This window comes from Delphinapterus leucas, chromosome 1 (assembly GCF_059928025.1).
Source record: "Delphinapterus leucas isolate spDelLeu-1000000601 "Yukka" chromosome 1, BTC_Dleu_Yukka2, whole genome shotgun sequence".
In the NCBI taxonomy this organism is placed as follows: Eukaryota; Metazoa; Chordata; class Mammalia; order Artiodactyla; family Monodontidae; genus Delphinapterus; species Delphinapterus leucas.
The window spans coordinates 171326968-171471146 of record NC_143129.1 but is presented as its reverse complement, the minus strand read 5'-3'; the positions used below and the strand labels follow the sequence as shown (position 1 = coordinate 171471146).

At 41.1% G+C, this 144179-nt stretch overlaps 2 protein-coding genes across 8 annotated transcripts in view; both read left to right on the top strand.

The window, feature by feature from the left end:
- The window catches only part of SRRM1 (serine and arginine repetitive matrix 1), a 32179-nt gene extending 26015 nt beyond the window's left edge, over nucleotides 1-6164 (top strand). For all 7 annotated transcript variants that reach the window (XM_089898862.1, XM_089898855.1, XM_089898851.1 and 4 more), the window contains 3 exons: nucleotides 137-332; nucleotides 1929-2138; nucleotides 2575-6164. In XM_089898862.1, the coding sequence (XP_089754988.1) occupies nucleotides 137-332; nucleotides 1929-2138; nucleotides 2575-2679 (511 nt within the window). In that variant the 3' untranslated portion in view covers nucleotides 2680-6164. The remainder of the gene's footprint in view (nucleotides 1-136; nucleotides 333-1928; nucleotides 2139-2574) is intronic.
- A 40255-nt stretch (nucleotides 6165-46419) lies between these two features.
- Nucleotides 46420-130084, top strand: CLIC4 (CLIC family member 4). The gene is made up of 6 exons (XM_022551726.3): nucleotides 46420-46675; nucleotides 86745-86854; nucleotides 103729-103854; nucleotides 111343-111449; nucleotides 125677-125858; nucleotides 126557-130084. The coding sequence occupies exons 1-6, from the start codon at nucleotides 46604-46606 to the stop codon at nucleotides 126719-126721; spliced, it is 762 nt and encodes a 253-aa protein (XP_022407434.1). The 5' UTR covers nucleotides 46420-46603; the 3' UTR covers nucleotides 126722-130084.
- The last annotated feature ends 14095 nt before the right edge of the window (nucleotides 130085-144179 follow it).

The window sequence follows — 144179 nt, the reverse complement described above, 5'->3', positions numbered from 1 at the left end:
AACCAGCAGACTAAGTGCTGTGAAATACTTAAAGTTCATTATCTGGTTGTATAATGGTAGTTGGTTGTTTTCTCTTAAGAAAGAAGGATCTGTGCTTTTGGATATTAAATGTTTTATTTTTTCCCTCTGTTTCTAGAGCTGCCTCACCAAGCCCTCAGTCGGTAAGGAGGGTCTCATCTTCCCGATCTGTCTCGGGATCTCCTGAGCCAGCAGCTAAAAAACCCCCAGCACCTCCATCCCCTGTCCAGTCTCAGTCACCCTCTACCAACTGGTCACCAGCGGTACCGGTTAAAAAGGCTAAAAGCCCAACACCAAGCCCATCACCGGCAAGGGTATGTCTGCCCTGTTTTGGACATCTTTTATAATTATACGTGGTCACTTGGAAGGAGAGAATTTTTTGTCTTTTGTAGTTCAGAGGAGCATTACTTTCTATGGTTCAGATGGACTTCAAAAGGAGGCACAAGTTAAGTGGTGGTGTTTGCATCACAGTCCATGCTTAGTACTCTAGACGTCCACTGATTTGTGATACGTCTAATACTGTTATCTTGGTGGTGAAGATTGGATTATATAGACAATTTAGAAAAACAGAAAAAGATTACCCTTGATTCTGTTATCTAGGAGAAAAATAGTTTAGCGTTTCTGCTGTTTTCTCTAGTGTTTGACAGGTTTTGGGATAGTTATGGTCACAATCAGTAAAAATTTCAATCTTAGATCATGTCTATTAGTCTGATTACATTTTTATATAGAAAAAATACACTTTATCACAAGAAGATACCAAAATGTCGACGGTGGTTATATGTTAGAAGGAGAATGATGCGTGATCTTAATTTTTCTTCTTTACATCTTAATGGTCTTATTTTTTCCTACAGTGTAAATACATTATTTCTATAATAAAAAATGAACCTCACAACTTGTGAAATGTTAGATGGAGTGGAAAGTACTTTGTTGTCCCATATAGCCTTATCTTTGGCAAGCTACATAGATAAGAATAACACTCTTGTTTTTACATTGTCAAGCTCATATATCATTGGGATATTAAAATATCACAGCTTAAACTGTTTTCTTTGTGATTCATTAATCTAATCATGGCAGGTTTCTGTATTGTATAAAATCAGTGGTGGATGTCCATCTTCATAGGCTTGAATTATTGTGCAGACTGACTAAATGGATTGAGGAATTTTAAGTAATTGCTTAGAAGTGTGAGATTTAAAAATTATAGACTAGATGCAATTATAGCAGAGCCTACCCTTTGCTTAAATTTGGAATATATGTGGTGGAGAACAATGTACCCACATTCTAGAGATAGATCAGACAGTGATTAGAGATGTGGCATTCATACACACTTGTATTTAGGATAATAGCTATTAAAAGCCTACATGTTAGGCTGGTATTGTGGGTGATTTACAGATATTCCCATTTAACTTTTGTAACAGCTTTATCAAGGATTGTTATACCCATTTTGGGTTGACAAAAAGGCCTCAGAACACGTCAGGCAATTTGAGGTCAACTAGTTTAATAGGTTCAGGAACCAGAATTCTAATCAGGTCTAGTTGAGTTCAGAGACTTTTCTTCCTGTTGCACATGGTGCTTTTCCTTACATATGGAGGTAGACCCTGCCTCAGGCCAGTCTTGGAGACCTGATTCATAGCTTGTGGTTGGGAGGCCTGGTTTAATGTGAAGTTAGTTGGGGAAATTTTTAAAAAATCATTTATCTTCAAGGTCTGTTTCAACTCTTGGAAGTCTTTGCTTTCAGTGGTGGTTCCCATCTTTTAGGAGTACTTTTCTTAGTGGTGATTGGCCCTGGCTCTTCTTTCCCCCCTGAAGCCGTATGAAATCCTGAGATTAGTCCAGTTGCTTACTCCCTTGAAGAAATAAAATGTTTAGTTGGACAGGTTGATTTTATTGCTTTGGGTTTTCTGGATTTCTAGAATTCAGACCCAGAAGGAGGTGGAAAGAAAAAGAAGAAAAAGAAGGACAAGAAACACAAAAAGGATAAGAAGCACAAGAAGCACAAAAAACACAAGAAGGAAAAGGCTGTAGCTGCAGCTGCTGCAGCTCCTGTGACCGCTGCAGCCATTGCTGCTCCCACAACCGCGTCAGCACAGGAAGAACCAGAGGCAGAGCCAGAGCCTAAGAAGGTATTTACGAACACTCTTACAGTTTGTACAGATGGCTGAATCATTTGGTATTGAGAAGTAGCTAAGTAATTTTTTTCTAATAATTGGATGCTCAGCTGTTAACTCTTTTCTGATCGGTTTCTCTGTGACCACCTACCAAGAGCAGGAATTTGCGAAGGCTAACGATAAGAATATGAATGGCATCCAGAAAGCTTAATGTATATTTTTTAAAAGAAATTCAATATAATTAAATATACCATAGACTTCACCCATTTAAAGTGTAGTGGTTTTATATAATTTAAAGTGTAGTGATTTTATGGTTTTTGTGTACCCATGGAGTTGTGCACACATCACAACAGTTTTCTTTTTCTCTGTGCTCAGCATCTCCCACCGGTGTCTCAAGATTTAACGATGTGACCTTTTTGGCGTTTTTTTTTTATATATATTTTTTTTTCAGGAGACTGAAAGTGAGGCTGAAGATAACCTTGATGACTTAGAAAAGCACCTGCGTGAAAAGGCCCTGAGATCAATGCGGAAGGCTCAAGTGTCCCCACAGTCCTAGGTGGAAATGTTTGTTATGATGTAAATTTTATTTGGTTTGTACGCAATTCAGTTTCAAAATTGCTAAAAATGTGTTTGAGCTTTAGACTATAACATTTGTTGTAATAATTGCTAGGTTGAAGTTCACCATGTAAAAAAAAAGGGCATGGATTTACATTGCAAAAGGTGTCCACAGTGTATTAGTGACATTCTTTCATTGACAGCTGACATAAATTCATTTAGAGTGAAATATTTTAAGCCAAAAAAAAAAAAAAATCCCCTTTTTAAAAAAGGGGGTTTAAATATTGTTGGCATTCTTATGGTTCCATTAAATGCCCCTGTCTATTCCCAGAGGTTTTTCTTTCTACTTTTTCTTTCTTTTTTCCTTTTTCTCATTTGAGTCTTAGCACCCATTTAAGTTATGACGCTTCCAACCTTGTATGGTTTTTGCAAGCTTTCCCAGAAATAAGACCACTGTTGAACTACCACAAAAGTATAAATGAATATTTTAATGCCACAATCTTTCCTGTTGCCTGTGGAGTCTCTGCTGAAATGAATCAGGATTCGAGCTCTAGGATGAGACAGAAAATGAAAGCATGTTGTTTGCCAGGACACTGTGGGTTTATATTGATGTGTAACAAGTTGATTTGGAACACTGGAATTTCACTCTGTTCTGTTTATTTTTATTTTTTGTAAAGGCAGTTAACTAGTCCCAGGAAGGATCCTTCAGTTACATAAAATTTTGTTTTATGAAACGTCATGGCTCCATTCATAATTTTGTCTTGTTCTTCCGATTGGTATATACAACTTTCAGAGCTCTTGTATTTGGAAAGCTGGAAGGGCCCAGACTTTGAAATAGTGTCTTGTTTTCACTGTTTTTGTTTTGTTTTTGTTGGGTTTTTTTTTTGTTTTTTTTTAAACTAAAGCTATATAAAGCTTGTGGATTAAACAATAAATTTCTAAATTTAAAAATGTTGGCCACTCACTTTTACTTACCCATCTCAATACGGCAGGAAACCTACCTTAGAAATCTTACAGTGCCTTTACCCCCTTGGCACCTTTGGCAGAGTGAGGATTAGACAAGGGAAATACGAGGTGATGAAATTGTCTTACCATCTTTATTTTAGTAATTAATGTGATAAATGCCATGAAGGGAAAGCACACAGTGAGATTGCAACACATATAATGGGCTAGTCAGCCAGGCATAGGGGAAGAGTTTCAGGCAGAGCAAACAGTATCTGTACACCCCAAGACAGAAGAAGCCTGGCACATTCCAGGAAGCGAACGAAGGTTAAGAAATGACTGGAGCAACCTTCCTCTATTGGGGTGTGTGTGTGTGGTGTGGTGTGGTATGAGCAATATAATTTGAGGAAACTTGGGAGTTGATAACATTGTATAAGGTAAAACAACAACATTCATAAGAAAGAAGGAATTTTTGGCAAGTGAATCTAAGCTTAGCAAGTTGTCACATAGGCAGTTAATTTGATTATAGTTTCTGGCAGTTGAAGCAAAAAGAAGGAAAATGCCTACATGTCTTAATTTCAGGAAAACTTAGTGGGCAGTTTTTTATCTAAAGGATATGGACATAGAGGGGCTATTTTTACAGGTGGGTTTTTAGAGTGATTTGTAACAAGGCAAAAGCTTATTAATGAAGCTGCTTTTGTAGCGACTGAACTAAGGTATCTAGAGTGACTCTCCACCATTGATAGAATCTTACATGTGTCTGCGGCAACTTAGAGCTTTCAGGGATCTTCCACATGCCTTCCTTTTGACTTTGTAATTCTGTGATGTAGGAAATGCACAGAATATCCAGTTTGTGCTTGTTTTTTGTTTGTTTTTTGGCCACTGAGCATGTGGGTTCTTAGTTCCCCAGCCAGGGATCGAACCTGTGCCCCCTGAATTGGAAACGTGGAGTCTTAACCACTGGACTGCCAGGGAAGTCCCCAGAATATCCGGTTTCTAAGATGGTTGCAGCTGATTTACCGCTTTCAGTATGAACAAACCAATGAACATCACTGGGGTACTTGGAATCTATCTAGCCATTCACTCATTCAATCCATTTATTCACTTGTCCCATTTATTCAACACGCTTTCATTCCTCCACTTGACTGAACTGCTTGTTAAGGTTAGCAGTAACTTCCATTTTGCCAAAATGAGCGATCAATTCTCCATCCTTTACTAGCCCTCTTGGCAGGAGTTGACTCAGTCCTTCACTCCTTTGTCGACACACTTCCTTCTCTTGGGTTCTAGGGGGCAACACTGGTTTACCTTCTAGATGCTGCGCTAGTTTTCCTCCTACCTCAGTAGCTCTTTCATCTCTAGTGGATCCTTTGAAACGTGAAGTGATGGAGTTTGTAGGGAATGCCACCAAGGACACTGAATCCCTAGTCCCTTAAATGTCTTTTTGTGTGTCAAAGTTCTTTCCCGTCTAGACTCCCTGACCTGGACCTCTATCGAGCTACCTAGTTAATAGCTTCATTTGGATGTCTGAAAGGCATACCGAATTGAACATATCCTCTGATTTATCTGTCCCATTCAGTACGTGTCACTGTCATTTACTCAAAATTGAGTTGATACTGTCAGTGGCAGCATTGTCCACCCTCCAGTCCTCATGCACACAAGGCCATTCTGTTCCCAGCAGCCTGTCATGATAGTACCGCTCAAAACCCTCAGCTACTTTTTTCTGCTTCAGAGTAAAATCCAAATTTCTTACTCTGGCCTGCAAGACCCAGTAGCACCTAGTTTGGCACCTTCATCTCTACTCCTCAGTCTCCTCAAGCCATACCTACCTCCTTGCCCTTCCTTTAAACCTCTCTCGGGGCCTTTGTCTTCACTGCCGGATCTGACATGTTTACTCTGTTTTCTTCAGACAGGCTTCCCTAACTTCGTCTCCTCTGTTTTCATCTATAGCAATTATTACCACCTGAGATGATGTTTTTGGTCCTTAGGAACTTGGTCTTGTATGTGACTGTGTCCCCAATGCCTGGTACATCGTAGAAGCACAAATCCTTGATGAACAGATGAGTAAATAAGTTTAATTGACCGTCATTGCCTCTGTACTTGCAAGGCACTACTAGGGCTTGAGGTAAAGAAAATGAAGACATGGTGATTGCTGCTCTCTGGTATTTGCCCACTGGGGGTAAAACACATGCGAACAATTTGGAGTGGACAAGAACATAGAGTTTGGTAGACCAGGGTTTCTAGCATAGCTTTCTACGGTGTGACCTTGGTCAAGTTACTTGGCCTCTAAGTGCTGCCATTTCTTCTCTCCGAGTTAAATAATGGTGGAATCTACTTCAGAGTTGTTTTTGAAGAGTTAAGTGTGTTAGTTAATACGTATAAAGCAATGATAGTACAAAGAGGTTCCGTTTTCTTAGCTAACATAATATGTGGTCATTCTAGTAACTATGGTAAATTTTAGTTTGGATGTCTAAAAAGGATTTTAATTAATCATAGCCCTATTTAATGTAATTTTTTCTTTTTAATAAAATTCACCATTTTAAAGTGTGCAGTGCAGTGGTATTTAGTATATTCACAAGGTTATGCACCCATCACGACTACCTATTCAAGAATATTTTGGTCACCCTAAAAAGAAACTGCCCATTAGCAGTCACTTTCCATTCTACTGACAGTCCCATCAGCCCCAGCTCCTGGCAACTACTTTCTGTCTATAGATTTGTTTATTCTGGACATTTCACTGGAATCATACAGTATGTGGGCTTTTGTGTCTGGCTTCTATCATTTAATATGTGTTTAAGGTTCATCCATGGTACTTCATTTTTTTTTTAATTGCTGAGTGGTGTTCCCTTATATGGATATGCCGTATTTTGTTTATCCATTCATCAGTTGCCCATTTGAGCTGTTTCCACTTTCCAGCTCTTATGAATAAAGCTGCTATGAACATTCGGCATACAAGTTTTTATGTGGGCATATGTTCTCTCGGGTGTATATACCTAGGAGTGGGATTGCTGGGTCATACTTAACTTTTTAAGAAACTGCTAGGCTATTTTCCAAAGCAGCTACACTCTCCGAACTTCTTACTAGCAGTGTATGAGGGTTATTATTTCTCCACATCCTTGCCAGCACATGTTATCTGTCATGTTGATAATAACTATCCTAGTGGGTGTGGACTAGTATCTCATTATGGTTTGATTTGCATTTCCCTGACGGCTAATGATGTTGAGCATCTTTTCATGTGCTGCCAGACTTCAATGCCTTTTTTTTTTTTTTTGCGGTACGCGGGCCTCTCACTGTTGTGGCCTCTCCTGTTGCGGAGCACAGGCTCCGGACGCACAGGCTCAGCGGCCATGGCTCACGGGCCTAACCGCTCTGCGGCACGTGGGATCTTCCCGGACCGGGGCACGAACCCGTGTCCCCTGCATCGGCAGGTGGACCCTCAACCACTGTGCCACCAGGGAAGCCCCAATGCCATTTTTTTTTAATTGGGTATAATGGATTTACAATGTTGTGTCAGTTCCAGGGTGCATAGCAAAGCGAATCTGCCACACAAATACATGTCTCCGCTCTTTTCCAGATTCCCTTCCCATATAGGCCACCGCGGAGCACTGAGTAGAGTTCCCTGCACTACACAGTAGGTCCCCATCAGTTATCTATTTTACATATAGTTCAGTGCCATATTAAACACATTTGTATGAGAATATTTCTGAAATTGTGGCTGTAGGACTTTCAGAGTTTCTGCAGAGTAGAGCTGATAATGCATTTGTAAAGTGCTCTGTAGAACTTTCATACCCATTTTGGAGGTTGGGGCTGGGGGGCTATGGCCAAGCAAAAATTTGTTCCCACTTTTGTAAAGAGGATCAGGAGACTAAGGGAGAGTGTGACTTACTTAAGGTACATGCAGGTCTAGTTGATATTGTCTCTCCCACCATCTGATAAAGAACGCTGTTTTTCCTCAATATACCTGTCTGGTATTGTAACAGAATCACATTAGACGACGAATGTAGAAAATCTGCCCAAATATGTGTGGTTCTTCAAAAGGCATTGAAATTAAGGATGGAGCTTATTACTCTGAAAAATTACTCTGAAAAAGTTTGGAAGTTGAAATTTGAAAGGCATTAATATCCTGAGGACCCAACTCTGCTCCTTCCTTTGAAAGACCAGCTCCAAAAGTCTGTAAGACTTTTTTGCCTTTTGAAAGCTTATTTGCTGTATTTTTCATTTGACAGTTCCGTCTTAGCTCATACCAAACATTGTCTTCTGGCTCTTAGGAACTCAATTATTGCTGTACCCCTAAGTGGTCTTCCGTGCAAATCCGTTTTCAAAGGAAAGATGATAGGATCTGAAATACAGGTTTTTCCTGTATTTCTTTGCAAAAATCTTCCACATTTGTCAGTATATAGTTAAGTTGGCAGGCCTTCACATCATAAGAGGTTTTTGCCAAGATGGCCGTTTATTTCAGGTGTATCATGGGAGGAGAAGCTGATGTGATTCTTAAAGAGTGGTGCCATGTGCACAGAGGGCTATATGGATACCTCTCACCAGATAGGCCAGTCATAAACTCTTCATCTGAAACTTCATTAAGGAAGTGTTTTGCAGACTGCAGGTTGAGACTCGGCAGTGAATTGTAAAGTTGAATGAGTTGCAACCAGCATTAAAATAAAAAAATGAAATAGTAAATTTAAGTGTGAATCACATACAGTAGGTTAAGTATTATTTCATGGTGTGTGTGTGCCTGTGTGCTTGTGTGCATATGTATGCTTGTGAACTGGGTTACCATGTAAAATGTATTCTAATGTGATTGATATAGTCAACAAAATGGAAAGCCATTACCTTACAGATCACCTAGTCCACCAGTTTGTAAACTGCCCTGCAGAGTCCTAAGTGGGGAGAATTATGATTCAGATTTTCTCTGTAGGATGGGGCCACTAGTAGTACTGATCTTTGTCGGGGGATTGAGAGATGATACAGGTAAGCTTTGCAAGGGCTTTGCTCTGCTTTTTTTTAAACTTTGAGCTTCCCTGTTGGATTCTTTTTGATAAAAGGTTCCGCAACCAAAAACCATGCGAAAACCACCCATCTAGCCTAGGCCTTGTCATGGGAACCGACTGCCCCAAGGTAAAGCCACGGCTCCCCCAGGTGCCATGCCACCCCCTCAGACTGCCTCAGCCAGGGGGCTATTGAGGGCACCCAGCTTTAATTCTGCTGTAGCGAAAGGAAACAGACTGAGAGTAACCAGGTGCCTCTGAAGCAGGGGTAGAAGTAGCTCTCAGGGGATATTGGAGACGTGGAAGGAAAAACCCCAAAATAGGAAACAATGTGCAGAAGTGGCCTTTGTGAACCCCCAAGTCCCACATCTGTTCTTTCCCTAGTGCATAACCGGGTAGAGACCCTTCTAGCAATTTAAGCATGGAGGCTTTGGCTTACATAGCCAACATGAGCAGAGGGGAGTGGTAAGCCTGACTGGTCTGGGCCCTACCTGGAGGAAGACGCTCACGCCACCGACCATCGGGACCCATCCAGACAGCCGAGATGTGCAGCGCAGCCGCCAGGTAGCCTGTGATTTCCCACGTTTGTTCCTTTGCTTTTCTCTTGCTGCTCTCTGCCTGGGATATCCTTTCTGGTCTCCTAATGTCCTAATCCTTTCTGGACTTAGAGACGTATTTACAATGATGGTTTTTAACTCTTAAAAAAAAATACGTATTCACTTTTAGAGAATTTGGAAAACAAAAAGAGAAACAAATTGGGAATTCCCTGGCGGTCCAGTGGTTAGAACTCGGCGCTTTCACTGCGGAGGCCTAGGTTCAATCCCTGGTCTTGGAACTAACATCCTGCAAGCCATGTGGCATGGCCAAAAAAAAAAAAAAGAGAGAGAGAGAAATTGTTGGCAATCCCATCATCCAGATACAACCAAGGACACCTACCTCAGGTCAAGTACTCTACCTGACTACGCTCAACCTTCCCTGAGCTCCCCTCCTCTAATATATGGAACAAACTGGGTTTCCCCCCCCCCATATATTTAGAAGTACTGATGTAGCTACAAACGTCAGGATCAAACCACGTATACATAATGTTTAATATTCTTTTTTCCATTGGGCAGATCATGAACTAAAATTGCAGAATACATTTTAAATGTCGTTGTACAACCAGGAAATTTGGAAAATAGATAAAAGAAAGTGAATTACCCCATGCCAACATCAAAACAGCTACAGTTCTCCCTTTTGTATATTTCTTAGTCTTTTTTTTTTTTTTTTTTTTTTTTTTATGTTAGGGCTTCCCTGCTGGTGCAGTGGATAAGAATCTGCCTGCCAAAGCAGGGGACACGGGTTCAAGCCCTGGTCTGGGAAGATCCCACATGCCGCGGAGCAACTAAGCCCGTGCGGCACAACTACTGAGCCCGCATGCCACAACTACTGAAGCCCGCGTGCCTAGAGCCCATGCTCCGCAATAAGAGAAGCCGCCGCAAGGAGAAGCCCGCACACCGCAATGAAGAGTAGCCCCTGCTCGCTGCAACTAGAGAAAGCCCGCGTGCAGCAACGAAGACCCAACTCAGCCAAAAATAAATAATTTAAAAAATGTTAGATGCTTCTATTTATTGAAACTCTTACCCTACAGATAAAATGGTAATAATGGCCCCCTCCTCACAGGGTTCTGAGGAGAATTAAATTGAGATGAATAGAAGGCAGACCCTGATCCAGTGGAGTTCATGGCACATGGCCGGGAAGGGGGGGGTAGGAGCAGAGGGACAATCAAATAGTGACAAAACCATATGCTCAGGGACAGAAGAGGGGAGCAGTGCGGCGTCACAATGGTCAGGGACAATGTTCTGCAGCAGCGTCTCAGCCACAGACACACTGTGAGGCTAAGCAAGTGACTTCGCCTCCCTCAGCCTGTTTCCAGTTGGGTTTCTGTGAGAATCGTTCCACAGGTACGGTATGTTTGCTGCGGTTGTGTGGGGAGGTGAGCTTCACGTCCTCTGACTCTACCATCTTGATTCACCTCCAGCCTCAGTTCCTTCTCGTGTAAAATGAGCATAGATTCAATAAGATAATGTATGTCAAGGGCTTAGCTCATGCCTGGAGCATCATGAAGGCTTCATCAGTGAGAGTTATGGCCAAGTTTTATCAAAGCTTGGATGCTGGCAATAGGAGGATGCACCACCATCTATTAAATATCACGCCGTTCATTGTAAAGACGCATGGTGATTCCAGAGAGGTCAAAATGTGGAGGAAAAAATGCTTACATTATATTTTATAATGTACATATATCTTACATTATATACAATGTTATGCACAGGAAGGTCTGGAACGCTGAAGCAGGAACACATTCATCTGTCACACTCTCAATTTCTCTGTCCACGTCCCTACCGCCAGCTCCTTCATTTTGTCTCTCTCTCTCCTGTTCCAGCGGCTTCTCACATTCTTCCACTAGGTGGCGCCCGGGCCCTGGGTGCCCGCAGCGCGAGCTCACGCCCTAGAAGTTAGTCCGCCCCTCACGCTTCCCCTTTTTCTTCCTCTTTCCTTTTCCCTCCATCCTTATCTTTCGTCGCGTCAGCGAGAGGCCCGATTCAGTGCTCAGAGGCTCTCTGGACGGCTCCAGAGCTTGAAGAACAGCCACGGGGCCCTTGCAGCTCACCCAGTCCATCCCAAGTTGGAATTCCTTACAGCTGGCCCCTAGCTGTCTCCAGTTCTCACTTGCACACATTCAGTGACAGGAAACTCACCACTTTATGAGGATCCTGTTCTGGAAGGAATCCATGTAATAGTCACGCACTCGAGCTCTGAAGACAAACACAGCTGGGTTCTAATGTCTCAGCTTTGCTCTTTGCTCAGCGGGTGATTCAAACACTTGTCTGCTTTGTTGGTGGGTGAATCCCCAGGGCCTGACACAGGAAAGGCACTCATTTGGTAAATGAGTGAGTAAATGAACAAACTCAGTCACCTTCTGCATCGGTTTCTTCACCTGTGAAATGGGTTAATGATAGTATTTACCTCATAGACTTGTGAGGATTAAACACAACAGGACCAGAAACAGGCTTAGGCTTGTTTCTGGCACATAGTAAGTCTTCCATAAATATTCCTTTCATTTTCTTTTATAACTATGGATATCTCTATTCCTTTTATCTGAAAGTTCTCCTTTAGAGCAAATTGAATCCTGATCCCTAGGACTTCCACACACAGGCCTTGGTCTTAGCCCTGTCCCTTGGAGCCGAAAAGAACATTTGCTCCCTTTTCCAAATGATTCAGGTCTGCAGATGTGTGCCTACTGTGCGCCAAGCACTGGGGTTACCAAGGCAAAGACATGACCACGGTCTCTTCCTTTGGGTGCCTCTTTGTCTAGCCAGGGAACGAGACAGCCAAGCAACAGTGGGTGCTCAGTGAAGAATTTGAATGAACAGTAGGACTTATTTATTGAGCCTTTACTGCACCTCAATTCATTCTTCCACCTGCATTCCTGGGCATTCTAACTCCATTTTATGGATGAAGGAACCAAGGCCCAGATAGGTCACATAAGCTGGTGAGTATAGATCCAGGATTTGGATGCTGCCTGATTGCAGAGGCCTCACCTTAACCTCTAAGCCCTGTTATCACTTCACTCTGGAGGATGCTCAGGCCCGTGGGAAATTTCCTGTTCCTGAATATTCCACCACCACTACCATGACGTCATGGCTATTATGTGGCTTTCCAGCAACTGTTCCCCGTCTCTTCCACCATCAGAGCCATATTTGGCTCTATTGGAATCCCATGTGATTGGCTGGGGGTTGCAGTGGCACCTCCAGCTCCAGGGTGGGCTCTGATGGCTTAGACCAAGGAATGCATCATTCCCTTATCCTCGGTCACAAAGACGGACACTACCTCAGCCAGAGCCAGTGATTTGTCAGAAGTCGGCATGGTTTTTAGAGGGGAGGAGCTGCTTTTTGCTTCTGCAGAACTACTGGGAGGGATACTGTTCCCTGGAGAGTCTGTTGAGGGAATGTGCAGCAGCTCTTATGCCAAAAGAGGATCCCTTTTGAGGATGAAGCCAATATATGGAGGAAGGCAGAAGGCAGGGCCAAGAGACTTCATGGAGAAATAGAACCTGGTCTGTGCTTTTATGTTACTGTTGTTGTGTACAGAGCACCCTAAACTTAAGAGCTTAAAACAGCAAACATGAGACTTCCCTGGTGGCACAGCGGTTTAGAATCTCCCTGCCAATGCAGGGGACACGGTTTCAATCCCTGGTCTGGGAATATCCCACATGCAGCGGAGCAACTAAGCCTGTGTGCCACAACTACTGAGCCTGCGCTCTAGAGCCCTCAAGCCACAACTACTGAGCCCACGTGCTGCAACTACTGAAGCCCATGCCCCTAGAGCCTGTGCTCTACAACAAAAAGAAGCCACCACAATGAGAAGGCTGTGCACTGCAATGAAGAGTAGCCCCTGCTTGCCACAACTAGAGAAAGCCTGTGAGCAGCAACGAAGACCCAACGCAGCCAAAAATAAATAAATAAATAAATTTTTAAAAAAGGGCTTCCCTGGTGGCGCAGTGGTTGGGAGTCCGCCTGCCGATGCAGGGGACACGGGTTCGTGCCCCGGTCCGGCGTGTCCGGAGCCTGTGCTCCGCAACGGGAGAGGCCACAACAGTGAGAGGCCTGCGTACCGCAAAAAACAAACAAACAAAAAAAAAAAACCACCAGGAAATATTTATTCCACACGGTTTGTGGTTGGGAATCTGGAGAGCCTAGATGGGTGGTTCTGGCTCAGGGTCTCCTGAGTTTATAGGAAGATGTTGGCTGGGGCTGCATTCATCTGAAGGCTTGACTGGGGCTGGAAGACCCACTTCCAAGATGGCTCATGTACATAATTGTTGGGAGGAGGCCTCGGTTCCTCACCAAGTGGGCCTCTCCATGGCAGATGGCTTCCCCCGGAGAGTTGGGGGCAGGAAAAACAGTGCCTTCTAGAACCTAGTCTCTGAAGTTGCATGCTCTCATTTCCACTTTTTTCTATCCTCCAGAAGCAAGTCACTGAGTCCAGCCCACACTCAAAGGGAGAATAATTAGGCTTCCTTTGAAGGGAGTGTTGAAGTATTTGTGGATTGTTTTTTAAAAAATTGAAGTATAGTTGATTTACAATGCTGTATTTGTTTCTGGTATACAGTAAAGTGACTCAGTTATACTTATATATACATATTCTTTTTCATATTCTTTTCCATTATGGTTTATTACAGGACATTGAATCTAGTTTTCTGTGCTATACAGTAGGACCTTGTTTACCTATTTTATATACAGTAGTTTGTATCTGCTAATCCCAAACTCCTACTTTATCCCTCCTCCACCCCCTTTCCCCTTTGGTAACCCTAAGTTTGTTTTGTATGTCTGTGAGTCTGTTTCTGTTTCATAGATAAGTTCATATATGCCATACTTTAGATTCCACGTATAAGTGATATCATATGGTATTTGTCTTTGTCTGACTCACTTCACTTAGTATGATCATCTCTAGGTCCATCCACGCTGCTGCAAATGGCTTTATTTCATTCTTTTTTATGGCTGAGCAGTATTCCACTGTATACATGCACCACATCTTCTTTATCCGTTCCTCTGTTGATGGACACTTAAGTTTCTTCCATGTCTTGGCTATTGTAAATAGGGCTGCTATGAACATTGGGGTGCATGTATCTTTTCAAATTAGAGTTTTCTCTGGATATATGCCCAGGAGTGGGATTGCTGGATCATATGCCAACTCCATTTTTAGTTTTGTAAGGAAACTTAATACTGTTTTCCCTGGTGGCTGCACCAATTTACATTCCACCAACAGTGTAGGAAGGTTCCCTTTTGTTATGGACTGGTTTTAACCCACCACTATAGTGATATCACTTGAGCTGCTGGACCAAGCTCACACCTGAGAATCCATCTCTGAAAATTTAGATGCATGAGTTAGTTCATTCCCCTTATTGTTTTTTAAAAATTATTATTAATTAATTAATTTATTTTTAGCTGCATTGGGTCCTCGTTGTTGCGTGCGGGCTTTCTCTAGTTGCGGCGAGTGGAGGCTACTCTTTGTTGCGGTGTGCGGGCTTCTCACTGTGGTGGTTTCTCTTGCTGCAGGGTACGTGCTGTGGGTGCGTGGGCTCAGTAGTTGTGGCTCGCAGGCTCTAGAGCACAGGCTCTGTAGTTGTGGTGCACGGGCTTAGTTGCTCTGCAGCATGTGGGATCTTCCCGGCTCAGGGCTCGAACCCGTGTCCCCTGCATTGGAAGGCAGATTCTTAACCACTGCACCACCAAGGAAGTCCTATTCCCCTTATTGTTGAAGCCAGTTTGAGCTGGGTTTTCTGGTTCATGCAAATCAAAGAGCCCGGGTTAGTACCTCCAGTGCCTCATGGGAAGTGCCTTCATCTGTCTCATCTCATTCTCCAGACCTGCCTTGTCTGACGGTGACCCTCTTAAGTACAGCGGTGAGAGCTGGGCCCAGGCTTCAGGAGAAGTCCTTTTCCTAAAACAAGGTACATGCCAGGGTTCCATGACTACAAGTGAAGATAGATGTGGGAAAACCTCACTGCTCTGTTGATTCATGACCCATCACATTCATTTTTCCACTGGTGGCTCCTGCTAAGACATGACTTTTCCATCCTGGACCTGCCCTTAAACGTTGGGCAACAATCTCCAAGTCTCTCCGGGTCGGGCCCCTTTGGGAGGAGCAGGACAGAGGAATCAACCCCATGGTCAAGTGGGAAGGGTTGTGGGTCCACCTCTACCCTGCCTTGCTGTGTGGCTGTGAGCAGGTCCCTGCTCCTCTCGGGGCCTCAGTGCCCTCCTTTAGGAAAGAAGTTTACACTAACTTGCCTGAACATGCTTTAGGATTTTCTTAGTTCCCTTCTGTCCAGAGGAGACATGAAATTTGAAAAGTAGCCTCACTCAGACAATCTGGGTCTTGTGTGGTCATTCGTATCTTAGCAGAGATAAAGGCACACACTTTATGCCCTTTGCCATCTGCCATCTCATTTGATCCTCCCAGAAGCCAGCGAGGAGACAGGGCCAGGTAGACCTTCAGGACAGACATGGTCTCGCCTCCAGGGCCTGGGATAAAATAGCCCCTGTCATTTATTGAGTACTTTCTGCTCACCGTGTGCCAAGTACTTCACGTGTGAGCATTTCGTTTCATTCGCACGTCAACCCTGCTGGGTGGTAACTATTATTACCCCCTTTTACAGATAAAGGACCATGAAAACCAGAGGGGTGAAGTAACTGTCCAAGGAAAAGCAAGCAAAAGGAAGCAGTGGAGCTGGGATTCAAACTTGAATGTCTCAGAGGCTGCCTGTGTTTTCCATCACACGACACTCCCTCTTGGTATTAACAGGAGCACAAGGGTGGGAGTAGGGTGGGGCAAGGCTAGGAATCCAGAGACTTGGGATCTCGAATAAACTCTGAACACTTACCAGTTCTGTGGCCAGGGCAAATCTCCCAACGCCCTGAGCTTCAGTTTCCTTACCCTTAAAATGGGGATAATGAGTCTCACCTGAATTATAAGAACTCGGGAGGGGCGGAAAAACATTTGTAGTGAAGGCGTGTATATGAGAGCATGCCTTTTGTACTGCAGAACTGTCTACATGTTACAGATCGTTGTTTTTCTTAATTCTGGATCAGGAGCTGGGAAAGGAAGTAGGCAGGCTGACCAGGGTAGGCCAAGTGTCCCAGAGTGGCTGTTTCCATGTTTGGCGTACACAAAGTCCCCTGGAAAGGAAGAGGCAGGGCAGGAGGAAAGGCCAAAGCTCTGAGTTCTTATATAGAACTTCCCTCCACTCCAGGGCCCTCCAGGGCAAGAGAAACTCCGGACCGTCACCACCGAGTTCCAAGCATTCCAGAGGGCTCAGTGGGGAGGACGGCTGTCATCGCCTGACCCAGCAGCAGCCAGGGATAGGCTGCGACGGGCTGGCTGTAATCCTCTCCTCACCCTGCCCTGATCTCACTGTCCTACCCAAGGCCCAGCCCCCAGTGCCCACCCTACCAGGAGGAACAGCAGACTCCAGACCCCAGCAGTGATGGCCACCCGCCCAACCCTGTCGAGGGGCAGCTTTGGAAGGAGACTGGGATTTGGAGTCGGGACGCCCAGGCTCTGGTTCTGGTTTAGTTCTATCCCCTCTCTGGGCCTCAGTGTCTCGCCTGTGAAATAGGAACATCAGCGAAGGGCACCGGCATACTGCAGTCTCACCCTGGGGCGAAGCAAGAGCCACGCGCTATGCCTGTCACAAAGTGCCGCTCAGCCTTCTTCCCCGGCCGCCAGAGGAACGCGCAAGTGCTGCCCTCTTGGTTGGTGGTCACAGTCCTCCAGCCCAGGGATTCCACACTCAAGCCATCTTTATAATTTTGTGTCTCTGATTCTCCCTGAATTCTAGGTCTTCCTTGCTCCCAGTTAGGCTGAGAGGTCCTTAAGGATGAGAAGCTGGGGTCTGCTTACTTCTGTGCTCCCCTCGGAGCCTAGTATACGGTTGAACACAGGGTGAATCTCGGACCCGTTTACTGATTGTGCTGCTGGGCCACCCTGGGGGCCATGGATGGACACTCAGTCCACTCCCAGTGCCTGTTGGAAAGAGTTTGGCCACCCAGGGGGGAATCCAGCCTTCTGCCCCTGGTTCTACTCCATTCAGACTGTGTGACTTTACACAGGGGCCCTTCCCCTCTCCCAGAAGTGTCCGTGTTTCTTTGAAATGTGCTTAGTGGAGACCCAGTGGACCCTGCAGCTCCAGGTGGAGCGAGCCGAAGGTGTTCCTGGGTGGTGGGGAGAGGCCAAGGGCATGAGCTGGTACTCCAGCCCTCACCCCACCCCCAGAGCTGCTCTGTCCTTCACTTAAAAAAAAATTATTTATTTATTTGATTGCACCGGGTCTTAGTTGCAGCAGGCAGGCTCCTTTAGTTGTGCCTCATGGGATCCTTAGTTGCAGCTCACTGGCTCCTTAGTTGCAGCAGGTGGGCTTCTTAGATGTGACATGTATGAACTCTTAGTTGAGGCGTACATGTGGGATCTAGTTCCCTAGCTGGGGATCGAACCCAGGCCCCCTGCATTGGGAGCACGGAGTCTTAACCCCTGTGCCACCAGGGAAGTCCCTGTCCTTCACTTTCAACTTTTATGCATTGGGCTTTCACGTGAGACTTTTGTTTTGTTTTTAAGGCTTTGCTGAGGCAGAGCTGATGCACGATAAACTGGAGCACTTAAAGTGTACACGTTGATAAGTTTTCACATATATGTACACTCGGGAGACCATCTACGATCAAGAGAGCGAGCTTATCCACCACCCTCAAAAGTTTCCTCGTGCCCCTTTTCAGTTCCCCCGTTACCCAGGAGCCACCGATCTGCTTTCTGTCACCACACGCCATTTGGCATTTTCTAGATTTTTTTATGTAAATGGACTCATACAGTATGTACTCTTTTTTGTCTGGCTTCTTTCACTCAGCATAATTACTTTGAGATTCATCTATGTTGCTACATGTATCAATAGTCCATCCGTTTCCAGTGCTGCCTGGTGTTCTGTTGTATGCATGGATGCACCACAATTGTTTACCCAGGGACCTGTCCACGGGCATTTGGGTCGTTTCTAGCTATCGCAAATGAACGTTCCTGCTATGAGTGTTCCTGTGCACAAGATTTTATCTGAAGAAGTTGCACTATTTAAAAAAAGCTGGCCCGTGCTCCACAACAAGAGAAGCCACTGCAATGAGAAGCCCGCGAGCAGCAATGAAGACCCAGTGCAGCCAAAAATAAATAAAAGAAAAAAAAAGCAAGAAAAAAAAGCTAGATAACGTGATCCCCAGAGTCGCAGGCTTTTAAGGACCAGAAAGCTGTCATGGGGAGTCAAAGACTAAGGGAGCTGCCACTTTCGAGCTCCTGTGGCCGCCAAGCACCTGACCACACCTGCTCAATTAATCAGAGCACGTCTGGGAAGCAGGCGCCATTGTTATTCCCAGTTTACAGATAAAATAGCTGAGGCGTAGAGGCACGGCTGTGGCGGACTGGCTGGCGACACACCGAGGCTGTGGCAGAGCCTGACTCAGCCCCAAGGTCTAGCTGCCTCTCCCAGCTGCCACTCGCCTGGGAGGAGAACCAGCCCTGGTTCCCTCTTTCGTTGACTCACCGCGGGACTGGGGTTGACGTTGGTTCCCATTGTGCTGGGCTCGCAGGGGACACCCCGTCAAGCCTGGGAGGCACGTCGGGGACCTGCGGCCAGCGCAGCGGCAGGAAGTGAGGCAGCCGCGTTTGTGAGGGGCACCGGGTCCTGGGCCGGGCAGAGGAAGACAGGAGGGAGCCCCTTGTTCTGTAGAGTCCGCTGGACTTCCCACACATGTTCTCTCCTATAATGTTCACAGTTCTCTGAGCTCGGAATGATCATCTCCATCTTACAGATGAGAAAACTGAGGCTCAGGAGAGTCTATCAGTCAGGATTCTGTCAGCTTCAAGTAACAGAAAAGCCAACTGAAAGTGACTTAAACCATAAATACATTTAATTGACACCCCCACCGAAGTTTTTTGCGGTACGCGGGCCTCTCACTGCTGTGGCCTCTCCCGTTGCGGAGCACAGGCTCCGGACGCGCAGGCCCAGCGGCCCTGGCTCACGGGCCCAGCCGCTCCGCGGCACGTGGGATCCTCCCGGACAGGGCTACGAACCCGTGTCCCCTGCATCGGCAGGTGGACTCTCAACCACTGCGCCATCAGGGAAGCCCATAAGATGCTATTATTATACCCACTTTACAGAGGGAGACACGGAGGCACAGAGAATAAGAAGCTTGCCTGAGGTCACATAGACAGAAAGTGGTGGTCCTGGTATTTGAACCCCGCCTGGTATTCCAGGATCCCACCACACACAAAGGTCAAAGGAGGGGCTTGGGGAAGGCCCAGGGGGTGAGTCAGAGGGCGGGTGGGGCAGCCCCCAGGCCAAATAGGGATTGCTAAGCAGTGACAGGTGAAGGCCAGCTGCTTGGGGAGCCCAATAGCCAGGAATGGGGCTGGGGCCAGGCCCGCTGGCAGGCCCAGCCCAGCCCAGCCTGCAACACGAGCCCAGGAGGCGTCACCACCCACCCACCTCTCCTGCCTCTTGGGTTCCAGGTCTCTTGCCCGGGGCCCCTGCTCCACTTTCCAGATGGAAAAACTGAGGCCGTTCTTGCATGAAAGTTTAGTTTGTTTGTTTTTATCTGTTTTATTCACTGCCTCATCCCTTTTGCCTAGAACAGTGCTTGGCACATAGTAGGCATTCAATAAACATTTGTAGAATGAATGATTGACTTTTTGAATGAATGTGGTTTTTCCGAGGCATTTAGATTGCAACAGAAAGCTGGCTGTCAGAACAGAGCCTCTTCTTCAACCCCTGACGTCACACATGGGAAGACCACCTGAGGTCAGAGAAAAGGATATACCCTCACAATGCACACAGGCTCTCAGACACAATATTGAATACATTTCCCCCAACACCCAAACACAAACACACACACACACATGCACACACACACACGCACAGACACACACATACACGCCTCACTTTAGTTACAAGGACAGAACCCCCTCAGCCTACTTAAGCATAAATGGGGGTGCGGTAGGTGGAGAGGGTTACTGGCAGGATCCTTGTGTAAGGGCAAGGGCTGGAAAAGCATCCCCAGCTCCAAGGAGCCAGAAACAAAACCAGAAAAAAAATGACATCACCCCCCACCACCGCTGCCCATCTGGGCTGCACGCCTACTTTTTTCTCACCTTCTCCCATCACTAGCTTTCTCAGGACTCCTGGCTGCCTCAGCCCCAGCTCTGCAGGTCCTCTCAGTTCAAACACCCGACAGAGGCCGGTGTTTAGGTTTCAATTTCAAATTCTAGGAGAGTGAACCTGATTGGCCAGCTGAGGGGCCACTGCCCATGACCTAGTGTTGTGGGAGCAGACCCTGAGAATGGGGGTAAGGTTGCCTTCTCTAAAAGACAAGTGGAGGGTGGAGGAAGTGATGCCTTCCCAGCATCTAATCCCTTCCCAGCCCCCATTCTGCAGACAAGAAGTCTTGAATATCTCCTGTGATGGTGCTCTAACTACCCATACAGCACAATGCCACCCATTGTCCCTTATTACTCGTTATTGGTTGAGGGCTCTTAAGTCACCCCTTCTTCTGAACTAGCCATTGCTCATTTGCTCACGTCTGTGGCTGCACCATTTACACAATTTTAAGTCAGGGCAACCACCTGTTCCCTCATTCTGCTTCTTTGGCTGTTATAAACCATGTTTACACCTTCTAGAGCCAAACCTCATATAAGACAGGATCTGACTGGTTCTCTCACTCGCCAGTTTGTCACGGCTTCCCCTGTTGGCCAGAGCATCCACATCAACTCCCCCATTGGTTGCCATCCAACCTACAGAATGGTTGTCCAAGGACCAGAGGCCCACTCATCCCTGGACACTGACGTTTGGGGTCATTTTTTAGCTTTGTCTTTTTCAAGTGTTTTCTCCTCTTATCCTGATTTTCCTGTGGGCCTGGGCCAGCTTCCTGTGCTCCTACCCCCACCCCCAATTCTTTGTTCATTGGTTACGGAGGCTTATTCTTCTCCTTCCTGGTGTTTCCCCACCTTTTCCCTGCCGATTGCGCATTTTGGACACAGCTCTGATCATTTCAAGCAATGGCCACATGTATTGCTTTGGGCAAGTCTCTTCCCCTCTTTGAGCCTCAGTTTTCCTATGTATATATTGGGGCTACTAATTCCCAACTCGCAGGGTTATTGAGAGGATGAAAGGAGCCCATGTATGGGCGAGCTCCTGCCACAGAACTGGACCCTAAACAAACTCAGTGTCGGTTCTTCCTTTTGGCGTCAACCCTTAGTTAAAGCAGTCGAAAAACATGAGAGGTAGAGCTGGACCAGGAGAGAGGTTTGCATTCAAGCCTCAGCTGGGCATCTAACTTGCTGTGTGACCTTGGGAAAGTCCCTTCCCCTCTCTGGGATCAGTTTTCCCATCTGTTAAATGAGGATTGGACCAGAGAATGATTTCCCAAACTACAAAACAGGGGTTAATAGCACACCATACACGAAAAGAGAAAGATATTGAATCTTTGATCAAGCATGTTGGGAAAAGCCGTTTAACACCTATTAGAATATAAAAGGCTCTGGGGCTGTGTTCTCCAATATGGTGCCCACTAGCCAAATGTGATTATTTAAATTAAATTAATTTAAGTGAACTAGATTTTTTTTTTTTTGGCTGCATTGGGTCTTCGTTGCTGCACGTGGGTTTTTCTCTGGTTGCGGCAAGTGGGAGCTACTCTTTATTGAGGTGCGCAGGCTTCTCACTGCGGTGGCTTCTCTTGTTGTGGAGCACAGGCTCTAGGCATGCGGGCTTCAGTAGTTGTGGTACACGGGCTCAGTAGTTGTGGCTCGCGGGCTCTAGAGCGCAGGCTCAGTAGTTGTGGCGCACAGGCTTTGTTGCTTCGTGGCATGTGGGATCTTCCCGGACCAGGGCTCGTATCCCTGTCCCCTGCATTGGCAGGCAGATTCTTAACCACTGAGCCACCAGGGAGGCCCTAAATGAACTAGAATTTGAAATTCAGTTCCTCACCAGCCACATTTCCAGAGCTCAATAGACACATGTGGCCAGTGGCACCGTATTGCACAGAAGTGATCAGAGGCTTCCCTTGATAGCAGGATGGCGTCTGATGGTACTGAAGTCAGAGGAGGCCTGCTTCACGTGAACCCAGCATTTCCCACACACATTTGATCACACTACCTCTACAGAACATCTATGAGCAGTGTAAGAAATAAAACTGCTCCCAGGAACACGGTCTGGAAGATGTTGAGCTAGAGGATGTCTCAGGGCCCCTCCAACTCTGAGAGTGGAGAAGGGGAAATGTTCTGGCCCTTGATTTCCTCTTAGGGGAGGGAACTGCCTGTTTCCAGCAGTTCTCCTGACTAGAAAGACATTGTAATTGTGGGAAGAGAACCCCCTGTGTGCAGCTGGGATGCCCTGGGAAGGAGAGGGGGCAGAGAACCTAATTGTTCAGGGAAATAATAATAATCTGTACACAGCTGCGTTGCCAGGCAACTCCCCTCGCCCACCACCCATGAATTAGTGAATGTCTACCACATCTTGACACGTGAACTTGGGGAAAGTTTTTACAAAGGGAAGGCTATGTTCAACCTTTGGGCTGCCAGTGGTGTGGAAAGAGCCTTCAAGGGAGTTGAGAACTAAAGGAGATAAAGAATTCAGCAGAAGCAGGTTATATGGAAGGAGGAAGTGAAGAGGTTGACTAAGAGAAATGGACCCCTTCCTAAGAGTCCTCAGAGAGATTAGGAGGTGTGGTGGTTCTAAAACGTGGTCCCCACATGCTTTATACTCCTTCCATCAAAATGTGGGGTTGTGTATGTCCTCCCCTTGAATATGGATTTTGTGACTGCTTGACCAATAGAATACGAGAAGTGACCCAAATCTTAAGAGACTGGAAGGTTTACTTCCTATTTCTAGGAACACTTATTCTTGGAATCCAGCTGCCATGCTGTGCCCAGGGCACATTAAGAGGCCACGTGTAAGTGTTCTGGCCAACAGCCCCAGTTGACATCCCAGCTGACAACCAGGTTGAACTGCCAGATGTGTGAGCGGAGGAAGCCTCTACATCACTCCAACTCCATCTGCCGTCTGATCACAGCCACACGAAGAACCCTGAGAAAGAACCCAGCCTAGCTGAGTGCAGTCAGCCCATAGATCCGTGAGACATAGTAACAAAATGATATTGCTTTAAGCCACTAAGTTTTTTGGTTAATTCATTTTCCAGCAATAGTTTAACTGGAACAGGAGACCAGCCATGAGTCCCATCACAGTGAGATAAGATATGAAAGCCCATTTTTCATGAAATCCTAAAACACAGGGGGCCCCTAGCAAGCTGTTATACTTGGAGGATGAGACGGGTGACATCTGGAGGAAATTGCTGTGAGATAAAGTTTCTGCTGTGACCTTGAGGAGTTGGCCAGAGACTCGCCAGGTGAGGGAGAGAAAAGTGTCAACAATGACTTGGAAGTTTCTATCTTGAGCAACTGTCCTCAGTGGTAGCGGGAGCTGAGATTGGGAGAGAGGAGAGGAAGAGGGCGAGCAGGCTTGGAGGAAGGTGATGAGACCTGTTTTGAACGCAATCTTGCATTTGCAAAGTGTCTTCTATAAACACCAGAACTTGCTGATAGACTGAGAAAAAAGAGGAATTCTTGCTGGAAGCTTCAGCTCATGTTTCCAAAGCAAAGATTTGCGGACCCTGAGCCCCAAACCTCATTCATAAATGCCCGTGCTAATTCATTCATTCAGTCACTCATTCATTCAGTCACTCATTTAGTAACTCAGTCAGACAGGCGTGCTTAAGAGCCCAGGCCCTAGAGCCAAACTGCCTGGGTTCAAAGCCCAGCTCTACATCTTACTACCTGCATGGCCTTGGGCAGGTGACATAACCTCTCCGTACCTCAGCTTCCTTATCTCTAAATGGGAATGATAATAACAGTGCTTGTATTATTACAAAGATTAAAAGAGTAGATACTTGGAAAACTTTAGAACTGTGCTTGGAACATAAGTACATGTTACATGTTAGCTATTAATATTCAACAAGTAATTTTTAAATTTTTAATTTATTTTTATTTTTTAGCTGCGTCGGGTCTTTTGTTGCCGCGCGTGGGCTTTTCTGTAGTTGCAGCGAGCGGGGGCTACTCTTTGTTGCGGTGCATGGACTTCTCATTGGGTGGCTTCTCTTGTTGCAGAGCACGGGCTCTAGGCACGCGGGCTTCAGTAGTTGTGGCACTCGGACTCAGTAGTTGTGGCGCACGGGCTTAGTTGCTCTGCGGCATGTGGGATCTTCCCAGAGCAGGGCTCGAACCCATGTCCCCTGCACTGGCAGCCGGATTCTTAACCACTGAGCCACCAGGGAAGCCCCAACAAGTAATTTTTGTGCTGGACCCCAGCAGTGAACAGGCACTGCCCCATGCGGTTTACCTTCTTGTCCTTATCCAACACCTGGGCCCTATGCTTCCTCAGGCTTTCTTTCATGTGTACTGTACCATTTGATCCTCAGAAAGGCTCCCTGAAGTTGGCATGACAGTGACCTTCTCCTCATTTGATAGAGGTAGAAACTGCGGCCCAGAGAGGAGCCGTTCTCTTTGCACGGCGCCTCAGTCTGCTGGCACAAATCGATGTGTCCCTTTAACAAAGGCACTCTGACTTGAGCAGCCCCCTGTCTCCTGTCAGCTAGCTCTGCCTCCTCTGCTCAGAAGCCCTCCAGCAAACGAAATCTCAACCATGACTAACCTCTTGCCCTCAAGCAGGGAACTCTGCAGCCCTCCTGAGGCAGAGGTTCTGGAGGCATGAGGTCAGGGCCCTGTGCTCACGTTGCCCCTCTGCTTGCTTGGTCTCCTAGGCAAACTGGGTGTTTTTCCACTGGGTGGGACCACACTAAACCCCACCCAATATCGTCTTCATGGATGCCTGAAATTCTACCATCCGTGATTCATTCTTTCAAGTTGAGCAATGGCTCCCAGGAACATCTTGTAATAACCAAAATCCCTCTGGAATGGGTTACTAACACCTTAGTGAGCTAAAAGCTGGCCTTGAAGATGATCACCTTCCTCCTACAGATGAAGAAACTCTGGTCCAGAAGGAAAAGTGAACTGCCCAAGGGCACATAACAAGTCAATGGCCAAGCCAGGGGCCCAGAGGCGGGACACGTGATGCTCCCGTGCGTCTCCTGCTCGTTTACAGCCTGCAAAAGCTTCCCCACCAGAGCTCGCCTGATTCAGGCCACCCCTACAAGCAGGCCATCCTCCTCCCAGATGTGCACACGAGTTGCTTTGGGCTGCCGCAACCACGCTCTCTTCTTCCGATAACAGGACCTGGTTTATTATTTAGGGAACTAGGCTAAAGGTGCTGTTCATTGGTCCCTGCTGCTGGATGCCAGTGGCCCTAGTTCAGCTCCTCCTTCCATTCTCTGGGCAGCCCCAGATCCTTCCAAGGCATTCCTTTTGTTTGTTGTCATTTAAGGAAAAGCCAAAGCTGCTTTCTGTTGCTGGCTTCTCAAGAACTCTAACTGACATACCCACATTACAGATGAGAAGAATGAGGTGTGGAGAGGAAACGTGAATAATAAATGGTAGAGCGGGGACTGCAACCCAGGTGAGTTGTCCTGCCGCCCTGCACAGGCTTTTCCTCCCCACCACAATGCAGGCAGCCGGGGTCAGAGGAAAGAAGATGGTAGAGAGGAGTGCAAGTGAACAGGCCTGAACCCAGCACCGTGGTTACTAGAGAGGTTTGGGAGTCAGATAGCTCTTTTTTTAAAATTTTTTTATTTACTTACTTAGGCTGTAAAGGGTCTTAGTTGCAGCATGTAAGATCTAGTTCCCCGACCAGGGGTAGAACCTGGGCCGCCTGCATTGGGAACGCAGAGTCTTACCCACTAGACCACCAGGGAAGGCCCGAGAGTCAGGCAGTTCTGAGTTTAAATACCAGATCTGTCACTTACTAGTTAAGAAGCCTTGAACAAGTCATTTCATTTCCTCAGAACCTACCTTCCCTCAGCTGTAACGTAAAGAGAAAAGAACATTTTAAAGACACAGACCTCCGGGAATACCATTGGTGATTAGAGCACTGGGTGGATTGGAGTCTTCGCACACCTGCCTTGGCTGGGTCCCCTTGTTCAGTGAACAATCTGCACTACGGTGCACAACAGCCCTACAGATAGATAACGCCCGCCTTATATGGTTGTTCTAAGGACTAAATGAGATCAAGTCTTCAGCACTGTGCCCAACACTTAGTAAGTGCTCAATCAACAGTAGCTAAATATTATGACATCATCATCACAGGCTCTGTCTGGAAGGTCTCTGGCAGTCAGTGGCGAAACTGCAAGTGCTAGGTTCCTCCCTTCTCCACCGCCCACCCCCAGACCTCATAACCTTTCCTAGATGGCCTTGGTGCCCTGCCTCTCCCTCCAGAGCTCTGCAGGCTTGGCTGGGCTTGCTGGGGAACAAGGTTCTGGCCTTGTCTAGCACACCATGGCTTTCAGTTTGGTGAAGGCCCCAACTATGCCAGGACCAGATGACAAGTGCTTCCTGCTCCAAGGTTCTAAAGGTACCAGCAGAGTGCTCTGCCCTCCAGCCTCCTCCTTCAGCCCTGAGGCAGGTTTAAATCAGAGCGCAGCATATCTTCGGGGCCCCCCTGCAGGAGGCCCAGTAGCCCCTACAGCAGCCCAAGCCTCCTCACGCCTCCTCCCTCCCTCCCGTCCGGGCAGGCCCAAGCAGCCAGAGGCAGGAACGGCTGGACCCAGGGCCTCTGGGAGAGCCACGTGTGCCAGCCCAGCGCCTGCCAGCTCCCAGGCTGATCTCACAATGGCTCCTTTCACCAGGGGGAGGAGGTGGCCCCTCTGGAGCCCGAGGGGTAATGTCCCAGGCCCCAGGGGCATGGAGGAGGAGGTCAGAAACTCAGGAAGGGGTGGCTAAGGTGGGAGAAGGGAAGGTGCTTAGCCCCTGCCACCACTACCACCTGATGCTAAGATGACCGCCCCATAACCAGGCCCACAGAGATTGGATTCCCTGGGGCCTGGGGGTGGGGGGACGAGTAAGTGTGGGAGCAGATGGAGGGAAAGAGTTAGTCATGGGGTTCTAGGGGGGGGAAGGGAGGCTGGGCCCTCAGCCCACACTCTCGCTGGCATCTGCAGGCCCATAGCAAAAGGGTGACGTGGTCTTGGTCCCTGAAACAGCCCTTCCAGTAACAGCTGGGGCATCCCAGCCAGGCATCTTTTGCATCTCCCCCTGGTCTCCATGCCTTCTGCCCCGGCCTGGCACATAGCAGGGGCTCAGGAAATACGTGTGAAATGATCTGAATTGCCATCAGACTGGGCAGGCCCCGGCTGGGTGTTGGTACGGTGGGGATGGGACCCTGACTCTGGCACTACTACTAGGCAGCTCTATGGCCCATTCCCACCTCTGTGCGAATGCTCTTTCCTCAACTTAAAATGTGTGTCTCCCTTCAATCTAAAATCCTGCTCACCCATCAAGGAGCTCGATGCCCTTAATGTGTGATGTGAGGGCTGCTTTGAAATTGAACAGACTTGAGTCCAAGTCCTGGCTCTTCCATGTGGCACTCGTGTAATATGGGGCAAGTCATAGAACTTCTTTGAGCCTCAGTTTCCTTAAAATGGCAAACGCATGGTGCTTATTACGTGCTGGGCATTGTTCTAAGTGCTTCACATGTCCTGGCACCTCTAATTTTTTTGTCCACCCTCTGAGTGTAGGCACTGGTATTTTTTTTTAAATTTATTTTTATTTTATTTTATTTTTGGCTGCGTTGGGTTTCCATTGCTGTGTGCAGGTCTTTCTCTAGTTGAGGTGAGCGGGGGCTACTCTTTGTTGCGGTGTGTGGGCTTCGCATTGCGGTGGCTTCTCTTGTTGCAGAGCACGGGCTCTAGGCACACGAGCTTCAGTAGTTGTGGCACGCAAGCTCAGTAGTTGTGGCACGCGGGCTCAGTAGTTGTGGCACGCGGGCTTAGTTGCTCTGCGGCATGTGGGATCTTCGCGGACCAGGGCTCGAACCTGTGTCCCCTGTACTGGCAGGCGGATTCTTAATCACTGAGCCACCAGGGAAGCCCACTAATATTATCCTCATAATAGATGAGGCAACTGAGGCCCAGAGAGGTTAAGTGTTGCCTGAGGCCGTGACTAGGAGACGGAATTTGGAACTCTCACAGCCTGTCTCCAGAACTGTCCTGCCCCTTGCAAAATGGGGACAAAACTAGAACCTTCTTCATAAGGTTGTGAAGTTCAACCTTCATATAATGTGTGTGGAGGATCCAGCAGAGCTGAGCACTGCTGTTCCCACTAGTGTGTTCTGAGCCTGATAGAGTCCAGTCTTCCCAGAGAACCCTGGACCTCAGGGTCAGGCTGGAGGGAGTGGGGCTGTGGCTGGTCCAGGACATCGTCCACTTGGCTCTGGCTACATTTTAGGGCTTTCTGTGCTTGGCAGAAGGACTGAACTCATAATGCTCATTTGTCCAGATTGTGGTTCAACGGCTTCTGTATTCTCTGCACGCGCTCCCTTGGGCCCAGAAAGGATGGAGGGGGACAACACGGGCTCCAGCCAGGCTAGGAAAAGCTGCTGGGAATTAATAGTTCTGGGGTGGCCAGATGGTCTAGTTTCTAGAAACCCCAGCTCTGCCACTGCCTGGATGTGAGAACTTGACCACATAATAACCTTGGGCCTCAGTTTCTTCATCTGTGAAATGGGGACAGTAATGGTACCTACTTGATCTGGTGGTGTGAGGGTAAAAGAAGATGATGTGTTCTGCAGTATGTGTTGTGGGTACTCAGTGAAAGACAGTTGATTACTAGTCTCATTTTGCTGTTTGCTCAGCCAGGCTGTCTGGGGCTCAGTCCTGGCTCTACCTTTTCCTAGCAGTGTGACCTTGAGCAAGTGACTCAACCTCTCTGTGCTCAGTTCCTCTCTTGTGAATCGGGGACAACGACAAGACAATAATAAAACAACTATACGTCTGGCACATTAAGGATGCGCTTGTTTTTATCATTCTCCAGCTATAAGACTTTGGGCAACAACCTGTCCCTCCCCAAGGCTTACACTTGGCTATCAGGGCCATTTCCTAAGAGATTACGGGTTCCAGCCTACCCTACTGAATCACTCACTCCGGGAGAGAGGCCAGATTTCCTTTCTTCAAGGGAGCTGATGTGTCCTTCTTGTTCTTGCTTTGCTCACCACTGTGTCCCCAGAGCCTGGCCTGGACCTGGCACATGGTGGACCCTCACTAAGTGTTTACTGAATTTATGTTTTTCTATGAAACAAACACTGACTTAGTGCTTTTTATGTTCCAGGCACTCTTCTGAGGTCTTTAGAGATATAAATGCATTCACTCTTTGCAATCTTGGAGGGAAGGGCTCTTATTATCCCATTTTTTCACAAATGAGGCAACTGAGGCAGGGAGTTAGTGTGCTCGGGATTCACACCCTCTGGCTCCAGATTCAGTTTCCGACCTTCTCTGATCCTGTCCCCTCTGTTCAGGAGCTGAAGTGCACAGATTCTCCCATCCTTGGGGTGAGAGGCGGGGATTGGCCGTGAGATGTGGAGAACTGAGCAATGGGTCCAGGCTCTGGGCGACAGCCTGCCAACACCTGCCACTCTGTCAAGTCAAAAAGCAGCCTGGGAGTAGCTCATATCCTGCTGTTCTTCCGGAGCCCAAGGAGAGAACAGGAAAGGCTGAGAGGCCTGGCTTCGGTGCTGACTCACCAGGAGGTGGGGCAAGCAGCCAGTAGGAAAGGGCGAGGAGTGCATTAAATTCATCCTTCCTTTCTCGGACACTCACAGGAATAAGGCTGTGCCCTGGAGCCAGAGGCCCGAATCCCCCCAACCCAGAGCTGCAAGATGCTCCCAGACCACGGGGGGAGGAAACATGTGTTCGATTAAAACCTGGACATGGCACCCCTCCAGGAAGATGAGGGTATCTGCAAGGCCAAATACAATAATGGCCACCTTGGGCACTGCCCTCTCGCTGACCACAGCCTGGAGGCCTGGAGGGTGGAGGGAGGCCTTGGGCAAGAAAATAAGGGGAGACTTGAGGCCTGAAATCAGGAGGAGGGGATGAGAGCAGAGAAATGCAGCTGGAAGAAAGAAGCAACCTGTCTAGAGGCTGAAAGTTCCTAGAATGGAAATGTTTGCTGGACTTTTAAGAAGAAGGATATTTAATATTCAAATTTTATCTTTTACTGGTGGCTCTCCCCATGGTCACCACCAACCTTCCAGACCCTCTGCCATACCCCAGCCTCATGGGGTAGATTGTGAGGGTGGGAAGGATGGAGCCGTGTTCCAGGAGTGGGACTGGGGGTGTGTACAGCACACACGGGACACTAGAGTCATCTGGAGACTGAGAACTCAGTAAGTGCAGCCCTGGGAGGCTGGTGAGACAGGCTGCCTATAACCTGCACATCTCCTGGGCTTCTTACCAGGCAGGCCCTGGGGGTTTGAGCCATGTGGTTAAGACTGCAAACTTTAAAGCTAAGTTATGCAGGTTTGATACACTTACTACATGTGTAAACTTAGGTCCTGTCATACACTCCCTGAGCCTTGGTTTCATCTGTAAAATGGGAATAATAACACAAAGACTAATATTTTTCAGCACCTACTATGTGCTAGGCACTGATATTAGTATACCTTATGTGGATTACCCTATTTTAATTCTTACTGCAACCCTATGAAATAGGTTCTATTTTCGGATGAGGAAAGTGAGGCATAGGAAGGTTAAGTTTATATAAGTATCAGAGATGTGAAAACCCAGGAGGTCTCACTCCAGAAAATGTACTATTAACTATGACACAGATCACATCCACCTATTAAGGTAGCTGTGTTTAATGGATTTATGCATGTAAATCTCTCGGAACAGTGCCTGGCACATAGTAAGTGCTCAATAAATTAGATGCGAGCTCTTGTGCTGGGATCAGTGAAGATGTGAATACCTGACTCAGCTGGCGTAAACATTAAGGGAATTTGTTATTTCACCAACAGGAAGTCCCTGGGCATTCCTGGCCTCAGGAGTTGAACCTCAGTGGTTCAATGATGGCATAAGGACCTAGAAGCTTTCTGCCTCCTGCTCTGCACATTGGCTTCAATCCAAGGGTAGCTACCCTCTTGGTGGCAAGGTGGCTGCCAGCAACACCTGGAGGATCCTGCATCCTCACTCTTCCTGAGCAAGAGAAAGAGGCTGTGTCCCTAAACCAGACAGTAAAGGCCTTCCCTTCAGTCTGATTGGGCAAGCTGTGTCATGTGGTCATCCCTGGTCCAATAACAGCACCAGGACAATGCCAGGAGCTGATTGGATTAGCCGCCTCTGGCTCCACCCATGGAGCCGAAATTGGGGCAAGATTTCCCAGAATAGGGGGGCTGAGAGGAAGAGGACTCTGTTGGGAAGGTATAAGGGGGATGTGGATGCAACTTTAAATAACTAGTGACCCTAGTTAGCTGAGGACCTGGGGGACCCCTGGGTTACACAAATAATTTCAATACCGTGTGCCCATCCAGTGTCCGGTGGTGCTGGATCCAGAGGAGGAAGAGGTTTATTTGGACTGAGGGTGGAGGTGTGTTTCTGGGAGGATCCCTGGAGGCTTCGCCTCTGAATCCTGAAATGTGAGAAAGATTTCCTCAGCCTGGAAAGCCTGGGAAGAGGGTCAGAGGGTCAGAGGGGAAGCTGGGGCTTGTAGGCAGAGTAGCCTGGGGCAGGGAGGTGGAATGTGAGACAGGGCCCTCAGGGCACAGAACTCACTCTTCCCCACCTCACCTATAGGCTGAGAGGACCAGAATAACAGCTAATATTACTGAGCACTTGCTGTGTGTGCGTTCTTTCTGGGCATTTAATCCTCATGACAGCTCTAGGAGAAAGTACTATTACTATCCCATTTTACAGATGGGGAAAATAAGACACAGAGAGATAAGTAATTTGCCTAAGATCACACAGCTGGCCACGGCAGACCTGGGCTTCAAATCCAAGCAGTCTGACCCCAAACCCTGTGCTTTCAACATGCCCTGTACCTTCCTCGCTGGTCACCATCCCAGCAGGAGGAGAGCAGCAGTGGAGAGAGAGAAGTTCCAACAGGCCAATGCGTCATTCTGTGAGTCACTGCAGCTGGTGGTGGCTACAGCAGGGGGACCTGCATCTGGCAGACAAAGGTTCAAGAAGGTTTTGTCTCCAGTGGGCAGGGAGCTGGCCCCCCTCCTGAGGCCTGGGAGACAGGGAGACGGTGGGGGAACTGATGTGAAAGAGGCTCTAGAGCCAGGAGACCTTCTTTCCTAGGACTTGAGTTCTCCAGGTCTCCGTTCTCTCTTTTGAAATAATAATAATTCTCATTATTTCAAATATCATGCCATTAGGAGGAGGCAGGTGGAACTTGGTAAAGAATACAAAGTTTGGGCTTCCCTGGTGGCGCAGTGGTTGAGAGTCCGCCTGCCGATGCAGGGGACACGGGTTCGTGCCCCGGTCCGGGAAGATCCCACATGCCGTTGAGCGGTTGGGCCGGTGAGCCAGCCATGGCCGCTGAGCCTGCGAATCCGGAGCCTGTGCTCCACAACGGGAGAGGCCACAACAGTAAGAGGCCCGTATACTGCAAAAAAAAAAAAAAAAAAAGAATACAGAGCTGCTTTTTACCATGCCATTCAAAGGTTAGTTTTTCTTATTAAAACAGAGATCCTGGGTTGGCAATTTTAGCAGTGATTGCCTTTGCAGCTTAGTTCTTTGTTCTGCTTTTCTTTTCTTTTAGTTTAGTTTTGTTTTTTTCCAACCTTCTCTACAATGAATATATTTTACATTTTAATGGTTCTCCCCCAACAAAGAAGAACATTAAAATTCATTTTTAAAATTCCTCTATTGGCTGTATCTACATAAACCTATGCACATGTGCATAGAATATCTTTGGAAGGAAACCCAGGAAAATGATTGTGTGCAGCCTGAGGAAGGGGAAATGAGAGACTGGGGGAGGGGCTGCCCTTGGGCTGTAGGCTCCCTGGGCTGCTTGAATTATTATTTATTTATCTTACCATATGCTTGCATAACCTCTCAAAAAAGTTTTGTGATTTTTTTTTTTCAGTCAAGAAGAATAACCAGACCCAAGCCCCAAACTCCCACTGGGTCCCATGGTTTCCATACTTGGGATCCATCTCTGGGCTCCCCCCTCCACTTCTCTGTTCTGGTTCTTTAAGAGACATCCCTTTGGGAGAGACCCTGGGTCAGACTGGAAGGCTGACTTGCCTTGTCTCCCAGCCAAGTGGCTGATTCCTCTGAAGTGGGTGCCAGACAGCTCGGGGAGCAGAACTGCAAAGATGCCCCACCCCCCTGCCTGCCCCACTTTGCACTCCTTCCCCCTCAAAGTGTTTGAATTCATGAGGTTTCTTCCCCCTCTCAAACCTGGAGCTCCACACTGAAACCGCCACACCATGGAGAAAGGGCACATTTCTTAGGGCAGTACAAGGCCCTCCCTGAATGACCCTACCCTCTGTCCAGCTTCATCCTCTCCACTCCCTGATCTCAGACTGATGGCTGGTGCCAAAAAGGCACCTTCTCTCACTTCAGGCCCATGCACAGGCTGTTCCCTCCACCTGAACAGTCCTCCCCCATCTGCACAGCTAATAGCTACCGATCTTGCAAACCTCATCTTAGATGGGACCTCCTCCAGGAAGCCCTCCTTGATCCATCCTGTCAGGGGCGGGCCCTCTTCCACACTGGGATTCCCTAGTGCAGAATTCTAGCTGTACCACTTTTACACTGACTGTGTAACTCAGGGCTAATGATCTAACCTCTCTGGGCCTCAGTTTCCTCATTTGTAATATAGCACTTAGCTCAGAGTTGTTGTAAAGATTATACGGCTTAATACAGATAAAATGTTCAAAATAGTGCCTGGTACATAGTAAACTCTGAATAACTCTTAGTTCTTATCACACGATATTTGGAATGGCTTGTTTATCTGTCACCCCCACCAGGCTATTATGAGCTTCACAACTGTGGCTGGGTCATGTCCTAATGTTCACTCAGGGTCTGGTACATATTAAAACATTCTTGAAAAATTCTTGTTAAATAAATGAAATAATCCATTCAGATTAATAAACATTTCTTGAGCCCTTGTAAATCATGTACGGTACCTAATACTCCTTATCAGACACCGGGCTACTAAGGACCTTCTGTGCAATATTTCATTTGATCATTGTCACAGGGGTTTAAGTTAGGTACTTGTAGTATTCCCATTTCATAGATGGGTAAACATCCTGTCCCCTTAACCTGTTTCATTCTTTTTATCATAGCACATCACCTCCTGACATATTACGTGTTTATTCATCTGTTTGTGAGGAGCCTGCCTTCCCCCTAGAATGACAGTTCTGTGAGATCAGAGACTCTATTTTGTGTCCTATTTTGCGGTGTTCACAGGGCCCTAGCAGTGTCTGGCGCAGAGCAGGTGCTCAGTTTATGTCTGTGTTAAACACTATTCCCTCTTGAAAAAGCTTTCTTGACTGTCCTCCACCCCAGACTAAGATAGATGCCCCCACTCTGTGCTTTCATAGCGCCTGGAAATTATGTGTACTTCCCCTAACCCAGCAGTTATCAGGCTTTACTGATATTTCTTCTTAAATTTGTGGTTTTCTTGGCCAGCTGCAGACTCTGGGAGGGCAGGACCTGTGGTTAATAATAACAGTAACAACGAACATTTGTTGAGTATTTAGCATGGGCCAGCTCTTTCCATGAGGTATCTATCCCATTCAGTAGTTTCAAGGAGCCTATGAGGTAGCACGTTGTCCTCATTTTACAGAGGAGGAAAACTGAGGCTCCCAGAGGTGAAGAGACTTACTGCAGGTGAAGTGACTTAGTGAGTCACATGCTAGCAGTGCCTGGCTCAGGCACTCCGAATTTAGCACTGGGATCCTTAACCACTACGCACATTGCCTCTTCAGAAAAGACAACAGTCATTTATGCCACAAACTGAGTGGGGAGCACTTGACAAATGTCTTTTGAATGTCTGACTAGCAGGAAACAAAAAGGTGGTTCCCAGTTCCGGTTCTGCTGATTCCTGGCCTACTCAAGACAATAGGGGGTGGGGTGCTGGACCAGTCTCTGCGGAGAGAGGAGTCATGAGGGGCTTTTTGGAAAGGGCATAACAGTGCTTCTTCCCCCTCACTCTACAGCTCGGTTCCCAGAGGCTCCAAATTCCTGGAAAGGCCAGTGGGTGAGCCGACCGCCCAGCCCCTACAGCCAGAGTCGGGGTGGCCCCAGTGGTGATGATCTAAGAGGCTGGATTGTCTTCCTGGCTATTAACAAAAGGGAAACCAACCAACCCACAAAAAAGTCTTTCGGAAGAGAGAAGTCATAGAATGAGTTCTGCCAGTTCAGTGACTCCAAGATGAGGGGAAAAAATTCCCTGGATTTCAGTTAGGGATCCAGCTTTTCCTCCCTCTGGACTACTATGATGTTTATTTTAATTTAAAATAATTTCAAACTAACAGAAAAGTTGCAAGAATAATACAAAAGCTATTAAATATCTTTCACCTGGAATCATAAATTTTTTGCATTTTGCCATGTTTATTTTTTCTCTATATACGTAGATAGGTAGAGATAGATAGATGATAGATATTAGATATAGGTAGGTAGGTAGATAGATAGATAGATAGACACATATAATTCTAGGATACATACTCTGGTTTCTGAACCATTTGAGAGTAGATTGCAGACATCACATCCCTGTACCCATTAACACTTCAGTATGTATTTCCAAAAAACAAGGATATTCTCTGACATAGCCACAGTACGACAATGAAATTCAGGAAATTTAACATTGATATGATACTTTAATTACTATCCATGTTGCAATCCTGTCAATTGACACAGTAATGCTCTTTATGGTATTCTTTTCACTCTAGTACGAGCTCCAGGCCAGGTTGTGTGCTGCATTTGGCTGTCACATCTTTTTACTCTCCTCTAATCTGGAACAGCACCCTGCCTTTCTTTGCCTTCGTGACATTGAAATCTTGAAGAATACAGAGCAGTTCTTTTATAGACTGTTGCTCGATTTGGGTGTATCTGATGTCTACTCACGATTAGATTCGGGTTATGCATTCTCAGCTGGTATATTACCAAAGTGATACTGTGTGTTTGCCAGGATATCACTTCCCGAAGCCCCCAATGTCTGTCTGCCTGGAGAAGGTACTCATTTTGATCACCCCATTAAGAGGTGGTCTGGTTTCTCCACCTTATAATTTACAATTTCCCCCCTTGCCAGGAAAAAGCAAGGGGATACTTTAAGGTCATGTAAATATCCTGTTCCTGCTGTTTCTTGTAGTGTTTATTTCTGCTCAGCAGGAAGAGGTGCCTAGTCCCCTTTCACCTTCTTGTCCCGGTCATCTTCCTCACTGTGGAACTGGGATGTGGCCTCTCCTAGCATACTATATCAGTATTATGTGGGGCTTGGACATGTTTACCCCACTTGGGAGCCCTGTTGGTTGAATCCAGGGACTCTGGTCTCTGCCTTGACAGGGTAGATCCAGCAGCTGAAGGGTATGGGCATGTTCCGGGGAAGAAAGGACTCCCTTTAGAGCCTCACTTGAAAACGAAGAGGCGAACCTGATGGGAAAGAAAATAAGTGTTGGGCTCAACCTTCAGGACCCTGGCCATGTCTATGATCAGCTCAGGAAAGGCTGTTGTCCTTCTGTTAGGGACTCTCCCCTCTGTGTACACAAACACTGGTGGTCCTGGTCCAAATACGGACACTGCGATAGGAAGCGCAGCACTATTTGAAGAGATTAGCAGCTGTTTTATATGGGAAACAAACAAATCAACCAACCAAGCCTGCACCTCCAAGGATCACCAACAAGTGAGGGAACTGCACCACGGGGCATGGGATGCAGCTGGGAAAACACAGACCCGCTGCATTTCCTGTTCCCCTGCTTGCGGGTCTCCTCTGGCTGCTGAGATTCAGCACAGGTCCAGAGCTGGGGATGTGTTTATTCTTTTGAAGCGTGAAGGACACTTCTCAGCTTTGAAAAAATACACTTGCCTGCTTGAATTTCAAATAGTTTAACGCCCCCCCTCTGCTACCTAACTGTGATCTAAAGAACTGACTGTTCAGGCCTCAAAGTACCAAAGTACCATCCTAATAAATGAGCTGTGGCTACCCAAGGATGGAGAAGAAATGTCCTTATTCAAATCAAATTTTATGGCTGGAAAGGATTGTTAATTTTTGGTCAGATGTTGCAGGCAAGCAGCTGGGTGGTGGAGACCCACCCCTGACATTCTCCTGGGGCGACAGCTGGCTGTCCCTGCACCTTTAGGCAGTAGGAAATGGGCACCTCATCTGAGTCAAGGCCACCATATCTAGCGGTGAGAGCTATTTCTCTATGTTGAATGTCGTGTCCGTGGTCTTAGGTCAAGGGGCAAAGGGCAGAGCAGGCACCTGGGGGAAGACTGCTGAATGCAGGGCACTGCCCACAGGGTGTCTGTGGGCGATGGGAGGCGGCAGTGTAATAAAGTGCACTGTCTGGAGGCAGAATAGACTTGGATTCAAATCCCAGCTCTGCCTCTTACTTACCAGCTATTTGACTTGGGCGAGTGATTGAATTTCTCTAAGCCTCAGTTTCCTCCCCTGGAAAATGGGGTTCAATAATAATACTGGACTTGGGTTGTAGGTATTAAATGAGATTGTATATGCAGGCACATATTAAGTGCTCAGTGCATCTCTAATAACAGTGTAAACTCTAATAATAATAATAGTGATGATGACGGTGGTCATTATTATTATTTCTGAGCCTCCAGGCTATGTTAGGCTTGGCTAGGAGGTTGGAGCTGGGGTGGAGGTAGGAGTGGGGATGTGGGCTGAGGGAGCAGTGAGTGGCACTGAACTGAGGCCACCAGGCACAGAATGCCATCATCCCGGTGGCCAGCTCCACTAGTTCCTACCACCACCAGCAGCTCCATTCTCAGCAACCTTAAACATCATTTTAAGTGACTGTGTATTATTCCATTATATAGGTGAACTATAGTTTTTTTTGTTTTGTTTTTGTTTTTGTTTTTGCGGTACGCGGGCCTCTCACTGTTGTGGCCTCTCCCGTTGCAGAGCACAGGCTCCGGACGCGCAGGCTCAGCGGCCATGGCTCACTGGCCCAGCCGCTCCGCGGCATGTGGGATCCTCCCGGACCGGGGCACGAACCCGTGTCCCCTGCATCGACAGGCTAACTCTCAACCACTGCGCCACCAGGGAAGCCCTATAGTTTTTTTTAACTATGTTTTATTTTAGTAATTTTTAACAGTTGCTGAATATTCCAATGATTTGTTGGATCGTATTTTGACAGGGAAGCAAAGTGGTGTATTAGAATCTGAACAGGCTTTGAAGATAGAGATTTTCAACTGTTTAGTCAACATTTTTTGAGCATCAGCTTTGGGCCAGGCCCTGTGTATGTGCCAGTCATACAAGGGTAAAGCAGATAGATATGGATCTGTCCTCACAAGCTTAGGGTCTAGAGGGGGTGACAAGCATACAAGTGCACCTGAATTTAAACCCTGGCTGTGTGATCTTAAACAAGTCTCGTGTCTTCCCTGAGCCATAGCTTCCTCCTATATGGAGGCTCAGTGTAGAGTGTTATAAGCACAGTGTTCCACCTACAAACATTAGTTCTCTCTTTTAATAATCAGTGGTTTTATATATATATAGATATAGATACGCATACATATAAATATTTATATATGCATATCTATATATGTATGTATAGAAACATAATTATTAATATATAAATTTTTTTTGCCCTTATGGGTAATATAGCCATGGATAGCCTCCAAAAATATCAACTTTTTCTTTTGGGGATGGGTTATTTATCATCATGGAATAATTTTTTTATCCAGCTAAAGAAGTTTTTCTTTTTTTTGGCTGTGCCCTGTGGCTTATGAGATCTTAGTTTCCCGACCAGGGATTGAACCCAGGCCCCGGCAGTGAAAGCACAGAGTCCTAACCACTGGACTGCCAGGGAATTCCCTAAAGAAGTTTTTCTAAACCCTCTGTTACTCTTCAGTGTTCACTAGACAAAGAAATGGACAAGAGCCACTGAATTGGTAGGAGGTCTCAGCAAACAAGTCAGACCTTTTATTTCTCATCTGCCTATTTAGTGTTCCTCCAACGCACCAAGGAAATTCTTGCCTCAGTGCCTTTGCACTTGCTGTTCTCTCTGCCTAAAGCACTGTTTGCCTAGATATTGCCTTCCCTTCCTTCAGCTCTTTACTTAAATGTCATCTTATCAGAGGAGCGGTTCCTACCCCTGACGCACAGCACCTCTCTCCATCCTCTCCCTCTGATTTATTCTTCTTCACAACTCTTATTACCTCCTGACGTGGGCATATCGGCCTGGGTATTGGTTTGTTATCTGTCTTCCTAAATAGAATGTAACGTTTGTGAAAGCCAAGATGTTGTCTGTCCTGGACCTGGAACAATGCCTGGCATATAGGAGGCCCTCAATAAAAATTTGTGCCATGAGTAAATAAAGAGATCAAATGTGACTACTACAATACTTACAGTATATGCTGGTGTCTGGAAACAGTAAAGAGCTGTTCAAATGGAAGGGAGAATAAAAATAATTGGAAACTTAATACAGTACCTTATTTGGGTGGTAGGCCACTGAAGATCTTGGCTGGTGTGTATGTGAGTGGGGACTGGGGTTGGGGAGGCAGTATTTCCTCCCTGCCAGGCTGGAGTGAGAGGCTAATGGCCTTCATGGGGATCCAATCCAATTAAGGCCCTGGCTCCAAGTCAACTCGGGTTCCCTTCCTGGCTGCAGCAGCTTCCAAGTGACAAAATGAAACCTGTAACTTTCCCAAGACAAGACAGTCTCCAGGCGAGCAGGGCAGAAAGGGGCTCAGGGTAGGGTTTCTGCTCCCAGGGGAATAGCTCTGCATTGCACCCACATGGTTCTAATATTGTATGTGTGTGTGTGTGTGCCAGGCACAAAAGCTTGTCACCATCCTCAAAACCAGTGCTCACAGAAAAACAGCTGGATGCAGTGGAAAGGCATCAGATGCAAAGCAAGGGGACGTGGGTTCTCAGTTCTGCTCCCACCCAGCTGTGTGACAGGGCAGGAAACCAAGAAGGTAACGAGGGTGAGCCCTGCCCCGAGTCACATACCTCCCTACTGCAGAGCTGGAAAGGTGACTGTCCACAAGTTTAGGCTTATTTGCACTCACTCAGAATGGTCTTTCAACTGTTGTGTTTTTTCCTTTTTCTTTTTCTTTTTTTTTTTGTGGTATGCGGGCCTCTCACTGTTGTGGCCTCTCCCGTTGCAGAGCACAGGCTCCGGACGCGTAGGCTCAGTGGCCATGGCTCACGGGCCCAGCTGCTCCGCGGTATGTGGGATCTTCTGGACCGGGGCACGAACCTGTGTCCCCTGCATCGGCAGGCGGACTCTCAACCACTGTGCCACCAGGGAAGCCCTTTTTTTCCTTTTTTTAAGCTAATTTTTGGGAGAGGTAATACATACCCAAACGACAAAATTTTAAATTTATGTAAAAAACAGTATATACTAAACAAATCTACACCTCTGTCCTCAGTGACCTAGTTTTCCTTTCTGGGGATAAACACTTGTGCTCAATTCCTTGCATATCCTTCCAGAGAGAAACGCACATGTGATATATAGTTATGAAAAGATGAGTATGGTATGAGAATGTGATATACAGGCATGCAAAGATGATATATGAGTATCATATTAAATTTTTGACTAATATATCGATAGAAAGACCTACTGTCACAATGATTTTGAGTCTTCCTATCCAAGAATAGATTATGCTTCTCCATTTATCCAAGCATTTTCAAGGTTTTTTTTGGTGAATATATATATCGTCTCACATATATATGTTTCTCAAAAGCATTAACATTTTTTTGAATAGAACTTCACATATTATTGAGATGATTTCCTATTTCCCAGATAGTTTTATGTTTTTGGTTGCTTTAATAATTGGGACATTTTCTTCCAAATTTCTAAGTAGTGGGGCTTTGAATATAGGAAGACACTGCTTTCTAAAAAAATATTAACTTGATACCTTATCACATTCATGAGCTTGTTTATTGTTGGTAATAGATTTCCAGTTGTTTTTCTTTGGAACTAATGTTGAAGACAGTCAGCCCATTAGATCCTGCACCCATGGATGCTTTGTTAATAAACTCTTCTTGATGTGAATGGTGACCTCTCACATATGTGTAAACTTTCCCTTCTCTCCCTGACTCAACATAAGCCTCTGTTATAGACATTATTCCCACACTTGACAGAAGAAACTGAGGTTTGGCAAGGTGAAATGATTTGCCTTAGCTGGTGAGTGGCAGGGTTGGAATTTGAACTGAGGCCTGTTATGTAAAATTTTCGATCTTAGGATGGCGAAACAAAAGAGAGAAGGGGTTAGAGAGGCGTTTGTGCAGAAGCAGCAGAAGGTGACGTATTTTGAATGCCTACCCTGTGCCAAAAACTTTACGTACCATCTTTCTGAATGCTCCTAAGAACTCTTGGAGGCCAGTATTATGAGCAGATGGCTGGCCAGGACCTGGGCACAAGGACAAAGAGATCTGGGTTTGATTATTGGCTCTGCTGCTTCTCCAGCTGTGTGACCCTAGGCACACTGCTTGAGTCTCTGAGCCTCAGCCTCTCTGCTGTATCCTTGTTACAAATGGTACCTGAATGGTCCTCCTTTCAATAAAGGTCTGTGTAGTAGAGCCTGTGGCCAGGAAGAACACCTCAGTCCTTGGACCTACACACTGGAGCTCCATTTCTAGAACCTAGAAAAGCTGAACTGAAATGTGTCTCCAGCTCCTATGTTTGTTGAGTGACTTTGCTTCCTTCAGGGGAGTCCATATCTACAGGGAGGCTGGAAAGTTGGTGCTTCTGTGGACACAGCATTCAGGTTAAACTTTAGCCAAAATGATGGCTAAGTCACAATTAGCAGGATTTTATAGGACCTAATTCATACCATTGGGACACATTTGAAGTTCAAAGCTGCATTGGAATTTTCCATAGCTGGGTTGACTGACATCACTAGAGATTAATTAAGCACCTACTATAGGCGCAGTGAGAGAAACAATGATGTGAAACTTAGGACATGGGAAGTTAAAAGGCAATGTTTAAATTTTATTTATTCTTTCACTCAATCTTATCAAGATTATTATTATTTTATTATGCCCCAGGCACTGAGTTAGGCATAAGAGAGCATAAATAATGACTATAGGCGTACATGATCTTATCATACTTTATTGTGCTTTGCACATATTGCATTCGTTACAAACTGAAGGGTTTTGGCAACCCTGCATAGAGCAAGTCTATTGGCACCATTTCCCAACACCATTATTTTAATGTATTTAATTTATGTATTTTTAAAATGTATCTCACACTTATAATGTGCCAAGTACTCTGCTAGATCCTTTACATGTATTATCTCACTTAATCCTTACAATTACCCTGTGAAATTAGTATTTTTATCACCCCTATCTCATAAATAAAGAAACTGAGGCTTAGAGACTAATTTGCTATTTTTCCCATTGTCACTTAGCTAGCAAAGAAAAAGTATTTGAGACCCAGGTCTAGTGTACCAACAGCATTATTTTTATTTTTAAGTAATTAATTTTTAATTTATTTTAAAAATTAAAAAATTTAATTTTTAATTAAAAATTTGTTTTAACTTTTTATTTTATATTGGAGTATAGGCGATTAACAATGTTGTGATAGTTTCAGGTGCACAGCAAAGTGACTCAGCCATGCATATACATGTATCCATTCTCCCCCAGACTCCCATTCCACCCGGGCTGCCAGATAATATTGAGCAGAGTTCCCTGCAGGGAACCAGTAGGTCCTTGTTGGTTATCCATTTTAAATATAGCAGTGTGTACATCCCAAACTCCCTATCCCTTTCCCCCACCCTTCCCCCCCACCCCCATAACCATAACAAGTTTGTTCTCTAAGTCTGTGACCCTGTTTCTGTTTTGTAAATAAGTTCATTTGTATCATTTCCTTTTAGATTCCACATATAAGGGGTGTCATACAATATTTCTCTTTCTCTGTCTGACTTACTTCACTCAGTATGACAATCTCTAGGTCCATCCATGTTGCTGCAAATGGCATTATTTCATTCTTTTTAATGGCTGAGTAATGTTCTGTTGTATACACGTGCCACATCTTCTTTACCCACTTCTCTGTTGATGGACACTTAGGTTGCTTCCATGTCTTGGCTATTGCAAATAGTGCTGCAATGAACACTGGGGTGCATGGATCCTTTTGGACCATGCTTTTCTCTGGATATATGCCCAGGAGTGGGATTGCAGGGTCATATGGTAGCTCTATTTTTAGTTTTTTGAGGAACTCATACTGTTCTCCATAGTGGCAGCACCAATTTACATTCCCACCAACAGTGTAGGAGGGTTTCCTTCTCTCCACACCCTCTCCCGCATTTACTGTTTGTGGATTTTTTGATGATAGCCATTTTGACTGGTGTGAGATGATATCTCATTGTAGTTTTGATTTGCATTTCTCTAATAATTAGTGATGTTGGACACCTTTTCATGTGCCTCTTGGCCATCTGTATGTCTTCTTTGGAGAAATGTCTATTTAGGTCTTCTGCCCATTTTTTTTTTTTTTTGCCGTACGCGGGCCTCTCACTGTTGTGGCCTCCCCCGTTGCGGAGCACAGGCTCCGGACGCGCAGGCTCAGCGGCCATGGCTCACGGGCCCAGCCGCTCCGCGGCATGTGGGATCTTCCCGGACCGGGGCACGAACCCGTGTCCCCTGCACCGGCAGGCGGACTCTCAACCACTGCGTCACCAGCCCCTTCTGCCCATTTTTTGATTGGGTTGTTTGTTTTGATGATATTAAGTCTCATGAACTGTTTGTAGATTTTGGAGACTAATCCCTTGTTGGTTGTGTCATTTGCAAATATTTTAACTTTTTTTGGCTGTGCCACGCGGCTTTGCAGGATCTTAGTTCCCCAACCAGGGATCAAACCTGCACCCTCGGCAGTGAAAGCACAGAGTCCTAACCACTGGACCGCTGGGAATTCCTTAACAGCATTATTTATTTATTTATTTATTTAAAGAGCTTTTTTTAAACACAAATTTATTTTATGTTGTGTTGGGTCTTCATTGCTGCGTGCGGGCTTTCTCTAGTTGAGGAGAGTGGGGGCTATTCTTTGTTGCGGTGCATGGGCTTATCATTGCGGTGGCTTTTCTTATTGCAGAGCACGGGCTCTAGGCTTGCGGGCTTCAGTAGTTGTGGCACGTGGGCTCAGTAGTTGTGACTCGCGGGCTCTAGAGCACAGACTCAGTAGTTGTGGCGCACGGACTCAGTTGCTCTGTGGCATGTGGGATCTTCCCAGCCAAGGGATCGAACCTGTGTCCCTGTGTCCCTTGCATTGGCAAGCAGATTCTTAAACACTGCGCCACCAGGGAAGCCCCAAAAGCATTATTTTTAAATTAAGGTATGTACATTATTTTTTCAGGCATAATGCTATTGCACACTTAATACACTACAGTATAGAGCAAACATAACTTTTATATGCACAGGGAAACCAAAAAATCTGTGTGACTTGCTTTATTAAGATATTCACTTTAGGGCTTCCCTGACAGCCTCCTGGCATTTACTTCTTTCCAACAAACAAGCTGGTCTTGGAGGCACTTGAATATGATGCCATCCTAGCCTACAGGGGTGGACAGGGACAGTACAAGGCCCAGTGCAGTGATAACAGCTATCACTGACTGAGCAGGACGTGTGGTAAGGCATGGACCAGTAACAGTCCCACCCCCCATCTAGAGAATGAAACTGAGGCTTAGGGATTTCAGGATCTTGCAGTTTCAGGACTTAGTCTGACTCCAGATCATGTGCTCTGGGGTAGGATGCTTCTTTAACAGAGTCCCTGTAAGAATATTTGAGCAACTTGCTACAGACTGGGAGAGGGAGAAACTGCAGGTTTCACTGTATTTTCACGCATACCTTCAGTTTGTTCAAACATTCTGACATGTGCTATGCACTGAGGATGTGGAAAGACAAACCTAGGGCTGGCCCTCTCAGGACTCAGCCTTCAACTTAAACTGGAAGGTGAGGAGAAGCTGAGTCATGTATTACCGAAAGTCAGAAGAGGGGACAAGTAACTGTTTCCAGAGGGGGTGACATTTGCCCCAGGCATTCAACAGTAGCAAACCCAGACCCGGTTCCTGGCTCAAAGTATCACAGCCCCTGTCCTCAGCGGCTTCAAACCCCAGTACAGTTTTTCCAGTTTGAGGACCACCTACATCAAAAACGTCCTGGTGCTATCTTTAGCAAACAGTAGACTCTGTTGTTAATCAGCCAAATGTATTCATTGACTAAGATTGAAAGTGTAGGTAGATTTAGAGCAACAGTACCAAGTAACAGTGAAAAAAAAAAAAAGTCCAGGTGCTTGTTAAAATGTGAATTTCTTCTTTCCCCACCGGAGGAGAATCAGAGAATTGGGTAAAGCAGGTCTGGCAAACCACACTCAGGTTTGCCAGGTGAATGGGGAAAGAAATCACGCCAGGAAAGGGGAACCGTATCGACAACGGCTTGGGAGTTCGTTGTAGCCTTCAGGCACTGGGGTTGCCGTTCAAGACTGTAGGCTCTCAGAGGAGAGGGATCGCGTCCGTGCTGTTTATCACCGGGGGCTTGGAACACTGTAGGGCCTCATAAATATTTGTGAATACGCTGGCTCCCAAGGCAGAAGTGACGGGAGAGTCAAACGGGAAAACGAAGAAGTCAGAGGAGGGCAAAAACGGTGTTTCTAAGGGGATGAAAACTTTCCCAAAAGGGAAAAGGGAGCTCCGCCTAACACAGGGCGTTGGGGAGGCGACTAGTGCGGGAAAGGGCAATGAGTCCTGGGGGCTGCAGCGGGGGAGAGGACGGGAGGCGCCTTCTTGCCTCTGCAGGCGACGGAAAGCTGAGGTCACCTGGCACAGCGCCAGCAGCAGCTGCGAGGACGCGCCCGCGCTTCGGCGGGAGGCGGTGTCAGGCGCTGGTCGCCGGGGTACTTTCCCTTCCGTCTCCTCTAGAGGCGAGGCTCAGAGTCCCGCCCACCGCCCGCCCAAGCCTTGGCTTCGTTCGGTCCTCACCAAGGCCACTCCCCCGAGCCTAGGTCAAGCCGCTTTAGCTGCCTCGAGGAGCCAGAGCTGTCCGTCCACCTCCCTCACCCGAGGCCACGCCCCCAAGCCCGGGCTGTCCTCTTTCCTCACGGAGTCCCGAGACGCCGAGCTTTGGCCCCGCCCCCAACGGGGCCCCGCCCCCGCTACTCCGCCCAGCGACTTGAAAAGGCTGGGGCTGCGGCTCACTTAAGAGTCGCGCGCTGGGCGTGGGGCGGTGTTGAGGAGCCGTCCCTGAGGCGCCGAGGCTGAGGCGAGTTAGACGCCGGAACTGTCCAGGGAGGCGCAGCGCGACAGGAGTCCGTAGCTAGACCAGCCCCGGAGCAGAAGCAGCCGCCGCCGACCGCGGAGTCCTGCCGAACCGGCCATGGCGTTGTCGATGCCGCTGAACGGGTTGAAGGAGGAGGACAAAGAACCCATCATCGAGCTCTTCGTCAAGGTGAGCGCTCGCCGCCGTCCCACCCCTCCGAGCCCCCGGCGCTCGCCCGGCCGCGGGGGGCGGCGTCCCTGGGCGCTGCTTAGCCGCAGCGCCCTCGCGCGGCGCCCCGCGCCCGGGCCGAGGGGGAGCGCTGCTCCCGCGCCCCCGGGCCATTGTCTTCGGACGCCCGCGCCTTCCCGCCGCCGAGGCCCGTCGAGGGAGCCGGGTTGGGACCGGGACCCCAGAAAGACAGCACTGCTGGACGGGGGGGGGGCACCGCCTCCCGCCGCGCTGGCCTCGGCGGACGCCGCACCGTCGTCCCGCGTCCGGGTGGGACGAGCTGTCCCCCTCCTGCCGGGTGCCCCGGAAACCGCCAGCCCCTGGGACCCGTGCATGGGTGTGTCCTGTCACCCCCTCTCCCCTGCCACCGCCCGGACGCCCGACCTCACCTCACCCCACCCCAGCCTTCGGCTCTCCCAAGTTCACCCCCAGCCCGGGAGGCGAAGCCTCGAGCCCGTCGTGAGCTGATGAGCTGAACTTCTTTGAACGCTTTCTGAGCGTTTCGCTCCCGGCTGGTAGGAAACTGTAACTTTAATTTTCGATTCCATCTGAAACAATTTTTTAAAAAGAGCAGACATTCCTGGACCTCAGGAAAAGGCCGAGATTCCCAACTTGGGTTTTTCTGTCTTAGTTATTTTACCACCATCTGATTTTCTTGTTTCTCAAGCGCGAGTGTTTTGTATGATGCAACATTTTGGCTGCTCCCCTCTGTGTTGCTGCCTCGGGAAAGATTGTGTGTGCCCTTTTGTTTTGAAAGAAAAACTGATGAGGGAAAGAACTCCTCACTTGCTTGGGCTTTAAAGGGTTGATTTTTCCCTTCTGGTCTTTTCAGTTTATATATCCTGAAAGTACCATATTTGTAGACAAGTACTACCTCTAGCCCTTTCCTTTTTTCTTTAATATTTTTCGTTTTAGCAAAGATGAAAGAAGTTATGAACATCTGGATTCAACTGCCTCCCTCAAAACTTCTTTAAAATCCTCGAGATTTTCTTTCTTAGTCACTTACTTAAGCAGGGTCTTTCAGAACCAGGCTCTGAATTGGAGAGTTTAACAGAAATCCAGAACAATTTTATTCTTTTTTCCCTGAGTTTTTATTTTAAAGAACGGGAGACACTGAAGGGTGTGTTTAAGACATGGAAAGAAGCAATGATCTGCAAGTGATGGAAACTGTTTGTTTTAGGATTTTCTTTCAGTTATCAGTTTTAGAAACATTTTGATTCAGGGAACTGAAACAACAGACAGGTATAGAACCCCCAGAATATCTTCAAAGAGTCTCAGTTGCTTCGAGTGGCAGATATAGTACTTTGAGATGCAGGGAATGTAGGAAGAAACCTGAAATAAGAAAAAGGAAGAGGAGTGGGAGACAGCATGGTGAAGGGAGAAGAGTGGGTCAGAGATAAATGTTTAAAAAATTTAACTGAGCCAGGAATAGGAATGAATTTCCATAAATTCAAAAACAGTATCTACTAAACACCTAAAAAACATGTTACTTAAACATGTTACTTTAAAAGTAAGTATCATTTAGTGTCAGATAAGGGTACTATCAGTAATGGCTTCTTTTCAGCATTGTACTGGAGGTCTAGCCAATACAATAAGACAAGAAAAAGAAATAAAGTATATGAATTAGAGACAAGGAGATCAATGCTTAATGCCCTACTTACTATTAATTTAACTTTTGTTAGAAGGAGAGAGGTGTTTCCCAAACTTTAGTCACTTGCATACCCCTTCTTAGTTTTCCATATATGTGTTGAATTGGTATTATTATTTACTAAATTCAGCCCATTTTTTTAACAACATAAACACATTGCCCTGAGCAATACCTGTGAAAATGTGGATTAGGTGTGGTGACTATATTTCTTATGTACATAACTATTATTTGTGTGTGTGTGTGTGTGTGTGTGTGTGCATAACTATTAAAAGAAAAAATGTTCGTGAGCCACCTAAAAGCATCCTGCTTATCACTAGTTGTAAGCCTTTGTCACTGGGCTTGTTGGCAGAGAACCAGGTTCAAGTCACAGTTTTGCACTCACTGGCTGGTTTAACCTGGGCAAGTTGTTTTCCCTCTCTGAGACTTGTTTTCCTCCTTTGTGGAGTAAGAGATGAAATGTTTTCTGCTGTCCTGTGGTTCGGCACAGGTAAAACTTTATACTGATGTTGATCAGGATAGCTGTTTCAAAGGGGGAAAAGGGGGCCAGGTAAATTGTAGTAAAGAGTGTTCTTATAGTTTTTAAAATCTGTGTGTGGGAAATGCAAGTGGGGGAAAATCCCCTGGTAAATACAATTATTTTGAAAGCAGTGAAAGGGCAGAGGCTGTGGTTGTCCAGTGTGGTGTGTTAAGCAGTGTTAATTATTCTGCCAAGAGATATCTGAGTTCGTAACAGAGAACTATTATCTACACTTAAAAGAAATGAGTTTAAAAGTGCCACCTGTTTAGGAGCATTAAATTGAACAGAAATAGGCTAGGACCTTCCCAACTAGTGTGACTGGACCCACAGCTACATTTCTTTGCTTGTGAGTATTGTCTTTGGAGATGTCTGTCCATGAGCCCAGTGAATCCTCATCACTTGTATAACAGCAGTGCTCCATTTTTGTTTGTTTACCGCAACACCTATAGGATAGGGTACCCTCCCAATAGTAAAAGAGGCTTACAAAGGCAGTCATCCTCAAGAGTTAGAATGCCCTCTTTCCCTACCCTGTGGGGCCTAGTAGATGTATATATTTTTGATACACCAGCCCCACTTGGGGACCACTGATTAATAGGGTGAAGTTCAAACCCTTTAGCAAGGTCATAAGGTCTCTTATCTGCTGCCGGGTTTCTAATCCAATTTGTCCACTTACTAATTGTGTGTCCCAGGATACATAAACCTCTCTGCCTCATCTGCATAGGTGGGATATTAATAGACCAACCTTATGGGATTAAATTAGTTAATATATGTGGTGATAATAAGCTTAGAATAGTGTCTAGTATTCAGTAAGTAAATAAATGCTAGTTGTGTGTCATTTTGTATATACTTATTTGTATGCTCATCTCCCCTGCTAGATAGGCAGTAAGTTCCTTGAGGGTAAGGTCTGTATATTGTTCTGAGTCGGTACCAAAGAGGATACCAAACAGTTGAAATGAGATTGTTTCCTTCTTTCTGAGCATTTTGGTGTCAATATATGCATCTGGCATGCTTCAGAATTGAGAGCTACTTACTTATTAGAACCTGGTAATCTGACTCTCAAACCTTGGTCCTTCATTTATTCAACTTTGCCTAGCCTCCAGCCTCCAAAACTCTGTGTGGTTTTATCTGTCTTTTTTCCCCTCCAGTTTTTTGGTACTTCTGAGCTTTTCATGTATCTGCCATATATTTTCCACCAATATTTCTTCTTGGTTACGTTCAGAATTCGGAAGCCAAGATTTCTGTATTGGGTAAAAGTAAATATTGTGTTGAACAACAAAATGAGAGAAGTTGAGAAGAGACTGAACTTTTGGATTTTTCCTTTCCTTGTATATGCCTAACTCCTATTGACGCTGCTGCCTTCCGCCCAGCCCCCACTAGTATCTTTGGTATGATGTGATGGTATTTCTGATTTTGGTTTAGGAGGAGTCCCTTTGCAGAGTTTAGTTTTATTGGTTGGAATTTAAAGTTGTAGGCATGCCATTTTGCATTGGGACACTCACTGTTGGCAGTCATCCCTAAACTGTTAGAATTGGGGTGGTGTAAAAAGTGAATCTGGTGTAGAGTGGCTTAACACATAAGAATGCTTCTTTTCAGATATTTGGCAGGATTTTTAATGTGTGTGGACCCTGGAGCCAGACTGCTTGGCTTGAATCTGGCTTCTAGTAGTGTGTCAGGGAAGTTTCTTCAGTTCTCAGTACCTCAGTTTCTTGACCTCTAATATCAGGATAATAATAATAACACAATTTTATAGGGTTGCCGAGGGGATTAACTGGTGATCTATGTCTATTAATTAGGGTAGTCTAAGCTTCTGTAAGAAATACTGTAATCTGCCTCAAACAGTGGTTCAGACAAAATGGAAGCTTATTTCCTTTCTCACTTAGCAGCCCAGGGAGGGTGTTCTAGATGTTAGTGGCTTTTCTCCTTAGAGTCATTTAGGGACCAAAGTCTTTCCAGCTTCTTTTTCCACCAACCCCCATAGCATTGTCGTCCTCACAGTTGACAGAGCTGGTTGCTGAGAAGTCCTGGTTGCAGCAGTGGGAGGTGAAGAGTATGGAGGAGGCTCATCTCAAGACCCGCAGCCCAGAACTTCTACCTGTCACTTCCTTTCATACTCCAATGGGGAGAACTTTAATCACATGGTTTCGTCTAACTGCAAGGAGTGCTGGGAAATATGATCTAACCATATATCACGCTATGTAAAGTATTAGGAATAGTGCTTGGCACACAGTAGACATCTATTTTTGTTGTTGATGATAGATAGTATATTCTTTTTTTTCTTTTTTCTTTTGCTTTTTTTTTGGCCATACAGTGTGGCTTTGCAGGATCTTAGTTCTCTGACCAGGGATTGAACCCAGGCCCTTGGCAGTGAAAATGCAGAGTCCTAACTGGGCTTCCAGGGAATTCCCAAAAGTATATTATTCTTTTCTTTTTTTTTTTTTTTTGCGGTACGCGGGCCTCTCACTGTTGTGGCCTCTCCCGTTGCGGAGCACAGGCTCCGGATGCGCGGGCTCAGCGGCCATGGCTCACAGGCCCAGCCACTCCGCGGCATGTGGGATCTTCCCAGACCGGGGCACGAACCCGTGTCCCCTGTATCGGCAGGAGGACTCTCAACCACTGCGCCACCAGGGAAGCCCTATTCTTTAAAAAAAAAAAAATATATATATATATATATTTATATATTTATTTATTTGGCTGTGTTGGGTCTTAATTGCAGCACAGGGAATCTTTCATTGCAGCACATGGGCTCTTCCTTGTGGCGTGCGGGCTTCTCTCTAGTTGTGGTGCACGGGCTCCAGAGCGCGTGGGCTCTGCAGTTGCGGCATGCGGGCTTTCTAGTTGTGGTCCGAGGGCTCAGTAGTTGTTGCGTGCGGGCTTAGTTGCCCCGCGGCATGTGGGATCCTAGTTCCCTGACCAGAGATTAAACCCACATCCCCTGCATTGGAAGGCGGATTCTTAACCACTGGACCACTAGGGAAGTCCCCCCTCCAATAATATCTATCTATCTATCTATCTATATCTATCTATCTATATCTATCTGTATAGATATCTTTTTTTTAAATAGGCTTTTTAAAAAAAATTAATTTATTATTTTTGGCTGCGTTGGGTCTTTGTTTCTGTGTGAGGGCTTTCTCTACTTGCGGCAAGGGGGGCCTCTCTTCATCGCGGTGCGCGGGCCTCTCCCTATCGCGGCCTCTCTTGTTGAGCACAGGCTCCAGACGCGCAGGCTCCAGTAGTTGTGGATCACGGGCCTAGTAGCTCCGCGGCATGTGGGATGTTCCCAGACCAGGGCTCAAACCCGTGTCCTCTGCATTGGCAGACAGATTCTCAACCACTGCGCCACCAGGGAAGCCCCCTCCAATAGTATATTATTCTTAAATGTGGGCTTCATTAATAGAATTCAGGGGATTCTGTAAATCCTTGAAATTACATTTAAAATTCTATATTAGTCTTTTTTTGGGGGGATTAGGAACCATTATTTTTGGGGAGGATTAGGAACCATTGTTTTAAATGGTGGCATTCTGAGTGTCGAACATAATTCATACAGGCAAGGTATAGAAGAAAGGTTTGGGCTACATGATCGTTAAAGTCACTTCCATTTTATTATCTGTGATTTAAAGCATTTGTTGTCATGAAGGAAGTGCCTAATACTGAGTTAGGCACTATGGGAGATATAAGAAATTATTAAACATTTTCTACCTTTAGGTTTATAAATTTTATTGGAAAGAAAACAATACAGGATGGTACATACTTAACGAGCCAAGTGTGGTTCACATTAAGTTGGGCCAGGACATATGGGGAAAGATGGAAGTAAGCTTTAACTTGACCTTGAAAAAGTGGCTGGAATAAGTGAATTGGGAATAGCCAAGAATGGGAATATTAGTTTTGACATCATTCGTAAACTCGTTATGCAGGAAACAGTAGACAGATGATACTTTCGAAGAAGAAGGACCCAGCAATGATTCAAACGCATAGTGCCAGGGAGAGAAGTTATTTAAAAGTTGAGAATGAGACTTTTAAAACCTTTTAGTCTTGTTTGTCCTCCCAACACTTCCCTACTTTTTGGATTGCTGTCTATTCAGCAACTTCCCAGCAGCATTTGGAAAGGTGCAAATGGATTGTACAGATGGACAGACTCTCAGCTGTTTTTTTACAGTATAAAATGGGAGTTCTTTTTTTAAAAATTAATTTTATTTATTTATTTATTTTTGGCTGCGTTGGGTCTTCATTGCTGCACACGGGCTTTCTCTAGTTGCGGCGAGCGGGGGCTACTCTTTGTTGAGGTGCGTGGGCTTCTCATTGCGGTGGCGTCTCTTGTTGCGGAGCACAGGCTTTAGGGGCGTGGACTTAAGTAGTTGTGGTGCATGGGCTCAGTAGTTGTGGCTTGCGGGCTCTAGAGCGAAGGCTCGGTAGCTGTGGTGCATGGGCATAGTTGCTCCACGGCATGTGGGATCTTCCCGGACCAGGGCTCGAACCCGTGTGCCCTGCACTTGCAGGCGGATTCTTAGCCACTGCGCCACCAGGGAAGCCCGGGAGTTCTTTATATTTTGTTTTGAGGGCAGGCTTTTTTTTAAAACACAGACAGATGAAATAAATTTTCTAAAGGCAATGATGCTGAGAACTTTGTTTTAATAATTGAACAAAAACTAACTCAACATCAAGACAGTGTTACATTGGATGAATTGGTTTGACATTCATTTGAGGTTTCCATAGGGGAAAATTCAGGAGATGGAAATGAATGTAAAAATGTGAAGTTAATGGGAACTCTATTCTTATTATGTTTTGTCTGAGCTGTTCTTGAAGACCTAACAGTGCCTCTCTGAACAAAGACCAAGGTGATAATTTTGGTTAAATGTAAAATTCTGAGAGAAAGGGGCCCCAAATGGGTAAGAGATGGGAGGATTCTGAGACAAGGTGACTGAACACATGAAAAGTCTAATGGTAAGGGGCGGGTGGGTGGGAGGGATAAATTAGGAGGTTGGGATTAACTTATACACACAACTATATATAAAGGAGATAACCAACAAGGACCTGCTGTGTAGCACAGGGAACTATACTCAATATTTCGTAATAACCTATAAAGGAAGAGAATCTGAAAAAGAATGTGTGTGTGTGTATAAAAGTGAATTACTGTGCTGTACACCTGAAACTAACACGGCATTGTAAATCAACTATACGTCAATTAAGAAAAAAAGCCTAATGGTATGAATAATAATAGGAAAGAGGCAATGCGGAGGACCTGGCTGTCACTAAAAATCTGAGTTGGTTTGGAAGGATGCTTACCGAGATGCCTGGAAGCTGGTAAAAGGATGGTGAGCAAGACTTGCCCACTTCCTGTTTCATTGGCACTATGGAGCCTCAGTGTTCTAATGTCTCCTGAATAGGGAATTAGTGAGTCTATAAAAGGGAAATTTGTTAGTCAGGATGGGAAGTGTGATTAAGGCATGAATTAAGATTTTGATCAAGTAGTGGAGTAAGTTAGGATAGGTTTGCCCATTGTATAGGTTCCTGTAGAAAATGGAAAGGGAGTTTCTGAAGGAAAATAACATGAAGGTCGTGATTACAAACTGTCCAAGTATGATTTAACAGAAATCTAAACTTAATTCAGGGCATCAGTTTGCAAATTCTCTTGGAAGTTTTAATCCTTTTGTCTTTTTGGAGACCTGACTTTTATCCATCAGTGCTCAGTACCAAGAAATGGTATAAGGAATATCAGTTAGCCTTGTTTGGTTTCTGTTATTTTCCTTTATTTAAAATATAAAACCAGGAGACTGTATTAGTCTAAATTTATGAAAATAACTTATGTAGATAAATGAGACTATATTTGAAAGTTGTGCCAAAGATGGCCTAGGAGTCTTTTATATTTTAATATCAGTATTTTGAAGAGGGCTTCCCTGGTGGCGCAGTGGTTAAGAATCCGCCTGCTAATGCAGGGGACACGGGTTCGAGCCCTGGTCCGGGAAGATGCCACATGCCCGGAGCAACTAAGCCCATGCGCCACAACTACTGAGCCTATGCTCTAGAGCCCGCGAGCCACAACTACTGAAGCCCGTGCGCCTACAGCCCGTGCTCTGCAGCAAGAGAAGCCACTGCAATGAGAAGCCCGTGTACCGCAACGAAGATCCAATGCAGCCAAAAATAAATAAACAAATAAATTAAAAAAAATCTATTTTGAAGAAGTAACAATATTAGAACCAGGGCCATGTACTGACCCTCAGAGCATAGATTTTGTTCTGTAGATTTTTTTTTGCTTTGCTTAGAGCTGAAATACAGTGTAACTCTTAGCAAGAGGTGTAACAGGTTTTTTACACTTTTTTGGTAATAAAATTATTACTTCCAACTTTACAGGTGAAATAATTCATTTTTGTGAAAAGGATTAAGTTTTCATTAGAATAGTAAAAATGTCAATCGTCTGTAATAATTTAAGTATTGAATTTTACCATCATGCAGCATAGCTATTTATTTGTATGTGTGAGAGAAGGGAAAAGGAGAATCTGAACAAACATTGGAGAATACAAAAACAAACAGTTAGCTGAAAGCTGAAGTAATTAAGAACTTTTTTAACAATATGTGAGTTCTATGCATGTTTTCCTCAGCTAACAACCAGTTGCTTTATTATGGAGGTGGACACCAGGTGGTAGATTGCTAGAGTGAAAGTTCATTAAAAGCTAAAGACAACAGAATCAGGCCGTTGTGCTACAGAGGGAAATGGAAGAGTGGTGAGACCAGACTACATAGACTAATCAAGAGAAAAAGAAGATGGTTAGACTTAAATGAAATTTTGGCTTTGAATATACATATGCACAAGACTTAACTGAAAAATTTGCAGAGACATAAACTTATGAAGAGTATGAAGTTTTGTATTATTTGTTCTTCTAAGTTACAGAATATTTTAGTTAACTCAGGAATCTACATTTTTGATTTAAAAATGTTGAGGGCTTTTTGATTCTTCATTATATCAAGTAAAAACTGTTGCTAGCCATCAATAACATAGACTTGATTTACATTTTGTAATTGTCAGCAGGACCCTTGATTGCAAATGTACCTAAAAAAAGTGACTCAGAATAAATAGTATCTGACCGTAGTCTGTTTTAGTTTAAATATTGGCCCTAAATTTGAAAAGTAATGTCATTTTCCTTCTGCTTCCTGGTATATTCATTTGTATGTATTGTGCTTTAAAAAAAGGTTTTTTTCCAGTTAATAAAAGCAACTCTTGTTTACTGTAGACAACTTAGAACACAGAAAAGCACCATAAAATAAAAATTATTTATATCCCCTTTTTCTTGAAATGACTGCTATTGCTATTTTGTTATGTGTCCTAATCTTATTCATAAACTTGCGTGAATTATTGATGATATTTTATGTATAATGTTCTTCATGACAGCAGAATTCTTGGAAGAATGCACAGTGAAGCCCAATCTAATATGTAACATGTATTGAGTTAAGTGAGTTGGTTTAAAGAAAATTTACTTTATTTAGGTTTTATCAGAGAAACTCAGATTGGATTTACCTTCCTAACGGCACTAAAAGAACATTTACCCTGTTTGATCTTTGCTTGAAGAAGGGAAGCTTTTATGTTGTGAAATCTGCCAACACCTAGAATTGCTCATAGTATAGAAATTGATTAAATGGTTTGAAGGTAGGCCCTCCTTTGTGCTCTTTAGGAGAAATCTGTTTTGAAAAGTCAAATTATATTTTAGTATTAATTTTCCCCTTCAATAACTGTCTAGTAGGTGAGGTATGCCCATTTTATAGTTGGAGGATATAAGATGCAATCTTTGTCTAGGAACAGTCGAGTACAGTATAGGGATCACTATAGAAGCAAATATTGAATACTTTCCATGCACTAAGTGCTGGAGAGGGAAAGAAATAAGAACAGGTTCCCTTGTCTTCAAGGAGCTTACAGAACAGCTTAATGGACAGAGGATGAGTAAATGAGCCATGGTTGATGATGGCTTTTTCCCATGTAATACAGTGACTTTTTGTCTCATATGCTTTTTAAAGTCCAGTTGAATTAAGACCTTTAGAAATGATTTATGTGGCAACCTACATGACATAATTGACTTAGAGATGAGTGAAATGTTTATGTTGTATTCTAACAGATGAAGGGTAGTTAGTATTACTGAATCTACCAAGTATTGTATATTATCAGTTTGGAGAAACTTTTATCCTTTCCCTCAATAATTAGTTGTGTTATATTCTGTAATTTTGTCTAAAATAAAACTGTGATACTTCTTGCCATAAATCTTAAATGGATCCTACTTTCTCTAGTTGTTTATTGGATTAGATACAAACTCCGTGATCTAGCATTCATAGTCTTTCAGATCATGATCCTGACTTGTGTTTTCAGTCTTTTCCCCCACTGCAGCTGCAAATATACCTCATGTTCTAGGCAGATTGGTCCTCAACATGCCCTGTACTACTCTGCCTTCATGGAAGATTTTTGCTCTTGTTTCTTTCGTTTGAAATATCTTCGGCTTTGCCAGCCTCTCCCCCTACCTTCAGTTTCTGCCTGCCAGAATAGTATTTGTTCTTTTTTCATTCAATCGTTTAAAAAATATTGAAGCACTGTTCTAGGGACTTGGATACATCAAAGAACATTATGGCATTCATATTCAGTTGGGGGAGGCAAAAAATAAACGTATGTCTACTAGTGAAAAGTGCTATGAAGAAAAATGAAATAGGGTAAGGAGTATAGAGAATGATAGGGGGGTGTGCTCTTTTCGATTCAACAGAACATTCTGTTGAGTATGTAGCCTTGCAGAAAGTAGCATAGGGAGGCGAGGGCAGAATCAGGGAGACTCAATAGGAGGCTGTTTAGTAATTCAGGTAAGAAATGAGGGTGGCTTGGACTGAGGTGAGAAGTATAATTCTGGATATATTTCTAAGATGGAGATCACAGGATTTCCTGATGGATTGGATGTGGGACGTGAAAGAAGGAGAAGTCAAAGATGATTCTGAGATTTTTGTTCTGAACAACTAGAATGATGGAGTTGCCATTAACTGAGATGGGGAAGCCTTTGGGAAGGGCTAGTTCTGGTGGAGAGATCAGGAGTTTAGTTTGTGATGTGTTAAATTTGAATATTTTAAGACCTCATGGAACCTGTTGTCTAGTGAGAGAGGAATATGTTAAAAAAATACACAAATATAGTATATAATTACATTAAGGACAAGAACAGGGTGTCTTGAGAAGGAATGACAGGAAATTCAATTTAGATGGAAGCTTAATGAGGACTTCTTTGAGAAAATGACTTGTAGGATGCATAGTAATTAGGGGACGAATGAGAGGAAGAGCATTCCAGGCTGGAGGAATTGGCGTATGTAAAGGCTGGAAGTATTCAACAAATTGAGTGTGGCTGGAATAGAGAGAACAAGACTGAGGTGTAGAGTGAGGTAGACAGGCTACATCATGGAGGTTCTTGTGTGTCATGTGAGTTTAATATAAATTTATTTTATTTATTTATTTTTGGCTGCGTTGGGTCTTCATTGCTGCGCACGGGCTTTCTCTAGTTGCAGCCAGTGGAGGCTACTCTACGTTGCGGTATGCAGGCTTCTCATTGCAGTGGCTTCTCTTGTTGCAGAGCACAGGCTCTAGGCACGCGGGCTTCAGTAGTTGTGGTGCATGGGCTCACTAGTTGTGGCTCGCAGGCTCTAGAGCACAGGCTCAGTAGTTGTGGCGCACGGGCTTAGTTGCTGTGCGGCATGTGGGATCTTCCTGGACCAGGGATTGAACCCATGTGCCTTGCATTGGCGGGTGGATTCTTAACCACTGCGTCACCAGAGAAGTCCCGTCATGTGAGTTTTATCCTTAGTAAAAAGGAAGTTCTCAAACCGAGTGTCATGATTTGATTTGCATTTTAGGATGAGTAGTCCAGCCGTTCTGTGGAAAATGAAGAGAGGCAAGAGTGGAAACAAGGAACACTACTTGCAGGCTGTTGTGATGGAGAAAGATGATGGTGGTGGTTTGGATTAGGATGGTGATGGAGAGAAGAGAATGGATTTGAGATAAATTTTGGAAGTGGAGTACATAGGAAGATACTGAAAAAGGAGTTCTGAGAAAGAGAGAAGTGTGAAAAATGACTTGGGTATTTTAGTAGAATCACTGGTTGATGGAGGTACCTTTTATTGAGATGGAGGAGGAGCAGACAGTGTTCAGTTTTTGACTTAATGAGTTTGAGATGACCGAGATGTCTAGTAGAAAGTTGGATGTACAGACCTGATGCTCAGAAAGAAGTCTAGGCAGAGTAGGGAGATTTGGGACTTGAGTGTGTGTGTGTGTGTGTGTGTGTGTGTACACATACTTTAGTTGTTTGTTTGTTTATGTGGTATTTAAAGTGTGTGAGATCATTCTGTGGAGGAGTGAAGAATAGGGAGAATGCCCAGGACCAAGTTCTGAGGAACTCACAACACTAAGGGGTTGTAGAATCGAGAATCTGGAAGAGGAGAACTAGGAGAACTTGCAATCAAGTGGTAGTGGGAAGAGGAAAACTATGAGAGCCAGGCACGAAGGAAACTAGGAGAAGTTTGTAAGGAGGAAGCGACCAGTTGTGTCAAGTCAGATGAGTGTGTATTTGCTTTATCAGCCTGGAAGTCATCGGTAACCTTAGTAGTAACAGCTTTGGTGGAGTGGTGGTGGGGAAGCCGTGATAGAGTGGGTGGAAGAGTGAAGAGGAAGTAAGAGAGTGGGGTCAATGAGTAAAGCCAAATTCTAACAAGAAACTTGGCTGTGTAGAAGAGACAGGTTGGTAGGTAGAAGGGGATACATGTCAAGGGAAGGCTTTTAAGAAAAAAGGTATCAGCTGTAAGAGCTATAATGTAGGAAGGAACACTTACACCATCATCTTAAAGGGGAAAATATTTCCTATGAGAATCATCATAATTCACTGACTGGGAGAACTTTTTACTGCAAGGAAGATCTGGTTTGTGTATATTTAGAATAGATGCTTAATCTCACTGACTTTTTCTGTTGCATTTTCCAAATGCATGAGATAGAAATATAGAAGAGTATTTCATACTTACTTGAACTATTATAAATATTTACGAGGTGCTTTCTATGTGCCAGGCACTGTTTACTGCATTACATGTATTAACTCATTTGATTGTTCTTCAAGAAAGTGTTTGCTGAAGGAATATACAGAAGCTTTTTTTTTTTTCCTCTTCCCATGAACAGAGTTGATTCCAGAGGAGACTGGGGGGAAAAGAAGAAATAAAAGATCACATTATTGGGGAAAAGCAGATATTAAATTCACAGAAATCTTCATATAGAGAAGCCAGAGAAATAAGCTGGGAGTAGAATGCAAATCACTGGGCTCAGTTCATATTTGCAGTTTTGATTTAGAGCCTCAAAATCATTGTTACTTTAGATTGAAATGAACAGTTACCTTTTTTTCCTTGCAAAATAAAAAAGATTGAAGGGAGAGTCCACAGCTGTGTTCTGACCCTAAGTTTGTGGTTTGACAGCCCACAAGCCCCAAGAGTTGCTGTCATTCTCCTGATGACTCAGTAGGGACCCATGTGCTAGATTATGGTGTTGCCTCAGTGTTGTTTGTAAAGGTTCTTTCTGTCCTGTGTAATGTTTGAGATTCGAGATCCCAAAGTCAGACCCAGGGGATGATTGTGGACTTGAAGTATCATTTGTATTCCCTATGTAGGCACTGAAATAGTCTATTTCAGAATTGAAGATAATTAGAATTAATACTTCAAGTAGGCAATTGAGGTGTCATTTGGAAGACTGGATCTTTGTGTTATATTGTTGTTGTAGGGTAGTTGTTAAGAGCATAGGTTCTGGAGCAATGTAGACTGTTTCAGCCCTAGTTCTCCCTTTGTGCCTTAGTGTTTCCACTGGGGTAATAGTATTTACTTCTTGGGTTTTTGTGAAAATTAAAAGAGTTAATATAAGAAAAGCACTTAGTGTCTGACACAGTAAGCATTGTTTGCTTGTCATCTCATGGACCTTTGGGAATGCTGAGTTAAGACTGCCCATGGATAGTTTGTATGTTTAACATATATGCTTTCAACCGCCAGGATGTTACTGTGAGAAGCATCTGCCAGTCTGCCATTACAAATAGGTGGGGAACTTTCCATTGTTTATCAGAAGAGCAGGTTTAGTACAAAAAAAAGTCCAAGATTAGACCTGAACTTATTCCTGAATTAACTTCAGTGAACCATGATCCTGTTGACACTTGCTAGGTAACTAAAGGACAGTCAGATTGGACTCTGCCATCTTAGAACATCTGCCTCAGCAGCTCTCTCTGGACTTGTAGCTAAAGCTGAGAGTCCATTATTATCAGGAGTGTTTTTCTTGTTTTTTATTTCTTTGTTTTGTCTTCTTTTTCTTTTTTTCTTCTTATTCTTTTCTGTGAGAGCATAAAAGAAATAAAGAGGGATAATCTAAAACATATAGGATCTAGTGGTTCTGCAGAAGTACTTTTGACTTATGGATCTTGGCATATATATAGGTTTCACTTAGCTCCCTGTGCTACTACATTTCACTGTTCCTTGATTTTTTTGGTAAACTTTGGCATGGCTGTAATTGATAGATGATGTAAGGATCATAAAGTGACTTAAAAATCCTTCATTTTATAATGTTATAAGCGTTTTGAAACTACTTAATTTGTTCCTATATAAGATAGAGTACACTGGTGTATAAAAATGAGCAGTAGGTTTTTGTTTTCCTATTAAAGTCAGAGTAACAGTCGCAAGATAATAGGTAGCATTGAGTGCTTACTGTGGTTCAGGCACAGTGTGCCAAGCCCTTTACATATGTTAGGTAATTTAATCCTCATATAAACTCAGACATAGGAACTATCAGTACTGTTTTACACATGAGGTTTAGGTCGTTTCTTGTATGTGCTCACAGGGCTGGTAAGTAGCAGTACTGGGATTTGTACCAAGGTCTTTGTGATTCAGAGAGACTGACTCTTAACCGCTAAGAGCTTTTTTATTTGTTTATATTCTTTTTCTCTGTTTGAAACTTGAATTTTTACCTAACAGAGTTTTGTTTTCACTATTTGCTGTTTTCAGTCGCCCTGAAAAATAAAAAAGAAAGAATTCAGAGAATGTTTAAGAATATGTCGAAAACACTAACAACCAGTGAGCCTAGATAGTTGTTAAATGAGTTTGGTGCTTCCAGTTCTCTTGGTTAAATTTGAAAGGAAACTGTAAACTTTCCATTACCTCATCTCTTTGCATTTTGGGGGCCTGGTTAATTAGTATTTTTAAAAGTACTTTAAGGGTTTATTTATAAACTTGTCGAGGGACTTGACTTGAATATCACATATTTGATTTTAGGATTGTTTTTTCCAATTTAGAAGTGTCAAACGGTTCCAAGTTTAACAAAAATCATGTATTAAATTGTTAGTTTTAGTTTTCCTGTTTTTTTTTTTTTTTTCTTAACCTCTCCCTTCAGAGGAGCCTACACTAATCTTTGCATTGTTGACAGAAAAAAAGCAAGGAAGTTTCTTTTTGTGGAGAGAGGAAATGGCTGTTAGTTCAGGACTTTATCCATATTAGGTATAAACTAAATATAGATGTGTATTCCAGGAGTGAAGTCACATCTATAAAGTTTCTTAAGCAGAGCTAATGAGATCAGCCAGTGCTTTCGGATCTGGGTTTTTTCTTTAATCTTTGGCTCACTAAAAGCTTACCAAACTGATTAGTCAGCCTTCCATGTCCCTTAAGAATTTTTTTAATAAGGAATCTTCCTTTAAGCAAACATAACTTTAAACTATTCTGCTTTGTGTATAAGGAATAGTTACTTATGCCTCTTTTTTTTTTTTTAGGCTGCACTGCGGGTCTTGCGGATCTCTGTTCCTTGACCAGGGATTGAATCCCGGCCATGGTAGTGAAAGCCTGGAATCCTAACCACTAGGCCGCCAGGGAACTCGCGCTTAAGCCTCTTTTTGAGGGGGTGTAATAAATATTTTAGTTTCTTGACCCTCTTGTTATTTTCCTATCTCTATTTTTTGTTTGTTTGTTTGTTTAGTTAGTTTTACCCTTAAGTCTTTTTCACACATATTTTTACTGTGAGGCTAGACTCTTATTGTCTTGTTGTCATCTGTTTTACTTAGTATCTTCTTGGTTTATTTGGTGTTTAACCATTAAGTCAGATCTCAGTGTGGTCAGGTAATAATAGGATTCTTCTGATTGGTTGGTTAGTACAGGTATTGTAGTAGACCAGAATGAAGAAATCTCCCATTTCTGGCCAAAAGCACAGGTCGTTCTCAATAAGGACTTTTTTTTTTGCGGTACGCGGGCCTCTCACTGTTGTGGCCTCTCCCGCTGCAGAGCACAGGCTCCGGACGCGCAGGCTCAGCAGCCATGGCTCACGGGCCAGCTGCTCTGCGGCATGTGGGATCTTCCCGGACCGGGGCAGGAACCCGTGTCCCCTGCATCGGCAGGCGGACTCTCAACCACTGCGCCACCAGGGAAGCCCCTCAATAAGGACTTTTAAAAGTCCCCCCAAAGCATTCTTACCCACAATAAATGTTTTCAGCTCTTGTGCTCCTCCACAGAGCCCTTTGTAAGCATGCCAAAACATTCAGGCACTTAGCAAAGCACTATGCTGCTGAAGAGAAGAATGATCTACCTTTATAGCATATCTTTATTAGAAATATTTTAAAATACAACTAACTTTGTAAAAAGTTTATCTTAACATATTTCAAGGGTTTTAGTTCATGAAACCAAATGCTCTCCGAGGTTTAGTTCAGGTATCTTTTGAATCCTTCTCTGATCTTCGTGCTTCCTCAGCAGAGCTAACCCTTCCTACCATCTGTCTGGAGCACTGTGCAGTTGCATGTTCTGTCACTCATCTGAATCATTTTCCTTCATATCATTGTTCCAGTTAGAATGTGAATTCCAGGAGATGAGGGGTCAGGGATTATTTTCTTCATCTTTTATTTCTCACCTAACACAAATCTTGTCATATAGGAGATAACTCATCAATTCAGTAAGTATCTATTAACGTTTTGGGGCAAATTGGTATCTGTAGTCTGGGAATAGAAGCAAGTAAGAGAGTATTAAGTCTGTTTCTGGTACTGTGTTCTATATTAACTCATAGTAAAATACCAGAAATAAAAATAGTGTTCAGTTATTGAATTTGAGACTTGTAATTTAGGTTTTATGACTAAGCTGCTCACTAGATAGATAGCCATTGATCTAAACTTAATAACAGATTGGTTTAGAGGTCAAGAATCTTCAAATTATATAACTGAAAGATCAGGTTTAAGTTGTTGTTCTCATCTGTAAAGTTGGCGTGTTTCTTAGAAGTGATGAACATTCTAGTCTGGATTTATCTTATGTACCCAGAGTAGCCTGAGTCTTGGGTGTTTAGACCCACACAGAAAGTTGAGACTTGAGATTTCAAAATCAGGTCCAGATAATTAAATTTTCATAATTGGAAGCAGTTTATTAGAAAACAAATATAAATGGAGCCAATAAAATTTATCAGTGGGGCTTCCCTGGTGGCGCAGTGGTTCAGAGTCCGCCTGCCGATGCAGGGGACACGGGTTCGTGCCCTGGTCCGGGAAGATCCCACATGCCGCGGAGCGGCTGGGCCCGTGAGCCATGGCCGCTGGGCCTGTGCGTCCAGAGCCTGTGCTCCGCAACGGGAGAGGCCACAACAGTGAGAGGCCCATGTACCGCAAAAAAAAAAAAAAAAAAAAAAATTTATCAGTGATAATGGGGGCAGTTTGCCAGAGAAATGAAAAATATTTCAAGAGTAAATTATTTGACCAGAAAGATATTGTATTTCCAAATGAACTACCTGAAAGATAAATATTTTGTTGTGTCTAAAATAAAACAGATAAAGCATTGTTTTAAGTTAAAATTTGCCTTTATCATATTTAAGGCACCTGTGCATTGAAATGGTAAGTAACTTTTCACAGCTGCAATATGTTGTTGCATATACAGTTTTAAAAGAAACTTATTTTGTAATATGTTTTAATGAAAAATTTAAACATAGATAATCCAAAATAAAATACCAGAGTCATTCATTCATATGTTTATTGTGTGTGAGTATTTTATATTAAAATAGTCTATAGCATTCTTATGACTTCAGTTTTGCATTGCTTATTGTTGTTATTAATCCTTTGTTCTTAGTCATTTAGAGGTCCAAAATTTAACTAAAATAATACTATAGTGTAATGAGCACATGAAAAGATGCTCAACATCGTTAATTATTAGAGAAATGCAAATCAAAACTACAATGAGGTATCACTTCAAACTGGTTAGAATGGCCATCATCAAAAAGTCTACAAATAGGGACTTCCCTGGCGGAGTCCAGTGGTTAAAACTCCGCGCTTCCACTGCAGGGGGCACGTGTTCGATCTCTGGTCGGGGAACTAAGATCCTGAATGCCGCACGGTGTGGCCAAAAAAAAAAAAAAAAATAAAAAGTCTACAAATAATAAGTGCTGGAGAGGGTGTGGGGAAAAGGGAACCCTCCTACACTATAGGGTAGGAATGTAAATTGGTACAATCACTATGGAGAACAGTATGAAGGTTCCTTAAAAAACTAAAAATAGAGTTACCATATGGTCCAGCAATCCCACTCCTGGGCATATATCTGGAGAAAACCATCATTCGAGAAGATACATGCACCCCAGTGTTCATTGCAGCACTATTTGCAATAGCCAAGACATGGAAGCAAACTAAATGTCCATCAACAGAGGAATGGATAAAGAAGATGTGGTACATATATACAATGGAATATTACTCAGCCATATAAAGGAATGAAATAATGTCCTTTGCATTATGGATGGATGGGCCTAGAGATTATCATACTAAATGAAGTAAGTCAGAGAAAGACAAATATCATATGACATCACTTATATGTGGAATCTAAAAAGATGATACAAATGAACTTATTTACAAAACAGAAACAGACTCACCGGCTTTGAAAACAAACTTATGATTACCAAAAGGGAAAGGTAGTGGGGAGGGATAAATTAGGAGTTTGGGATTAACAGATGCACATTACTATATACAAAATAATCAATAAGGACCTACTGTTTAGCACAGGGAACTCTATTCAATATTCTGTAATAATCTATATGAGAAAAGAATCTGAAAAAGAATGGATATATGTATATGTGTAACTGAATCACTTTGCTTACCTCTGAAACTAACACAACACTGTAAATCAACTATACTCCAATATAAAATAAAAATTAAATTAAAAAACACAATACTGTAGTGTAATGAGCACATGGAAAGATGCTCAACATTGCTAATTATTAGAGAAATGCAAGTCAAAACTACAATGAGATATCACCTCAAACCAGTAAGAATGACTATCATCAAAAAGTCTACAAATAATAAATGCTGGAGAGAGTGTGGAGAAAAGGGAACCCTCCCACACTGTTGGTGGGAATGTAAATTGGTGCAGCCACTATGGAAAACAGTATGAGGTTCCTTAAAAAACTAAGAATAGAGCTACCATATGATCCAGCAATCCCACTCTTGGGCATATAACTGAAAAAGGTGAAAACTCTAATTTGGAAAGATATGTGCATCCCAGTGTTCATAGCAGCACTATTTACAGCAGCCAAGACATGGAAACAACCCAAGTGCCCATCAACAGATGATTGGTTTACAAAGATGTGGTACACACACACACACACACACACACACACACACACACACACAGTGGAATATTACTCAGCCATAAAAAGAATGAAATACTGCCATTTGCAGCAACATGGATGGACCTAGAGATGATCATACTAAGTGAAGTAAGTCAGACAGAGAAAGACAAATATTATATGCTATCACTTTATGTGAAATCTAAAAAATAGTACAAATGAATCTATATATTACAAAACAGAAACAGACTCATAGACATAGAAAACAAATCTATAGTTACCAAAGGGGAAAGGGAGGGGTGGAGTATGGGATTAACATATGTAGACTACTATATGTAAAATATATAAGCAACAAGGATTTACTGTATAGCATAGGGAACTATATTCAATATCTTGTAATCTATAATGGAAAATAATCTGAAATATTGATATATATATATATATATATAACTGAATCACTTTGCTGAACACCTGAAACTAACACAATATTGTAAATTAGCTGTACTTCAATTACAAAAAAAAAAAAAGCTGCAAAAATAAATAGCTTAAGAAAAAAACCACCAGTGCTGTAATGTGTATCTTTATAGCCATTTTTCTGTGCATAACCATTGTCTTTTTTTGGCTGCATCAGGTCTTTGTTGAGGCATGCGGGATCTTTGTTGAGGCACGCAGGATCTTTGTTGAGTCATGCGGGATCTTTAGTTGTGGCGTGCAGGCTTCTCTCTAGTTGTGGCGTGCGGGTTTTCTCTCTCTAGTTGTGGTGCGCGGGCTCTAGGGTGCGTGGGCTCTGTAGTTTGCAGCATGCGGGCTCTCTAGTTGAGGCACGCTTGCTTACTTGCCCTGCGGCATGTGGGATCTTAGTTCCCCGACCAGGGATCGAACCCACGTTCCCTGAATTGGAAGACAGACTCCACCACTGGACCACCAGAGAAGTCCCCATGTAATTGTTTTTAAAGTCCCTCACAAATCTCATTTATCCTCTGAATTCTTCATTTTCCTTTTATTTACCTAAAGTGTAATCTCTTTAAAAACTTTCTGGAGAATTTAGATTCTTTACAGAGGGAGAAATTTTTGACTCTACTGCTGACCTCTTGATGGAATTTCTAGTTAAAATTGCTTGGTCTGGGAACTTGTTGATAAAGAGAAATAGCTCTTACGCGCTAAAGTTAGGTAGTTGCTGTAAGCACAGATTGGGGAGGAGGAGTATTTTTTGAACACTTAATTGTTTTCTTTCTCTCCCAGGACTCTTTCTGAATTTAGTTTATACTACAGCATGTATATTTTTAACTTGCCCTTAGGGGAGGTGGGCTGCCTGATTTTGCCTTGCATAAGAATTTCGCTCACCGGACCGCTCTAACATATTTGTCTTCAGCTGATAAGCAAGGGAACACTGGCAGTTAGTGAGTTTATCTTTGGTTAGAAGATGTTAAAAGAATGAGGCTTAGCCATTGAAAAAGCCTGAGATACATTTTTTTGTATGTGACCAAAGTGAGAATATGTAATTGTAAAGGGCAGCTGTTTCTTTTTTTAAATAATATAATCATGCCTTAATATAATAAACATTAATTAGTTTTCTGTGTTCCTGAAATTAACTCATTTAAATGTCACACATTCAAATTCTACATAGTTTTATCTGAAAATATCTTGATTTCACTTCCATTCTTTAAAGATATTTTTGTGGGATGTAAGATTTTGGGGTGATTTTTGTTGTTGTTTTTATTTCAGTATTTTTAAAATGTAGTTCCATGTTTTCTGGCCTCCATTATTTCTGATGAGAATTCAGCTGTCATTTGAATCATTATTCCTTTGTATGCAGTGTAGTTTTTTTTTCTAGTTACATTTAGGATTGTCTCTTTTTGCTTTTTAAGCATTTTAATTATGATATACCTAGGTGTGACTTACTTTATGTTATTCCTACTTGATGTTAATGAAACTTCTTGAATCTGTAAATTTGTCTTAATTTGGGAAAAGTTCAACTGTTATTTCTTGAAATTTTTTTGCCTCATTCTCTCCTCTCCTTCTGAGACTCTATTTAAATATATAGACCTTTTGAGGGCTTCCCTGGTGGCGCAGTGGTTGAGAGTCTGCCTGCCGATGCAGGGGACACGGGTTCGTGCCCAGGTCAGGGAAGATCCCACATGCCGCAGAGCGGCTAGGCTCGTGAGCCATGGCCGCTGAGCCTGCGCGTCCAGAGCCTGTGCTCCGCAATGGGAGAGGCCACAACAGTGAGAGGCCCGCGTACCGCCAAAATATATATATATATATATAGACCTTATGATCTTTTCATAGGTGTTTGAGGCTCTGTTGATTTTTTTCACTTGTTTGTTTTTTTCTCTTCTTCAGATTGAGTAGTTTCTTGCATCTGTCTTCACATTCATAGACTCTGTTCTACTGTTAAGCTCATCTTGTGGTTTTTAAAACTTTTCAGATATTGCATCTTTTAATTCTAGAATTTTACATTTTTTTTTTTTGTGGTCTCTCTACTGAGATTTCCTATCTTTCTTTATCATGAGCTTATTTTCCTTTGTGTCCTTGAACATAGTTATAATAACTGCTTTAAAAATCCTTGTCTGCAAAATGCAGCATCTAGGTCTGTTTAGCGTGTATCTCCTTGATTATTTTTTCTCTTGAGAATGGGTCATGTTTTCCTGTTTTTATGGGGAATCCTTTGGATTGTATTCTGATATTGTGAATGATAAGTTGTATCAGTGGAAACTTTGGATTTTGTTATGTTCTTCTGAAGAGTATTGATCTATCTTTCTTTCTCTCTCTTTCTCTCTCCCTTTTCTTTTTCTTCCCTCCCTCCCTTCCTTCCTTCCTTCTCTTTCCCTTTCCTTCTTTCATTCTTCCTTCCTTCCTTCCTTTCTTTCTTCCCCTTCCTTTCTTCCTTCCTTCCTTCCTTTCCTCCTTCCTTCCTTCCTTCCTTCCTTTCTTTCTTTCTTTCTTTCTTTCTTTCTCTCTTTCTCTCTTCCTCTCCTTCTCTCTCTCCCTCTCCCTCTCCTGAACTCAAACTGAAAAACTCTCTCCTCTGGTGGGTGGCAGCTCAAATTTCAGTTCAGTTCTTTTAGTTGGCCTACTTGGAATCTGCCCTGTGCATATGTACGCCAGGGATCAGCCAGATATCTGGAGAGAGTTTTGTGCAGATTTTAGGGCTCCCCCTCTCTGGTTCTCTTTTTTGTGGTGTTCGACATTATTTTCTGGTGGTGATGGTTTCTCTAAACTCTGTCCTTTGGTTCTTCAAGCCAGCAGGACTGTGAATCGTTCATTGGAATTTTAGCTGCCCTGCATGGCACAAGGTTAAAAGATAAAAATTGGGGAAACTTGTCCAGTGTATTTCCCTTGCAGGTATCAACTCCATCCAACATCTGCTTGCTTTTGTTCATTCTCCAGTGTAGTTCACCCCAAGTGGTTTTTTTTTTGTCTAGATGTTATCATTTTTATGGGGGCAAAGGGTTGATCTTATGGGAACTACTTGGCCATACTAAAAGCTTCAAATTGATTTTTAAAATTAACTTTATAATTTTGGAATCGTTTTTGATTTATAGAATATTTGCAAAAATAGTATAGAGTTCTCAAATTGATTTTAAATGAAAATATTTCTAAAATATACTAATATTTCCTTGATTTATTAAAATGCTGAATTTAACTGTCAATGTCAGCATTCTGAATACAAATTCAGTAATGCAATGATGGCCTAAGGAACTATTGAGGTATGTAAGACTATTTTTGCCTTTCTGCTAAATGGCCTCAGCTGTTGCGCTTTTTGAATCTCCTGTGTGTATGCATACATGGGTGCGTGTGGGTTTCTGTGTGTTTTATATCTTCCTTTGTCAACTGGTCTCTATTGATGCAGCCCATTTCCTTTAATTTTCTATTGTAATCTTTTGTGGTTTGGGTAAGCCAGATAAACAAACTTGTTAAAGTTTGTTTGAAATAAGAGTAAATAATTTCTGAGAGTTTGAATGTTGAGTTGATGAGTCAGGTACATGACCTTTAGTACATGGTCTTGGTGACATACGTTAGTGTTTGTTGTTCAGAGGCTTTTTCTCTAGCCATGTGCTGTCTAGTATGATATGTGGCTAGCCATATGTGGCTATTAAGTGCTTGTTTGAATTGAGATGTAGTCTAAGTATAAAACATATACCAGATTTCAAAGATTTAGTACAAAGAAAAGAATGTAATAACTTTATGTTGATTATATGTTCAAATGATAATATTTTAGATATATTGAATAAAATATTTAAATTAATTTCACTTTTTTTTCTTTTTAAAATATGGCTGCTAGAAAATTTAAATAACAATTCTGGATCACATTGTAATGGTTGTGGTTCAGGTAACTTATCTTCCTTGATAATAGTCGTGTCCATCTGTGTGAGTTGGTGGTTGTACCACACAAATCATGAGACTAACAGGTACAGTTCCAGCATTTCCTTCTTATCTTGGTGTTAGAAACTGTAAAAGTGGTTAATAGCATGGACTTAGAGTTCAGACTTCAGTTTTACCACTCCTCAGTTGTGTGACCTATGGCAGGTTACTCAGTTTCTCTAAATCTCAGTTTCCTTGTTTGAAATATGAGGAAAACAATACCTAACTTCATATGGGTATTGTGAGGATTAATATATCTATATAAAGCACTTTCAAATAGTGCATGTTGAGTGAGAAATCAGCTGCTAAATTAAACACTGGCTGTTAACTTGTTTGCAGGCAATTTTGGCAGCATTTTCATTTATTGTAGTTGATTCTTATAGGGAGTAGATTCAAGGTCGATCCAGACAATAAAAAGGGTTATACCTTTGGCTATCTTTTTTTTCTTTCTTATCGTGCAGTATTTTTAGTTATATGGGTTCTAATTTGTTCTGAAGAGATAATAGACTTTGTTCCTCCTATTTTAGGCTTTTGATGAGTGAATGTAAACATTCCAGAAGAGCTTGTTTTTTCCATTATGGTTCTGTTGTGCTTAGATGGAAAGTCCGGTTGTTGTGTATCTGGCACTTAGTTTTAACAAACGATTCTGGCTGAGACATTTCAGATTTGATTTTAGTATGGATTAGAGCCTTTGTTTTCATTTTCAGCATACAGTTCAAATATGTAACAGAGAACAAAAGTAGTACTTAGTAGAATCTTTTTCAACTGTCATTAATTCCCTATGTTATTTCCAGTAGTAGTTTTTGAGTAACAGCTTTGTATTCAGAATTTCTTTTGAATTTTCATAGTGCTTAAAAAAAATGCTGTCGTATTTAAACAGCTTAATATTTTGACAGTGATTGGGGCAGGAATAAGATTATCATGTATAAACATTTTCTTTAAAAACTTTCTTAAATCTAGAAAAAAACAAAACAGTACAGAGGTCTATAAAGTTAATACCCCTGTTTCTACCTTTCCCCAAGTCTGTCCTGAGATATAAGCAATGTTAATTTTGGTTTGTAGCCTCCCACACCTGAGAAATATTTTCAAGCCAAGATTATAGCTCTGTAGTTATCTCTTGAAGGGATTTCTCTTTCTCTCCTTCAGCAAAATATAGGCAGACAAACCCTCACCTCCATCTTGAGGCTTTTCTCTACCTAGTTGCTCAAACCAGAAATCTAGAAGGTACTTGATTTCTTTCTTTCCCTCAGTTACCACATCCAAACCATCCACAACTCTTTAGGATTATACCCTTCCCAGTTCAATTTAATCTATGCATTTCTTTCCATCTTCGTTGCCTCTACCTAATCCAAGCCACATTCCACTGGGACTATTACAGTAGGCATCCCAGCTTCCATTATCCATCAGCTCCATGCCCCAACCTGTTTTCCATATGGTAGCAAGTGTTATTGTCTTAGCATTGAAATCCGATTTTACCTTCATATACCTCCACCCACCAAAACCCTTCAGGGGTATCCCATTATCCCATTCTGTGGCATATTCTCCCCTCCCAGCACGCGCGCGCACACACACACACACACACACACACACACACACACACACACGCATGCACGCATGTGCGTGCTCCGTGAAGTAAGGAATATATTCTCTACTTGGCACATACTTTGTTACCAAGCACTTACCACATGCTGAGCAATATTATAAGAGATTTTGATATATTAACATTTATTCTCATAATAATTCTGTGAAGTAGGTATTATTCCCATATTACATATGAGGAAACTGAGTTCCAGAGAGGTTAAGTGCCCAATATCATGCAGGTGGTTAAGATGAACCCATATATCAGCCCAGGCTCTCAGCCTTCAGAATCCTTGCTGTTAACCATTGTGTTGAATGATTTCTTTCTACATAGTAGGTACTTGGTAAACATTTGTTAAACGAATGAAAAATTATTCCCTCTGTGAATGTAAGTTTGAACTCCTTAATTTGGTCTAGAAAGTCTTTCATGATCTGGCCCCTCCCAATACCACTTTCTCTGGTACTTACAGCAATCTAGTCATACTGGCTCTTTGTGGGGCTGGCTTCGTCTCATTCTTTAGGTCTAAGAGATCTTTTATGACCATCTTATCTAAAGTAGGTGCTCCTTGTCATCTCTCTTAGTACTTTGTTTCCCTTTAGGCACTTATTGCAGTTTAAAGTTTTTAACTTGATATATTTATTATCTGTTTCTTCCATAAAGATGAAGGTTTCATGAAGTCAGGTCTTATCTGTCTCATTCACAGTTGTTTCTCCAGTGCCAGCTCCCAGTGCTTGGGAGGATAGTAGGTCCTCAGTAAATATGTATTGAATGTTGAATAAATATATCTGGGTCCTAGGCAAAGAGGTGTATAAAAGGTGTTCTGTGAATGAGGAAATACAGCCCATAGCTTGAACTTCAGTGGCAAGTACTACACAGACTACTGAAATCCTAGAGTGAAGTCTAAATGGCAGCCTATGAAAATAGAATTAATTGTAAACAAACCAGAGCCCTGGTTATTATATCTCCTTTCACTTATATTGAGAGTTTTCTTTTTTCATTCCTTACCACACTTACATATTTTCATTCTTCCTGCTAGTCTTAATTGGAGACAAATAGAGATATTGGTTTGGATACTTATGATTGTAAGTAACAGAAAACTTTGCCCCAAATTGTCTTGAACCACTAAGGCAGCGTATCTAAGAAAGAAGTCTAATAGGAAGACTGGCTCCCTTGTGATTCTTTTGGGTCTGTCCTCTTTTGGTATTGGTTGCAGCCTCAGGCAGTATCAAGTTGGCCACATCAGCCACAGTTTTCTCATCGAAGGGTTTCTTCTTCTGCTGTCTTTATCTTAAGAGTGAGAAACTTTTCTCAGGGGACTGTTTTGTCGATTAGAACTGAGTCACATGATTGCAGTAGGTCTGTCACTGGCAAGAGGACTGGAACTATCATGACTGGCTTAGAATCAGTCAGGATTTACCCCTAGAATTGGGGATTGGGTTATCATCTCCTGTATCACTTGGGGGAGGGAGGAATGGATTCCTGATAAAATAAGTTGCAAGTTCTATCAGCAAAAGAAAGGGGAGAATGGATCTTGGGCAGGCAACTATCAGATTTTGCTGTGTGGCTTCTGTGGTTTGTTAGCTCTATCCCAAGGTGATTTGGAGACCTAATTAAATTTTTTGAGAAAACTTATTAAATCAGAAAGATTTAACTTAATAAGTTTTTTCTATACTGATAACCTTTTTTTGTAATTCAAAGGCTTTCACTGTTAGTAATCAACAGAAAGCTAATAAATAGTAAGGCAGCTGCAGTAGATGAAGGCCTATAGAAAGAAAAAAAAAGTACGGGGTGTCGATAAGTTTGTTGTCTAGTTCAGGAGATACAGTGCAGAGATATGAATATTAAAGTAATAATTCACAGTAGTGATTTAAGAGATCACAAGGCAAGTCATGATTTTTATTTTTTTATTATTTTTATTATTTTTTTTTGCGGTACGCGGGCCTCTCACCGTTGCAGCCTCTCCTGTTGCAGAGCACAGGCTCCGGACGCGCAGGCTCAGCGGCCAAGGCTCACGGGCCCAGCCGCTCCACGGCATGTGGGATCTTCCCGGACCGGGGCACGAACCCATGTCCCCTGCATTGGCAGGCAGACTCTCAACCACTGCGCCACCAGGGAAGCCCCCATGATTAATTTTTAAAAAATAACATAGAGTTGCTGTTCCCTGGGTGTTTGTAAGAGATGCAGAATCTTGGGCCTCACCCTGGATCTGCTGAATAAGAATCTGCATTTTAACAAGATCCTCTGCTGATTTATGTTGACATCAGGGTTTGAAAAGCTGGGTGGGTAATTGGACAGGTAATTGGTTTGGGCTAGAGTGATTTAGAAAGTTCTCTTGGGGGAGAGGCTTGAGCTTGACCAGAAGGGCAGGTGCAGCAGGGGCATTTCAGTTGGAGGATAATGTGATTTTAGTCACAAAAGTGTCCAGATTTATGTTGACTATTGTACAGGATGAATGGGAGGGGATAATGGAATAGTAGTATCGACACTCAAGGATATTGGTGGGGAAGACAATAGGAAAGGAGGAGAGAGACCTTTTTCAAGACCTCATTTTTAAAGGCTATTGTACATGTTTACAAGTTAAAAAAAATTAAATTATTAGCTATATTAGTTGAATCATAATTTGATCACTTACTGAAGGAAACAGAAACAAGCAGCCTTTGAAACTTCTGGAATTGAATTGTCACTCCCATTTGACAGGTTTAACTCTGGATAGTTGTGGGAGAGCTTTTGCACTAAACCTTGACATTTAGCTAAAACAATTGGCTAAATTGTGTATCTTAGCTATTTCTTCTAACAGCATTCAAATAACTTTGCATCTTGATGAGTTTAGTAATAACTATAGATTTTAGTGGGTTATTTCAGATAGGTAAGCATGATAAATTTTGGCTGTGCTTTAATTGTTCCCTCCTTGTTTAAAATTTAAGAATAAAGTGAAGAGACATATTTGTATAGTTTTAAATGATTTCTCAATTCACAGTGACTTAGACTAAAGCAAGAGAACATCAAGTCTCCTGTTATAAGTTGAATCACCAACTCAGAGGAGGAGACATGGCAAGCCCTTAAGACTGAAACTCACAAAATCATGATTTATTGGGGGATGTTTATGAGAAAATGCTAAACAAGTATTATTACAGTTGTGGTAAAGTTGGGGGGTATATTTTGAGTTTCACTGTATCCTATAGTGACATTTTTACTTTGTGTATTCTCAAATTTTTAAATTATTCAGATTAAACTTTGTAGACCACAGGTAATACAAAGGCAGGAACCATGTCTTTTCTTGTTTATCACTGGATTTTCATTGTTTAGTGTAGGTCCTCACTTGGTTGATGAATGATTAAAAAATAAAAATTTTAATTAAAAAAGACTTATCTGCCCTTGGAGATAATACATAAATGACATAAAAAAAGTGGGTTTTAATATAGTTAGAAACTATTTAGAATGGAAGTGGAAACTAGATTAATAATTGAAAAAAACTTTATTTGGAAATAATTTCAAACTTACAGACAAGTTATAAGAATAGGAACAGTACAAAGACACCTTTTACCCAGGTTTACCTATTGTTAACATTTTACCCCATTTGCTTTGTTACTTACTCTTTCTCTTGTAAGTTGTGTACATTGTAGCCCTTTACCCCTAAATACTTCAGTGTGCATTCCCTAAGAGTAGGGATATATCTTGTATTACAGCATAACAGTTATTAACTCTGTAAATCAGTCTCCACCATACCCCTCAACCTCCCCTTTCCAGAATAGGAAACTAAGACCCAAAGAGATTAAGTGATTTACCCATGGTTATATAGTTTCTCAGTGAAAAATGCAGCCTATTTTGCAAGTCAAGTATTGGTTCTCATCCCTAAATCACAGCAGTATCTTTTCTTTTTTTCTCTTGACAAGTCAAATCACTTAACAGTATAATATACTAATTAAAATTTATAATTGTTCTTCTAAAACCAGATATAACCATCCTGCAGCAAGCATAAAGGACTTGATCTATAAAGGACTCTGGGTCATCATAATTGTCCTTGACATTGTATTTGGTCTTAAGATAAGCTGGGGCATCTCTGGTGGCGCAGTGGTTGAGAGTCCGTCTGCCGATGCAGGGGACACGGGTTCGTGCCCCGGTCTGGGAAGATCCCACATGCCGCAGAGCGGCTGGGCCCGTGAGCCATGGCCGCTGAGCCTGCGCGTCCGGAGCCTGTGCTCTGCAACGGGAGAGGCCACAACAGTGAAAGGCCCGTGTACTGCAAAATAAATAAATAAATAAATAAATAAAAAATAAAGAAACATTAATGTTATATTGTTTTGCACTAAAAGGTACTTGCGTCTGCTTCTTAGTTTTTGTGGAATGAGAGTGTTCTTGAATTTGAGTGTCTAGGTTTTAAGGGGCTCTAGGCTAGTTTGGTTTAAGTAACTTGGCTTTTGCCAAGTGTGAGGTAAGGTAGCATAGTGTGGCATTACTTAAGAGTATGAGAGGAGGCTGTTATTTATCAAATCTGACCCCAACAAATGGTGACTAGGTTGCTGGCTTACAAAGAGCAGAGTCCAGAAGGCATCATGAGGAATTCAGAGTTTAACCATGGAGTAAACATCTTTCCAGTCTTTTTTTTTTTTTTGGCATGTTTTTCCTCCATGTCAGTGTTTACCAAAATATGGTCTGCCTACCAAATGCATCAGAATTAGAATTGTTTGGAGTGCTTGTTAAAAATTGCAGATTCCTGAACCCTACCACAGACATACTGAATCAGTGTCTGGAGGTGAGACCTGGTAATCTGTGTTTTAAACCCATTTCCTTATGGATTTTTATGTATCCTAAGAGTTCTAGAATCCTGCTCCTATGTAGGTGTCTTTCGTTTTCAGGGCTTTTCCACATTCATTCTATAACTTGTGTTTTACTTAATTTTCATATGTTTAGGGTGGGAAGGTTTTTGATTGCTTGCTTTTTTGTTGTTAAATGAAAGATTCATGTGCATGGTACAAATATCGAAAAGTATGAAAGTGTATACAATGCACAATTCCCTCCCCGTTCCCCTGTTTTAGAGCATTGTGCTATTCTAAGCCCTTTAATATAGTAATTCATTCAGTTCTTCCAAACAATCCAGTGAGGTAGGTCATGTTACTGTTCCCATTTTATAGAAGACAAAAACAGGCCCAGAGAGGTTAAATCACTTTTTCAAAGTCACACAGCTAGGAAGTGCTGGAATTGTCTGTGAGTCTGGCTCTTAACTCTTAACCACCATCCTCTGCTGAGTGAGAGGATATAAGGATTAACTAGATTAACACATGTGAAGAGCTTGTTTTGGGAGAGTATAGAGTTCATCTTCAACATGGTAAATGTTTCAAATGAACTCTTAACAGCCTACCCTGGAGTTTCATCTAAGCCTGGTATCTAATCCTTATGTAATTTCGAACTAATCAGTTCTCTTAATTGCACAGGCTCTCTTCTGGAGAGTAGACTTCATGAATTGGTGATACTGAACAAGAAAATGGTAGCAACTGAGGTCCTTTCAGTGTCCTGTCATTGGCTGTCTGTCTTTTATTTACATAAAATACATCCCAGGCAGAGCTTGGGATACGGTAATTCTTCCATTACATATCCTTTGCTTTATTTATAGAATTATTTCTATGATATGTTTATGGCCAGGAAACAGTGATACATTCTTTACATGGCCAGAGATTTTTGACACCTTCTCAAATAGAGGATATCTTTGCTTCACTCCATTTAGTGGACTATTTAAACTTTATATAGACCATATTTCTTAAAGCATTAGGGCATAATATATGTCATTTGGAAGAACTTAACGTAGAAAATACTTAGATTCATTCCCCTCTCTTATTTTCTAAATGATGTAACCTAGGGATTCTAATGACAGTGCTAGAACTGAAGAACCTGTTGTTAGGCCTTGAGTTCTGTGCATGAAGTATCTTTAACGTCAGGTAACATTTACTGAACTCTTACCATGTGCCAGGAACTGTGTGTACCTTAACTGATTTGATCCTCATAATATCATGTAAGTTTCACAATGTTAAGTATTTTACCAAAGGTCACACAGCTAATACTTAGTGAAGTCAGGATTCAAATCCAGATGTCTTAATCTAAACATTGTTATTTCCTCCATACTCTGCAGACCCTGTAGAAGGATAACAGCTTATTAAACGTGTAGACTCTAAACCTTGGTTCCAGCATGTTTAGCAAAAACTGAAGAAATAGATAATAGAAGCCAGGTGACTTCACCCCATTTATTGTGTTGTTTTGTGACTTTTAAGTTAATCTAAATCAAAGGAAGCCATTTTGTGAATTTAGACAGCTAATTTAGATAGAAACCACGTTAAAGGTAAGTGAGCTCTTAAAGTTTTAAAGTTCATTCTTTCAGCTACACACTGTTCTCATACATTCCCTTGAAAATATGTCAAGGAAAATATTGATAAGTTAATGGTCAGGAGCCCATTCTTACCTTCAGGTCCCAGCTTCTCTTTCTCTTCCCCTAGTCATAGTCATCCCTCACCCCCAGTCCCTTAAACACAAAGAAATAAAGAGGACCAAGTTAAAGCTCTCTTTCTAGGGTGTTTTTTTTTTTTAATTTAGTTATTTATTTTTGGCTGCATTGGGTCTTTGTTGCTGCACTTGGGCCTTCTCTGGTTGCGGTGCATGGGCTTCTCATTGCAGTGGCTTCTCTTGTTGCGGAGCACAGGATCTAGGTGCGTGGGCTTCAGTAGTTGTGGCTCGTGGGCCCTAGAGCGCAGGCTCAGTAGTTATGGTGCACAGGCTTAGTTGCTCCATGGCATGTGGGGTCTTCTGGGACCAGGGCTCGAACCCATGTTCCTTGCATTGGCAGGTGGATTCTTAACCACTGCGCCACCAGGAAAGCCCCTCTCGGGTGTTTTAAAATCTGACTATTCTGAAAACTGATTAAACTGGGTTTTCTAAGTGAGCAGTTCCTTAACCTTGAATTAGTAAAACATTAAAATATTTATGGCACCTACCACTGACCCCTGTTCTGCAATGTAGGAGTTAATCAAGTAGTTTCTGAATAAATACTGGTATTAGGCAATTCAAGAATTACAACAGAGGTGGGGCAGGGGAAGGGTGCGGAACAGTGAGTGTATGAGAAGAACCCTAGATAGCAAATTAAACAAAACTACCCCTTTTGTAAGAACAAAACCTAAATGAATGCTAAGGTTCATTATTTGTCTGGAATTGGTGGTTATTTCTGTCAGTGGTATTGTTCATGTTTTTGCTTTGATTATTTGGATTTTGTAATTTTTAAGAAATATAGACATGTATGTTTTCTGTAATATGAAGTTATAGTTTAAAAACTATGTATTGCAAATTAAAATTTTGTCCAGTATGTGATATTTATACTTGTAATCTGTGTCTATGTATTTTATTTATTTTTTTATAAGATTAAAAAAAATTTATATATATATATTTATTTATTTTTGGCTGAGTTGGGTCTTTGCTGCGCGGGCTTTCTCTAGTTGCAGCGAGCGGGGGCTACTCTTTATTGCAGTGCGCGGGCTTCTCGTTGCGCTGGCTTCTCTTGTTGCGGAGCACAGGCTGATGCACGGACTTCAGTAGTTGTGGCACGCGGTCTCAGTAGTTTTGGCACGCGGACTCAGTAGTTGTGGCTTATGGTCTCTAGAGCACAGGCTCAGTAGTCGCGGTGCACGGGCTTAGTTGCTGCGCGGCATGTGGGATCTTTCCGGACCAGGGCTTGAACCTGTGTCCCCTGCGTTGGTGGGCAGATTCTGTGCCACCAGGGAAGTCCTGAGTCTATGTATTTTAGAAACAGCTTTACTGAGATATAATTCAGATATTATTCAGTTCAGCCATTTAAAGTGTACAATTCAGTGTTTTTTTGGTATATTCACAAAGTTATGCAACCGTCACCACAGTCTAATTTTAGAACATTTTTATCACTCCAAAAAGAAACCTTTTACCCATTAGCAGTCATTCCCAACTCCCCTTTCTTTCCTCCCCTCTACCAACCCTAGGCCACTGCTAATCAACTTTATGTCTCTGTGGATTTGCCTATTTTGGACATTTCATATAAATGGAATCATATAATATGTGGCCTTTTGTGACTGGTTCCTTTTATTTAGCATAATTTTTCAAAGTTCATACAAGTTATAACATGTATCAGTAATGTATTGCTTTTTATTATCAAATAATATTCCACTTTATGTATATATATCACCTTTCATATATTTTTAATTTTGTTTTTTAATTTTTGTAAATTTTATAGAAATATAGTTGATTTGCAATGTTATGTTAATTTCTGCTGTACAGCAACATTACTGTTATACATGTATATATTCTTTTTCATGTTCTTTTCCATTATGGTTTATCACAGGATACTGAATATAGTTCCCTGTGCTGTATAGTAGGACCTTGTTGTTTATCCATCCTATATATAACAGTTTGCATCTGCTAATTCCAAACTCCCACTCCTTCCCTCCCCCCCACCCCGCCTTGGCAACCAGAAGTCTGTTCTCTATGTGAGCCTGTTTCTGTTTCATAGATATGTTCATTTGTGTTGTGTTTCAGGTTTTACATATAAGCGATATCATATGGTATTTGTCTTTCTCTTTCTGACTTATTTTGCTTATCATGATAATCTCTAGGTCTATCCATGTTGCTGGAAATGGCATTATATGGTTTAGTAATAATCCATTGTATTAATTTTGCTTTTCAAATTTAATATATCTGAGAAACCTCCACTTCTGGGAAGATGGATTAGATGGTGGTGGTGAGTTTCCTGGGTTTTTGCTTCATACATCCCAGACTTGGCACTATAGAACCCAGCAACCCAGAAACTCCCAACAATTGTAGACAGAAACAACAACAAAAACTCTGACAAAAGACTGCTCTCTCTAACCAAAAAACCAGGAAAAGGGGCAGCCTAAGCAGGACAGAAAACTTTCAGACAATAGCTGCTCTATTCCAAACACCACAGGAAAAATCTATGGTCCTGTTTTCCACCCATGCCAGCGAAGGCCGAATGGGTTAGCCCTGACTCCACCCTCTGGTGGTGTGATGTCATTTAACAAATCCTTTACTGATGGGCATTGGGAGATCCCCAGTGTTTTGCTATTATAAACAACACTTTATTTTTCCTTCCTCTTGTATCCTTGGACATCTGTATAAGTGTTTCTATAGAATAAATTTCTAGACATGAAATTGTTGGGTCAATAGCATACAGTGAAGCCTTCAAAAATGACCATTAGATGACATTAAAATATGGAAATATATAAGAAGTATTAAATTTTCTATCTATCTTCTTTCTGTTGTTCAGATTGGGCAATTTTTATTATTCTGTTTTTCAGTTCACCAATTCTTTCCTCTGTCCTCTCCATTGGCTGTTGAGCCCACCCTCTGAGCTTTTTATTTCAGTTATTGTATTTTTCAGTTCTTAAATTTCTGGTTCTTCTTTGCATCTTGAATTTCCTTGCTGAGGCTATTTTTATGTTTATTTTAAGCTGTTCATAATTGCTCATTGAAGCATTTTTATCATGGCTGCTTTAAAATCTTTGTCAGCTAATTCTAACATTTATGTCATCTTGATGTTGACATCTTTTGATTGCATTTTTTCATTCAGTTTGATATGGTTCTTGGTATGACACGGGATTTTCAGTTGAAACCTGAACATTTTCTTATTATGTTGTGAAACTCTGGATCTTGTTTAAACCTTCTGTTTAAACTTCTCTGACACTCAAATAAGACTTCTCTGACATTGCTCTGGAGGGGGGTGGGAGAGAAGAACGGCAGTGGGAAGGAGAAGCCAGATGGACATAGACATCCAAGTGGAGATAGAAGTCCAGGTGCCCCACTTGGCCTCCATTGATACCCAAGGTGGGAAGGCTCCTCATTATTGTTGGGCAGGGGTGAGGGTTCCAGCTCCCCATGTGGTCTCCACTGAGACCCCAGTCGAGGTGGCCTCATTACAGCTGGTTGATGTTGAAAGTCCTGACTACTCTACTAGGCCTCCTCCTCTGACACCCCTCTGCTTCCCTCTCTTCCAACCAAGAAAAAGGGGGGTTTTCATTACTGGCTGGCAGGGTTTAAAGCCTGGCTCCCTCTTTGGCCTTCTCTGATACCATCCTGGTGGGGGCATTACAGCCTCCAGAGGGTTGATTATATTAGTTTGGGAATAAAATATTTTAAAAAGCTGTATAGTGTGATCACACGTTTAAAAGAAAAAAGTAGTGTGTACATAGAAAATAAAAATCTAGAAGAATAACTAGTGAATGGTTCAAGGGTAGGGGAACTCTGACATTCTGTAGTGTTTCGGTTTTTATTTTAAAAAGAATAGAGGTAAAAGACCTATACTCAGAAAACTATAAAACACTTATGAAAGACATTGAAGACAACAGAAACAGATGGAAAGATATGCCATGTTCTTGGACTGGAAGAATTAATATTGTTAAAATGACCATAACACCCAAGGCAATCTACAGATCAGTGCAATCCCTATCCAAATACCAATGGCATTTTCCACAGAACTAGAACAAATAATTTAAAAAATTGTATGAAAACACAAAAGACCCCAAGTAGCCAAAACAATCTTGGAGAGAAGAACAGAGGGGGAGAAATCATGCTCCCTGACCTCAGACTATACTGCAAAGCTATAATAATCAAAACCGTATGGTATTGGCACAAAGACAAACTTATAGTTCAATGGAACAGGATAGAAATCCCAGAAATAAACCCATGCACCTATGGTCAATTAATCTACGACAAAAGAGACAAGAATATACGATGGAGAAAAGACAGTCTCTTCAATAAATAGTGTTGGGAAAACTGGAGCCACATGTAAAAGAATGAAATTAGAATATTCTCTAATACCGTATACAAAAATAAACTCAAATTGATTAAAAACCTAAATGTAAGACCAGATACTATAAAACTCCTAGAGGAAAACATAGATAAGTGAGGTTTTAAAGTTTTACCTTTAGCATGGATTCTATCTAAATTAGCTGTCTAAATTTATAAAATGGCTTCCTTTGATATAGATTAACTTAAAAGTCACATAGAACACTCTTTGACATAAATTGCAGCAATATTTGTTTGGATCCGTCTACTAAAGCAAAGGAAACAAAAGCAAAATAAACAAACGGGACCTAATGAAACTTAAAAACTTTTGCACAGTGAAGGAAACCAATGCCAAAATGAAAACACAACCTATTGAATGGAAGAAGACATTTGCAAATGATATGACCGATAAGGGGTTAATATCCATTAATATACAAAATATATAACCAGCTCATACAACTCAACATTAAAAAACAATCAGATTAAAAAATGGGCTGAAGAACTGAATAGACATTTTTCCAAAGAGGAAATGCAGATGGCCAATAGGCACATGAAAAGATGTTTAACATCACTAATAATCAGGGAAATGCAAATGACAACCACAATGAGATATCACCTTACACCGGTCAGAATGGCGATCATCAAAAAGAATGCAAATTGCAGATGTTGGCAAGGATGTGGAGAAAAGGGAACCCTTGGACACTATTGGTGGGAATGTAAATTGGTGCAGTCACTGTGGAAAGCAGTATGGAAGTTTCCCCAAAAACTAAAAATTGGACTGCTATATGAGCCAGGAGTCCCATTCCTGGATGTATATCTGAAAAAGCACAAAAACACTAATTCAAAAAGATACATGCACCTTAATGTTCATAGCAGCATTATTTACAATTGTGATGGTATGGAAATAACCTAAGTGCCCATCAACAGATGAATGGATAAAGAAGATGTGATGTATGTATACAATGGAATACTACTGAGCCATAAAAAAGAATGAAATTTTGCCATTTGCAGCAACATGGATGGACTTGGAGGGCATTATGCTAAGTGAAATAAGTCAGACAGAGAAAGACAAATACTGTATGATATCATATGTGGAATCTAAAAAATGCAACAAACTAGTGAATAAAACAGAAGAAGCAGACTCATAGATATAGAGCACGAACTAGTGGTTACTAGTGGTGGGGGGGAAGGGGCAACAGAGCGGTAGGAGTAAAAAAGAGTTATTTTGGGATTATATGAAATCATGTGTGTGAAATTTTTGAAAATTTTAAAGCAGTATAGAATTTAAAGAATTTCATTTAATAAAAAAAATTTTAAATGAGTGTATATGTTACTGTTAGAAGCAGTAAAAAAAAGGCGTAGTTTTTTTAGATGCTATGTGTTCATTTTTAACATTAATAAAAACTGGATGCAGAATAAGGTACCCTGATTCCCAGTGTAGTATGCTTTCCATTATACCATAATATCCTCCTCACCTCCTCAGTCAGTTGTACCAATAGGTTGTATTTATTGTAATTCATACTGAAGAGAGTAATTTTGATTCTTTAACTTTGTTGAAATGGAATTTTATTAGTACAACTTGGATTAAAGGAGGGAGTTTTTGATTTATGACTATTGGACATCCGAGTTTTTCCACAGTTTCACTCTACTTTATGAAAACATCATCTGGCTAGTAGCTGCCAATTTTCTAGTGCTGTTATGACTTTGGAAAAACTTAATCATGGCAGTACTTCTTATTTGAATTGTCATGAGTTTTAGGAGAGCAGTTAATACAAAGGCGTTTTCCAGATTTATCCTGAAGAGTGCACATGCAAAGTTATTTATTTATTTATTTATTTTTGGCTGCGTTGGGTCTTTGTTGCTGCACATGGGCTTTCTCTAGTTGTGGTGAGCAGGGGTTACTCTTCGGTGCAGTGTGCAGCCTTCTCATTTTGGTGGCTTCTCTTGTTGTGGAGCAGGGGCTCTAGGGCACGTGGGCTTCAGTAGTTGTGGCACGTGGGCTCAGTAGTTGTGGTGCATGGGCTTAGTTGCTCCGCAGCATATGGGATCTTCCTGGACCAGGGCTCGAACCTGTGTCCCCTGCATTGGCAGGCGGATTCCCAACCTCTGCGCCACCAGGGGAGTCCCCTGTATTATATTTAATCAGGTAACTGCTTTTATTTTTTTTAACTCCCCTCCATTTACCCACTAGTTTAGGAATTAATGACTTTACTAATGTAGCATTTTACTGAAATGCCTTCTGAAGTTTTTGAGACTTACTTCAGGATAATAAACAGTACTTCTACCAGCATCTTTGACTGACTTGTTGAAAGTTAGTTTCTGGCTCTATTCATAGACTTTATGGTGAAGAGGGCTGTGTTGGCTGCTAGTGAGTGTCAGAATGTTCTCTTCCAGCCTGCTTGCTCGCTCTTTCATTTTCCCCTCCCCCTTCCCTCCTTTTTAAACTTGGGGGGCATACTTGATGGAATTCAAGATTTGTCCCACTCTAATTTTTAGGAAAATTGTGTTATCGTAGAGCTCAGGGAAGTCAGCTGCTTCATTTATTAAGTATGATTACAAATAACTTATTATAAAGATATCTTTTGTTATTTTCTTGTTCCCTGAAGGAATGTGTAAACAAGGTATGGGATTTTTATAATGAATACTTTTTAAAAAAATATTTATTTATTTGTTTGGCTGCACTGTGTCTTAGTTGTGACATACGGGATATTTTAGTTGCAGCATGTGGGCTCTTAGTGCAGCGTACGGGATCTAGTTCCCTGACCAGGGATAGAAGCCAGGCCCTCTGCCTTGGGAGTGTGGAGTCTTAACCACTGGACCACCAGGGAAGTCCCATGAATAATTTTGCTTAATGTGGGGGAGGTCGGCAGTTATTTTACCCTTTGGAGAGAGGCACACGTTTCCCTTTTTATGTTGCCCTGTAAAGAATACTGTTTCATAGAACAAGAAATGACTTACGTTTCATAAAACCTATGATAGTCTTTGCCCTGACGCAAGGATATATGTACCCCCTAGGGATTGATTGGACCTGTGCTGTCCAATAAGGTTGCCATTAGCCACGTGTGGCTGTTTAAATATAAATTAATTAAAAGTAAATAAAATTCAGTTCATTTGAACTAGCCACATTTTAAGTACTCATTAGCCAGATATCACAAATAACTACTGTATTGGACAGTGATAATTCAGATACTTTCTATCATTGCAGATAGCTCTCTTGGACAGCGCTATATTAGACTGGCCATTTCTAAGAAAAAGAGGCGGGAATTCCCTGGTGGTCCAGTGGTTAGGACTCTGTGCTTTCACTTCCGAGGGCCTGGGTTCAATCCCTGGTCAGGGAATTAAGATCCTGCAAGCTGTGCAGTGTGGCCAAAACAAAAAAAAAGAGAAAGAGGCAAATGAAAGACCTGAATTTCTTCCTTCCACAATGCAACTTTTCCTGTCTCCTAGTACCCTTGACTAAAATTCAGGAAAAGGTCTATTGTTTTGTGTATCATTACTTTGGCCTTGTTTTTTAATGTTTATTTCTGTTTCCAGGCTGGCAGTGATGGTGAAAGCATAGGAAACTGCCCCTTTTCCCAGAGGCTCTTCATGATTCTTTGGCTCAAAGGAGTTGTGTTTAGTGTCACAACTGTTGACCTGAAAAGGTAAGATTTGGGTATCAACTTGATGTTCTCAGTTTGATCCTCTCCTCATCCCTCACTTTGCTTGTATATGTTCTATAAAGAAATGTATTAAAGTTCAGCTGATTTATGGGCACATTTAACTTGTATAAGTATTATGGATAATTCACAATGTAAGTATATTGCTTGTGGCCTCTCAGTCTTTTTAGGAGCTTATTGTATGTTTACCTTATAATATCAAGAGCAGCACCAGGAGCTGTTTTAGGGTAGAAGCAGTGAAATCTTTGACTTTACAGATAAACATGTAACTATGCAGAACTTTCTAAGCAGACGACTTCTCAAATGTGCTCGTAGACACATGGCCTGTACAATCTGGATCTTTAAAACCAAGAGTGGGATTTTTGGAGGCTGATTACTGCTGTGGTCTTTTTCATTTCATCTACTTTTCAAAGCATAATAGGAGTTTTCTATAATATGATTTTAACCATATTTGATTAAATACAATTAAGAATAAGAGCAGTTATCTATGGCCCTGTGATTGTTCTTGCTAGGTGAAGGGTTGTTTCTGACTTTCTCTCTACAGACCAAAGTGGAGAGGGCTGAGAAGAGCCCTGAGAGCAGTAAGCTTTTTTTACTCAGTAACTTCTATTCTCCCTTAGCAAACAGGTCTGAGGTGAAGAACATTCATACTTAAAAAAAAAAAAAGATTTAAACCAAGGGTTGAGAACACTTTTACCAATAGAAAATCTGGGATTTGGCAGTGGAAATGTATTCCTCTTGACACAAATGCCACAAAGCAAAAAATGCTTTGCTACTTATTTTTTAAGCTTATTAGACATGTGCAGTGTCCAAGAAAAAATAATGACAGGCTATCACTGGATGGGGAGCAGAATTCATGAACATTCTCCTTCTGGGCATCACAATGTGAGAATTACCTGACAGCTGTAATCCCATTCCCTGTTCTAGGTTAGCATTCTCTGGGACCCCTGTCAGTTCCTTAAAATTTATTTTTTACTTCACTTAATTGAGATTTTGCAGACTTAAAATCTATTTATTGAAAATAAGCCATAAAGTCTTCCAGGAACCCCTTTGGTTATATATATGAATGTAGAAATAAGCCTCTGGGAATTGTAAGAACTACAGGCTCATTTGAAGACATACCTAGCTCATATTGGACAGAGCTATTGTAAGAATGAAATAATTTATATAGTTACCCTTCTATTACTGTTTTTTTCCTACATGCATTCACAAAGGGAGTTTCCCAATATAACTCCTAAAAATAGACCGTGCCGCCAAGAACACACCCTTAGTGTGTCTTAAAATACATGGATTTCTCCTATTGCATTTTTGGCTTGGAGCAAGTGAGTTGACTAACATGCTTTGAAAAAGCCTTCTTTGAACAGCTCAATACAGTGCTTGATTGTGGTGCACACCAGTAATAGAACCATAAACGATGGGAATCTGGTTCAGAAAAGGAAGTGAACTCATAACGGCTGTTTCTAAGTCATCTGTTTCACTTTTCGTTTACAAAGTTTTGATGGCATTATTCTTGGAAGTTGATTGATATTTGGGGATTTGTATATGTTTAGGAGTAATGTGCCCTACATGTAAAAAGTGACACATGGGAAGTAGGATGAAAGATTCAGGGCCTCCTAATTAGAAAATTTGCTACTCAAAGAAGACATGTGTTTATTTCCTAGAGCTTTGTGTAAAATCTACAGAGAACACTTAATACTGGAGCCTATATTCTTTAGCTTTCTTTAAAAGTCTTAGGTCTACAGTACATATAAAAAAATCCTTCTTAAGGTCAATTAAAAGTGTACAAGTAGTACATGATAATGAGTCCCCTTCATCCCTAACCTTGGTCATCAGGTTTCCCTTCACAGAGATAATTGCATTTAGGTTTGCTCTTTACCATCCTTCCAGACCTTTTCTATGAGTTTACATGCTTATATATATAGTCTTAAGTAAGATTTCAAAGAGAAGGTACCCCAAGAGAGTGAACGTTGGCTCAAAAAAAAAAACCAGTGTAAATAAAATAAAGTTGTCACAGAGGACTAAAACATGCTGTAGTAAAAAGTACCTTTCATAATATATTCTTAACTTTAAAACTTTAAATATGATTGTTTTTAGAAAGCTGTGGGGGAGAAAGATTTGGTGCCTACAGTGCTTATTTTCCTGCTTTTCCTGATAATTGCCTAATTTCTTGGTGAAATGTACTGATCCCAGAACAAACTGGCGGAGAGCAATAGAACTCCACTGAGAGCTTTTTAGAAGCCCACTCTCTGCTCTGAAAAAATTATTGTTAAATGACATTTCATCCATAAGAACACTGTGTAACACGTTCTCTTTGAAGCTCAGTCGGTGTTAGTGACTATTCTGGTGGTATTCATATGCCCCTGTGAGGCTTGGAACAACCTCCCATTGCTTCCTGCGAGTGCTGCCTTCATACTTTTGTGGGAGTAATTTCTAAACCTAATTTTTTGTTTATGCTGCAGTCGTATTACAGAACTTTCAGATTTAAAAAAAAAATAGTTGCCAGGCTTTAGGAATTCAGGTTTATATCAACTGCCATTTGAACAAAAGCTTCAGGTAAATATAAGTGAAAATATTAAAATATGGGACACATTTCAGGATGTTATCATGTGTCATCAAAAGGGGAGCAACCATGGCATAGCAGAAAGCGTTAGGGGTAGAGACCTGGTTCTGTGTGGAGAGAGCCCTGTCTCTGATTTCGCTGGGCAAGCTGTCTCATCTTCTTGGAGGTCAGTTACCTCATTTTTAATCTCAGTAAGAAAGAAGGGAAAAATAAACTAACATTTCTTCATTGTCTATTACGTGCTAAACACTGTTCAGGGTACTTTTTACTACTGTTATCAGACCATTTTCAGACCTATTATTGAATAGAATTTATTATTTTTATCACACTGGTGTTACAGGGCCTTTGTGGCTGACAGGTTCATGGCAGTGATCAAGATCTTTATTTGAAGACTTCCATTATCTTCATTATGCTCAGAAGTTCTTAAATCAGAGATCAGCATCATTAGAGCACAGATAAGCCTGAGAGGTAGGCTGGGGGAAGAGAAAGAAGGAAGCGTGAGAACAGTAATAAGAGAGAGAGACAGACACACATACATATACACACTGAGACATTGACTTGGATATAGCTGAGTGTGGCCATATAGTTGTTACGGTAAACTCTTCTGGTTTTGGGAAATGAGAGTGGAAATGATAACTTTAAGAAATAAGCTTTTTATTGTAAAAGCAGTGATATCTGCTATATTACCAGTGAATAAAATTCCTCCTCCATGATATTCTCTGAGAAAATAGATAAATTGGAGAAAACCACTTTAAAAGTCTGGGAAATACTTGTTTTCATTTTTCCCATTCCCACCTTAAACATTGAAACTGTCTCATCCTTTGTGGTGTCACCAGTTCCTTCTGCTTCAGAAGTCAGCATACCATTTGTAACATTGTATGAGTCAGACCCACAAGTAAATTGCCATGATCATGGCATAAGGTTTTGCATCATTATTATAATAGTTTAAACTTTAACAATTTTGTTATAGTTTAAAATGTTACAGCAGAACTATAAAACTGATAGTTCTGTATATCTTAAAAGGAGTGATAAACTCAGAACAAAATCTGATTTCCAAATAGATTCTTCAGGTAATTTGCTTTCATTATCATGTCTCTGTGGTTCTACCCTTCTGAAAATAGTCTTCAGCAAGTTGAGAGATCAGTTTGAGTTCCAGGTACATCTTCAGTACACAGCAGCATGAATAACACATACAGAGAGACTAAGTGGAGTGGAACAGGCCAGCCTTTTAGAGAAATCATTTCCTGCTGCTGGTCAGTCAGGGAAGTACAGACTCTGTTCTTCCCCTTTGTAAAGTTGACTTGAGCTACGTGAAGACCTTGTTAGAATGGTCCTACAATTCAAGATATGGGTCTCATGAATGCATTTTGAATCACATGTATACATACCCTGTGTGTGTGTGTGTGAGACAGAGAGAGATAGAGACAGAGACAGACATAATTTCACTGCCACTGCCACGTCTTTATGTTCTTTTTCAAGATAATTTCAAAGATGAAAAATCCTGTTGAGGCCACTAAGAGCTGAAATAGAAAAATGGATTGTTAGTGAAAGGTTTTCTAAACCTGTTGTCAGTATAAACTCTGCTTATAAACTATAAATAAAATCTGTTGAGCATTATAAAAGCTGAATTTGATACCTTTTCATGGGTGCTATTTTGTTCTAAAATGATTGCTCCACAAGTTGACATTAAAGTAGACAGAGATCAGCAGTATACCACATTTAATCACAATAAGTAAAATCCTTTAACTGGTTAAACGAACGGGACACACAGACAAAATACTTAGTAACTGGGATCTTGGTGTGTGTGGTTTGATGTTCACAATTCAGTCATTCAGTTAGTGACTTTAGTATTAGTCAGAATATAGCAAATCTAGTGAAGGATAATTAATAGGAGTAAAGTGATCTGAAACCAAAGATTTGTGTTGTTATCTTTTTTTGCTTATTTGCCATCTGGTGTCCAGCATTCTCTTGATTTGTATGAAATAATTCTATGCCTTGAAAATCAACACCTTTAAAGTTTTAAAAGGGAACTCAATTAACGTGTGAGTCTACATACTTCGTATTTTTTTCTCTCCATTTAGTGAGTCAACTGGTTACAGTAGGTCATTTTTAAGGACCAGCTCCAGTGTCCTGTGGCTGTGCTGTACTCATTTTATACCAAGCAGCTGGAACCGAGCCACCAGCCCGAGGGCCTCCAATTGTTTGTGCTGAATTAAATTTTAATTGCAATTAAGCCACTTAAGTTGCTTAAAGTATTAGCTCCTATAAGATGTCTCGTTTTCATTCCTGTCTTTCCCTTTCTTTCTGTATCTTATTTTAGTTTTTTCTTTTTTTTTTTAATGAGTATTCACCATCCAGTTTTTAAATTTTTTTAAAATTAAAAAAAAATTTTAAACATCTTCATTGGAGTATAGTTGCTTTACAATGTTGTGTTAGTTTCTGCTGTATAACAAAGTGAATCAGCTATATGTATACATATATCCCCACATTCCCTCCCTCTTGCGTCTCCCTCCCACCCTCCCTATCCCACCCCTCTAGGTGGTCACAAAGCACTGAGCTGATCTCCTTGTGCTATGCAGCTGCTTCCCACTAGCTATCTGTTTTACATTTGGTAGTGTATATATGTCAGTGCTATTCTCTCACTTCATCCCAGCTTACCCTTGCCCCTTCCCATGTCCTCAAGTCCATTCTCTACATCTGTGTCTTTATTCCTGTCCTGCCCTGCCCCTAGGTTCATGAGAACCTTTTTTTTTTTTTAGATTCCCTATATATGTGTTAGCATACGGTATTTGTCTTTTTCTTTCTGAATTACTTCACTCTGTATGACAGACTCTAGGTCCATCCACCTCACTACAAATAACTCAATTTTGTTTCTTTTTATGGCTGAGTAATATTCCATTGTATATACGTGCCACATCTTCTTTATCCATTCATCTCTTGATAGACATTTAGGTTGCTTCCATGTCTTGGCTATTGTAAATAGTGCTGCAATGAACATTGTGGTACATGACTCTTTTTGAATTATGGTTTTCTCAGGGTATATGCCCAATAGTGGGATTGCTGGGTCATATGGTAGCTCTATTTTTAGTTCTTTAAGGAACCTCCATACTGTTCTCCATAGGGGCTGTGTCAATTTACATTCCCACCAACAGTGCAAGAGGGTTCTCTTTCCTCCACACCCTCTCCAGCATTTATTGTTTGTAGATTTTTTGAAGATGGCCATTCTGACCAGTGTGAGATGATATCTCATTGTAGTTTTGATTTGCATTTTTCTAATGATTAGTGATGTTGAACATCCTTTCATGTGTTTGTTAGCAATCTGTATATCTTCGACAGAGAAATGTCTGTTTAGGTCTTCTGACCATTTTTGGATTGGGTTGTTTGTTTTTTTGAAATTGTACTGCATGAGCTGCTTATGTATTTTGGAGATTAATCCTTTGTCAGTTGCTTTGTTTGCAAATATTTTCTCCTATTTTCGTCTTGTTTGTGGTTTCCTTTGCTGTGCAAAAGCTTTTAAGTTTCATTAGGTCCCATTTGTTTATTTTTGTTTTTATTTCCATTTCTCTAGGAGGTGTGTCAAAAAGGAGTTTGCTGTGATTTATGTCATAGAGTGTTCTGCCTATGTTTTCCTCTAAGAGTTTGATAGTGTCTGGCCTTATATTTAGGTCTTTAATCCATTTTGAGTTTATTTTTGTGTATGGTGTTAGGGAGTGTTCTGATTTCATTCTTTCACATGTAGCTGTCCAGTTTTCTCAACACCACTTAATTGAAGAGGCTGTCTTTTCTCCATTGTATAGTCTTGCCTCCTTTATCAAAAGTAAGGTGACCATATGTGTGTGGGTTTATGTCTGGGCTTTCTATCCCATTCCATTGATCTGTATTTCTGTTTTTGCATCAGCACCATATTGTCTTGATTACTGTAGCTTTGTAGTATAGTCTGAAGTCAGGGAGCCTGATGCCTCCAGCTCCGTTTTTCTTTCTCAAGATTGCTTTGACTATTCGGGGTCTTCTGTGTTTCCATACAAATTGTGAAATTTTTTGTTCTAGTTCTGTGAAAAATGCCATTGCTAGTTTGATAGGAATTGCATTGAATCTGTAGATTGCTTTTCGTAGTATAGTCATTTTCACAATGTTGATTCTTCCAATCCAAGAACATGGTATATCTCTCCATCTGTTTGTATCATGTTTAATTTCTTTCGTCATTGTCTTATAGTTTTCTGCATACAGGTCTTTTGTCTCCTTAGGTAGGTTTATCCCTAGGTATTTTATTCTTTTTGTTGCAATGGTAAATGGGAGTGTTTCCTTAATTTCTCTTTCAGATTTTTCGTCGTTAATGTATAGGAATGCAAGAGATTTCTGTGCATTAATTTTGTATCTTGCTACTTTACCAGATTCATTGATTAGCTCTAGTAGTTTTCTGGTAGCATCTTTAGGATTCTTTGTGTATAGTATCATGTCATCTGCAAACAGTGACAGTTTTAATTCTTCTTTTCTAATTTGGTTTCCTTTTATTTCTTTTTCTTCTCTGACTGCTGTGGCTAAAACTTCCAAAACTATGTTGAATAATAGTGGTGAGAGTAGGCAATCTTGTCTTGTTCCTAATCTTAGCGGAAATGCTTTCAGTTTTTCACCATTGAGAATGATGTTGGCTGTGGGTTTGTCATATATGGCCTATATTATGTTGAGGTAGCTTCCCTCTATGCCTACTTTCTGGAGAGTTTTTATCATAAATGGGTGTTGAATTTTGCTGAAAGCTTTTTCTGCATCTATTGAGATGATCATATGGTTTTTATCCTTCAATTTGTTAATATGGTGTATCACATTGATTGATTTGTGTATATTGAAGCGTCCTTGCATTCCTAGGATAAACCCCACTTGATCGTGGTGTATGATCCTTTTAATGTGCTGTTGGATTCTGTTTGCTAGTATTTTGTTGAGGATTTTTGCATCTATGTTCATCAGCGATATTGGCCTCTAGTTTTCTTTTTTTGTGACCTCTTTGTCTGGTTTTGGTATCAGGGTGATGGTGGCCTCGTAGAATGAGTTTGGGAGTGTTCCTCCCTCTGCTACATATTTTGGAAGAGTTTGAGAAGGTTAGGTGTTAGCTCTTCTCTAAATGTTTGATAGAATTCGCCTGTGAAGCCATCTGGTCCTGGGCTTTTGTTTGTTGGAAGATTTTTAATCACAGTTTCAATTTCACTGCTTGTGATTGGTCTGTTTATATATTCTGTTTCTTCCTGGTTCAGTCTCAGAAGCTTGTGCTCTTCTAAGAATTTGTCCATTTCTTCCAGGTTGTCCATTTTATTGGCATATAGCTGCTTGTAGTAATCTCTCATGATCCTTTGTATTTCTGCAGTGTCAGCTGTTACTTCTTTTTCATTTCTAATTCTGTTCATTTGAGTCTTCTCCCTTTTTTTCTGGATGAGTCTGGCTAATGGTTTATCAATTTTGTTTATCTTCTCAAAGAACCAGCTTTTAGTTTTATTGATCTTTGATGTTGTTTCCTTCATTTCTTTTTCATTTATTTCTGATTTGATCTTTATGATTTCTTTCCTTCTGCTAACTTTGGGGTTTTTTTGTCCTTCTTTCTCTAATTGCTTTCGGTATAAGGTTAGGTTGTTTATTTGAGATGTTTCTTGTTTTTTGAGGTAGGATTGTATTGCTATAAACGTCCCTCTTAGAACTGCTTTTGCTGCATCCCATAGGTTTTGGGTCATCATGTTTTCATTGTCATTTGTTTCTAGGTATTTTTTGATTTCCTCTTTGATTTCTTCAGTGATCTCCTGGTTATTTACTAGTGTATTGTTTAGCCTCCATGTGTTTGAATTTTTTACAGTTTTTTTCCTGTAACTGATATCTAGTCTCATAGCATTGTGGTCGGAAAAGATACTTGATACGATTTCAATTTTGTTAAATTTACCAAGGCTTGATTTGTGACCCAAGATATGATCTATTCTGGAGAATGTTCCATGAGCACTTGAGAAGAAAGTATATTCTATTGTTTTTGGTTGGAGTATCCTATAAATACCAGTTAAGTGCATCTTGTCTAATGTGTGATTTAAAGCTTGTGTTTCCTTATTTTCATTTTGGATGATCTGTCCATTGGTGAAAGTGGGGTGTTAAAGTCCCCTACTATTATTGTGTTGCTGTTGATTTCCCCTTTTATGGCTGTTAGCATTTGCCTTATGTATTGAGGTGCTCCTATATGTTGGGTGCATAAATATTTGCAGTCTTCTTCTTGGATGGATCCCTTATAGTAGTCTTTATTTTAAAGTGTATTTTGTCTGATACGAGAATTGCTACTCCAGCTTTCTTTTGATTTCCATTTGCATGGAATATCTTTTTCCATCCCCTCACTTTCAGTCTGTATGTGTCCCTAGGTCTGAAGTGGGTCTCTTGTAGACAGCATATATACAGGTCTTGTTTTTGTATCCATTCAGCCAGTCTGTGTCTTTTGGTTGGAGCATTTAATCCATTTACATTTAAGGTAATTATCGATATGTATGTTCCTATTACCATTTTCTTAATTGTTTTGGGTTTGTTTTTGGAGGTCTTTTTCTCCTCTTGTGTTTCCTGCCTAGAGAAGTTCCTTCAGCATTTGTTGTAAAGCTAGTTTGGTGATGTTGAATTCTCTTAAGTTTTGCTTGTCTGTAAAGGTTTTAATTTCTCTGTCAAATCTGAATGAGATCCTTGCTGGGTAGAGTAATCTTGGTTGTAGGTTTTTCCCTTTCATCACTTTAAATATGTCCTGCCACTCCCTTCTGGCTTATAGAGTTTCTGCTGAAAGATCATGTGTTAACCTTATGGGGATTCCCTTGTATGTTATTTGTTGCTTTTCCCTTTCTGCTTTTAATATTTTTTAAAGTTTATTTATTTATTTTTGGCTGTGTTGGGTCTTCGTTTCTGTGCGAGGGCTTTCTCCAGTTGCGGCGAGCAGGGGCCACTCTTCATCGCGGTGTGCGGGCCTCTCACTATCGCGGCCTCTCGTTGCGGGGCACAGTCTCCAGATGCGCAGGCTCAGTAGTTGTGGCTTACAGGCCCAGTTGCTCCGTGGCATGTGGGATCCTCCCAGACCAGCGCTCAAACCCGTGTCCCCTGCATCGACAGGCAGACTCTCAACCACTGCGCCACCAGGGAAGCCCAATATTTTTTCTTTGTATTTAATTTTTGATAGTTTGGTTAATATGTGTCTTCGCATGTTTCTCCTTGGATTTATCCTGTATGGGACTCTCTGTGCTTCCTGGACTTGATTGACTATTTATTTTCCCATATTAGGGAAGTTTTCAACTATAATCTCTTCACATATTTTCTCAGTCCCTTTCTTTTTCTCTTCTTCTTCTGGGACCCCTATAACTTGAATGTTGTTGCGTTTAATGTTATCCCAGAGGTCTCTGAGACTGTCCTCAATTCTTTTCATTCTTTTTTCTTTATTCTGCTGTGCGGTAGTTATTTCCACTGTTTTATCTTCCACGTCGCTTATTGCTCTTTTGCCTCAGTTATTCTGCTATTGATTCTTTCTAGAGATATTTTAATTTCATTTATTATGTTGTTCATCGTTTGTTTGCTCTTTAGTTCTTCTAGGTCCTTGTTAAACGTTTCTTGTATTTTCTCCATTCTATTTCCAAGATTTTGCCTCATCTTTACTGTCATTACTCTGAATTCTTTTTCAGGTAGACTGCCTATTTCCTCTTCATTTGTTTGGTCTGGTGGGTGTTTACCTTGCTCCTTCATCTGCTGCATATTTCTCTGTCTTCTCATTTTGTTTAACTTACTCTGTTTGGGGTCTCCTTTTTGCAGGCTGCAGGTTCGTAGTTCCCGTTGTTTTTGGTGTCTGCCCCCAGTGGGTGAGGTTGTTTCAGTGGCTTGTGTAGGCTTCCTGGTGGAGGGGACTGGTGCCCGTGTTCTGGTGGGTGGGGCTAGATCTTGTCTCTCTGGTGGGCAGGGCTGCGTCTGGTGTTGAGGTGTCTGTTAACTTAGTATGATTTTAGGCAGCCTCTCTGCTAATGGGTGGGGTTGCGTTCCTGTCTTACTAGTTGTTTGGCATGGGGCATCCAGCACTGGAGCTTGCTGGCCGTTGGGTGGAGCTGGGTCTTAGCATTGTGATGGAGATCTCTGGGAGAGCCCTTGCAGATTGATATTATGTGGGGCCAGGAGGTTTCTGTTGGTCCAGTTTCCTGAAGTCGGCTCTCACACCTCAGAGGCTCAGGCCTGATACCAGGCTGGAGCACCAAGACCCTGTCAGCCACACAGCTCAGAAGAAAAGGGAGAAAAAAAGAAAGAAAAGTAAATTATTAACATTAAAAAAAAGTTAAAAAAAAAAAGAAGAGAGCGACCAAACCAGTAAACAAATACACCAATGATAACAAGTGCTAAAAACTAAACTAAGATAAACATAAATATCAGAAACAAATCAGTCACAGACAGCAAACCCCAAGTCTACAGTTGCTCCTAAAGTCCACCGCCTCAATTTTGGGACGATGCGTTGTCCATTCAGGTATTCCACAGATGCAGGGTACCTCAGGTTGACTGTGGGGATTTAATCCGCGGCTCCTGAGGCTGCACGGAGAAATTTCCCTTTCTCCTCTTTGTTTGCCCAGCTCCTGGGGTTCAGCTTTGGTTTTGGCCCCGCCTCTGCATGTAGGTTGCCCTCAGGCATCTGTTCCCTGCCCAGACAGGAGAGGGTTAAAGCAGCGGCTTATTAGGGGGCTCTGGCTCACTCGTGCCAGGGGGAGGGAGGGGTACGGTAGTCATAATTGGAATGCAGGGCGAGCCTGTGGCGGCAGAGGCCGCCGTAATGTTGCAACAGCCTGAAGCACCGTGTGTTCTCCCAGGGAAGTTGTGCCTGGATCACGGGACCCTGGCAGTGGCGTGCTGCACAGGCTCCGGGGGCTGTGGTATGGATAGTGACCTGTGCTTGCACACAGGATTCTTGGTGGCAGTGGCAGCAGCCTTAGTGTTTCATGCCCGTCTCAGGGGTCCGAGCTGATAGCCATGGCTCGTGCCTGTCTCTGGAGCTCACTTAGGTGGTGCTCTGCCTACTGTGGGCACACGGGAAAGGAATTCCTTCTCCTTCCGTACCCCGAAACAATGATCTCTTGCTTCTTCGGCAGGTCCAGACTTTTTCCCGGACTCCCTCCCGGCTAGCTGTGGCACACTAGCCCCCTTCAGGCTGTGTTCACGCAGCCAACCCCAGTCCTCTTCCTGGGATCCGACCTCTGAAGCCTGAGCCTCAGCCCCCAGCCCCCACCCGCCCCGGCGGGTGAGCAGACAAGCCTCTCAGGCTGGTGAGAGCTGGTTGGCACCGATCCTCTGTGCGGGAATCTCTCTGCTTTGCCCTCTGCACCCCTGTTGCTATGCTCTCCTGCGTGGCTTCAAAGCTTCCCCCCCGCCTACCCCTTGTTTCCACCAGTGAAGGGGCTTCCTAGGGTGTGGAGAGTTTTCCTCCTTCACAACTCCATCCCAGAGTTGCAGGTCCCATCCCTAGTCTTTTGTCTCTGTTTTTTCTCTTTTTTTGCCCTACGCAGGTACGTGGGTATTTTCTTGCCTTTTGGGAAGTCTGAGGCCGCCTGCTAGCGTTCAGTAGGTGTTCTTTAGGAGTTGTTCCACTTGTGGAAGTATTTTTGATGTGTTTGTGGGGAGGAAGGTGATCTCCACGTCTCACTCCTCTGCCATCTTGAAGGTCCCCCCTAGTTTTTTCTCTTTATATATTTCCTTTTCTTCATCTAGAAACAAACTTACTCTGGTAAGTAGTGGTGAAAATAAAAAGCCCCCAAAATATTGGAGAATATTCATGCTCTCATCTCAAGGCATGAATTCTATGCATTTTGTTTTTCCTAGATATCACTTAAGGGAAACATTTGAATGAATTTGAATGAATTCTTGAATATTTATTGAAGACCTTTTATGAAAAAAACTAAAGATGCCCTGAAAATTTTAGCCATTGCTTATTCAGTTTCATTTTTCTCACACTGCAGTTCTTGAAATGTTAAGTTTCTGCGAAGCATCTGTAAAAATGAGCTTTTGTGGGTCAGATGAAACACCTGAGACCTTAGAGTGCCAGTGGGGACTTGAAGTTGAAGAATCTTAGATTCTATCTGGTTGCTGACTTGATAACAACTTCTAAGTGAGTCACTTCAATGCGTACAACTTGTCCATTTATTTGACGTCTACTGATCTGTTAGGGGCATTAAAGTTTCTTCTCAAATTTACTTTCACTTGGAGTAAGGACCTAACATGATTGTGCTTTATCTCAGCAGTTAACCCTGAAAATAGTTTTATCATCTATAAAAAAAAAATCTTTTAGCAGAAACAAGAAAGACTATTCGCTAGTCATTAATATTAAGGAGAATTGGTAAGCATATGCCTGGTTTCGCTTTACTTACATACCTCTATATTAATCAGATTTCTTATTACCAGTTAATGCTAGATAACCAGTTTTGAACCATCAGACTCAAATAGAGTTTAAAACTGCAATTTCATCACTTGCATAAAGTTTAGTTCACTGTCACACCCATTATTTGATTTGATCTTTACAGGCAGAGCCAGTCTTATATCCATAGTACAAATGAGGAAATCTAGACCCAAAGAGGTTGTGATTTACATAGTCACATAGCTGGTGAATGGCAGAACTGTTCAATTCGGGACTTGAACCAGGTCCTTTTTTATTCGGTCTTTGGTTCTTTCTTCTCTACCATGCTAACTTTATCCCTCCTCTAATAAATACTTTTGTTTTGAGATCTTGAAAGCTGTCATAATTTATTATAGAAATAATAGCTGCTATTTATTTTGCTGCCCTCCCTTATGGGTTATTTTAAAGCATTGATTTCTTTCTTCTCCCTTACCTAAATCCACCCTGTTCATGAAAAAATTATTACCTTATATTTAGGCATTAATGGACTGTTTGTTAGTCATAAAAATGTTGGTGGATATATTTTATAACTTTGGAATGAGAAAAGTGTCTTCCAGGTGATCACAGTTTGTGTATGATGAGATTAAAGAACATTCTTATTCATCACCGGCGTTGATGGGAAATGTGTGTATTCTCTTTCTCTTGTGTACTTTATAGAGTTTTATTAGCCCTACTTGCTGTGGTGAGATACTGTTGTTCTTGCTTACCTTTGTGCTACCTTTTTAAACTTTAAAGTGTTAGGATTAGAAAATAAATATATAAACCCTAAGCTGTTAGGACTTCTAGACTCTTGATTATGTACAAGGTCTTCCTGAGTTGAGTAGGAAGTAAATTATAAGTGGGAACAAATGTGAGTCTGAGTGAGAACATGAGTGGGTGACTTGAAGATTAGAGATGACTGTGGTCTTGGGCATGCTGGACCCTTTAGTGATCAAAGAACAGGTGGTTAAGATGATGAGTAAGAAGGAATAACAAAAAGAAACCAATGAGATGTGGAATTCCCTGGCAGTCCAGTGGTTAGAACTGCGTACTTTCCTTGCTGAGGGCCCAGGTTCAGTCCCTGGTCAGGGAACTAAGATCCTGCAAGCCGCATGGTATGGCCAGAGGCGGGGAGAGAAAAACAGTGAAATGAAAAACAGAACAGCATTAGTTCTGACTTGGAGCTGAATACTTATAAAAGTTACTGAAACCTTATAGGCATACCTCACTATTTAAATAAATGTGCATCTGGAAGACTTACTCAAGTTTCATGTATTCCAATCATTTCGTGCTCAACTTTACCTTGTCCAACGAAGGAATGCTCAGTAAAAGAATCAAGAGTTGAAAATCAAATCAGATTTTGACTTTAAAAAGTTCTCTTTGGGAGCTTAGGTTTTTGTAGCAGTTGATAGATAGTCTTATTTTTCTTTGGCTTGGGAAGGAGATAGGCTCTAGAACTTGAGTAGAGGGAGGCTCTGAGTTAGAACATTTGGACTAATTGGATAATTAATAAGTCTTTATATATTTGATTGGAATGTAGTAATAGATGAGGCACTTTCCAAACCTAAATTGAGAGAGAGAGACAAGGGGGTGTGTGCAGGGCAATGGGAGGGAAAGAAAGGGAGAAAGAGAGAATTGATATGAATAAGACCATAATTGAAAATCTGGGCTGAGTATAGATTTTAGGGTACACTCTATTTTAAAAATTCTTTTTAATGACAAAGTATTTCACCTTCACGATACACTTAAAGATATCCTTTATTTATTCAAATTCCATGCATTTGTGGTAAGGATGGAAGGAAGGAAGGTCTATGGTAGGGGGAAAAGTTCTTTGAAGCAATATATTATATTATAATATTTTTTTAAGTTTAAGTTTTTTAAGTTCATCTTTTTAATTATGAAAGTATTCAAACATATACACAGAAAGAATAAACTTCCCCATAACTTCAGCTCTGTTAAGATTTTGCTCCCAGTTGCTTTGTCCCCTTTTTGCTTCTTGTTCTTTCTTTTCTTTTCTTTTTTTCCCTGAAATATTTTAAAGCACATCCCAGGAATCCTGTCATTTCACCTCTACTCATTTCAGTGTGCATCTCCAAACAATAATGACAGGTCCTTAACTATCCACAATGCCATTATAACATCTAGTTCCCAGTATACAATCCAGTTTCCCCAGTTGTCTCCAAAATATCTTATCTTTGGCTGGTTTGTTCAAATTAGGATTCAAACGAATTCTATTCATATTTGGTTGTTATGTCTCTTAAATTTTTCTTAATCCACAACAATCCGTTCAAACTCCCATTTGTGGCTTTTTGTCCCCATGCCATTGACTGGTAGAAATCTAATTAGTTGAACTGTAGACTGCCCCAAATTCTGGAGTTGGCTGATTGCTTCCTTGTGGTATCATTTAACTTTGTTCTGTAACTCCTTGTGTTTCCTGTAAATGAACTTTTTGGTCCCAGGACCTGTTTATACACTTAAATTATTGAGGACCTCAAAGAGCTTTCAGTTATTATTGATTTTACTATATTAGAAATTAAAACTGAGAAATTTAAAATATTTACTAATTCATTTAAGTAAAACAATCATGAACTCATTGTTATCACAAATTTCTTTAAGAATTAAAAATATCTGTATTTTCCAAAACAAAATTAGTGAGAAGAGTGGCATTGTTTTATATTTTTGTACCTATCTAATGTCTGCTTGACAGAAGACAGATTCTCATGTCTGCTTCTGTATATATTACCTTGTGATGACACACACCAAGTAGCCTATGGGAAACTCCACTGTACAGGCATGAGAGAATGAGAGTGGAAAAGGTAAATGATGTCAGTATTATGCGAATGGTTTTGACCTCATGGACCATCTGATGAAAGGGTCCCCTAGATCACAATTTTAGAGACAGCTGCCCAAGGAGACTTAATTTTAGAGTCAGGTTTGACTTATTTGGTAAGAATATTTCATAGGTGGTGATGTATGCCTCATATTTTATCATTAGGATGCACACCATATCTGTCATGTTATTGACCCTAGGATTCATTGGTAGGCTTAGGTGAGCCATTTTGCTTTTTTTAATAGGGTAGCATACAGTTTCACCATTTTTATCAGTGTTCTGTGTATTTTCAGTTTCTCCTAATTCATAGGAGGAAAATTTCTTCATTATTTAATTTTGAATTTCTTTGATGATTGGGTTCTTGGACACTTTTCCATGCATTCACTTATCTATTTCTTATCAATTTATTTTCACCCATACCTACTTGAATTTTTGATGAATTTGGACAAAATCCTCCTTATTTACTATACTATTTTTTTCCATTCTATGTTGCTTTTTACCTTTGTTTACGCTATTTTTTATATATTGAAGTAATTTTGATATTAGTCAAATCTCATAATCTTTTTCATTGTTAAGTCTGGACTTATAGGAAAATGGAGAAGTAGCATTTGAATTTGAAACCTTATGGAAAAGGACTGTAGGAATCAGCTGCTCTTCTTCCTTATTAAAAAAAAGAAAAGAAAAGGAAGGCCTAGAGAAGTAGAGAAGTTATAGTTTGCCCGTCTTTACACAGTGAGTTGGTGCCAGAGTTGAGACTAGAGACTGACCTTCCCAAGTCTTCTTCCCCTCATTCCACCTCCATTTCTAATAAGTACCTCAGTTACATTTGGAATGAGAATGAAGAACTTTGTCTTTGGTTAAAATCAAAGGCTTTTAATTTTTTTATCCTAAATTATGTGCTTTGTGGATGTTTGCTTCTTACTAGAGTACTATTGTGGCTGTTATACTTAGTGGAAAAAATACTATTTCTTATTCATTTTTATATATTTTAAAATTTAGAATCACTCTGAGAATGTAAAGTATTGTTGCTTCTCAGTTAGAGTAAAAAATGACCTGATTTTGACCACTATTTTGTCTAACAGGAAGCCTGCAGACCTGCAGAACTTGGCTCCGGGGACCCACCCACCATTTATAACTTTCAACAATGAGGTCAAAACGGATGTAAATAAGATTGAAGAATTTCTTGAAGAAGTCTTATGCCCCCCCAAGTGAGTACTGAAGAAAATATGCATGGAAATATTGCCATCTCTTTAAAGTTTGTCTTACCTGGCCGTTAGAGACATTTCTCCTGATTGTACTTGAGTTAAATTGTCACAGCATTAAGTTGGAATGACTAGCACTTCTCTTCATACATTATAATGCTACACAAATGACAGAATAGGCTGCCAGGTAGGCCAGTAAGCCACACTAAGAAAGGTAAGAATCTGATTAAGCTATAGAATACCTTGTGAAAGTAGGTTTGAGACACATGAGATAGGTCAGGAAAGACTGGTTATTTGAGGTCCCAAAATGAGAGAGAAGTTTAGGGAGAAGAAAAGATGGGGAAAGACTGAACTGAACCCAGCCAGAATATCTAAGCAGGAGTGTGGTACAGGTTGCTGGGAGATTTCCTATCAGGCCATTTTAAAGGTAACTTTCTGAAGCTACCACCCAAGGGAATTAACTTTTTAGATTGTGTCCCTGGGATTCCATTTTTATTTATGTATTTCTTTGAGGTATTCTGGATCCCCCAGTCTTGCGTATTAGCCCACATGGTTAATGATTTTAAAGTACTCAACTATTTACTATATTGTGAGGTGTAGTTGAGGAATAGATGTACTGTAACGACAGTTACCTAAATTGCAACTATTCATCATAATGTAATCTTGGCATAGGTTCAAAGCATCATTGGTTTCTTTTAGGTTTTTCCAGTTTCATTATCCTGAAAACTGGAATGTTTCTTCTGGCCCAAACCTTTTCTTGTTAGTTGTTTTTCACCCTCCATATATACAGATAAATTTCCCTGAATTGGGATTAATGGGTCAGAGAGTTCTAAAATAATAGTTAATCAGTATTCATTCCTTCATTCATTAGTTTATCCTGCAAACGGTTACTGGGCAACAAAGCCCTATGGATGTCATAGTTAATAAGATAGTTCCTGCTCTCAAGAAGTGCAGTCAAATACGTATGAAGAGATAGTGGTGCCGTGGGAGAGTGAGTAGAATCAGAAAAGGCTTTGTAGAAAGAGATAACACTTGAACTGAGCTTTAACTGAAAAAAAAAAAAAATGTGGCCTTTAGCAGGTGAATGAAGGGATGACAGATGTTCCAAGCAAAAAATAATTTTGAATAAATAGTGTTTCTTTGGGGGACCTAAAGCTGTGGCTGGAGCGTAGCATGCAGGGTTGGGGATGGTAGGCAGGAAGGCTGCCAGGAGACATATGAATAATGACACCTCTGTCTACAACTAGCCCATCTTCAATTGTGAACAGAATTGCCCTCTGTTTAGCAATCTTATACTAAGCTTAAAATTCATTTTCTTTTTTTTTTTAAAGCATTGACTAATTTAATCCTCACATCCACAGTGGCATTGGTACTTTTGTTTTTAATTAATTAATTTATTTTTGCTGTGTTGGGTCTTCGTTTCTGTGCGAGGGCTTTCTCTAGTTGTGGCAAGCGGGGGCCACTCTTCATTGCGGTGCGCGGGCCTCTCACTATCGCGGCCTCTTTTGTTGCGGAGCACGGGCTCCAGATGCGCAGGCTCAGTAGTTGTGGCTCACGAGCCTAGTTGCTCTGCGGCATGTGGCCTAGTTGCTCCGCGGCATGTGGGATCTTCCCAGACCAGGGCTCGAACCCGTGTCCCCTGCATTAGCAGGCAGATTCTCAACCACTGCGCCACCAGGGAAGCCCCAAAATTCATTTTCTTAATCGTGTATTCTAAAGCTTATTCTCTGCCTTCCTTCCTGTCTTTCTAAGACCCTCAAACTTCTTTTTTTTTTTTAATTTTTATTTTTTTGGGTGTAGCTGCTTCACAGTGTTGTGCTAGTTTCTGCTGTACAGTGAAGTGACTCAGCCATATGTAAGCCTCAACACTTTTTTATCTCTACTATCCAGGAGTCCTAACCTTCCTTCCATCCCTAGTAAAGTTTCTCTAGACCAACATTAATAAAACCATATTTGTCTTTTCCTCCAGGCCATGTATATAGTTAGAATACTGATAAATTGAAACTGGGATCCTTGTAAAAATATGAATTGAAGCTGTATACACATAAGTAAGGAACTATTATGAACATGCATTCAGCTTAGTAGAAATAACTTTTCAGATATTGTTTTGCATCATAGAACCTACTGGATCTCTTTTACTCTTTTTATGTATGTATGTATGTATGTATGTATATTTTACCCTTTTTATTCTTAAAGTCTGTCAGCTCTAAGGAAAGCTCCATATTTGCCATCTTATCCTCAGACACTAATGGAAGTGGTCGTCCTCTCATAACTGATGATCATTGTGTCAACATTAAATTATAAATAGAGAAACAGGGCTTCCCTGGTGGTGCAGTGGTTGAGAGTCTGCCTGCCGATGCAGGGGACACGGGTTCGTGCCCTGGTCCGGGAAGATCCCACATGCCGTGGAGCGGCTGGGCCCGTGAGCCATGGCTGCTGAGCCTGCGCGTCTGGAGCCTGTGCTCCGCAACGGGAGAGGCCACAACATTGAGAGGCCCGCGTACCGCAAAAAAAGAAAAAAAAAAATAGAGCAACAGTTTGAATGACATTCATTCTCTTTGAAGGAAGTTGTATGTTGTTTTAAAGCATTGTCTAAAATGTTTGTTGTGTAAATCCTTCCAAGGATATTTACGTTTTTGAAATCAGTATGCTGATAACATTATATACCATTTCAGTAAAATGGGCATTTTCTCATATTCTCTTCTAGCCTTCTTCTTCAACAATAGCAGCAATAACAGCAACAAAAATAATTTTCATTATTCTTTCTTATTTTTCTCAGAGGGAATAAATATTAACAGAAGTAGTAGAACTAATATCAAAATATTCAATTTTTTTGGCATCCAGTACTCTGTAAGACACCATAGCTTTTTGAATTGGACCTTGAAAATAAACATTTTCACATTGCTTTTTTTTGTTTTCTGTTTTTTTTTGGCTGTGCCATGTGGCTTGTGGGATCTTAGTTTCCCAGCCAGGGACTGAACCTGGGCCCTTGGCATTGAGAGCACAGAGTCCTAACCACTGGACCGCCAGGGAATTCCCTCATTTTGCTTTTCATATAGAGAAAATTTAGCTTCATTTCATTTGGGCATATTCATAGAGATACTCTAACCAGGAATGATCTTTTCTTTTGGTTTAAATAATTTAATTTAAAACTTGGAGATCTTTCTGTTATAAAGGGTTCATAATCCACTAAATTCTCTCTGTGGTTAATTTTCCTTGTTTTTATGTTGAAGTTTATATTCTGAAGAGTTTCTAAATAAAGTTTAAAATTTTACTTTATATAGAAGGGAGTATTTTTGATGTTACTAATGCCTCTGCTATTATTAACTAACATTCAAGTGCTAATTATGTGCCATGCACTGTGCATTATTTTGTGGATTATCTCAGTTCTCTCAAAGACTATGAAAAAACTGAAGATGAGTAATCCAAATAATTTGTCCAAGATTTCACAGTTCATGGTGGCAGAGCTGGCATACTTACTTTCAAAGCCAAGTAAAAACAAAAACCTATGTTTGACTTTTGTAAAAGGTAAAATGTGAGTCTTTAATTGTAATTGTGCTTTAGTGAGTACAAAATTGAAGGCTAGCTCAAGTTTAGAGGAAGGGTAGGTAATATAAAAAGCAAAGGTAGTTTGTTTTACTGTGATGACCAAGTGGGACTGAAGGTGGTTTTCAAACTTAATTTAATGAATCCTTTTTTAAAAGTAGGTGAGGTTTAACTTCTGTTGAGTTTTTATTTATATGCATTGGAACAGCATGTTTGGATCGGGAGTACCTTGCCCTTAGTGGGCTCTGTAACGCATAATGTGAAATGCGGATCAAACAGCATATTCTCTGTCATGCAGAATTGCTTCTAGAGGATGAGAGGAGGAGGTGTTTCTGGGACCACCACATACATTCTTCTTCCTTTCTTCTGTTCTAGGGCAGCCAGGGGCTGTCTGCCTTTTCTCTGTAAGATAAGGAGGTCTTCAGGTCCTTAGCTGACCCTACTCACACTGATTGTAAGCCTTCTTGCTTCCAGATAGGATGAGGACAAAAGGCAGAAGAGTTGTACAAGCTGGTGGACTAGAATCTAGCATTTCTAATAACATGTTTTTGGCATTTGATGATACTGAGAACAGAGGGGTTTTTATGTGAGCATTTCTGATTTAATCATGACAAGTACAAATACAGGCAACTGTCTATTCTAGAGTTGTTTAGAATTTAGAGACTAATGAAAAGATAAAATCAAGGAACTTTTGCTGGTCTAGGTAACTATAGGTTTTAAAGAAGAAACTATCTTTCTTCTCTTCTGGGGATATTTTTTTCAGTTCCCCTTGCTTGAAAGAAGGAACTACTTTGCCCAAAAAAAGCTTTCAAAAAAACTTGGAAATTTGGGTTTTTAACTGAAGCAGGCTTGTATACTTGGCTAACTTACTGATAAAAGGATAGAGGAAGCTAGATAATTTTGGAGAAGAGTTCTATAAACTGTTGTTAAGCCTTTTTTTTTTTTTTTTGTGGTACGCGGGCCTCTCACTGTTGTGGCCTCTCCTGTTGCGGAGCACAGGCTCCGGACGCACAGGCTCAGCGGCCATGGCTCACGGGCCCGGCTGCTCCGCGGCATGAGGGATCTTCCCGGACCGGGGCACGAACCCGTGTCCCCTGCATTGGCAGGCAGACTCTCAACCACTGCACCACCAGGGAAGCCCGCCTTTTTTTTATTTTAAAGAGAAATATAACGAAACTTGAGTTTACAGGGATAATTTAATAGACTGTATAACCACACTTTATTCTTACATTAACACAAGGAAGGAGAAAATGTTTGAGATCTTTCTTAAAGGATGGAAGTATTCTTAGCTAGTCTACCATTAATAATAGTCCGTGATGTAATACAGGATGTGATAAAGGACTGATCTGAAAGTCTACCCTGGATGCACATGTCTATTCTGTTGTTGACACATAGCCTTTTATTAATTATTTGCCTTCCTTTTGTTAAATGTTTAAGTGAATGCTCATAATAATTGAAAAGTATTGCTTTATCAAGCAGTTTGCTAAAACTACTAATAATGAATTATTAAAATCCAGTGTTTGGGGGGAATGCAAAAAAAAGTTGACAGCTGATTTTGGACCTACCAGTTTAGCATTTGATTTATCTTTTAGAACGTGATCTTTAATAAAACAAAAACAAAACAACACTGGACCTGGGGACAGGAGATGTGAGTTTCAGTTTGACAATACTTTTAACTAGTCCAGTGATTTTGGGGCCAACTATGTAAGCTTTCTGGAATATAATTTCCTTTTAGGCAAAATGAGAGATTGAGGTGAGTGGTCTCTTGTAACTATAGTATTGTATGCACTAAATTAATAGTACAAATTTAATTGTCTTGGAGGAGGAGAATAGGGCATGTTTAACCTGCTTTAGAGAACACTGTTTTTCTTAAGAATTGTAACAGCATCTATTTCCATATGAATAAAGGATATGCTGATTGCAAGTCTTTAATTTTTACCTGTTCATTAAAACAGATCTCTAGTAAGCATGCTTCTATGTGCTGATCATTACAACCCCAGTACTTAGTACAATTCCTGACACGTGGTAGATACTTAATATTTAGAATAAATGAATATATGCATGAATAATGAATATATAAATAATCTGTAATTCAAGCCTACCTTTCTATAAGTTATTATGAGAATTATGAAGTTAACTTCATTAGAAAAAGTTGGTACTGCTAAATATTGGTTGGGGAAAAGAAGTAAATCTGGAAACTTGGCTAGAGGAAGTCATAGATATATTGAAGAGGCACTTCAGTATATTTTGTTCCTTGCACTATTTTTTGTTTGGAATGAGTCAGTGAAGGTACTGTATTATAAGCGGTGGAAACATTTAAATTAGAGGCTGGCTGTTTTCATAGTCAAGGGAAATTCAGGAATGTTGAAGCTGGAATTAACTGTTTCAGCTCAGGCAGGGAAAATAAAAAGAGAGAGAAGGTAAAGTTTTCTATAGTTAGCAGGAAAAAAAATACATATATATACACACATACACATATATATAATATACACATGCATACACACACAGGTGAAATTTACTATAATCATTCACTGAAAAGCTTGTTATGTAATTAATTTCATTTCTAATTATGAAGAACTCTTTAAGCTTAAAAATAGATATTAAACAGGAAAATAACTTGAGCATGTAGATATTTTATATTCTCCTTACCAATATAGTACTATGTCTAATTTAGGAGATGTATCTTTTCTTGAATTTAAAATGGCAAACGTAAAAGATACGAATATAAAAACTAACCTGAAACTACAGCTTACAACTGAACAGATTTTTTTCTAAAAATACCTCACTTTCATTTTTAATTTAAAGAAAAGTAGTAAGACAGCATCTTAAAATATATGAATAAATCTAAACTAGTTCAGTGTAAGATTTTTTCCATAGTCTTACCGGCCCCCAGCCCGTTTTGCAGGGCTTTTAAGCTGATCAGTCTTCCCTAAAGTGGTGCTCAAGAGTCTGGACTTCTCTAGTCCTGACTTCCTGGAGCTGATACAAGCTCTGCTGAAGGGAGAAGTAAAGAATTGGGCTTTTTCACATGTATTTTCCAATTTGAGGAAGAAATAAACATTGGGTATGTGTGTTTGAAAATTTAAGTATATGACATACACATTTGTGTGTGTTTTTTTAAAAAAGCTGTTGTGTCATGAATGTCTTTTCTCAAAGTAGAAAGACTTTGTAACAACACAACAGAGCACTTGTTAGCAAAATTCCTGATGTCTTATTTTTCTGTTGCTCATTGTCACCCTTACAATATTTAATATATGGGAGGTTTTGGAAAATCCTGAGTGTAGGAAAGTGAATGATCAGCCTCCTGCTGTTTTTGTCCTTAATCTACGCTTGGGCAGCTTAGACTCTTCCTCCTGTCAGGGTTCTGTGGTACTGCTTTACATGGCTGGCTCAGTGTGTGGCATACCCAAGATCTGTCTGTTTGGCATTCCTATTTGAGAAGGCTCTACAGTTGAAATGTGGCTAGTGTAACTGAGGAAATGAATTTTAACTTTATTATGATTAATTTAAATTCATATTCAGATAACCACAAGTCACTAATGGCTACCATCTTGGACAATTCAAATATATAACATTTCCATCATCAAAGAACGTTCTCTTGGATAGCTCTGCTCTAGAGTTCTCTTTCCAAGACGCCCATGGGCTTGGCACAAGTCTCTGAACAAGTAGACTGTTTCCCCAGCATTCTAATTTATAAAATGGAGGTGGAGTGTGGATGAGCTTTGGTTGCCAAGAATATTAATATGTGAACAAAAACACTGTGTAGAACTTTGTTTCCTAAGGAAAAAACCCATCTTAAAAATATCATGGAAAACAGATGATGGCATTTCTTAGAGTAATAACTGTTAAAAGATGTCTAGTAACTGCTAGCACAATGGTTTGATTGAGAGAATTTATGCTAATGTATCTTTGGAGGATCTATAATCCGTTATTACATTTTTCATTTAGGTACTTAAAGCTTTCACCAAAACACCCAGAATCAAATACCGCTGGAATGGACATCTTTGCCAAATTCTCTGCATATATCAAGAATTCAAGGCCAGAGGCTAATGAAGGTAAAAAAAACCAAATGATTGAATTAGCACTGTAGAACCATTCCCCCCTCCCCGCAAAAATACCCCAAAACAAAACAAAAACAGGAACAAAGACCAAAAATCCCTATTATGACAGTGATTATAAATGATTACTTTGGAGGCCAGACATTCCCGTAAGTATCAAAAACTGGCTTTCAGAGTTGATCAGAGATTTGAGGATAAACCAGGGTAAGTCCTTAAATTGCTTTTTTCTGTGTTTCTTGCTAGTGGGACTGTGCCTAGCATAAAGTAGATGTGTGATAAAATGTTTATTGAATAAATTTGTTCTCATATTCTTCTGAGAAGTTACCACTAAGGGAGCTATACAGAAAACTATGGCCTCACGAACAGTGGCCTGGGTGGTTGAGGAGGTTGGAATAGGTGGATACAGTGCAATTTAAAGTGTTTCCAAATCTTTGTTTATTATCCGTGCCAGCAACCTGAAATCAGCCTGGGTGGATTTTTGTGCTAATTACCCTTAAGAGCAGTTTTTGGAGTTGCTCTAAGAGAGATTTGGACTCACCAGCCTTCCAAATTTCTCCATATCCTAAAATTAAAATTTTAGTTTCAAGTCATATTTTCATGGTGAGAATTGTTTAGGTAGTACAGATGCAACTTCCTTCTTTTATTTATTAAAAGACACTATCTTATTATTTCATTTACCAAACTTACATATAGTAAAGGGAAGCCTCTTAGAAAGAGGTCCCATTTAATGAACCTTGTCTAAATGTCACCATTCAGCCATTTCCCCTTTTCTTCTCTTTAGGGTGTTAAGCATTGTTCTTCCTGGGGAAAACTATATAGAGAGAGCATTAGTGTTTAATTAAAAGTAACAATAATAACCAAAGAGCCAACTCGTGAAGACACTATAATCCATCATAATTTTAGACTCTTTGGTAGCTTGGGTGGGTTTCTTTGGGTAGAGTTTATGGCAGCAAATGAGCAAGAATACCAAAGGGGAAAAAATATCAGTGCTGGTTAAGCAAGAATAAACATTTAAAAAAATTGAAACATTTGCTGATTTCCTTATGTTATTTCAGTGGGTAGATTTCCAAGCTATTCAGGCTTTTATTTTTTTCTATAGCGAAGGGAAAAAAGGGAAAACCTTAGTGCTCAGGCCTGGCTTATTAAGTGTGTTTCAGTAGCTGCCTTAGTTTGGGAGCAATTTTCCTTAGTAATTGGCTTTTCTTTCTGACTACTGTTTCTGTCTGAGAATTTTATATACTAGGTAAACAGTTATACTGGAGCCCCTCCTATCCACAGACAGTATCTTTTCTGTTCTACCCTCCTTCCTGCAGGTGACTGTTCTTTTTACACCCAGATGCTCTTGCTGCATAGTTCTTTGAACTCTCTTAGTTAAAGTCATAATGTTTTTATTTCTCTGTGTGGCTTTTGGAAACTAGAGGGTGGTTGAATTTATTTTGACACTTGGTGGGGAGGAGAGGGAAATAAAATGTGTTTGCTTAAAAAAACCCAACAAAACCAATTGCTTTGAGGGATGGGATGGGGGTAGAGAATAGGGGAGAAAGTGACTCATTTAAGTATAACTTTGTATTCTATTTTTTCCTATCAATTTGTTACTGTCTTAAGTAGCCACCTACACTTACTGTCCTTAGAATGCTGTAACCAATAAGAACAAACAACATAATGAATTACACAGTGCAGAATTTAGAAGGCTTTTTACATTAAATTACCTATTGGTAAATAAGAATTCCAGTTACCAAGCAACTTCCCCCCACAGTGGCCTGTCACTGCCTTGGGACTTTAGAAAACAGTATTCCAAATCACTTTGGAGCTTAACAGGTCTCCCTTATGTATATTTGTTGCAGGTCTCTTATCTGTCTGTTTAGTGCAATTAAATGCCTTAAATAAGCCTTAGTCATCCACCTCCTAATTCCCCCAAACAATAAACAACTTACATGAAGATGGATTTGTCATTTTACATGGTAAATCAGAGTAGGCAAGCCTTTGATTAGTTTTAAAAACCTATTAAATGTTTTATAAAATCCAATGTGTTTGGACAATTTTAAGACCTTTTAAGAGCTAATTCTATCTAAGTAAGGGATTAGATGCCTAGATGCTATAGCAATTGGGCTAGTGAAAGTGAAAGAGAAGGGCCAATGCTTATATTGGGGTACAGAGTAAGCAAATATGATTTAAAGAATAAAATAAATGAAAGGAAACATAGATAGATAGATAGATAAAACATATAATTCTTTCAGTAACATGTCTGAGGTGATTGGGAGTAACAGCTTGTTTTTTTTGAAGCATTAAAAGAGAAATTAATGGGTAATTCCTTTTATGGGATGGGTTCATTATGACCTGTCCCAGATCTCCTAAGTTTTTTTCAGTTCTGTGATTTCATTCATTTATATAACTTATTAAGCTCCCAAATGTAACTAATAGATAATTTATTAGTCTGTTGATGTTTATAATATTCTTAAGAGATCAGTGAATTTAGCAGTGATGAAATCTGCCGTTATAGCCTCCGAGGCATATTTCATAATGTCCCAATTCCCACTTTTAAATGGAGGCAAGGAATCTTTAGATTCTGATCAGTTCCTTTTTATTCAAGATTTATTCTCCCTCCCTAGTTGCCTCCCTCTCTTCATCCATCTCTCTCTTTCTGTCTCTCTCCGGAAAAGTGTGTGGAATCAGAGGATGGTTGTTCATCATTGTAGCAATGAAACTGCGTTGGGTATTTAATCATGTTTAAATACTTATTACCTCTCCCTGTTTTCCACTGATGTGTTACCTGGCATTTAAAAATTGCTTGTGTAAGATTACCCTTTTATTAAAACTAGCAGTAGCTTTAAAATATAGTTTTGTCCATGTAAGTGCTCATAATTCTTTTCTTCACTGTAAATTATATTTTTCTACAACAGTAACTGTCTTGTTACATTTAATGCTTTTTGCCTTGCGCTTTTACTCATTCAAATTATACAAGTAGTAGAATAATGCATGCTTTTTGAAGAAGTTAAAATAGTACAGAAATTAATAAAATTTCAGTGCCCCTTCTTAGTCATATCATATAAACTCTTCCCCAGCAGTTAGTATGTATCCTTTTTTTCTATGCACACATTGTACTTAAATGTGTATTTATATATATATATATATATACACATTCTTCAGTTATCTTTATCATGTACTATATGGTAGAAATACTTTAATATCAAAATGTAGATCTACCTCATTTTTTAGAAATGCTGCTTAATATTCCATAATATGGATTTTTAGTTAACTATTTCCTTACTGATAGACATTTAGATTGCCTCGTTTTTTATTATGACAAACTGTGCTGCCAGTGTCCTTGTGCTAGATTTCAAATAGGTCAAAAGGTTTTGTTCTCCAAAGACTATAATAGTTTCTATTCCCACTAATGTGAAAGTATTCATTTCCCCATGCTTCTCCCTGGTGTGTTTGTGTGTGTCTGTGTATGAGAGAGAGAGTATGTGTTAATATTTTGATTTTCACAATTAATTTAAAAACTGATCGTATGGCCTCTGGGGTACTTAGTAATTTTTTTGAGAACTTTTGAAATACCTCCTTAGAGATGTGGCATTACTACAGTAGGGGTATTAGAGAATAATAGTGCTACTTTTTAATTACAAAAGACAAGGAGCTAGCAAGAGGGAAGAGATATGGGAACATATGTATATGTATAACTGATTCACTTTGTTATATAGCAGAAACCAACACACCATTGTAAAGCAATTATACTCCAATAAAGATGTTAAAAAAAAAAAAAGAGCTACTTTTTGATGGACTGCTACTGCCTTCTAGTGGTTAATCTTGACATTTTCTTTATTTTAACCAATTTCACATTCCTTTGTGATGGTTTGTCTTTAAAACTTTGTTACCTCGTTTTTCTTTGTTTTGTTGTCCATTCCTTAGTTTGATAAATAAAAATTGTATCAAACTAATTCAGCATTCTTTGTTTTCATTAATATACCCTTTACTCTGACATTCTTTTTTTTTTTTTTTTTCCCTGACGTTCTTAACTATGAAAAATCACTAACGCTGGTCGAGTACAGCAGTTCAACTTCATTGCAGGTACTTTGCTACGTCCAAAATTATAGAGCAGTAATTGTAATGTTCTGCTAGCTTCTGAATTTTAGTCCATGCCTTACAGCTAGGATCATAAGCATTGTATGTTATAAACCTTGGAAATATAGGATATTTTATTTCTCTATTGGATACTTTTGAGAGTTAATTCAGGAAAAGGATTAATTTACAGTAGATCAGAGATCATAAACTTGCTTGCACTTGTTATACCACTCAAGTGCCGTTTGAGACATTATTTCAGTGTTTGAATTCAGTATTGTCTTCCTTATAGGTCATGATCCTGTTCATTGTAATCTGATCAAAGAACAAGTCCTTATATCTAATATGTGTTTATTTTGTATTCACTGCTTTTGACAGGAAGCATATTGAATCTTTAAAAGTTTGTTCTTTTACAGTCCTGAGATTCTGCTGTCTCCTTTTTTTCTTTTTAAGTGCAACCGTGAAAATTTTCCATCATGCTCTGGACTCCTTACTAACGTAGCTGTTTCTCACATTGCATTTTCTTGTTAATTTATAAACTTTACATTTCAGCTGACTGCATGCATTATTAACAGCTTGTGTGTAATTAATAAAAGGTTATATTTATTGCCTTTATATTTTTGATCTTTTATCTTTAAATGGCTTGATTCCCTGTCACTTCCCCAGTTGCAGTTAAGCCCCCCTAACTCGTCAACTTTATTTTACTGGGTTCTATTGGCCTGTTTCTTAACTATTTTCTCTAAGAAATAAACTAGCTTGATCCTGGCTATGGCTAGAGCGACTTTCTATTAATAAAACAGGTAGTTCTTTGATCTTAATCTTGTTGTCTATCACTTGACATAACACATTCCAATTTGTTTGATATTTACCTAGGTAAAAAATATTACCAGTTCTTTTTTACATTTTTTAAATGGCTACGTGCTCTATAGCAATATGTAGTACCTACCTTATTCTCAGCTTCCCACGAAGATATAAAAGTCAGGTATAAATATCTTCAATCATCTGACTTGAAAAGTGTCTATTCTACATTTTCACCTAATTGCCTTTTGAACTTCATACATTTATGAAACTCAAAACTCTTATACTTAACTATTGGCCTTTCTCAGTCTGGTCCAGACATTGACCAAGTGTCCACCATATGCTGAGGTAAAGTGCCATGAATTTAAGGGGATATGCAGAAGAAGAAGCACAAGACACAGACTTTACCTTCAAAGAACATATAGTACGGTTGGGGAGCAAGAACGATGCATTAATTTTAACAAGAATATGAAGAAAGAAGTTCATGACTTAGTAGACTATCATTTTAATATAAACCAGCCCTGAGTTTAAAAATTTACCAGCTTTAAAAATCTAATAGTAATAGAAAGTACCCATATCAAGGACTGAATACAACTAATACATTTTATGAAACCATTTAAAAAACTACAAGGTATTCAGTTATCAGATACTTTAAAATAACTTATATATATTCAAAAGTAAAAGAACAAGGTGAAAATTACAGCAAAGGACTGGACATTATAAAAAAGAATCAAATGGAAGTTCTAGAATTTAAAAATACAATATCTGAAATTATGAACTCAATAGATGAATTTAACAGAGTAGACAATGATGAGAAAGTATTAGTGAACATGAAGATAGGTCAGAAGGAAATAGCTAATGGAAGCACAGAGAGATAAAAAGACAAATCCAACAAAAAAAAACAAACCACAGAAAAGAGTGTAAGACATATGGGGCACAATAAAAAAAGTTTGACATGTATGACTGGAATCCCAGAATAAGAGGAGAAAATGGAATTGAAGCTATAGCTAGATAATTGCCAAGAATTTTCCAAACTGATGAGAGATAACAAGCCATGGAGTCAAGCATTACAAAACCCAAGCAGGACAAATAAAACTATACCTGTATACATCATAGTCAGATTGCTGAATTCCAGAGATAGAATCTTAAAAGTGGCAGAGAGAAAGAAAGCTCTTCAAGGTAAAAACAATAAGACTGAGCACTGATTCTTAACAGAAACAGTGAATCCAGAAGACAGTGTTATGAGATCTTCAAAGAGTTAAAAGAAAACGAATTAGCATTCTGTAAGCCGTGAAATATCCTCCAAAAGTGAAAGCAAACACATCCAAATATTTTATTTTTGCCTCAAGATGTGACATTTATATTTATAGCCCTGGATCCATATACTTGCTGACCAGTCAGCTTTCTCTTACTGCCTCTTCTGTGAGCCTCTAAAATTCACAGTTCAATTTATAATTTCAGGTAGTCGTAACAAGTCAAATTCCAAGATGTCAGATCTCCTTTCTTTGATTTTGAGAAAAGGCAAAATCTCTTCTTTATTTCAGTATCTATAAGATAGGATAATATCTACCCATCCTATGTCCCATGGCTGCTCTGAGAATCAGTTCTCTTAACATATGTTCACCAAGTTTTTCAACTGAAAATTACTATAAGAATGTAATGATTAATATATTAGTTTTTTATTTATGAATTTTAAATGGTAAAAGCAAAATAGACATTTTCAAATAAACAAAAACTGAACATTCATCTCAGCAGACTCACACTAAACAAAATACTAAAAGTAGTTTTTCAGGCAGAAGGAAAATGATTTCAGATGAACACCCAGAGATGCAGGAAGGAAGGGAAAGCAAAGAGTAGTATAAATATAAAATACAAATGAATACTGTCTGTATAGAACAGTAGTGTCTTCTGGGATTTAAAATATATGTCCAGGGACTTCCCTGGTGGCACAGTGGTTAAGAATCTACCTGCCAGTGCAGGGGACATGGGTTCAATCCCTGGTCTGGGAAGATATCACATGCCGCAGAGCAACTAAGCCCATGCGCCACAACTACTGAGTCTGCACTCTAGAGTCCGCAAGCTGCAAGTACTGAGCCCGTGTAGGGCCCGTGTGCTGCAACTGCTGAAGCCTGCGTGCCTAGAGCCCGTGCTCCGCAACAAGAGAAACCACCACAATGAGAAGCCTGCGCACCGCAACGAAGAGTAGCCCCTGCTCACCGCACCTAGAGAAAGTCTGTGCACAGCAATGAAGACCCAACGCGGTCCAAAAAAAAAAAAGTCAAATTAATACACAAAACAATAGTAGCGTATGAGACAGGAGGGAAATTAAATACAGTTAGAGTGTTCTAAGGTCCTTGCATTATCCTGGAAGTGGTAAAAGTTATAATTAAGCTTTAGTAAGTCAAGGAAACAAAGTCTAGCAAAAGAATGTGTGATACTATGATCCAGCAATCCCACTACTGGGCATATACCCAGAGAAAACCATAATTCAAAAAGACACATGCACCCCAATGTTCATTGCAGCACTATTTACAATAGCCAGGTCATGGAAGCAACCTAAATGCCCATCGACAGATGAATGGATAAAGAAGATGTGGTACATGTATAAAATGGAATATTACTTAGCCATAAAAAGGAACGAAATTGGGTCATTTGTTGAGATGTGGTTGGATCTAGAGACTGTCATACAGTGAATAAGTCAGAAAGAGAAAAACAGATAACATATATTAATGCATATATGTGGAACCTAGAAAAATGGTACAGATGAACCGGTTTGCAGAGCGGAAATTGAGACACAGATGTAGAGAACAAATGTATGGACACCAAGGGGTGAAAGCTGCGGGGGTGTGGGGATGGTGGTGTGATGAACTGGGCGATTGGAATTGACATGTATACATGATGTGTATAAAATGATGACAAATAAGAACTTGCTGTATAAAAAAATAAAATTCAAAAATTATATGAAAAAAATGTATGATACACAAGTAGAGGGGGAAATGAATAATAATTAAAAAAACCCTTAATCCAAAAGAAGGCAAGAAAGAAGAAGAGAACACAGAACAGGAGGGCAAATAGAAAACAAACGTATGATGGCAGTTCTAAACCAAAGTTTGTAGTCATTATGTTAAATGTAAATGATTCAAATACTCCAAGTAGAAAACAGAGTTTCCTAACTGCATTAAAAATGTGTTGCTTATGTACAAGAAGGAATTCTTTCTCCCTCCCTCCCTCCCTCCCTCCTACATTTGAAATACACACCAATAGATAAATAGACAGACAGATAGGCTGACCGACCCAGGAAAGTTGAATGTAAAATGGTGTAAATACTAACCAAAAGAAAGTTGGCAAAACTATGCTGACATTGCACAAAGTAGACTTTGAGGAAAGCATCATTGCAAGAGATAATGAAACATGTTTTAGACTGATTTAAGAAGATTAACCTACCAGGAAAATAAAATAATTCTAAATTTGTGTAACCAAATAACTACCCTCAAAATATATAAACCAGATTGACAGAGCTAAAAGAGAAATAAACTAATCCACAATCTCGGTGGGAGATTTTAACTTACTCCCTTAGTAACTTAGAATCTGCCAAAAAGAAAAATTCAGTGAGAATACAGAAGAATTGAATAATACAATGAAAAAATTTAATCTCATTGATATATAAATTTAATCTCACTGTGCCCCACAACTGCAGAATATACCCTTGTTTTTCAAATGCACATGGAACACAAAATTGACTGTAAAGCTGAGCCATAAAGCAAATCTGAAAAATTTTCCAAAAAATGGAAATTGAAATCGTATAGAATATTTTCCCTGACCACAAAGAAAAGCTAGATATCAGTAACAAAAGTACAGCTGGAAAATTTCTACATGTTTGAAAATTAAGCAGTGCATTTCTCAATAACCCATAGGTTGAAGAATAACATGATGAAAATATAGCATGTCTAAATTTATATGCTACCACTAAAGCTGTGTTTAGAGGAAAATTTATAGCTCTAAATGCATATATTAGAAAAAAGAAGGGACTTCCCTGGTGGTCCAGTGGTTAAGACTCCGTGCTCCCAATGCGGGGGGCCTGGGTTCGACTCCTGGTCAGGGAACTAGATCCTGCATGCCGCAGCTAAAAGATTCCGTGTGCTGCAACTAAAGATCCTGCCTGCTGCAACAAAGACCTGGTGCAGCCAAATGAATGAATGAATGAATGGCAAAAAGAAGAGCTAAAAATTGGTAACCTTAAAGTATTCACCTCAGGGGTTTAGTTAGATCAGCAAATCAAGAAGGTAGAAGGAGTGAGATACTAAAAGTAGAATTTTATGAAATAGAAAACAAATGTGACAGGATTTGGAAAGCTAAAAGTTAGTTCTTTGAAAAGTCTAATAAGAAAATTGATAAATGCTTGACAAGAAAAATTAAGAAAAGTGAGAGAAGGCAGCAATAACCAATATTAGGAATAAAAGGGGATTACTACAGATCTTGCATTTAAATGACTTTTGGAGGATATTATGACAATGTTTATAAATTTTTTTTTAAAATTAATGTATTTTTATATTTGGCTGCGTTGGGTCTTTGTTGCTGCGCCTGGGCTTTCTTTAGTTGTGGTGAGCGGGGGTCACTCTTCATTGCAGTGTGTGGACTTCTCATTGAGGTGGCTTCTCTTGTTGCAGAGCACGGGCTTTAGGCACGTGGGCACAGTAGCTGTGGCTTGCGGGCTCTAGAGCCCAGGCTCAGTAGTTGTGGCGCACAGACTTAGTTGCTCCGTGGCATGTGGGATCTTCCCGGACCAGGGATCGAACCCATGTCCCCTGCATTGGCAGGCGGATTCTTAACCACTGTGCCACCAGGGAAGCCCTATGCTTATAAATTTGAAAACACTATTGCATAAATTTACAGAAAGTACAGTGTAAGAAAATTGTTGCAAGAACGGATTCAAGATGTGAATCATCTTATATCTATAATTAAAAACCATTTCACAAAGATGGCTTCACTCTTCTAAGCATTTGGGAAAGATGTAACATCAGTCTTGCATATACTCTTCCAGGAAACAGAAGAGAGGAAATACTTTCCAACTTGCTTTTTGAGGTCAAACCACACAAAAACATCAAAAGAAAGTAACTTTCAGGCCAGTCTCTCTGAAACATAGATGTAAAAGTCTAAAACAAAATATGCCAAATCCAGCAATATGAGAAAAGATAATGCACATAACCAAGTTGAGTTTAATTCAAGAATGGAAGATTGTTTGGACATTCAAAAATCTATTTGAATTATCACAATAATAGAATAAAAGAAAAATTATGTGGTCATTTCAATTGATGCAGAAAAAGTGCTTGATAAAATTTAATGCTTATGATTAAGATGTTTATTTTTTAAAAATTTGCAAAAAAGATACAGCAAGAAATTTCCTTAATCTGACAGAGAATCTACAGAAAAGTTACAGCAAGCATCATAATAGGGGAGTAGTGAAAGATTTCCTCTTGAAATTGAGAACTGAAGAAGGATGCTTACTGTCAGCACTTCTATTTAGCATTGTACTGGAGGTCTTGGCCAGTATAATAGACAAGAAAAAGTAATGAAAGGTATGAGACTTATAAAAGAAGGGATAAATTTGTCATTATTCTTAATATAATTGTACATGTAGAAAATCTAAAATAATCTACTGATGAACCATAAGAATAAAAAAAGTGAATTAGCAGGGTGGTTGCATATGAGGCTATTATAAAAATCAATTGTATTTGTGCATGTTAGCAAGAAACAATAGAAAATGTGATAAAAATATTTATACAATAAAAAATGTCAAATATTTAGGAATAAATTTAACAAAAATGGGCAAGGCCTCTACATAGAAAACAAAAGAAATTGAAATTTCTTTCAATTTCATAAAATAAAAAGAAAATTTTAAAAGAAATAAATGATATTCATAGATTGGGAGACTCAAAATTATAAAGATGCCAGTTTGCAATTTGGGGTTGTGTTGAATCTATAGATTATTCAAAAGTCCAACAGCATGTGCGTGTGTGTGTGTAAATTAACATGCTAATTGTACAGTTTATTAGGGAAATGTAAGGAGCCAAGAATAGCCAAGATGATCTCGAAGAAAGATGTGTTTGAAAACTTCCACTACCTGATATCAAGACTTGTTATAAAGGTACAATAGTTAAAACAGTGTGATATTAACAGAAGGGTAGGCAAATAGAACAGTGGAACAGAATACAGAGTCAAGAAAATATCCCTATCTCACACCATACACAATCAGTTCTTAGTGGATTGTAGATATAAATACGAATGGTAAATAATATATCTCCTAGAAGATAATGGAGAATGGCTTCATAATTTGCGAGTAGGTAAGGTTTCTTCATAATTTGGGAGTAGGTAAGGTTTCTTAAGCTGAACACAAAGTACTGATCAGAAAAGAAAAAAAATAAATTGGACTACATTAGGTTTAGTAACTTACGTTCATCAAAAGTCACCATTAAGCAAGTGAAGAGGGGGAAGGTATGCATAATACATATAACCACAAAGGATTTGCATCTGCATATATAAAAAGACTGCAAGTCAGTACAACAGACAGTCCAAAGGAAAAATGAGCAAACAGCACTTTACAAAAAGAGGATATCCAAAGAGTCAATAAATATGAAAATATGTTAAACCGAATTTGTCATACCCAAGAATGGTTAAAATTAAAGAGACCAACAATACCAAATGTTGTTGAAGATGTGAAGTAACTGGAACATCCATACACCGCTGCTTGCTGTGCTGAACTTGGAAAACTGATCACAGTTTCTACTAAACCTGAACACACACATACCCTATAACCTACATCTCCATTTAAAAAAATTGAAAAAAAATTTTTATTGAGGTATCATTGACATTTATTAGTTTCAGATGTACTACATGGTTTGATATTTGTATACTATGTGAAATGATGACCACAATAAATCTAGTTAACATCAATCACCACATGTAGATACAAATTTTTTTTCTTGTGATGAGAACTTTTAAGATTTACAACTCTTAGCAACTTTCAAAAATGCAGTACAGTATTATTAACTGTAGTCGCCATGCTATACATTACATCATTGTCACTCCATCCATTTTGCCCACCCCCTGCCTGTGGCAACCACAAATCTGTTCTCTATATTTATGAGCTTGTTTGTTTGTCTGTCTTTTACGAGTCTACATATAAGTGAGATCATATGGTATTTGTCTTTCTCTGTTTGACTGACTTAGCATAATGCCCTCAAGTTTCATCTGTGTTGTTGCAAATGGTAAGATTTCATTCTTTTTTGTAGCTTAATAATATTCCGTCATATGCATGTGATCTGTGTGTGTGTGTGTGTGTGTGTGTATACACCACATTTTCTTTATCCATTCATTTGTCAGTGGGCACTTAGGTGGTTTCCATATTGGATAAATATCCAGAATTGATATTGCTGGATTACATGGTAGTTCTGTTTTTAATTTTTTGAGGAACCTCCATACTGTTCTCCACAGTGGCTGCACCAATTTACACTCCCATCAATGGTGCCTAAGGGTTCCCTTTTCTCCACATCCTCACCAACACTTGTTATTTCTTGTCTTTTTGATTATGACCATTCTAACAGGTATGAGATATCCACAATTCCATTTTTGATAGGAATATGAATAGATGCACACCAAGAGATTTGCACAAGAAGCCCCAACTGTAAACAACACAAATGTCATTAACAGTAGAATGGATACGTATTTATTCTATAATCATATAATGAAATGCCAAATAATGACAAAAATGTATTATCTGCCTCACACAACACCATCAGTGATGTTCCTTAGGGTTCTGTCCTAGGCCCTCTGCTTCTCCTTCATTTCCATGACTTCAGCGTTCATTTGTGCTTTCAGGACTTACAAATATATTGCCCCAGCCTAGTCTGTTCCAGACTAGAACTCAACTGTCTGTGGACATCGCTGCTCAGATGTCTTACAGACACCTCAAAGTCAGCATATACTGAACTCATCTCCACATTTCCTGAATCTGCTTCTCCTCTAGGAAGGTACATGTCTCAGCAATGGTACCAGCATTCACCCTGGGAATCTTTTGTTGATGAGCCCCAAAATATAAACTGAGAGTAGGAACCTTTTATGTTTCATTCAGTAGTGAATTTAACGATGCTTGGTACAAAACTTGGCATGTAGTAGGGCCTCCATTTGTATTTTGTTGAATACTTCTATCCTCCTTTTTCCATATTCAGTTTGGTTTCCAAGCTCGGTAGGTTTTTATCTCCTAAGTACTTATAAAATCCTTGTAATGCCTACAGCCCCTACCTAGCTAAGACTACCATCTGTTGTCTGGACTACTTTGAAGGGATCAAGGGATGAGTCAGTGGGACCAGTTTGGAAGAAGAGGTATAAGGTTAGGACATTTATGTTGCTGGTGAAATATCTAATATACAGCATGTAAAACTTTGCCTTTTTCTGTGATGGATCCAACTTTATTCAAAGTTATAACTAATATGGAGTGTCACCTCGTGATTTTAACTTTCTGTTATGGCCGAGTACTGTACTCATGAGTGTGAACGCATCTATTCTGGGAGCGGGAGGTGAAGGTGGGTTGAGAGGATAAAAGACAAAAAGGGATAAGGGAGGATCTGTCTTTTGTTAGTTTCATATTCCTTTCTAATGATGTTCCCATCCCCTCTTTGCTAAGGGTCACTAACCTTGACTTTCTAGATATACAGGGTGGCTGCATCCTGCTTCTCTCTGAATTATAACATATAGTATCTTGATCTATTTTGCTAATGAGGCCTCCAATTCAGATTGTAAATTGGACTTTCTAATCTGACCTCTATTTTTCATGTTATTTAAGATAGTGCTATTTTTGGCTTCTTATGAATATTAAGGCAGTGCAGAAACTTCAGGCTTCTCTGCTTGGAGTGCTTGGATCGGAGTTTCTTAACACAGTTCATGGATATAAATCCAAATACTTTTACGGGAGCAGGACTAAAAATTGAGGGCAAGAATCTGTCTTGGCAAGGTTTTCCTAGATTTGAAATAATAGGTTTACCTTTTCTCACCCATTTTTTCCCCCAGTTTAAATATCAACTGTATTGGGCCATGATGTGTTTGTATATGGGGCATTTAGTTATTAACAAATTTTTATAGATACCACTATCTGAAATTATCATGCTTTTTTAAAAATATTTATCTATAATTTTATCTATAAATTTGTTTGTCTTATCTCTCTCCCCCCAAGTAAATAAGCTCCATGAGATTGTCTGTTTTGTTCTCCTGTGTCAGAGAAACATTTGACAAATAGTTATTGACTGAAGGAGTAACGCTTCTACTTGGGGCTTGGGTGGTTTTTCTTCTTAGAGTATTTCCATTTTTCTTTCAGCATTGGAGAGGGGTCTCTTGAAAACACTGCAGAAACTGGATGAATATCTGAATTCTCCCCTCCCCGATGAAATTGATGAGAATAGCATGGAGGACATTAAGTTTTCCACACGTAAATTTCTGGATGGCAATGAAATGACACTAGCTGATTGCAACCTTCTGCCCAAACTGCACATTGTCAAGGTAGGCCTGCAGGATGTGGGGCACTATTACACCTAGTATCTGTTTACTAAGGCAGCACTTCCTCTGTGTAAAACTTGGCTGATCTTCTGACACGCACTGTTTAGCACCCCCCAAATAGTGTAACCTAATGTTGTTCAGGCAATAGTTGAAACACCCTAGGGTTGATTAAATGGAAAATTATGTCTTAAAATCAAGGCATATGACAAATAGGATTTTTTTTTTCTGTGACTGCATAAAAATTCAAAGATGTAACAGGTAACTTTGAAGTGGTGGCTACACTGACTTATAGCATCAAACTTTGTTCTCTGATCACCTGGGTTTTTCTTTTCAAGGCAGAAAATATTTATTGAGCATTTATTGTGTGAAATACTATGCTGTGTAGGATGGTTGTGCAGTAAAGATCAAGATCAAGAAAAACAGAGATCTAGTGTGTGTGTGTTTAAAGTATTTATCCAGTGATTATACTTGGCTGTTTCTCTGGATGGCCAAGGCAGGCATTTGCAATGACCATCACACTTCTGAATCTCTGGTGTAGCGTGCAGTCCTTATTTAAAAGTCTAGTTAGAATGAAGGTGACAGACTTCAGGTAGAAGCAGTTTTCAGAGATTCACAGAATTAATTTGCCCTGAAATCAGATATATGTCTGGTTTATAAGACATGGCATATAAATGTTAATTTTTGATCTCTTTGTATTTCAGGTGGTGGCCAAAAAATATCGCAACTTTGATATTCCAAAAGGAATGACCGGCATCTGGAGATACTTAACTAACGCATATAGTAGGGATGAGTTCACCAATACCTGCCCCAGTGATAAGGAGGTTGAAATAGCATATAGTGATGTAGCCAAAAGACTTACCAAATAAAATAACACTTACGAGAGAGATGTCTTCACATCTTCCCCTAAGAACATGCTTTTCCTAACAGACTGCTCCTCTTCCTATAAGATAGAAACTTTATTTTGCACAAACATGCAGTTATTCCAGATTAGGATGAAGGATAGACAAGGTATAGTAGCTATCTTTAAATATATACTCCTAAGCAGTATTATTTTAAAGTTCTTTTACCCTGCCTACCTCCCCTACCCCGTATCCTCCTAATTTGGAGACACTCCATAAAAACTTTTCACTTTAAAGGCAGTTTGCCATCTCTCTAGAGCCCTCACCACTGTCTCCATTCACTGTGTATAGATGGCAGAACTTTTGAGGTGCACTGTTGAACTGTTAAAATAGTAATCACAACCTCATCAGGCCCAAACTGGTGCATAATGCACGGTACAAGGAATATTTATGTATTTTTGGAATTTTATAATATTTAGTAAGAGTATATGAAAGGATTGCTACTGTATCAAAATATTCTGTTTCAATTTAGTCTATCCTGGATATGTACTAAAGGATGTTACCACCAGAGAAGAGAGCCTTCTCCAGAAAGTCACTACAGATATTGCTATGTTACTTTGTATGTGGATTTTTACTTTTGCCTAAACGCATTTATCCTTCATATCAATTATAATATCTGACACTACGTAGAAGCTAAAAGTCTAGAGGGGAGGACAATATTTGCAAGATCTTCTTCAAGCCTTTTATGCATATAAGAGAAACCAATGGGCACGTGATACTCTCTGTCTAAATATGTTACTGGTTATATGTATTTTGCCCAGTGCCATTCATTTGGAACATTATTACTTTCTTCCTTTATTTTAAAAATGCTCCTTTTTTTAGGTAGGCATCGGCCTTGCTGTTTGTAGATCGTTTGAGCGACACTACGTACACTGATATTTAGTTGATTTAGCTGTAGCAGTACAATGGTTAGTAATGTAAAAACTAACCTAAGGAATGTAGTGTGGGTTTGTCAAAATATCAAGTAGAATTTTGTTTCTAAAGCACGTTTAATGTGGATAATCTAAAGAATGCATTATCCATCCTATATTAAAAGCAAGATAAAACACATAGATTACCACTCCACCCCCATTTACTGTTAGACTTTGGGTAGAGGATGGTTCACTTCTTTTGGACTAAATTATAGTTGTGACGGTGACTACATATTGACTGCAGTTTTGCCTAATCTCAATCATTGCACTTCCTTCAATTAAATCTTCCTACAGCCACATTGAGGAATAGCAGTCTTCATGTTTGTTTCTTAAATTGAAGTCCTAAACCAGGAATTGTGTTGTAACAAGGGAGGATGAACTTGGTGAAAATAAAACAAAAGTTTGCTATGTATTTATTCATTAAAAAAAAAAAGACTTTCTATGTACTACTCCAAAGACTGTGATTGTGACTATAATAATGTTTTGGTAATTTTTATACCTAACCTGTTTAAGAAATGCTATTTCTCATAGGCTGCTTTTGGAAATTTTAAGTATATTGCTTTAAAATGGCAGTGTTTTCTTCCCTATGATATGCTAACGTTTAGTAAGCACTGGCTTTATGGAAGCAGCTTGATTTTTTAATAAGCATTCTGCATTGTTTAAACCTATCAGTGACTAGCTTGGTATAGAAAGATAAGAAAAACTCCATATTGTGTCCATTTGGCTCAGGGAGATTTCTTTGCTTTACCTTTCTTAGAACTCCTTATTGCTGATCAAAAGTTTGGGTACCCACCTTTTTGTAATAAAATGTTGGATGATGATTTATCTTGTTCCAGCAAGAAGCATTATCAGGTTATATACTGAGAAATTCTATAGCAGTAGCTTCCATGGGTGAATATGTCACCTCTGCACCAATACACAGACAGCCATCTTCACTTTTCACTTACTTTTACGATAGTGGTAACTTGGCATCAGGTGATATTGAATCTTGCCTCATAGCTTAAAGCATGGAAAAGATTCAAGAGAAGTGGGGGTGTCTATTTCAAGTGAACAGTGGATTAAGTGGTACAGAGTAGAAGGCTAATGAGGAAAGAGCTACAGTCCTCAAAACGGATGAAAAAACACATTCTGAAACTCAGTTGTGAAGTGTTTTCCACTTTGGATATTTATTCTCTTCTTCTTCTCCTTTTTAAAAATTTATCCCCTGATTGTACTTGGCTGTCTCTCTGGATGTCCAAGGAAGGCAAGGTCTATCTGTTATAAGTTTGATGAAGGCAGAATTATTTTTCTGTTGAAAGACAAATCTTATTACTTTATCAGGGAAATTAGATGAGGTTGAGATTGGCAAATGAACGAAAGCTACTAAGAAAGATGATCCTAGAATATGCTTTTTACCCCATCTTACATTTGTGGAAAGATCGTAGCTTCATGTCTTGGGAGATTTGGGACATGAAAGTTTTCATGGCAGTTCATGTAGTATATGGGTTGACACAGTAGAAATCATCTGTTATTATTTCTACAACTACTGAATCATTTTCCCCTTCATTTAAACCCCTTTTGTTCCATTTAAACAAGGAGATTAGACTCTGAATGGAAGATCTTACTAATTTCCAAGGGATTCTGAGAAATTTTTGTGTTCAACATTTGGAAAGCTGTCTACTGTTTCAGTTGATGTAACTTCCTTTTTTAAAAAATGTAGATGCAGATTTTCTATACAGTTCTGTTATTTTCTTTTACTAGGATTGTTGACTTTAGTGATAAAATTCATGTAAGATTTTATTTCTTGGTAACTTTGGTTTATACAACTACCTTTATTATTATTATTTTTTAATACAACTATCTTTAAACCCTTGAGCAATCTGTATACAATGAAGAGGTTTCTGACATTTATTCTTACACTCAGTTGATTGACTTTAGAATTTAGGCATATTTACTTCTGTTGTTTTGAATCTCTCCAGAGTTGCATGTAGATAGCTTTTGTTTCTGTGCATTTAAAATATCCATTTAGAAAATATCTACATGGTAAAAATGAGAAGAAATAGAAATGTATTTTTTCATGAACATTTTGATACACATTTCATCAAGTTTATTGATTAACCAATTTCTTACACTGGTTATAATCAGTATTTGATTCAAAGAGAGGGAAGCATTCATTATTGTTATAATATATGGTCTTTTTTATTCCATCCTTTACAAATTACTAAGGCTGGGGCTGTCAAAATTATATTTTTATCATGGAAAAAAAATTCAAATCCCCCAAATCATAATGTTGAACAGAATTGGAGTATTTTCTTTAAATTAGTTGAAAAGGAAAATGAAAGCTTATAGAATGCTTGTATTTTCTTTTCTGTCTCTGGAACCAGTATATTGCTGGCAGCTATTGTATTAAAAAATAAAGTATATTTTCACTATCATAAAAGGTTCTTTTTTACCCCCTCATGAAAATAAATAACAATTTGGGGTAAAAGTGTTTTATTTGAGACTACTTTTTTTTTCATGAGTGGCGATTCAGCACATTTAGTAGATTAAAGGAGGAAAACATATGTTCATCTCAATAGGTGCATAAAATAATTTATAAAAACTTTCATGCTAACCATTCTTAGTGAAATAGGACCAGAGATTAACTTTTTTTAACCCAATAAAGACATCTGCCAAGAACCTACAGCAAATTTCATACATAAATATGAAACAGAAGCCCTCTCATTAAAGTCAGAAATAAAACAGGATTGCCTTCTGTCACAGCTATTATTCAGCTATTTTCCATAGCTGCTTTATTAGAGGCATCCTACACCAATGCAGTAAAATCAGTAAAAAGAATAAGGAATGGAAAAGAATAGACCAGATGACTTCTTTGCAGATGATGCATATATAAAAAATTCAAAGTAACCTACTGTTAGAAATATAAAATTCAGGGGCTTCCCTAGTGGCACAGTGGTTAAGAATCCGCCTGCCAATGCAGGGGACATGGGTTTGATCCCTGACCCGGGAAGATCCCACAGGCCGCAGGGCAGCTAAGCCCGTGCACCACGACTACTGAGCCTGTGCTCTAGAGCCCACAAGCCACAACTACTGAGCCCGCGTGCCCATGCTCTGCAACAAGAGAAGCCACTGCAATGAGAAGCCCGCGCACCGCAACGAAGAGTAGCCCTTGCTTGCCACAGCTAGAGAAAGCCCGCACGCAGCAACGAAGACCCAGTGCAGCCAAAAAAATAATAATAAAATTCAGATGCTTACTAGATAAAAGATTTAGGAACAAAAATCAATGTAATTTCTATATACTAATATTAACTACGTTAAAAATAAACTAGGGCTTCCCTGGTGGCGCAGTAGTTAGGAACCTGCCTGCCAATGCAGGGGACACGGGTTCAAGCCCTGGTCCGGGGAGATCCCACATGTGCGGAGCAACTGGGCCCGTGTGCCACGGCTACCGAGCCTGTGCTCTGGAGCCCGTGAGCCACAACTACTGAAGCCTGCATGGCTAGACCCCGTGCTCTGCAACAAGAGAAGCCACCGCAATGAGAAGGCCACGCACCACAACGAAGAGTAGCCCCTGCTCGCTGCAACTAGAGAAAGCCTGCGTGCAGCAAGGAAGACCAAACACAGCCAATAAATAAATCAATAAATTTATTTAAAAAATAAATAAACTAGTAACGTTGGTTTCTTCTGGAAGAAAACTGGGTGACTGAGAAAAATGGATGGGAAATTGTCAGTGTATACTTTTTTGAGCTTTTGGAAATTTGTACCATAAATATATTACCTATTCTAAAAAATTAGAAGTGTTTTAAAAGATAATTTCTAAGATATTTAGGATCAAGTCTAATAAAGAATGTGCAATTCCTTTATGGAGAAAAGTACAAAATATTATCAAAGGACCTAATAGAAACCTGCTCAGTGGACAAGTGTACCATGTTCATGGATGGAGAATGTAAAAGTATAAGAATTTCAATTCTGTCTTAAATAATTTATAAATGCAATATATTTTCCCAACAAAATCCCAAGAGGACTTTTTGGGAACACAGATAAATGGATTTAAAACATTCATATGGAAGAAGTGTGGCCCCCAAATAGCCAACATATATCTGGAGGGGGGAGGGAAAGAAAGGAAACTTGCTTGACAAGATATAAAGTCTTAAAAGCTTATAGTAATTGCTGGGTAGGATATAGTAAGTCACACAAACACAGCACTCCTGCTGCAACTACCAGAAAAAACTGGTTTAAAACATTAAAATACTATTCTTAAACATCAGAAAACTGGAAGCAATAAGGACTAAATGAATTGGATTTCAGAGGAGAAAGCCTTTCTGAGGTGAACTGATGGTCTGGCCATTTTTTCCTTTGGGGGCATTTCCTGATTCTGGGCCTGGAAGTGAGGATTGGGTTTGGCCCATGGAGAGGGCTTTACTGGGTAAAAGAAAATCATAAGGCTCTTGGTGATAGGGCATACTGGAAACCGGAGACAAATATGTGACTGGTGTTCTCACAGGACATTTGCTGAATTCCAGAGCTCTACATGCCATGCTAGAAGCTAAGCCCAGGGCCTCCAAGAGGCAGAGTGAAATCTCCCACGATGACACAATACTTAGGAGAAAGAATTTCATTAGAGGGAGGGCTTACCTGAAACACACGGAAAGCAGCTGCGGCTTAGTGGTTGCCAGTCACTAGGGGTGGGAGAGGGAATTGACCACAAATGGACGTGAGTGGTCTGTTTTAAACATGGATTGTAGATAAGGGTCTAGTATCCAGAACACATAAAGAATTCTTACAACTCAATAATAGAGAGACAACCCAATTAAAAAATGAGGAAGGATTTAAATATACATGTCTCCAAATAAGATATACAGATGACTAATAAATACATAGAAGCTTAACATTATTAGTCATTGGGGAAGTGTAAATCAAAAACCACAAAAAACACCCTCTAGGATGGCTATAATTAAGAAGACAGATAATTATAAGTGCAGTGATGTGGAGAAATTAGAACTCTCATACATTGCTAGCGGGAATGTAAAATTGTGCAGCCACTTTGGAAAACAGTGTGGCAGTTCCTCAAAAAGTTAAGCACAGAGCTACCCTATGATCCAGCAATTCCACTCCTAGGTTTATAACCAGGAGAGTTGAAAACTACATCATTGTACATAGATGTTCATGGCATCATTCTTCATAGTAGCCCAAAATGGAAACAACCTAAATGTCCATCAACCAGTGACTGGATAAACATACCTATATCATGGCCATTAAAAAAGTACTGATACAAGCTACAACATGAACCTTGAAAACATTATGCTTAGTGAAGCCAGACACAAAAGGCTACATATTTTATGGTTCCACTTATATGAAATGCCCAGCATAGACAAATCTATAGCGACAGACAGTAGATTAGTGGTTGCCAAGAGCTGGAGGGGGAGAGAATGGGGAGTGACTAGTGACTACAGGTTTCTTTTTGGAGTGATGAAAATGTTCTGGAATTAGCCAATAGTGATGATTGCACAACTTTGTGAATATACTAAAACCCACTGAATTGTATACTTTAAAAGGGTAAACTTTATGATATATAAATTATATCTCAATTAAAAAAAAATTACAACGGGGGCAATTCTGCCTGCTTAAAACTTTTGGATAATCAGTGTATACACAGGTTGATTAGCAAAGTTAGTGATGTCGATTTCCCTTGTATTTGAATTAAAGTTCAATTTAAATGTTATCCAAAATATATTCTTAAAGAGGAAAGAGGGAAAAAAAATTGTGCTAATGGCTGCTCAACTTTATAAATTTACTAAAAATCATTTAATTTTGTTCATCTAAAATGGGTGAATTCTACAGTTTGTAAATTATACCTCAGTAAAGCTGTTTGGAAAAAAAAAGAAATAAAAGCTCAAATCTGAAATTAAGAATTCATCATGTGGGTCTAACAGCAGAGTGCACACAGCAGAAGACAGGATTAGTGCTTGAAGATAGGCCAATAGAAAAAATCCAAGCAGAGAGTAAAAAGAATGCACAAACAAAACAAACAAAAGAGCATAAGAAACATGTAATTGAGGTCCCAGACATAAAAGGGAATGGGGCAGAAGCAATATTTGATGAAATAATGGCTGAGAATTTTCCATAACCGTTGACAAACATCAACCCACAGATTCATAAAACTCAGCAAACTCATTATGGAATAACAAAACAAAACAAAACAGAACACACCTAAGAATATCATAGTCAAACGGCTGGAAACCAAAGACAGAAAATTCTAAAGACGGCCAGAGGGAAATACCATGTAACCTTTGAAGGAGCGATGGCTGACTTTTCAGCAGAAACTTTGGAAGCCAGAATCTTTAAAGCACTGAAAAAGATCTGTCAACTTAGTGAAAATATTCTCAAAAGGGAAGGCAAAATAAAGGCATTTTCAGATGGACAAAAGCTGAAAGAATTAAGCACCAGCAGACCTGTGCTACAAAAATACTTAAGGAAGTACTTCAGCCCAAAGGAAAATGACCCCAGATGGTAGTATAGAACCAGAAGGAAGAATGAAGAGCAATGGAAAGGGTAAATATATGGGCAAATATGAAAGAGTATTGACTACTTAAGCAGCAGTAATGTCTTGAAGATATATACTGTTAAAAAATATATAATGTGGAATACGTAACTGTGGCTATATATTATACATATATAACACCATGGAAGGGTGGAAGAAAGGTTTAAGTGTATGTACTTGTATGATCCTTTCATTATTTGGCAAGCGGTAAAAGTACTAATTCAAGAAAACGAATAAATTGTAGATAAATACTGTAATCTCTAGGGAAACAGGTAATATTAAGATACTTATGAGAATAACTTAAAAATCTAAGATTCAAGGGGAAAATGGAATTAAAACAAAACCAGCAATGAATCCAGAAGAAAGGACAGGGACTTCCCTACTGGCGCAGTGGTTAAGAATCCACCTGCCAATGCAGGGGGTATGGGTTCGAGCCCTGGTCTGGGAAGATCCCACATGCTGCAGAGCAACTAAGCCCGTGCGCCACAACTACTGAGCCTGCGCTCTAGGGCCTGCGAGCCACAACTACTGAAGCCCACGTGCCTAGAGCCCGTGCTCCGCAACAAGAGAAGCCACCGCAATGAGAAGCCCATGCACAGAAACGAAGAGTAGCCCCCGCTTGCTGCAACTAAAGCCCGCACGCAGCAACGAAGACCCAATGCAGCCAAAAATAAATAAATAAATAAATAAATTTTAAAACACGAAAGAAAGGACAAAAGGACTAAAGGAACAAAGGACAGGACAACTTGGAAAAACAGCAAAAGTTTAGCTATAAAGCCTACACCATTAATTATATTCAATATAAGTGTGCTAAACAATCCAGTTAGAAGGGAGTATGAAACTATTTAAAATAATCAAAGCCTAATATATGACATTCACAAGAAACAAACTTTATAAGGACATAGAAAGGTTGAAATTAAAGGATTTAATTCATTGACACAGCAAACACAAGAGAGCAGATGTAACTATTTATCATAAAATGCAGGCTTTGAGGCAAGAAGTATTACTAGAGACAAAGGGCATTTTATAATACAGCCATGTATAATGTACTTTTATAATGATGAAAGTTTTATTCATTAGGAAGATATAGCAGTCCTAAATTTATATGCATCTGATAACACAGCCTTGGATACATACAGCAAAAGCTAATGACGCTGAAAGGAGGAATAGACAAATACGCCATCATAACTGGAGTTTTTTTTTTTTTCTTTTTTTGCTGTACGCGGGCCTCTCACTGTTGTGGCCTCTCCAGTTGCGGAACACAGGCTCCGGAGGCGCAGGCTCAGCGGCCATGGCTCGCGGGCCCAGCCGCTCTGCGGCATGTGGGATCCTCCCGGACTGGGGCACAAACCCGTGTCCCCTGCATCGGCAGGCGGACTCTCAACCACTGCACCACCAGGGAAGCCCATAACTGGAGATTTTTAACATAGCTCTCTTACTGACAGAATGAGCAGGAAATAAACCAGACCCACCCCCCCCACCCCCACACACAGTAAGGAATAACTCAATTAAGTAATTTGACTTAATTGACATTGCAACACTACATCCAATAACTGTAGAATGCACATTCTTTTCAAGTGCACATGGAGCTTTTAGCAAAGTAGTCCATTCGCTGGCCCATAAAGCAAGCCTCGACAAATTTCAAAGGAGTGACTTCATACAAAGTATGTTCTCTGACTGCAGTGGAATTGAACTAGAAATCAGTATGATTGAAAGACAGCAAGAAAATCCCCAGAATAAGGAATCAGTTACAGCATGTGCAACAAGCCTACACCCTACAGTGAAATTTAAACATTTTAATTTAACAGACTTATGTTCGGTAAGCCAGGAAAGATTCTAAGCACTTTACATATATTAACTCAGTCTTCCTAACGATCCTCTGAGATCTAGACTATGATTCCCACTTTATGAAGGAGGAAACTGAGGCATAGGGAGGTTAAGAAACTTGCTCAAGGTCACACAGCTAGTGAGTAACAGCAAAATTAGAGGCCAAGAAATGTAGCACTGTGCAGATCGTGCTCTGCAATCTTGAGACGTGCTTTTATTGATACTTTTCTCATTAGGGTGGACTTGGGTTGCCAGGTAAGCGGAGCCCATCTGGAGCAAACCTATTCTTGTGTTTCTTCTGTGGGGCAGGTTTCTTGCGAAAGTAGAGGATCCAGGCCCAGACAAGCCCCGCCTTCCCCTGGGGACTTACCATCCCAAGGGCGTTACCACCTCCTGCCCAGGAGGCAGTGGCAGCGCCGCGTCCCCAAGCCCTGCCGTCTTTCCTTGCCCGAGATGGTCGTTCTAAAACGACCGGCAGGGGGCGCAGGCTCTCCTCCTTTCTGCCCCGCGGCTGCAAGCAGGGCTGTGACAGCTGCAGGACCTCGTCCGTTTGGGGAGCCGGCAGCTCGGTTCAGCCACTTCGAGGGCTTCCTTCCTCTTTATCAGATCTGTCAGGGCTGCTGCGCTGTGAAGGCACCTCCGGCCTCTTCCCTCCTTCCTGTGGCGAACGGACGCTCCCCCCGAAGCCGCTAATCTACACCCCGGCGCCTGCAGCCCGCCGGAGGCCGGGCCGGCCCCCCTCGCACCTTTTTCGGGGGCGGGACCCTTCTTTGAGGTCAGATCGCCGGGGGCTCCGGCTTCCCCCGCAACTGGCCAGGGCCGCGCGCGCCCGTTTTTCGCAGCCCTTTCGCACTTGTGCACGCGCTCGGCTCTCGCTGGCGCGCGAGGCGGCTGGAGAAAGCGCCTCCGAAGCAAAACTAACAGGTCTGGTGGCAGTTGGCACGAGGGGGGAAGAGGTGCTGCCGCGGTTAGTCCCGGGGCTCCTCCCCGCCTCGCCCGCACCACAGCCGGCCGCGTGCAGCCACCGCGCCAGGTGCGGGGCCGCGGGGCCGAGCTCCCGAAGGCGCCCCGTGCGGAGCCCAGCTGACCGCCACCGGCGTGGAAGAGAACCGCCCGCACGCCTCCCCGAGAGGGGCGCTGCGCAGTGAGCTGAACGTGACAGCTAGGAGGGGGTTCCCTTCTGCAGACGGCCCTGGAGGGAGGAGTGGCCTCACGGGAGGCGAGCTGTCGTTGGGGGACAAAAAAGGGAAAGCCAGTGACTCGTTTCTGATACCATTTCTTATAAGAAATGAATATGCTTCCGTTTTTCCCTCGTTCTCTGATTTCCTCAATCAAGTAAAAATAAATGATTTTCCTTAAACACTATGCGCCAGTTATCGTACTGAGTTTATATACATATAGGTATAAATATGTTTTAAAAATATGTAACTGTTTCAAGTCTTTTAATCTTGTCAATAGTATCTTGGGGTAGGGATGATTATTACCCCCATTTTAAAAATAAGGAACTTTAAGCGTCCAGAGGTTCAGTAATTTGCTCAAGCTCACGCAGCCAGGAATGCATGGAGGCCGTCTGGCTCCAGAGCTTAACCATCAGGGCGTTGGATTCCGTGCTGTCACCTCTCCTGTGCTGGGAGGGGCTCAAGTTGGGGACTCAGGAAGGCTGGTTTCTTGGTGCAGCGGTGGAAGCAGCCCGGAGCTCCCCAAGCAGACTTTTCCAGTAGGAAGGCTGCACCATGCCCACTCCAGCCTCCCAAGCGCACAGGGAAGTTGGGACGAGGCAAGCAGAGCTAAGGGCTCTAATACCACGTACCAAGTGCAGGGACCGGCGCTCCATTTCTGTGTAATAAGGAGGGTCCTGCTTGGTGAGAGGGGCACTCTGGGAAGCCAGGGAGAGCAGAAGGGGCTCTCCACCTCCTTGGCTCAGAGACAGATGTGCAGCAACTCCCTGCTGTCTGCAGAGGTCACTGTAAGGTCACCCTTACAGAGGTCACCCTGCTGTGGATGAACGGGAGGTTTCCCCACCAAGGAAGGGGCTGGAGAAGAAAAGCCTAGGGCCCTCTCCATTCCCTGCCTTCACTGGCACTTCAGTGATGTGATCTCATTCTCTGAAATCGTTTACTGTAGAGGAATTGTTCCTCATCTCTACAGATGCTCCAGGAATCCCATGGACCTTACCAGAACCTTAAGGTTGCCTAATTTAATTATTTTAAAAATTGAAGATAAAGACAAAATGTAAATGAAGTGGAGCCCAGCTCATGGATGCACATTATTGACTTGATTATCAATAGAGGGTTATTGTTTTCTTTTTAAGAAGAATTCTGCCATGTTCTAAAGATACCTTTCACCTTGCTATTCCAAACCAACTTTCATTATCAGATGCATTTTAGAAATCATAGTGACAGCAGTGCTAGAAATACTCCAGCACCTTTGGTTCATCACTGAATGAACTAAGGATGAGTGACTTGCCCAAGACCCCATAGGTAGTTAATTGCGGCATGGAGACTCCTAGGACAGTGCTCTCAGGACTAGACAGCAGATTTGGCAAACACATGATGGCTACCAGGTAGGGGCAGAGTTGCCACTAGAACCCCTTCTTGATCCCCTTGTCCATGGCTTTCAGGGAGTCCCCTTACTTCATAAGACATGGGTTTAACATAGTCCTTGGCATCCAGAATCTTTATCTCATGTTAAAACACACTTAACTTATGAGATGCTCCATTCATTAAAAAATAACACTTTGAGTTCCTCCTGGATGCAAGGCACTGGCTGGATGTGAATGAATGGAGACACGTGATTTCTACCTTCCGGGAACTTCCAGGATCACAAGGGAGAAAGACATAAACACAAATAATCAGGCAATAAAAGCAGAAGGTGAGAAACAATTCACAAGAGACTTCAAAGCACTATTCATTCATTCACTTTATTGAGCCTACCTCGTGCCGATTCATAAAGGGAACAATTGCTTTTCACTAGAAAATCGAGAGTGTATCAAGAATAATTTTTTTTACAGGTTTTTAACTGCTTAAGTGATTATCAAAGTAATTCTGCACATTGTAGAAATTTTGGAAAGTACAGAAAAGGGTAAAGAAGCACGTACACAAATTTCTCCCAAATTCACCACCCAGAGGCGGCGTGTTTTCCAGTCTATTGGCTAAAATTTTTTTCTTTAGGAAGTTTAGAGCTTGCTTCCCATTGCAAACCGATTACACCATAAGCATTTCCCCATGTCATCTGGAACCCTTGACTATTACACGGCTCTTTACCCAATGCTTTCAGTCATATGGACACACAGTAATTGACTCAACAGCTCCTGGACTGTAGGGCATTTAGGTTCTTTCCAGCTTTTCATTATTACACGTTCGCATTGCAGAAAACATCTTTTTAGGTACATACATCTTTGGCTGAATTTCAACTTTTAGGTTTTGGAGAAAATAATCAGAAATGTGAGTCAAAAGTACAAACATCTTAAGAAGATTGATAAATATCACCAAATTATTTGCTGAAAAGTTTCTAAAGAAATGGTAAAAAAAAAAAATGTGAACCAAAAGTAGGAACATTTTCCAGGCTTTTGATAATCACCAAGTGGCTTGCCAGAAATATCTCATGAATTTACACGCCGCCAGCACCTGTGCACGAACGCCATCCCTCTGTGCTTCAGCTAGCAGGGAGCAGTGTCTTTGATAACTTAATCTATCTTATTTCTATTTTCATTTCTTTGACCTTTAGAGAGATTGAGCGTTCTTTTTTCCCCCCAAATGTTTATTGGCCACTTATATTTGCTTTTTATTACGTCCTTTGCCCTTTTATCTGTGAGCATCTTTTCTTTTAAATATTGATTTATGTTGGTTCTTTATAAAGTAAGGGTTCTAACCATCTGTCTGTGGTATTTGCTGCAAACATTTTCCCCCAGTTGTTTGTCTTTCAATTTTGCTTGAATTTTTTAATCACACCAGAATTTTTTGTTTTAATGTAGTGCGGGACTGTCAAGCATTTCCTTTGTGGTTTCTTCCACAGCTTTGAAGCTTAGAAAGCCCTTCCCCATGTAAAGATCAGTTGGTGAAGGGAGTTCCCAGGTGATGGATACAGTGGGCCCTTGGCCAGGTGGCAAGAGGTGACACAGTCTGGGGTGCATGGGTTGTCTTTGTCACTTGAGGCCAGATCAGGGACACCTTTTAAGGCTGGGCTTGTGGTTACAGGTGGGGAATCCACTGACGGTGTTTGAGCTGGGAGATGGCATATGGGAGTAGTTTGCCAAACAGAGTCTGTGTCTTCAAGATGCTACCTGAATATTGGAATGTGTGATTTCTACCGAGAACAATGTGGAACCTATTCTGGAAAGCTGTTATGGGAAATCCAAAGTTTATAGCTCAGTGAAACTTGAGAATATTCTCCGCTGTCTTCTGAATCTGCAGCTGTTTGGGGATTTGAGGGTGATGTTTCTGCTCTGATACTGTTACTACCAGCATTGAGAGGGCTCCTCCAGGCCCGCACATTTCCTTACTTCCCAGCAAGTTAATACTTACCGCTCTGTTTGCACGTCGCTGACATGCCCTCTCTGCTTGGCGTGGCTTCCCTCCCAGCCCGGCTGGACCACGAACCTTGAGAGCAGGCCTCCACTCTTCTGCTTAATGAAAACGGCAGTTTCAATAACCCGATTCTGCTAGAGAAACCGCACTTGAACAATTTGTAAAATTTCTGGGAAGGAGTTATTCTGGGTGGCCAAATTTTTGGTGAATAAAAAGCTTACTCCTTAGAAGACCATGTTTTAGTTTCTGGTTAGACACCCTGTGAAAATGTATTATACCTCTCGGCCCTTTATTCATTCTCTTCAACAAGACAGTATAACCCGTTCCTAAATGAAATACTTAGAAGATGTTTAAGTTACCCAGAATCCCTGCCTCCCAACACAAACATTTCAGTTTTTTCCATCCTGTCTTCCGCGTGTGTGCATTTTACAGGGCTGCAAATCATTGTACAGGCTCTCCTGAGGTTCTGCCCTTTTTGTGGACCAGAGCCTGATCATAGGTGTCTAGATTTCAAAGAGTGCCCATAAAATGATCATTTAAGACATTTCGTATTGAAATATAGCGTGCATACAGACTAGAGCACAAATCATAAATGTACAGCTTGATGAAGTTTTGCAAACAAAACACACCCATGATCTAAACTCTACAGCTCCCAGATCGAGAAGTAGAATATTACCAGCACCTGGAGGCCCCCTCCTGACTGGTCACCATCGCCAACCGCCTCCCAAAGAGAACTCTATTCTGATAGCACAGATTAACCTTGAGTGTTTTGGATCTCTGTGCCAATAAAATCACAGAGCATATCCTCTTTGGTATCTGGCTTCTTTTGCTTAACATCACGTTTGTGAAATTCACCCATACTGTGTGTGTAGCAGTAGTTCATTCACTTTTCACTTCCACTGCTGCATGGTATTCCATTGTGGGTGGCGTTGGTTGTCTATTGCTTTGGAACAAACTACTCCAAAACCTAGTGACTTAAAACAATGACATTTATTATCTCTCATAGTTTCTATGGGTTAAGAATATCAGGGGCAGCTTAGCTGGGCAGTACAGGCTCAGGATCTGTCATGAGGTTGCCCTTGAGACATTGGGTAGGGCTGCAGTCATCTGAACCCTTGACCAGGGCTGGACATCCGTCCCCAAGATGGTGCACTTGCATGGGGTTGTCCTTGAGACATTGGGTAGGGCTGCAGTCATCTGAACCCTTGACCAGGGCTGGACATCTGTTCCCAAGATGGTGCACTTGCATGGCTGTTAGCCAGAGGCCTCAGTGCCTCTCTGGGGCTTGGGTTTCTTTATGACGTGGTGGCTGCCTTCCCCCAGAGTGAATGATCAAGAGACCAAGGCAGAAGCTGCAACATCTTCTAGGACGTCTCCTTGGAAGTCATACATGATCACTTCCACCCGACCCTACAGGTTACCAAGTCAGCTCTATTTAGCATTGAGAGGGAAATTTCACCAAGGCATGATTACCAGGAAGTGAGGATCATGAAGGGCTCCTTGGAAGCTGGCTACTACACACGGATAAACTATCCATTGTAAAAGGTCACTTTTTATAGCATCTCCCATCACATTGTTGTATTATAAGTTATTTGCTGTTGTAGTTAATATCGACACGAACATATTTATGCATGTCACTCACTTTCTATTTTTTCTGCTGAAGTAGTTCTTAGAAATACATCCCTGGGAATGGAATTCCTGAGTCAAAAGATCTCAACCTGTTTATGACTCTTGCTCTTCTGTCACTTATAGCTTCCAAAAGGATTGTTCCGATTTTCGGTGCTACCGGCAACCAAATGGTAGACGGAGTCCACCGCAGCTTTATCTACATTAGGCATTAACACCACCAGACAAAACATTGTACATGGAACATAAAAAGACACTCTGTCATCAAGAAAATGGCAAACAATAGACACCAGTCACTGTTCTGGGATACAATACTCTGATACCTGGAGGGGCAGCTGTATCGTGAAGAACTGGTGACTCTTTTCTAAGAAGCCCCAGGTAATAGGTACTCTGAATGTCTGTAAATCAAACTGGTTTTGAAATTGCATTTTCTGCCACCTCGTGGAGAGGCAGCATGGTGAGCGGAAAGAGCAGTTGCTTTCATTCTCAGTGTCCCCATCTGTAAAATGGGGATCATGGCACCAAACTCCCAGGGTCGGTGTGACGATTGGAGAGATAATGGAGGAGATGTTCCTAGCACCATGCTTGCCACATGCTAGGCACCCAACAGATATTGGTCGCCCCCTCTCTCCTGCTCCTATTTCCTCTTCTTGGTTTAACAAGGATGTTTCACCCTCACTGGCTGAAATACTTCGTGTGATATGTCCTTGGTTTCTCCTGGAGGGGAAAAAAAGAAACATGGTAATTCTTTTCTAATTATAACAGTGATGTGTGTTCATCGAATAAAAATTTGGAAACTGTGGGAAAGTACAAAGAAGGAAATAAAAATTACCTGCAATTTCACGCCCCAGATCTGCCACTGCTAACATCTGGGTGTGTCCTCAGGGGTGTTGGGCCACTTTTTTTTTTATTATTTAATTTTATTTATTTATTTTCACAAAATCTTTTCTACCGGCCTTATTTTAGGAAGGCAAGAATCTTCATTCTTGTCTAAATAATAGTAATAATACTAGAAAGTGACTATTTCGAGTATATAAAGCCACTTTTTGAAATTAATATATAAAGATAAAAGTGCCAACATGGAAATACATAGTAAATTAGCCTGTGTTACAGGTGGAGTAAGTTAATTTTGGCATTAATTTATTATGCATTTTTATTATAACATTTTTTTCCAATGCCAATTATTTTATTTATTTTTTTTATACAGCAGGTTCTTATTAGTTGTCCATTTTATACATATTCGTGTATATATGTCAATCCCAATCTCCCAATTCATCCCACCACCACCACCACCACCCCACCGCTTTCCCCCCTTGGTGTCCATAAGTTCATTCTCTACATCTGTGTCTCAATTTCTGCCCTGCAAACCAGTTCATCTGTACCATTTTTATAGGTTCCACATATGTGTTAATATACGATATTTGTTTTTCTCTTTCTGACTTATTTCACTCTGTACGACAGTCCTAGATTCATCCACGTCTCTACAAATGAGCCAATTTCGTTCCTTTTTATGGCTGAGTAATATTCCACTGTATATATGTACCACATCTTCTGTATCTATTCGTCTGTCGATGGGCATTTAGGTTGCTTCCATGTCCTGGCTATTGTAAATAGTGCTGCAATGAACATTGGGGTGCATGTGTCTCTTTGAATTATGGTTTTCTCAGGGTATATGCCCAGTAGTGGGATTGCTGGGTCATATGGTAATCCTATTTTTAGTTTTTTAAGGAACCTCCATCTGTTCTCCATAGTGGCTGTATCAATTTACATTCCCACCAACAGTGCAAGAGGGTTCCCTTTTCTCCACACCGTCTCCAGCATTTGTTGTTTGTAGATTTTCTGATAATGCCCATTCTAACCGGTGTGAGGTGATACCTCATTGTAGTTTTGATTTGCATTTCTCTAATAACTAGTGATGTTTAGCAGGTTTTCATGTGCTTCTTGGCCATCTGTATGTCTTCTTTGGAGAAATGTCTCTTTAGGTCTTCTGCCCACTTTTTGATTGGGTTGCTTGT

What these genes read in the sequence shown, in the direction of transcription:
- CLIC4 (XM_022551726.3), top strand. Translation starts at nt 46,604, where the DNA reads ATGGCGTTGTCGATGCCGCTGAACGGGTTGAAGGAGGAGGACAAAGAA. An exon ending in TCATCGAGCTCTTCGTCAAG is followed by an intron (nt 46,676 to 86,744) that starts GTGAGCGCTCGC and finishes TTCTGTTTCCAG; the next exon opens with GCTGGCAGTGATGGTGAAAG. An exon ending in CCAAACTGCACATTGTCAAG is followed by an intron (nt 125,859 to 126,556) that starts GTAGGCCTGCAG and finishes TTTGTATTTCAG; the next exon opens with GTGGTGGCCAAAAAATATCG.